This window comes from Microtus oregoni, unplaced genomic scaffold (genome assembly GCF_018167655.1).
Source record: "Microtus oregoni isolate MIOR12 unplaced genomic scaffold, Mior012 000031F_ref0000149, whole genome shotgun sequence".
NCBI classification, from domain to species: domain Eukaryota; kingdom Metazoa; phylum Chordata; class Mammalia; order Rodentia; family Cricetidae; genus Microtus; species Microtus oregoni.
Window position 1 is genome coordinate 16,583,730 of NW_024543090.1, and position 144,179 is coordinate 16,727,908.

Consider the following 144,179-nt stretch of genomic DNA (forward strand, 5'->3'; position numbering starts at 1 on the left):
ATCTTTAAAAACCAAGGGTGTTGATAGAAAAATGAGGTTCCGCCTTCCCAGCCTCATCTAGTTCTAATTGCGTCCACGGGCCCTGTCTCCAAACTTCATCACAGCGAGAATTAGTCTTCATTACAGAGCTTTTAGTAAACACAAAAGTATTAAGTCCAGGTTATTATTAGGACATGTAATCCTTTCTGAATGTCACATGAACAGAGATGACATGGCTTTTTGAGGTAAGTTTTAAGTTGTAAGGGTTTGGATGATGTTTTCGAGAATGTTCTTTTCTTTCTAGATTTGTTCTAGAAAAATATTTTTCTAAATAAAAACACTGATAATAGAAAACAGTTACTTTTCTTCAAATCTTTTCAGATAAAGACACTAAAGCTTAGAGAAAAAAATGAAAATTTTAAAGTTACGTACCTAGGGTGTAAACAAAGTTGGAAGATGAGTCCTTGTTTGACTGAATGTTTTGCTTCAGAAGTGGGAAGGTGACATTGAGAGGATCATAAGTGACGTGCCAACGTGTTTTGAGTTTCCCAGAACACGTGCATGCTCATGATGGATCAGCTGAAACCTCTGAGCAGTAAGCAGCCCCGGCGACAGTCACAAGATCACTCCAGCACGTTTGCTCCACTGGCAATGGCAGGTGTCTGGCAGTCTTGTCCCCATGCCTCTCTTCTCTTGTAAGCACAAGCCAGAATCAGTCTGTGCATTTCATCCTTTTAAAGGTGCATTCCTTTGTCTTGCACATAATCACACTTCCTGGATTTACGTCATCATAGATGAGATCATTTGCAGAAAAGTCCTGCACCAATATTCTTTTTAACAGGATCACATCAAACCCATTGCTTCCTACAAGTTCAAATGGAAACTCTACCATAGCTTCAAGTCTAATGTGAAGATATACAGCCTTCCCTATTGACCCAGTTAACAAAAAGTCTGGCTACCTTCTCAGTGATGTCCCCTCTCTGGCACCTTAGTGAGTCTCTGAAACATGACCCATCAACACATTGCTGACTTAGTGAAATGTTAGCCAAGGTAACCACTGTGGACAGGTGCCAAGTAGACCAAGAGTTCTCTCTGGAAAGAAACATGGTCTATGTATTTCCTTAAACATGCTTTCAACATCTATTGTAGTCTTCAAAACAGAACCACATGCCTCTGCCAGTGCCCTCATAGAATCCCAGATGAGATTCTCAAGAAATACCACACACTGCAATTTGAATCAAAGGATGCAAACTTTCCCAAGAATGCCTAGCAGGAGACACTAAGGGCAGCTGGAAGGATGCTGACAGACCACGAGCAATGAGACTGCAGGCTGGTCTGCTACTGGGAGGCCACTTCTCCCTCTGTTTGTCATGTTGTCTGTCTGTTCGTGGGTTCATCCTAAAGAGGGCTGCAACAGAAGAATGAAATGGCTTGTCATGACTCACGACCCATCCTCTCCCTTGCATGGCAATAGCTACATATCACCTTCTGTCTCCAAGTACAGGAAAGGCATGAACCAAAACATGATCGAAAGGCAGAAGCTGTACAAAATACAGACCTCCTTAGCTCAGCCTTCTTTTACTTGCTCCTGGCTTCTCTAAATCTGTTCTCCAGGAAGAAGCTAACAATAATCTTTATGACACTCATGTTTGCCTCTTTCAGGGGAAGGGTATAATGGGGAAACAGATGAATTTAATTTCACCACATATCAGATATCAGTGAAACAGTGGGTGGCATTTTTCAATATGTCTGAACTCCCACATGAACAACCTTTTTGGAAAGAATGTATGACCTGTTTTTGCTGCTATCTGCCCTTACTATTCACACATAGGGAGAGAAGCATGACCAAACTTGGTCCTGATCATTGTTTTGTTTATGTATGGTCATTCCCCAGAGTGAAAATAATAAAGAGCACCTGCCTTGATGTCATTTAAGCCCCTAGTTACCAATCCCAGGAGGATATACTTATTCTGAATTCTTATTTTTGTCTTTATCTGTCATGTGGTAAATGTATCTCATTTTTGTAGCACAAGGCCTTAGATTGAGATGCAGATGGTAGCAGGAATAGTAATGAAAAATGGAACAACCTTGCCATCATCTCTCTCTCTCTCTCTCTCTCTCTCTCTCTCTCTGTGTGTGTGTGTGTGTGTGTGTGTGTGTGTGTGTGTGTGTGTGCGTCTGCATGAGGTACATCATTTCAGGCAGAAGAGAGACTAAGTTTCATCTCAGCACATACTTTTGCGATCATACTTTATCTCAAGAAAAAGTATTCTAGCTACATGGGTGTTGGGTTCTGCAAACCCTAATCAGCACATAGACAGGACAGGGAGGAAGGTACTGGCGAGACTGTAATGGCAGCCCACACTAGCCCAGAACTGTCAGTGCTGAGTAGAAGACGGGCACCATAGGACTGGATACAAATATGCATCTGCATAGCATCGTGAGGCAGACAGTGAAGGTATACTGGCCATCCACAGCTATTTGTTGTGTGAAGATTTTAAAGGAGAGAACACACATAGACTACAGAGTCTTGGCCATTGCAGATATTGTATTTACAGTCCTGACTTCAGTAGTAATCCCTTATCAAGTCAAGTGCACGTTCTGCAGAAAAGCTCACAGCCATCACTTCTAAACCCACTGCAATGCGGTTGCCTTGTGTGCTGACCAGGTTTTCGTCAACTTGACACAAGCTCATGTCTTCCCCATAAAAGGAAACTCACTTGAGAAAATGTCTCTATCGGGTTGACCTAGAGGGAAACCAATGGGAACATTTCGCTAATTAACGGTTGATATGGATGAGTACAGCCTACTGTAGACCCTGCCATACTAGACAGATGGTCCTGGGTTGTATAAAAATTCAAGCTGAGCAAGCCATGGAATGAAAACCAATAGGAAACAGATTCTTTATTAACCAATGGTAATAAACATATCCACAGCATATATTAGCTCCCACATCAAAGTATTCCTTTGTGACCTCTGCTTCAGTTCCTGCCTCTAGGTTCTTGCCATAAGCTCCTGCCCTGAAGTCAGTCAGTGATGGACTGTGGTCTGTAAGCCTAAGCCTTTCCTCCCCAAGTTGCTGTTGGTGGGAATAGGCTATTGCAGCAACAGAAATCTAACTGGGATGCATTATTACCTTCCTTCATTCATCATCACATATGCTTTTCCTTGTCTCTCTCTCTCTCTCTCTCTCTCTCTCTCTGTCTGTCTCTCTCTCTGTCTCTCTCTCTCTCTCTCTCTCTCTCTCTCTCTCTCACACACACACACACACACACACACACACACACACACACACACACTGCCCATAGCTTTCTTTTCCTGTAATGGTCTTACTTAACCCTCCAAGAAAGATGGTGCAGGGTTCTTTTGATTCTGAAAGTTAATGAGTACCTGAGGGCTATGTAAGTATGATGGCCGTGAAAGGTCTTTATTAGAAGGAAACAAGAAAAAGCAAAAGAAGAACAAAGTACCGTGGAAAGGAAAGAAAAGCAGGGAGAAAAGACAAAGTAAATTTAAGTGATAAGGGGCAAGCAGCATAGAGAAAGATGGGCTTGCTCAAAACTTATTAATGACTAGAGCTGACTGACAACTGGGCATTTGAGCATATGGGAAGCACTGCTAGTGTTCTTCCAGAACTGCTTCAGAGGGAGTAATGTTCCCATATCAATTTCCAATGTGAATAGATAGTAGATTTCAGTCCCCACTCATTACACACAATTCAGTTATGCATGAACTTGAGTTATTTTGGAAGATCTTTTCTCTTTTATTAGATGCCAAGAAGTTGGGACACATTCTTGAGATGTCCACAGGACCTGTGACAGGGTCTTGTAAAATGTACGTGAAATCAAAGACCAAATAAATAAAAGAATCAAAGAAATCTGATGCATACAAACAGCCTATATACTAGAGAATGTAGCATAATAAACCAGAAATAAACTATCCTTTTAGCAGTTTCGAATTTCCAATGCAAATGCATTTTAAAAGATTGCTTCTGGAAAGAAGGCACCCTTTAGAAGGTAGGAGTCTCTTGCTGTGAAGTCTACAGCAGCTCCTTTTGCCACAAAATGACATGGTACATAAACACAAATAACTATAGCTGGTAACTTAGCAACCACAAATATTTACAAATATGCAAGCCAGGCCCCGTCAAAATATCTGGGTAATTATTGGCAAATTGCATGCCATGCAAGTGTTTTGCAACCAAGCGAAATAAGCTGTGTTGTGGGTGGTTGCCACAAGCTCTCTTCCCTGCTGCCTGGAAGTGTCATCCAGCATCCTAGGATTTGGTGGGTTGGATGGATGATACTTAACATTTCTGGATGTGTGTTTTAACACATGCACTTCCACAGGGGTCTTCCACGTGGCCACACTGCTGGGTTCACTTTAAAAGCTACAGCAATCACAAGTACTTGCTAGAGCATCTTTCTTAAAAAGACAGCCAATAATATTCTTAGAAGAAAGGAGGGTGAATTAGACATGGCTTGCAGTCGAAATAATTTTTCAAGAGGGAATAAATTCATTCTTTCCTAGACGATGTTTATGAATACATCTTGTGTCAAATGTCTCTAACATTGTTCAGAAATACTTTTAAAGATCCTATTAAATCCTATTTGATAGTGGGGTGTGTGTGTGTGTGTATGTGTGTGTGTGTGTGTGTGTTTAATGAAAGGGGAGGGGAACGAGAAAAGGAGAAAAGAAGGAGGGGAGGGGAAAGGATAGGAGGAGGGAAGGAAGGACAGTTGAAAATATATAATAAAAAAAAGTTGGTGGGAAAATTTACCCTAATGGACTTATCTGTTATGATGATTGTCATGGATTCATGGATGTGTCTGGATGATGACAAGAAGTCCAGTCAAAATAACTGCATGTTGAGGCAATTAGTAGTTGAACTAGAAACAAAAGATTAGTCTACGTGCCTCATGGGGGAGGACGAAATACCTAAAAATGTAAGGTAACTAAATCTGAATTCAATTTTACACTCCTTATACCTTGTAAGCTAACTTAATCATAAGGACATCTTTAAAATGTATTATAATTTTCCTTCTGCAAATCTTATTTCTCCTCCATGATAGAGCTTGGCATGGAAGCCAATTTATTTTGCTGTTCACAGCATTTCACATTCTTCAGAGAGAAGAGACATTTTCTGCCAAGATTCACACCAAAGCAACTTGATAGTCTTGTCCAAGAAGGATGGAACGTGAAAATAGACGACAATGAAAATTGTGTGATGTCCCTGTCTCTCTGCAGTCAGTCAAGAGCAAAGAAATCTGTGTCACTGCTTGTGGGAACCCTTTCAAATGTTCAGGGAAAACAGTTGACTGCAGGGCAGTGGCCTCTAGTGATTCCTAACTAACCATTTGTTTTCTTGTCTGAAGCTCTAGGGGAAGAAGGAAGGGTCAAATGTTAGCCTTGCATCTCTCCTTTGTAAGTGGGGTAGTCGTGCCAGATATTTTGAGTGACTTATTCAGCCCGATGCTAATAAGCCGAACAACTTGTTTTGGCTAGACATCCCTCCTCTCCATATGGAATTGCTTGTGTGAGTTTCTGGACTATTCTGCGGTCAAAGGGAGGATGTTAAACCCAGAAAAAAATTTCAGTCCTTTCCTTTTCTCTCACATAAATTCACGTTCAAGGCTAGAGTAAACTGCACGGATTGCCAAAATCCTGAGGCTGAAGCCATTACAGAGTCTCCCATAAGCACCATCTTTTATAAATTTGAAGGCATGCCTCTTAAATTGGCCTAAATTTACTGATAAATCCACCATATCTAAACTTGTCTACTTTGAGCCTAGCCTTGGGGACTCCTTGAGAAAGAAAGCATATTTTCACTGAACCAAAGTAAATCTTAATTATGTATTTGCTTGCCATGAAGAACCATTTGGTTCTGAATGGGAATTTGTAATTGACAAGCTGTGGAAAGTGAGTGGATGCAGAGTATCTTGCAGGAATCTACTAGAAGTATGTGGAAACAGGAATGGCAACTCCCACATGTCTGTGTGATGCTGTGTTCAGCAGGAGTGATGGTTCAGGATAGCTAACAAGTGTCTATTCAGCAATCGTGGCTGGAGCAATACAGCAAAATATACAGTGAAACACCACAGAGGGCCTCACATCAGTGGATGGATACAGTCATTTCTGGTTACGAATTGGTTTCCTGATATTTCTTCCAAATCCATAGATGATTTTTAAAGCTGTTTCATGGGCTCAACTGGGAGATGTCTCAGTTTGTTACACAAATCTGAGGACCTGAGTCTAGATCCTCAGAAACCACATAAAACCAGGACAAAGGTGAATATATACAATCCTTGCTCTTCCATCCAAAATAAGAGGTTTAAAAAGAAGACCATGTAAGTTCCAGGACCAGCTAGGTCCCAACATACACAACAGTCCAAGAGACCCCATCTCAAGAAAGGTGGTGAGGACCAACACTCGAGCTTGTCCTCTGCTTTGCACAAGTCTTCAGTGTCACTAATACAGGTGATCAGTCATAGTGACATGCACACATACTTACACATAAAAGATGAACAAGGCATTCCAAAATCTACAAAGTTGAGAGCTATTGTTCCTATATATGTATTGTGTCTTAATAATGAGGAAGGTATCTGGGGAAGACAGAACAACTCTGTGGACTTTTAAGTGAGTCAGCAGCCTTAGGGAACAGCCCTGTGAATGAAATTTTTTGCTTTGTTTACGTAGGCATTAATTCAAAAATTGTCTTAGTTTATGTTCTATTGTTAGGAAGAGATATCATGACCAAAACAACCCTTATAAAATAAAGCATTAAATTGGGAGCTTGTGTGGTCCATTATTATCATGGGGGAGAGCATGGTAGCTTGCAGACAGGGCAGGAGCTGAGAACTTTACTTCCTAATCCACAGAGAGAGAGGGGGAGGGCTGGGCCTGCTGGGGGCCTATGGCATGCTTACAACAAAGTCACACCTCCTAATTCTTCTAATCCTTTCAAATTTCCACTCCCTGTTGACTAAACTTTTGTATATGAGAGCTCACAGGGACCATTCTCATTCAAATCATCACAGAACGTGTGTACTGAAAAATTTCCTCAGACTGTTTCCTGCTGGGGTAAAAGTGTTCATAAGTCTGTGCTCAGCACAACATCTCCCCTTCTGTGTCATGGCCCATGATGCAAACTTTTAGGAAAGACTCCACAGCTAGAGGTCCTTCCCCTACTCTTCATTTTCCATCTCAAAAGGGTGAGGAAGTACATATGGATATGTCTCTTCACCAAGCTGTCGGGTTTTGGTTTGTTTTTTTGTTTTGTTTTGTTTTTTGCTTTGTGTCTCAAGTCTGTTTAAGTAGAACATATTTCACTTAAAGAAAAAAAAAGCACCAAATAATTACACAAGTTAAATGAAGACGGACGCTTACAAGAATTCCCACACTAGCTCAGAATTGAGTATAATAGAGGGTTATTTGTTTAGGAGTAAACTCATAGATTACAGTCCTCTGCTTGAACAGGGAACAGCAGCCAAGTCCTGCAGCTGGAAGAGAGGCCAGATGCATGCTTTACATTGGCATACATACTATAAGAGGCCACACCCAAGTCGGAGGGTAACTTAAAGACTATTGGCTGTAGGAATTCCTACAGCACATCCCCCTTTTATTTAAATAAGAAAGTTCGAAGCCTAATACAAAATTATATACAATAAGAACAAATATTTAGTATAAAAATTACAATTGTAACTGGCATAAACAATATCAAGCAAGAAACATGTGATAAATGTTTCAGTTATCATATCCTAATAAAGTCTTTTATAATAAATAACTTGGCCAAGCCATGAGAAAAAAAAGTAACTACAACTATCTAGTCTTTAACCCCATCGAAGACCCGAGAAGGGAAATAATATTACTTGAGTAAGCAAGAAGTGCAATCAAACAACTTCCAAAATGTGCAACAAATGACAGAGGCAACTGGCTACCTGGGCAATCAGCTAAAGTCTCATTTGCAATGTTGGAGCAACCAATTTTGGCTAGGGCCTAGAGTAACTGACAGACCATTTTCAGAAGTAGGAAATTTTTCAAAACCATCTTACCCTGTCTTGGCAAGATTTGACAGTCTTTTTTCTTGTATCCTGTTTGTCCTCTCCGGACATAATGCATTTTGTCAGTGATTGATTCATAGGCAGTTCCTTGCCCAAAGGCCAGTTTTGTCAAGAAGAAGAAAATAAGCTCTAAGTGGAGTGTCTTCAGTGCTCAACATTCTCTCAGAATAGATAGGTATTACAAGGTTACTTAATGCTATATTCTACAGCTCTTTGAAGTGGTTGAAGATTATCTATCTATTACCTATACATAGAGAATACAATCTCTATGTATCTAAAGAACCTGATTAGTCTAACTATAAGTATGACAAACATGGATGACTATTGACCTATAATTCTTAACACCTATATAATGTAAAGAATAAGACTTCATATTAGAATATTAAGCAATCTTTAAACAACTGTGCAATGAATGAAGACAATGACAGACAAAATGTAAACAAGGTATAAATATCTTGATGAGAGGTAGGAATGTATATTGCAATATGATAAATATATCCTAAAGTTGTAGCGATATACAAAATGTCTTAAGCAGTGATAGAAGCATGCATGTATACAATATGACAAAATATCTTTGCCTAAGTATACAAATATTATATTCAATTCATCCTGTCCACATGTGCCTCCTGTACTTTTCTCTTCAACAACAATCAATTCTTTTTCTGCTTCAGTTGTTAATTCTCTAGGGCTATTTAAGTCTTTGTTACAATCTAAGGTTTTGTTTAAATGAACTATTAGATCGGGTGTTATCCCAACAACTGGTCATAGACTAGAAATGTATCTTAAAGGATTTGAAAGTCATTCAGAGTCCCCAATTGGTCTCTCCTAATTTGTGTCTTTTGTGTTCTAGTTTTCTGTAAACCTATTTTATAACATAGGTAATTGACAGAATCTCCTCTTTGTATTGTTTTCAGGAGCAATTTGTAATCCACATTTTGAACATTCTTTCTAAAGTATCTATGTTTGAATCAGATAGTGAAATGTCATCCATGTAATGGTAAACTATAGATTTAGAAAAAAATTTATGTATTATTTCCAATGGCTGACTTAAAAAGTATTGGCATAGGGTGGGGCTATTGAAAATTCCCTGTGGGAGGATAGTCCACTGGTATCTCCTAGTAGGTGGAGAATTATTATAAGTAGGCACTGCAAAGGCAAATTTTTCTCTGTCCTCTTGTAAAGGTATTGTAAAGAAACAATCTTTCAAATCAATAACTATGAGAGGCCATCCTTTTGATAATAGAAAAGGCAGCGGAATTCCAGATTGTATAGCATACGTTGAATTACCTTATTGACAGCTCTTAGATCTGTCACCATTATCTATTTACCAGATTTCTTTTTAACAACAAATGCAGAAGAATTCCAAGGGCTGGTTCATTCTTCTATATGAGAGCATGTAGTTGCTCCTGTACCAGCTGCTTAAAGCCTGAAGTTTGTCTTCTGTTAATGGCCACTGTTTAACACATATTGGTTTTTCAGTTAACCATTTTAAAGGTAAGGTTGTTGGTATCTCTAAAGGTTTGCTAGTTGCGTTGTGTTCATATACAGTCTGAATAGCTGGTGGCCTTTGTATATAGTACCTTATAATATCCTTCCCAGAATTATGAATTCCTGGGACTGTAGGAATGTTAATCTGGGTATTCCATTGGTGCAGCAGGTTATGACCCCATAAATTCACAGCAATATTAGTCACCTATGGCCTCAAACTTCCTCTTTGTCCTTCTAACCCCATGCATTCAACCCATCTCTTGCCTTGATTCACTTGAGACAGAGTTTCAATTTCTAGTAATTGAACATCTGCCTCTAAGAAGCCAATTTGGATGCCAAGATTCTGGAGTAATGCCACTCATGTTTGTACCTGTGTCTATTAAACCCACAATTACAATGCCATTTATACATACTCTTTGCTTTGGTGTTTGATCATTTATAGAAGTCTGCCAGAATAAATTTTTCCTATTCCCTATTGGAATTTTTGATTTATCCTCCATGTTTATTACCTCATCCAGAACAGTATGGTCTTTTACAGAAGGCTCTGTATTTTTTAATTTTTCTAGTGAGACATGTCCTCCACAGTGACTGGGAATGACTGGACCACTTTTGGCTTGGGACCTATGAAAGCCCCCCCCCCCAAGGAGTTTCCTAATGGTATTGGGTTGCCTTGTCTGTCTTTTGTTGATCTGCATTCATTGGTCCCATGTCAATCTTTGCCACACCTTCTACATACACTTGAAGACTGAGTCCTCCTATTCTTTCTATTCCCAGAGGAGATAGTATTCTTAAGAATTCCTTGTCTACAATCCCCTCTCAGATGTCCTATTATATCATATTGGACACATTTGGCATTTTGATGCATCCTCATTCCTTTTGAAATTGCTTTTCCTACCCAAGATTTAGTATTATAGTCAAATGTCTCAATGTTCTTTGTATGCAGGATCCATTCATCCATTGGTGCTGATCTAACTTTAAAAAGCCCAAATATCTCTTTGCATTCTAAGGTAGTATTTTCAAAAGCCAGAGATTCTATAAGGGCTTGTTTAGCATCTGGGTCTGTTACTCCTATTTGTACAGCCTTAGCTAATCTTTGTAAAAAAAAAAGTCACTAAATGGTTCTCTCTGGCCCTCTTTAACCCTGGTATATGATTCAATTGTTTTCTTGGTTCTTGAATCCTGTTCCAAACATTTTAGTCTGCTTTGTGGCATAGGGACAATATTTGTTCATCATAAAGCACTTGAGCCTGTGGGTCAGCATAAGTACCCTCACAAAGAATTTAATCTTGGGAAGTCTCAAGTCCTTTTGCTTTTCCCTGTTGTTCTAAAATTTTAGTCTCTTCTCTGAAATACCATTTAAACATTAGTTGAGGTTCATCATCCAAGACTGCTGAAACTAACTAAAGCCAGTCATGTGGTATTGCTTTAATGCTAGAAACCCATGTATTTACCATCTCCCTAACAAATTCAGAGTGCAATCCATAAGTTAATATTTCTTGGTTAATTTCTTTTAGATCATTCATTCCTATAGGTATCCATCTACCTTTTTTGGGGCCATTAAAACTTGATGCTTTGTCAGAGTAGATTACAGGATAGGAAGCTTAAACCCTGAATAAGTCATCTTCGACAGCTACTGGCAGTGTTAAATCCTGTCCTTGTGCCTTCTTTCCCTGTTCACCAGCTCCAATAATTTCCTCAATCATTTCAAATCTTTTTAGTACTATCATTTGTAAAGCCTGAATCCCTGGCCTATATATACTTCTAGTGATTACATTGAGGCATCTAGCCTCTGGTCCTCATTCTCCACATGTGATTCCAAGGTCTGAAGTTTTTCCCTTACAAATAACACCTCATCCTTGGACATTATTTGGAAAGCATGCAGGCTGCCATCCTGGAGAGATACACTATCTGATAACCTATCATAACTTTTTAACAAATTTTGACTGTCAAATTCAACAGTATGAATTCTTTCAGATAATTTTTCAATATCCTTTGACATGGATTCAATTTTGTCTTTCAAATTAATGTTACCCTTTATAGTAATATTTGATTAATATTTGATGGTATTAATCCTGTCAGTTAGCTGTTTATTATTAGTCTGTAAAGACTGTATCATTTCTAAAAGTGACTCATTCTTGGCTCTGTTATCAAGCCATTTACTTAAGGATATAATATCCAATAAATGGATGTATCACAATAACCATGTACACCTTGCAGAATACAATCCATAGTATTTAGTAAAACTGTTACTAAAATTCTCTATGGTAATATTGTTTGCAATTATATAGCTTTCAAGTTTATTGATTTGTTAATTAATAGAATATTTACCTGGTATGAGGTCCGGTAAATTGTTTTAGGTGTAATAATCTTTATTGTCCAGCAGGTGTTATAGTTTCAGAGTCACAACAAGGGACGCAACCTGGTACCATGAACAGTCCTGAGCTGCTTTGTTTTCACCTTGGTACTGGTTCAATACTGAGAAATATGTTTTTCTTGACAAATTAAAAGCAATTAAATCAATTCTGTACACAGAGCAAGAAGCCCAGAACTCAGGAACCAGGAGCACAAACCAGAAGCTGTGAAACTCATCATGAAGAAAGAACATGGCAGTGTGATGGGGAGGAGTGAAACCTTGGGGAGTTTCTAAGTCACTGTATGCTGTTAGCTCTGCTGTGGTGGAGTTTTACAAAATACCACTTAGTAGATAAAAGCAAGTCAAGCGGGCAGGGATGGGAAACTTTCTGGGTTGTGGACCAGTTAGGCCTTTAAGCCAGTCCAACTGGTAGGCATGGAGTTTGGATCCAGATGAAGGCAACCCTTAATAGAAATCCCACACTAGCTCAGAATTGAGTAGCATAGAGGGTTATTTATTTACAGGTAGACTCACAGATTAGAGTCCTCTGCTTGAACAGAGAACAGCAACCGAATCCTGCAGCTGGAAGAGAGGCTGAACACATGCTTTACATCAGCATATATAGTATAAAAGGCAGGTAACTTAAAGGCTACTGGCTGTAGGAATTCTTACAGCAGTTAAAAAAATTTAAGAAACAGCAAGATGACGTGGTGGGTAATGGTGCTTGCTTTCAAGCCTGATGATCTGAGTTCAATCCATGAGACTCATGTAATGGAAAGCAAAAAAATAAAATAAAATAAAAAAACTTCAGAACATTGTCATCTAACCTCCACACATGCACCCTGGCAAGTGTGTGCATACACAATCACACACTAAATAATAATGAATACAATGTTTAAAAAAGTATAGTGTCTGTGCTTACTTTGGAGTTTAAGGCACTTAACAGCAATCAGAACGCCTGCCCAGAGTAAATCCACATTGTACTAAGGACATTAAAGAAAAAGTACAAAGGAAATAATATCTGCAGACTGAATTGCAAATGATGGGGGTGGGCACATTGGCCATGAGCTGGGGATGTGGCACAGTGGTTCTAGTATGTACAATGCTCAGAGCTGAATACATAGGATCACAAAAATATAATTTCAAAGTCATAATTCCCCTCAAGTTGGCATAGAACATTACAAATGCCACAAAATATCCTTCCTTTCCCTGCAGAATCAAGACTTTATTTTTCTTCTTCCAGAAATAAAGATACATGGCACATTTTCTTTCATACAGGGCTTCTTGCATATAACAGGGTCGCTGATGTATTTTAAGAAGAAACCCACCTTAGTGTGCACTGTTCAGGTTTGTTTCTTGACTATGTAGTATTCTATGTGTGACTACTCCATAAAAAATCTAGTTATTCTCCCACTAGTAGTGTTTCGTTGCCGCCTCTAATACCTACTACAAGTTCCACTGAAGATACAACTGTTGGGTTGTGGGGTATGTAGAGTAAGCGCATGACCAACCATTGCAGCCAACAAACTAGACTCCAACTTCACAGTCTGACAAGAAGTTTCTACTCTTTCCCATGAGCCATCATAGCTCATACTGCTGGACTTCACACTTTTTAATAAAGCAAAACACAGGATCTGTTCCTTTACAACATTTTCCAAGTCTGCATTGTTTTCTCCTTCACATTTAGCTATCTAATCATTTTGGTATTTTATTTTGTGTATGATGGGGAAAAGGCCCAATTGTATTTCATTTGCTTATTTAGTGGGGTTTTTTTTATGTAATCCAGGATAGATTCAAATTCACTAAGCAACTGATGATGACATTGAGTTTCTTATATATTGCTCTTATTGTCTAGTTGTTGGATTTCAGACATGTATCTTGATGCCCAGTTTGAGTTTCTTGTGTTTTTGCTTGTTTTTATGAATACCTGAACTCAAATATTAGAGGCTATTCCTTTTTTTAGTTAAAATTTAGGTTGTGGTGTCTTTGGCTATTTCAATGCACATGAATGTACTACTGGATAGCTCCATATTCTTACTTTTAAGTAGGCTGAGTTAAATACTTTTCTCACGATTACACCCCATGTTGTGGTTATTTTTAATTCTTCTTCTCCTAGTGACCACCTGACAATCAGTAAGTGCTCATAGAATGTGAGTGTGAAGCAGCAAACACCTTTGTTTCTCTCTAATGAATGAATGTAAGCAACTGCTTATATTTATTGCTGCACATGTAACTAGTCCTAAGAAGGATTTTGTCTTAAAATTCCTAGAATTATTGTCGTATAGTTTGCTTATATAATAACCCTCCAAGATGTTTAAACAAAAGAGAAGCATAAGCTGTGAAGATTGTGTGAAGCTTCTTCAATGAAAAACTGGAAAAGTAAAGATAATTCTACCTAAATCCAAGCATCATGAGATACATAGCCTGAACTATTTTCTTTTAGTTCCATAGCCTCTTTCTTTATAGTATGACAAATCGTATTGCTTTCAAGTTTTAAATAACCTCTAGTGTCTCTCATCTAAATTCTGTAAATCCAGAAAAATGATGATGAAGAGGTAAACAGACTGTAAAAAGACAGTGACTTGACTGATTCAAATTAGAATAAAATATACAAAACCAGACAGGAACATCAGCACATGTCAGGGCACTTGGAGTGACCTGTGCAAATGAAGGCATGTATACCATAATATATTAAAATCATAAATATACATTTTACAAATTTATAGAATATCTACAAAGATTGGAATAAACAAGGTGTATTATTTCAAAAATTATAAATATCTATCTCATGGTGCAAAATGTCCATTGTACTAGGAAGATGGATATATATATATATATATATATATATATATATATATATAATTTCTACCGCTGTTAAAAAAAAGTGTAAAAATGACTAAAAGAGAGTAAGTAAGAATACAAAAAGAAAAATAGAGCCAATCTCGTTGAGTAACCGATAAGAGAAAGAATAAAAACAAGTAATATCAATATAGAAAATCTAAACACAATGTTCAAAAGCATTAACCTAACATGACCACTAGAATTTTTGTACCCAATGACCACAAAATAAACTACTAAAGTTTGTTCTTCTTACTGTGGCATGAATAAGCTATAAAGATCAGCAGATATCTATGGAATCATACTTTTTGTGTTACATAAAATAGAAAATGAAACACATCCTGTTTCCAACTTAGTGATAAAAACATTACATGTCAGAATTCATGCTCTACTGCTTATGGTATTTGTAGATGAAATTTAAAATCTTAATTGAGTTTATACTTTTGAAAGTAAGCGTGAATGTCAATGATTTACATGCCACTTCAAGAAATTAGAAAAATCACACCAAAGTAAACCTCAGAAAGAAGAGGGTTTTTTTTATTTTATTTGTACACATAGATTTACCCAAATTAGCACAAGGAAAAAAATCCAGAAAATCTGAAGAGTCTTCTGTCTCATAAAGAGAACATGTATTGTCTAAAATTTTCCTTAATGACTAAAATTTGGAGACATGACTGGTATAGTTTAGGAGGAACACTACCACTGTTTTGCAAACATTTCTTGAAAATGACACCAGAGTATGCTCTTGGTGGGTTCTATGATGCTAATGCAATTTGTCTTTAAAAATTGACTAAATGTAAGAAGAAGGAATTACTAACCAATCACAAATATGAGAACAGATTTGTATTTCAATCCATCATGATATAAAATGATACTTCATTACTGTGCAACTTTTTTCAGTGAATCTCTTGCATTAGTGCACAGGTATTGATTGACATTTATTGTCTATATTGAGAAAGGTTTATGAAAAAAATACCCTTGAACATAGAATTAGTACCCCCTCCTGCACCAGCACAAAGCATGACAGGAAAGAATTCTCCTGACCTTTAAAATGTATCTGAATTCCTGTGACCTGGTATCTCTCCTTCATATGGGGCTTTGAATGTGATTGTGATGGGGAGTAGACAACACAGTTCCTCATTTTCCAACATGTTCCAGAATTCTCCTACCTACAATGGGTATGCATTTCTACTATCCAGACACTTCCTCCAACACACCCAAGCCCATGGAGCATTCCTTATGGCTAGACTAAAAGGAAAACACTTGGAGCCAATAGATTTGAAAAATATTTCTCAGGGTAGACCCCAAACCTGAGAATATTTGCATCTCATGAAAGTTCTCACTTACAGGCCTATGTTACTGAGAAAGATCTTAATAACCAAGTAGATAAAAGGGTGGCCTCCTAGAAGCATATAAAGAAAGGGACCAGGAAACAGAGAAGAGGTGGTGTGTGGATTAAAAACCTCTTTATTACTCCAATGTGTGTTTGTACATTCATAGTATGTGTGGAACTATGCATGCCACAGCATACATTACAAGTTGGAGGAGAACTCTCTGTAGTCAGGTCTCTTCTTCCACCATTATGTGTGTTTCAAATCAAACTCATTTATCCCATGAATAAACACCTTTACCTGCTGAGACCTTCCTTGATTAATGTGTCTTTCAAGCTCCTAAAAATGACTGACAAGGCTGCATATGAGTTTTGTATCCATATCAATGCAAGACATACCAACTGACTTTAATCCTATTGTTTTAAGGGTTTTGTACCTATGTACTATATCACTGTCTCACAATTCCCATAGTCTGGTCCATATATTTAATATGTTCCATAAATTCCTTGTTCCAAAAAGGAAGTATCAAATATTAAGGACTACAATGCTAACAAGGTGTACATTCCTAACTAAACAAAGAAGCATTTTGCAGCTATCATACAATGATACATGTATCCTTTGTGTGGGTATAGATGGGATTAGTGTAGGTGTGGATGCCTACAGGAGATTGACATCTAGGTGTCTTCCTTAATTGTTCTCCATCTTATATATTATATTATATTACGTTATGTTATATTATCAAGTCTCCCACTTGAAACCAGAGCAATTGATTCAGCTAGAATAGCTCCCCAGATTCCTCTGGGGATCTCTTGTCTCTGCCTTCTGGCCATCGGGATTATGAGCAAGTCACCATGCCCTCCTGGAACTTACTTGGGTACTGAGGACTGGAACTCGGGTGCTGCAGGAGAATTGTCTGTATTCTGTCAATCATGTTTTAAATAAATGCTGATTGGCCATGCAGGAAGTATAGGTGGGTCAACCAGACAGGAAGTAGAGGTGGGGTGATGAGAACAGGAGAATGCTGGAAAGGAGGAAGCCCATTCATCCCATTCCTGCCCAAACCACTGAGAAGCAAGATGTAACCTGCCCGGCTGAAAGGTACCAAGCCATGTGGCTAACATAGATAAGAACAATGGGTTAATATAAGCTACAAGAGCTAATAAGTAGCCTGAGCTAATGGACCAATCAGTTTATGTCTAATGCAGACTCTCTGGGTGATTTCTTTGGGGCTTGCCGGATGTGGGGTACTGGGCGGGACAGAAACCCCAACAAGCAAGCTGGTCCTCCATGTTACACTCAGGTCCTCAACTTGTGGGGCAAACACTTTACTCACTGGGTCATCTCGCCAGTCCAAGCTACCTCATTTGTAAACCAACAAGATTAGCATGTTCCAATATCCTTTTCATAAATGTCATCTCTGGACAAATATTGCAAAGTCATTTTTTTATTGCTTGGAACCTTGACAGATATAGAAGTATACATGCTACAAGATAACAGAATTTACTGGACTGAAAATATGGTAATCAGATAGATCTCCTACTTAATTCATAGAATTTTCTTTCTAAATATATATTAAATATGACAGAAGTGCTGAGATAAGATTGCCATTTTGACTTTGTTGGGCATAATTTTTCCACAGTAAAGATGTGCTCTGAAAAGCTTTAGCCATTTGCACGTGTGTTGACTTTGATTCTCACACCGCTTCTCATACCCAAGTTAACTCCACCCACTTCCCTCTTTATTGATAAGTTTACTACAACTTTCCCCTCTGACTTTCTCCCGTGTGCCATGATCTGGTAATTAGAGCATCCATTTGTGCAAGCAAGTGTCTCTAAATGCGTATGTCATCAGCTGAGTAATAGCAACCAAAACTATAATTTCCTGGCTAACGGCTTATTAAGTGTTACCTGAAACAGCTGTCTCATGCCAATAATCTGCATCATACCAGGTGACTCTATGCTGGTCAGTCCATGCCCACCAAATGGTTTGTTAATTTACCTGATGGCTAGGGTTCTGTTAATGATCCCTTGCCATACGCTCTGATTCCATGAAAGGCTAATCACTGCCTGTTAGCTAATTTTCTAAGCATACTCATAAAAATCTCTACTCTAGAACTCTATTTTCAGGTTAGCCAGCCAAAAGTTTGTGGTCTAATATTCACAGAAAGTATCCTAAATTTTAACAAAACTGACAAAAACAAACAAACAAAAAAGACACAATGTTTCTAAGTCCTCAGACTCCAGTGACCTCTACTTAACAACTTCAGAAAGTGAAACACACAATGGCACTATTCAGCTTGTGGCACAGCCATAACCTGCCATCTCGAAGTCACTGGGTCAAAGGTCAGTTCAATTGCTAACATAACTCGCACCTCTTGGCACATTCCAGGTTGGGACTAATAAGGATTTCATTAACAGTGCTGTTAGAAACAGAATACATAAAAATCAGACATACTCCGGTTTGCATCATCAATAATCAATTACTCTAATTTATGAGGGAAACATATCAACAATGGCAATAAACATAAAACACTAAAAAATATAATGGTCTAAGGCATTAATAGGAAAATGGTGAGATTTATAGAAAAAGAACATAAAAGTTCTTGGAAAATAAATGCTATGTTTAAAGAAAGAAACTATGACATTATTGGATGTTAATTCTGAAACTGATATATAACACAATTACAAACACAGCATAGTGATAATTTTGCCTTATTTTCCATTTTAAAAGCAACTTTTCTGACGTATTGTTCATGGACCATAAAAATCACTTCCTCTGTGGGGTGCATTGACTGCTTACCACTCTCACGGTGGTGCGGTCACACCTACATCATCTTTAGAAGGTTCCCACACATATTCCAAGAAGACACCGCCTCCTCATGATTCTCATTTTCATCCCTTCTCCCCCCACATAACAACTAGCTTCCTTCACCTGTCTGTCTCTACACATTTGCACTTCTATAAAATTGTAAACACGTGTCATATGCTTGTGCCTGGTTTTTCCACTTTCCGAACAGCGCTTGAGCAGCAGTTCTCAACCTGTGGGTCACAATCCTTTTCAGGAGTTGAAAGAACCTTTCATAAGGGTTGTCTAAGACCATTGGAAACATAGCTCTTTACATTACCATTCATAAAGTTAGCAAAACTACAGTTATGAAGTAACAATAAAAATAATTTTATAGTTAAGGGTCCCCACAATATGAGAAACTGTATTAAGGGGTCATAACATTAGGAAGGTTGAGAACCACTGTGTGGAGGATCACCTGTGCACATATCGGTAGCTTGTTCTTTTCTATTGGTAAATACTATTCCGCTGCATTGATATGGCTATCAAGACAACTCTGAGACAATCGATGCAGTGAGTATGTTAAAAGTCTCAAAAATTCCTGAAGTTGCAGATGAGAAATCTTGTTGATATGACATGGTAAGTCTGCAATAAAATGAATTATGTAGGTATATAGTCATTGTACTTATTGTATATAGTTTTCTTATGTTAGTTATAGTCTCCTTTTTTATTTAGACAAGTGACATTTCAATTGTATTTTAATAAATAAAGACTACCTGAAGATCTGAGAATAAAACAGTCCAACTGGTCAGACCAGGTTTGGATAACACATCTTTTTAACCCCACTAACCACACTAATTACCATAGAAATCAGATGATTCATGCCTTTAATCACAGTGGTGCATGTCTTTAATCTCAGCCCTAGAGAGGATTATAAAATGGGAGGAAACAGCTCTCAACACACAGCCACATTCTGAGATTCCTGGAGGCAAGATTGCCATTTCAGACTAAGGTCGAGGTAAGAGCTAGTGGCTGGCTGTTTTGCTTTTCAGATCTTCAGGTTGAACCCCAATTTCTGACCCTGAGCTTTTATTAATCATGCTTCACAGGCATTTCTCATATATATATGCACAAATTAATTTATCACCAAACAAATCAAACAGTATTTTATCAAAGACATTGAATCACTGGTACTGAAAACAAATAGGTTTTTGCTTGCTTGTAAGCTTGTTTGTTTTTCTTTGTAAGACAAAAGCTATAAGTAAAAAGACTACAAAAAGCACCAGGTATCCATGAGGAGAGATGTTGCCTTGGAGACATTGTTCCTTTTTCGCTGCTCGGTGTTAAAGAATCAGAATCTTTAAGAACAAAAAGAACATTACAGATTATCAACATCCACAATTTACAGTTATTTTGAGAAACAGTTAAGAATGCATAAGCCTAAAATTATTATTTAACACAAAAATTCATTATAGTTTACCCAAAGAGCATTAAAAATTCATTCAATGGTCCCTACAAGTTCATAGTCTGCAGAAAAACACATGTTACTCTTTTGACTAATATTGACTTGTTTTCAGTTGGACCAGAAGATAAACAACAGTACAACAGTGGTGAGATTTGGCACATATCATGTTCTTTGTATATATGCAAGTGTGTGTGTGTGTGCACTTAGACATGGCTAGTTAAAGAAAGTCCCACGGGCACAGACTGGGTCTGGTGTGCATGCCTCTGTGCATATATGTGTGTGTGTGTGTGTGTGTGTGTGTGTGTGTGTGTGTGTGTGTGTGTGTATGTCTATGTTCACGCATATGTACATGAGCATGTTTTGTCTACGCATGTATGTGTGCAAGTGCATGTGTACATGAATGTAGAGTCCAGAGGTCAATGAGGAGTCCCTTTCTATAATACCTCTCCTTTTTTTTTAGGTGACAGGGTCTTACATAGAACTTGGAACTCATCAATTTCTCTAGACCACTTGGCCAGTGAGCCCAGGAATTCTACTGTCTGAGTCCTCAGCGTCAGCATTACAAATGAATGCCACTATGCTTCCATGCTAAGCATTTCTTTAAATTATTTTATTGTATGTATATGGATGTTTCTCTTGAATGTGTGTCTGTGCACCATATGTATGCCTGGCCCCCACAGAAACGAGAAGAGGTCTTGGGCTCTCCTGGAACTGGAATTCCGGATGGTTGCGAGTCACTCAAAGTTGAGTCCTTTGGAAGAACAAGTGCTCATAACTGCTGAACCATCACTCCAGGCCCAGTGTGCTCAGAATTTTGGGGGTGAGATCTCATTTGCTCAGCAAGCACTTCAACAATGAAACCACCTCCCCAGTTTGTCAGTTTTAATTTTTATCTATACTACTTCTCTCATAATAAACATACTAGGTCTATACAGCATTTTTAAAACTAACACACTTTTTGTTAAACAAAATTTTTTAACATTAACTCTGTTTTACTTTCTTTGATAGTTTTTAGCTTTCTCTCCTTTTTTATATTTCCAACTTTGCAAAGATGGGAAGTATTTCAAATTAAAATATTTTTTTAAAAAACTTCACAGTTGTCAACATGAAGTAAATTTTCACAAGAACTCAAATTCATTTATCGTTCAGCTTCACAATCTGCTGAGTTTAGTTTCCAACCTTGATTGTCATCAAAAACTCAGAAGAGAACTTTCTGTGAACAATGCTTGGAGACAATTTAGAGGACAGAACCAGAAAGAAAATGGAGATGACTTGGTGCCTCTGGGTTGCAGAGTTAATTTTTATACATGAAAATGTGTGACTTACAGGCTCAATAACATGGAAGCCAACTTCATTCTTCCATGCGGTAGTTGTCCAAGCTCCCAGACATAAATCATATGAAACAGCTTTGTATCTGGCCCCTTGATCATTATCACAAAGGTTGACTCTTTCTAAAAACTTGGCTATTGCTAAAGGTTCTCAGAGTTTGCTTAAGGAACAAAGGTCATGGGGAAGCTTGTTTATGAGTACTCCAAAATTCAGGGAGTTGTCATTTTTTAGGTTTTATATCTCATCAAAGGTTGCTGGAAGGGAGTCCTTTCTGGCCCTGTAAAAAGGCCACAGCTGTTGCTTTGCCCCCACATCGTGGCTGCCATGTCAGTGCTTTCTCTGATCATCCTCCTTCTATGGACTGTGTGCTTACATCAGCACCAACCTCCTCTTTGCCAGTAAGGCCTCCGAAAAGCACATCACTGGGCCAACTCGTGAACAGGCCCTTACACACAGATGTTCTGGCTTGAATTCAGGATACCAGCTCAAATAAAATATCCCTGCAGATAACCCGAATCACGGTAAACAAATCCTGCCTGCACTCCAGGCACAAAACATCCACACACAAGACGAAGAGCATCCGATGCTTATAGGGGACATGTGTTTGTTCTCTTCCTCTTTAAGCTCAGCGCCCAATCCAATTATTCACTCATTGGGGATCTGCTCATGATTCATGCATCTCAGGGTTGGAGAATTGTTGTTTGAAAAAAAATATTTTTGGTATGACAAGTTGAAAATTTTAGCTCATAAGCTAAGATTACCTCAAAATAAATATGTTAAATAAGATCTACAAGATGCAAATGTAAGGACTGCAGGCACACAAGACAGCTAAAATACAATTTTTCATAAGGAATTGACATTTCTCATAAGATTCTTTACATTTCCCTTCTCACCATTTATTTTGAGAATGTCCAATGTGTGCATTTTTTTCATCAGCTCCTATGGTTAAGTGTAAAGTGTTTCCCCAGAAAAAGAATTCCTGAAAGATTTCTTGAAATTGCCTTCTGTGGTTTCCTTCCTTACTGTAGCTAACTATAAAATCCTTACACTGTGCAACTAAAAGCCTAGATTCTCTCCATAATTCATACTGATTCTTGAATAAAACAACCCTTCTGAGCTCCGAGCTACATAATCAAACACAACTATTGGCTTCTGATGTTAAACAAAATGATCCTTTTAATAGTTGGAGGGGGGGAGCAGGTGTCCACATTTTCCCGCAGGTGAAGAAGATAACCACCTACCTTCCCACCACTTCAGCACTATATCAGGTAAAGTACCCCTGCCACCGAGACTCGGTTTCCAAGCCAGCTCAATCCGTCACAGCTCCACAGCCCAGAACTACCTTCCATGTCAACCAGAGCTCTAGAGAGCTTCTAGGATGTTTAAGCCTCCAACTACTTCCCCAGAGAAGAAAAATCATGGTCATGAAGACATTTATCAAAAATGATATTTTTCCAGAGAATTTTCAACTTTGCCCAAATATCTTCTCCTTCCTAGTCTAAGCAAATCAAGACTTCAAGATGGCTCACGGTTGCTCAGGGGAATGAATCCCTTTAATCTAGAGGGTTCTCTGGTTCTAAGGCCCGTCTCCTCTTTCCTTTTATATCTACCATGCTTTGGGGGACACACAAGTTTGTTCTCTCCCAGTTAGCCCTTTTGTGCATTCCCATTCACCTGCTCACACTCGCCCTCTGGGCTCATGGGGTGTACCAGAACAGGCTTTCTTCTCCATGGTGAAAAGCTAATGGCTGTTCCTGATCCCTGGGAAACATGGGCCAGGCAGTCTTATGGGTGCTCTGCACACTATTTTGGTCTTAGTTCATGTGTCTACTCGTCGAAGAGGCCTTCTTTGATCACCCAAACAATGTGGTTTCAGCTATGACCCCATGTCTCAGACTCACTCTTATCTGGAGCTAACTTGGCTATATTTGTTCCCTTGTTTATTCTCTGCCCTTCCCATTCTCCATTAGTACATATGTTTTATGAGAACTGGGCTTTGATGTGCCCATAGTCAGCACACAGCACACATTTCATGGATCAGAGATTGCAGCAAATTGCATTGTGCCCAAGACAAAAACACCATATTCTTTGGCCTGTCAGTCTCCTTCTACTACCTTTTTGGCTTCCTCACCCTGAGCAAGAACTACTAGTCCTTCTGGCTGATCGACTCAGACATCCTTGAGTCACCGGACACTTACTTAGTTTCCACAAAGTGAATTCTGGATTCCAACCATGCCTTCTGTACTTTTACTATTCAACAGAGTCTTCCCAAATCCCGAAGGTACATCCCAAACCATCCTGAAGCATACAGAGCCTTCAAGGTTACCACACATCAATGCAAGCCCCACTGTAGGCAACTTCCAAACACAGTATCCAATTAGTCAAAGCAACTTGACTACATATCATATCTTTCAGAGGTTGGATTCCAATTTGTTAACTTTAAAATGCAAGGCAGGTTTAAAGATTAACAATTTGCTTGGATAAAATAAAAGGGGAAAAAATATAATTAATCATTTGCCTGTCCCCCAACACTAGTTTACAAAACCATGGTGCAACTTTATTGAGCTCAAAATTGAAGGGTGGCAAGGTTAATATGTAGCTTTAGACCTCACAGTTTCATTAACAAACACATTACAAGCTGTAAAGCTGAACTGACATTAATGCTAGGCCCAAACAAAGTAAATAATTACTGGCTTGGCAAATGAGGAAGTACTTGCAGAGTTTGTTTACATTGGGTTTTTGGAAAATTCATGTTGGCAAAAAGTCAAATACAGTTTGACTAGTAATTGTGACAATTGCTCGCAGATGGGGCTGGATGAACAACAAAAGAATGGATTTATGGCTTCTCTCTCTCCCTGTATTTTCCCCTTTGTTGCCTCCCCCCCACCCCGTACCATTTTGGATCAATAAAGAACGTGCAGCCACAAAGATAAGTGGGTTACATGGCAGATGGGCCTTGGAATGTCTAAAAATCTCATGTTGAATTTTGTCTCTTGGACCTAGATTGGAAAAGACACAGCTGCATTCAAGCTGCCGCTGAAAAAAAATCTACGCGCCTTCAAAATGCCCGTGCGTGCGGATGGACGCAGAACCTGGGCGGAGGCCTGCTTTCGAGTTTTCCAGCAGAAAAACTAGTTGGCTTTGTGTTAGCATACTGAGAACAAGCCACTGAGTTCCCAAGACTTGAGGAGAGGAGGGTAGCTAAAAAGGATCCATTTCATTTTCCCTAGCTGGTCTGGAAGCGTTAACAGGAATCAAGGAGGAAGACATTCGCCCAGCTGGAAAGCAGTTCTGCGGGGCAAATTGAGGTCTGTGACATGTAATTTGAAACGATTTTGGTTTTCTCTCATCAAAAGTCAGTATCTTGCCAACTAACAGCTAATACACACACACACACACACACACACACACACACACACACACACACACACCCTCATCCCTCCAAACCCTGGAATCTAAATCTCTTTATTCTCAGGAGATAAGATTTCAGTGGTTTTGAGTGTAAGTGCGAAGTCTCGATCTTTCGGATCCCTTTTCTGCTACCTTTGACTGGCGAAAGTCAGAAGATCCCGAGAGGTCGTAATGCTTAAGTGAATCGTTCATCACCAACCTTCTCAAAAGCTTTCCTTCCTAGTGAAATAGCGAGCTCCATATCCTTTGTGACTCAAAGTCACAGTCACTGTCTGTCCCAACTATCATGCTATCTTATTTTTTATTTTATTAAAAGATATTTAAACAATATATTCTAATCAGTTTCCCCCAACTCCTCCCAGATCCTTACTACCTCCACACCCACAGAACTCCAAGACCTTTATTCCTCTTTCTCTTTAGAAAGCAAAGAAACAAGAGGGAGAAAGAGAGAGAGATAAACAGAGAGAGAAAGAAAAAAGGAAGCAAGGAAGGATGCAGGGAGGGAGAAAAAGAAGAGGAGGGAAGGAGGGAGACGGAACGAAGGAAGTAGGAGAGGAAGGAAAGAAAGAAGAAAGGAAAAAAGAAAGGAAGCCACAAGACTCACACATACAGACACACACACAAAAAAAATCAAAAACTGCAATATTCAGTGAAATGACACATAAGACAAAAAACACCCAAACAAAGCAATATGAGACAGAAGACAAAAGTCTACAAAAACACCATTGGGTTCATTTGTGTTTGCCATGTAGTACTGGACATGGTGCCTACCCTAAAGTATATAGCTAATGAGAATACATTGAAGAAAACTATCTTTTTTCTTTGTAAATGAGTGTAAATGAGTGACAGATAGTTTCTTGGTTAGATTGGGAATCTGGGTATACTTCACCTTCTCAGTGTTTGGATCTCCTTTGGCTTGAACTTGTACAGGCTCTATGCATGTTGCTGCCACAATCTCTGTTAGTGCACACATGGGTCAGTCCTGTTGTGTGTAGACAAGAATATTTCCATCCCTCCTGACCCCCGCAATCATTCTGCCTCCTCTTCAGCATAGCTCTCTGAGCCCAAGGACTGAGGTTTGTTGAAGACATCCCATTTATGACTTTAGAGTGTTCCACAATCTTTTACTCTGTGCACATTGCCCAGCTGTGAGTTTTCATGTTTGCTTTCATATACTGCAAGAAAAAGCTTTTCTGATGATGGCTAAATAAGGCAAACGCCTATAGGTTTAGTAGAATATTGTTGGTAGTCTTTTTTTTTTTTTTTGTAGCAGAGGAGTAGGATCTGTATCTCCCCTGGGCCCATGGTCTATCTAATCTTAGATTGATGGCCCAAAGAGCCTTTTTAAGCATAGACTCATTTCTATTTTATTTAGAAGGCAATGATTATTCAGCCTCATGTAATAATCACTCAAGGAGTGTTAAGAAAGATGACTTGGGAAAGATAGACCCCAAAGAAGGAAAATAATATATATTATTATGTAATAATTTATATAATATATAATAAATAATACATGTATTTTCTACATATAGTTATAGGTATAGAGAAATAGGAGGGAGACTGGAGTTCTAACTGGTAGAGTGGATCTTAAATCCAATAAATAGGTGATTGGTCCCTCCGATGACATTTGTGCCACTATTGCTTTAGCATGCCTTGAAGGTGGGTCAGAGATGTTGATCACAGGGTTTGTATCTGCATTGATGTTTACCTTTCTCCTCTGGTAATATGAAAGTACCTTCCAGTAGAAATGAACACTAGAAAATAGGGGTGAAGATGTGTGGTGGCTCCCATGTGGGCCCCTTGGCCAACAATCAACTAGATATAGCCACTGGTGGCACTGGAGTTTTTATTTATTGGAAAAAAATATCTGGTTGTGCCATTCACATCCCCATTTTTATTATTCCAATTAGATTTCTTTCATCTAAGTATATATTTTAAGAGTCTTACACAATGAAAGGTTTCGATATGACTCTTCAAATGTCCCTTAGTGTTAGTTGTCCCTCTCCATATTCCCTCTCCTACCCCTCTAATCCATCCTCCTCCCCATTTAATACTCCCACTCCTGTCTCTCTATAACCATATATTCTATTCCTCTCTCTTGGAGGACACTCTCTGCCAGCCATCTTCCTTAATACTCCTTTGGATTATTATTACATGAGGCGCAATAAAAGATCATTGTCTCCTAAATAAACCAGAAGCTAGTCTTTGTTCAAAGTTTGTCACATTTGACCCCTAAGATACTGTGCCTAATTATTGCTAACATTCTTGATTGTATCATCCAAGTTTTGAGATTTATCATAACCCTACCATAAAAACTGTAAACATTGATTCGAAGGAAAAAACTGTCAAATTTACTAACATTTACATAAAATGTCAAAACCTATTATGCTTTTCTCCCAAATTCTCCAACTTCTAACATTTCCAATTTTCAACATCTCTGATCATGAAATTTGGATCATGTAAGATACTATGAGGAGCTGAATGGAAGCAAAATATTCGCAATTAGCTGTCATTCTTGCAACAGTCTCTGCACTTGATATGAATGAAGATATCAAGGCAAGGGAAGACATAGTATTCTTTGCTCACAGATTTTGGGAGCCTCATTAAAAGCTTTGAACATTATTACAGCAAAACTCTAATTTTGCATTTCTATTTATATCATAAAGCAGTATCTTAAGTTTAAAACTTTGGTTTTCAAGACAGGGTTTCTCTGTAGCTTTGGAGCATGTCCTGGAACCTGCTCTGTAGACCAGACTGTCCTCAAACTCACATAGTTCTGCTTTCCTCTGCCTCCAGAGTGCTGGGATTCAAGGTAATTTGTGGAGGTTTTTTTTTGGGGGGGGGTCTTCTCTTTTCTTTGGAGGGGGAGGGAAATGGGAGGCTGGGAGGAGGTGGAAACTTGTTTTTTTTCTCCTTTTCTCAATAAAAAAAAGAAAAAAAACCCAATAGACCAAAAACTAAAAAAAAAAAAAAAAAAAAAAAAACAACTTTTGAAGTCTTTATTTTTTCAAAATGCACTTTATACAAATTTGGAAACTCTATATTTTCTATTCTCTTCTTTCTTTGTAACATTTTAGAAACCACGGCAAGATGGGTAGGCAAGCCCTTGAATATTGAGTGTATATTTTGATTTTCTTAAGTCTGCAGATAGTTTACCTGTACATATGTCAGCACACCATGTGTATGCATGCTGTATGAGGAGAGAAGAAAAGGAAATTGAAATTCCTAAAACTAAAGATGCAGGTGGTGATGAGCCTGCTAACATGTGAGTGCTGGGAACCAAACCCAAGTCCTTGGTAAGAGCCATCAGTGCTCTTAACCATTGAGCAATCTCTCAGCAGTCAATTATCATGTATAAAACACCCCTGAATCAGACAATGTCATCTTTCTTTCAGGGCAACAGCTGCTGGTTGAGCTGAATTTAGACTGCTGAATAGCTGACATGCAGAAACCAGAATTATAACCACAGGTAAAAATGGATACATTAGAGGTAAATTCTGTAAGAAAAAAAAAAGAAGTAGAAAGCAATTATAAGGGGAGTGCTTAAATTAGGTATGAAGGGTTTACACTATTGATTAAAGCATCTTCAAAATCAATAAAGGAATACTCTGTAGCAACCAACTTGAAGAAACCTTCAAGAAAAACCATCTCATTCAGTTCAAAGTTTAGAAACTTCTGCTTTCACAGGTAAAGAAGCCCATGTTATGTCATATGTGTGTATATATAAATACATATACATTAATTATAATATATAGTAAATCAAATAACTACAAACTGAGAGTCTAAAATCAAATGTCTGTTATTGGGTCTAGACAACTTTTTAAAGAAGGAAGGCATTTTTTAAAATGTGAGAGTGAAAACTGCAAAATGTATTTTGTTATATTTAACTACATTGTCTCATTTTTTACTACTTTGTAATTTCACCAGATAAAGACTTTATATATTAAGAATTACAGTGCATACTATTGTATCCTTTTTTCCACATAGGCTAATAATGCTTATTTTGAATAGGACTATATTAATCCACAAAGACTTTTAGATTTCTTCAGACTGTGACTTTCCCTCATTCTGTTGTATGCCACCCTCGTTTCAACTAAGAACATATTTTATAAGTGAGTTTATAAGCAACCATTTCTATCAATCACGTTCCTGGAAACCTATTTATGATAGCTTCACCATGTGAATTCGACAACATGCAAGTCAAGATCAATGATAGTAACTGCCAAGGGCATCCACTGAACGAGATGCCAAGCAGCTGAACTGACTTGTAGGCATCATCCATTCCAGGAAAAAATTTCATCTCTAGAGTTACATAAAACAGGACAACGCATGGTTCCTTTGGTATAGTATGACTTCATAAGAGACTGAGTGTCTTGAGTCTCCCCGAAAGAAATATCTTCAGGGCACCATTAACTCAAGTAAAATCTGTGGATGTAGACTTCCTGATATCGGATATTAAGTAATAAGCAACCAGTCAAAGAGGATATCAAGAATGCTGTTAAACCCTGGTGGAAAACCTTGGGAAATACATGAAAGTATGTGTTAATCTCCAAAAAGATCCACAAAAGACTACTGTCAGAAGATACTGATGAGAATCTGAACATTCAGTAGAAGCACAGGGTACCAATGCCACTTTAACAAGTATACCAGGCAAGTAATACATTTCTTTGTTGGGAATGAGATGCGGGAATGTGATTGACCATATGCCTACAAGAAGAACAAGGTTTATCCTATGTGTGAACTTAATTTGAATTAGTACTTGGGTATTTTAATTAAAGTTGATAATACTTTCTACTGAGTAAAGTGTTACTTGGGAAGCCAGAGGATATATAGTAGATAACTCAGAATAAATCTAACCCTGAATAATGTAAAACACAAACAAAATAAAGAAAAGGTTTTCATGATTTGTTTCTAATATGAACCCGATAATCCTTAAATTTATTGTACTTACTTTTTCTTTTTGTTGCACTAATTCTTAACTTTCATCTCGTGCTTGGTGGCTACAGACTTGAAAAATCATGGTTTCTTGGCTGAGACATCATTTCTGAATTGTTATGGCACCATCATCTACAAAAGAAATATACTTCAAACTAGATTTAAAAAAAAAAAAAACAAGGTTGGTCCTCATGACTGAGAGCTGACAACTGTCTTACTTTCTCATTTTTCTTTTCTCCTCTATTAGGATTCCTTTCCTCGTTTGATTTGCATCTGTTACTCTGTCAGGCTATATGTCTATCACAAAAGCAGTCGCCAGGAACAAGAAAATAGTCTTTGATTGTCCAACTGTCCCTATACCCAGCTCTGTGGCACAGGTAATGCTGGTGAGGACATGACGAATGTTCCCACCACACACAGAGGAGTGTATAGAAGTGGCTGCCCCAAGGAAAAGTACATTGCTCAAACACCAAGAGGAAAATGGAATGGACAACTGACATCCCTTCTGATCACACAGACGTAATGGTGCACAGTGAGCTGCTCGTCTCAAATAAGGTAGGACTGCTGTCTTCTCAGATTTTTGGTTCTGAGCCATCTCTCCATCCCCAGATTTCTGTCCTCGATAAAGAAAAATATCCTGGTAGAAAACAGAAGGAAAGATTGCAATGAAATTCCCAACATTTTTATGATCTGTTAAGGTTTTTAAAAATAGATTCACAATTTAGTTAACACCCTTCCCTCCAAAGAGTGAAGCAGAACTCTTGTCTGCTTGAGTGTGGGCTGGACCTCCTGACTTGCAAAATGAACAGAAGGTTGTGAAACTGATATTTGACTTTTGAGGCTAATTCACAAGGAAGAGTTTCTTCCCCCGCCCCTCCTCTCAGAATATGAATAAAGAATATGAATATATATATATATATTCATTCTTCACTCAGAAGAATCAGTAGCCACTTCATAAAGATTTAAGAACCCTCTTGGAGGAGCTATATGGAAATGTCCCTGAGATGAAGCCCTCTATCAATATTCAACAACAATATTTGAAACCACCTTGGAATCCTGTCTCCTCTCCCTATCAGGTTTTTTTTTTAAATGACTGGTCATTCATAACTAAATGAATGCTAATGTCCCTTGCTAAAGACCCAAATCTACAGAGAATGTAAGAGTAATTTACAGATGTCATTTTTAACCACTAAGTTTCAGGGTTATCCCTTTCACAGAAATAGTTCAATACTACACATATCCAATAAAGTTAATAGTACATTCTCTGGGGATAAAAAGCCAAGAAATTGTGGTAAGTAACCTGTCTTCAGTGAGACTTGGCATAACATTAATATGATAATATAACTGGATTTACAGAAATAAAAAGACACAAAGAGACGGAGGAAAGACAATCCTTGTGATTATTCAAGCTTCCTTGATGGTATAATGTTGTTATTCAACTCTGTGTTTCTAAAGCATTTGGAAAACTCTGGCCCTAGACCATGTTTTGGGAAAGATAGAAAAGATACTGATTGTTCTCTCTCTCTCTCTCTCTCTCTCTCTCTCTCTCTCTCTCTGTCTCCCTCTGTCTCCACCCACTCTCCTTTACACAAGTAACATAATATAACACCTGAGGCCAGATCACCTAACTGATCAGGATAGTGTGAAGCATTGGCCTCAGAAACATTTAAAGAAGAAACACAAATTTCAATAACAAAAGTAAATAAAGATTAGGTATAATACTTCAAAAGAATGTTAAATCCAGACAAAAGGCTACTAATGACCCATGTCACCAAGCTATGATGACAGACAAAAAATGTTAAACATAGACAAAAGCCTACTCATGACCCATGTATGACAACTCCTCCCAGGTTGTCAGCACAGGTGTGAGCACAGCCACCTCCCGTCGGTCTTACAAGCACTAAGATGCTCTGTTCATGTACACAAGGTAGAACTTGGCATATCTTCTTGTTTTGTTGTTTTCAGTGCTGGGCTTTGAACCCAGAGACCTGTGCATGATGGGCCAATGCTGAGCTGTGTTCACAAACCATTAAAATCATCTTTTGGGCTCATATTAAGAAAAGATATCTGGATTAGTACATAGAAGCTCTCAGTTCTCTGCTTCTAACCAAATCTCACAGAGTGGGATACTGCAGCTCAGTATCCTCTCTGGTGAGGGGTATCATAGGATGTGATATCTTAGATTTTGTGCAGACAGACATTTTTCTCATACTTGTTCCACAGATGACAAGCCTTTCCCTTGGAGGTCTCCAGGGATGGGAGCCTTGACTTTGTTCTTAGGTGTAGAGAATAGAATATAACACAGCAAGTCCTGATGAAAGATAAAGAGTCAAGGTCTGAATAACCCAGCCTGTAAACAGAGCTGAAGGGTGCTGGATTTGAACCCCCTAGGAAGCATGGAAGGTGGAGATTGACAAAAGAAGGGAGGAAGGTGGATGTGGGAGACAATCCTGCCCTGATTGTGAAACTCTACACTATTCCCTAATTCATCCCAAGGAAAAATCAGTTTCTCGTTGGTGTGTTGGCTTATTAATTTACAAATTGAAAATCAATCCACATACATTTTTAACAATGTCCCAATTTTCTTTATGGAGTTTAGTGCAGTTCACAGAATGAAACCAAGGGTTGCTCAGCTTCTGATTCACTTTAGACTCTCATTATAGTCTAAAGGGAACATTTTAAGTATCACCCAGACGTGAATTACATCTGCAGGATTATTCTCCGGCTGCTATATAATTGATAAAACAGAAGCTGATTTCATTCTAAGTTCTTGTATCTCTTCAGATACTATTTATCCATCTTCAGAACTGTATGGATGAATGTTAACTTGGTTTGTTTGGCTTTGCTTTGTCTTCTGTTTTTCTCTTCATTGTGAGGAGGTTAGGATTTTAGGACTGGGCCTTCTTTTCAAACTGAACAGAGATCTGAGCAATAGGATTGTAACAGAGCCTCGGTGTGACTTTTGTCATAATGGCAGCAGTGTACAGCTGCCAGTCGGCCTGGCATCCTCCTCGGCAACTCAGCACAGGACCTTCTATTTTTTGCTCTTCTATATGAATGAGCGCTTTCTCAGGAAAATGTTATGTCTATAATTATCTCAGAGCTGCTCATTTCTTCTCCCAACCAGCAGGGACCACTTGTGGGAAAAGTAGGCGCTAGCTCTTGGCTTTTTTTTTCTAAGGTATTTATGAATACTGTTCTTGCTTGGTTTTATTATTCTTTTCAGCTCTATCTGACCTGTTTCTTCTCTTGAGATTCCATAGTATGGTCCCGTAATTCATGGATAAACCTATTTTGGGTTTTGGTTTTGGTTTTTTCATAAAATAATCCAGATAGTAAAATCATGGGTTTTGTCAGTCATATTGTCTCTGTTGCAACTCTGGTAGTAAATTCTGATATTATAGTATAATAGTAAATATAAAATGAATGGGAATTTGTCAATAAAACTTTATTCAAAAGAATATATGAACAAGATGAATTTGGTCCCTGGACTATCATGATGCATTTTATTTTAGTTTACAACCATGACATTGGACAAAGAATATGTCCATGGGATAATAAACTTCTTAACAATCAAAAAGCATCATTTTCTTTACTGGGTACTTATTTTAACAAGATTATGACTCTCCAAGGGGGAAGACTTTGCTTTTTTCATCTTTTTCTTAATAAAAGCTCTACGATTTGTCTCAACTGCCTAAGAATGAGCTTAAATGTGTCATTTTTTTCTATGATGTTTTCTACTTTTCTGAGTAAGATCTGTAAACCAGACTCAAAAAGTAATAATGGAACAGTCACTCAATTAAAACTAAAACATAAATTGTAGTTGACAAGATGACTGATGGATTGGTAGCACATCAACACAGGCAGGATCTGAAGGTCTGAGTGGAGATAGCTCCCTTCTACCAGGAACTGTATCTGTCCAGTCTTCAACTGGACACTACAGGTCAGGAATTTGAATATCACTGACAAATTAAAGCAAGGTTAGAGGGTGGTAATGGAAGAAGCAGAGGGACTTGCAATGATCTTGTGTGAGGAAGAAAGAAAACAGGACTGTTCAGTCAAGGGAAATTCAAGGGGAAAAAGAATTTTCTTCACATATTTGAAAGGCTGCATTTAGAATAGGGATTGAATTTTTTAGCAAGGTTTTAGAGATATAAACTAAAAGAGAAATTTTAAAGAAAATATCATCTAAACTTTTAAAAGTTTTCTAAAAAAGGTGAGTATGCAAAGTCATGTGTTTAAAGAGATTTAGTGATTTATTTATTTTGTTTAGCATGTGTTTGTGCATGTGTGTGCATATGTATGTGCATGCATGTGCATGTGTGTGCCCATGCATTTAATTGTGTGCACCTATGTGTATGCACATGTGTGTACATATGTGTGCACATGAATGTTTGTGTGCATGCATGTTTGTGTGCTCATGTGTGTTCGTGCATATTTATGTGTGTATGTATATGCCCATGTGTGTGTATGCATGCAAACTGCACCATAGTGTTAGTGGGAGTCCAAGGTCCTCCCCACTCCATCCAGATCTAGGAAGGTGAGCATCCAAACGGACTAGGCTCCCAAAAAGCCAGTTCATTCAGTAGAATCAAAACCCAGTGCCATTGTCCTGGCTTCTCAGTCAGCCTCCATTGTCAACCACATTCACAGAGTCTGGTTTGATCACATGCTTGTTCAGTCCCGGTCCAGCTGGCCTTGGTGAGCTCCCATTAGATCAGTCCCATTGTCTCAGTGGGTGGACACACCTCCTGCGGTCCTGATTTTCTTCCTCATGTTCTCTGTCCTTCTGTTCCTCGTTTGGACCTTGGGAGCTCAGTCCAGTGCTCCAGTGTGGGTCTCTGTCTCTATCTCCATCCATTGCCAGATGAAGGTTCTATGGTTATATGCAAGATATTCATCAGTATGGCTATAGGATAGGGCCAGTTCAGGCACCCTCTCCTCTGCTGCACAAGGAACAAGCTGGGAACATCTCCTTGGACACTTGGGAACCCCTCTAGAGTCAAGTCTTTTGCCAACCCTAAAATGGCTCTCTTAATTAGAATATCTACTTCCCAAGAGATGCCCTATCATACTACAAAAGCATTTGTTCAACTATGTTCATAGAGGCACTATTTGTAATAGTCAAAACCTGGAAACAGCCTAGGTGCTCCTCAATAGAAGTATGGATAAAGAAGGTGTGGCACATATACACTTTAGAGTTCTACTCAGCGGTAAAAACAACGACATGTTGAATTTTGGATGCAAATGGATGGAAATAGAAAACACTATCCTTCGTGAGATAACTCAGACCCAAAAAGATGAATATGGTATGTACCCACTCATAAGTGGATTCTAGCCATAAATAAAGGACATTGAGCCTATAATTCGTGATCTTAGAGAAGCTAAATAAGAAGGTGAACCCAAAGAAACACATATCGTTATCCTTCTGGATATTGGAAGTAGACAAGATTGCCAGGCAAAAGTTGGAAGCTTGGGGGTGTGAGTTGGGTGGGGGTAAGGGGAGATGGGGAAAGAGAAGGGAGAAGGGGAGGATTGGGGAGAGCTTGGGGGAATGGGATGGTTGAGATTGTTTTTTGATTTCTCTGTAGCTTTGGAAACTGCCCTGGAACTAGCATTTGTAAACTAGGCTAGCCTCAAACCCACAGAGATCTGCCTGCCTCTGCCTCCCGAGTGCTGGGTTTAAAGGTATGAGCCACCACCGCCTGACTCAGCCCACTTTTTTTACAACCCACAATCATCTTCCCAGGGGTAGCACTGTCCTCAGTGGGCTGGGCTTCCTCACATCACTAGTTAGTCAAGAAAATATCCCCACAGCCTCCCTACAGGCCATCTGATCCAGGTGTTTTCTCATGGAGGGTCCCTCTTCCTAGATGATTCTAGCATGTGTTAGCTAAGGTGACAAACTGACCAGCACACCAGCTTCCTTAGCCACTTTTCTCTTTGTTGTGGGAAAAATACCCAATAAAACCAATATTTATAAGAGGGAATATTTTTTTGCTTTAAAGATCAGAAGATACAGTCCATCATGGAAGAGAAAATACGGTGTCAGGAGGAGGAGATAGCTGGGTCACATTGCATCCATAGTCAGGAAGAGAGAAAAGAATGCTTCTGCAAGGCCTTCTTTCTCTTTTCTGTTTAGAGTAGGAGATCAATCCATTGTATAGTATGTTCACAGATATCCTCAGAGACATATCCAGGGATTTGTTTTCATGACTTTTCTAAGTTCCATCAAAATGACAGTCAAAATTTAGTATCATGAGTCTTTACAACTTCAGAAGAAGATTAAAAATCCAACAGTCACATGGTAGAAACAGTGGCTCTATCCAGGAAACTCTCTAACAATACTTAATCCTTCAAGTAACAAAATTACATCTTCAACTAAATTCCAGCTGAAGAGAGGTTACAAAGTAATGTTCAGAGTGTTAGTCAAACTTAAAACTCTACCTAAATTTTTACCCCTTTCTCCAATTTTCCTTGGAGTATACATTGTGCAGCTATTGTATAAATTATTTTGAGGAAGATAATTGTGAATTAAAGGCTTATATGGACTTTGTTTACCTAAGAACTAAAAACAGGCATGTATAGACATATTGCCTTCCACGCATGCATGTGCACACACGTACACACGCACAAGCCCCCGCGCACACACACACACACACAATACTGGTGCTGGCAGCAGTGTGGAACTGTGACGAGGGAAAGGGGCAAACACTGCACCAGCTTCTACCCACCGCTATGTCAATGCACATAAATTCTAATTTGTAACACCCCTGCAGTTCCATTGTATGGCTCCATTAGTCTATGCATGAATTATTTACACATGATACATCATAATGGCATCAGAACCATTTATGATATCAATTCATACTATTACAGAACAGGTAATCTTCAGCTGTCCAACACAACCTGTGTTAATTAGATCTCCAAGAAACTTCGCTAGTCAATCATCTCCACAAAGCCCGTTCCTGCCCCATCTCCTCAAGTGAGCCTCCCTCTCACTCCCTTCTGCATCTTTCATTTTCACCCTACCTATGGAATAAATGACAGAACTGAGTGGTTAAGACATAAATCTTTGTGTTGCTTTGCAGATTTAACTCTTGCATTCCCGAGTAAATGTGGGTTGATTATTGAAGGACAAAAACCCTGATCTCATGGTTTCTCTTTTGTGACTTCCACATTTTCCAGCAATGCTATAAATGCAGTACATTTCCAGTACATTCTAAGTGAATGACTTAACTGCCCCCACAAAGAAGGATGGCTTGCGAATTTTAACATGGTGGGTTTATTTGACAGATTCATTTTGAAGAGTCACAGAAGTTTTGGATAAAGGTTTAACATTGTTATGAAATGTTAGTCATACTTTGTTTTATTTTTTTTTCAATTAATTAATTGAAGACACATTTTTCTGTAACATTAATGAAAACTTCATTGCTTTTAGGTTAAGATGTGTATTGGTTCCATGGCCTACTGACTACCCTAAGCAGTCAGCTTGTTACTGTTTTTCCACTCTATAATTCTTCAGGGCATATAACAACGGGCAGTTACAACAGAGTTCTTACAGTGGAAAGACAATGTATGAGCCCGTCCTCCATGGATTTTTGTTAACTTGACACAAACTAGAGTTGTCAGAGAAGACGACCCTGAACTGAGAAAATGCCTCGCCCCCTTGCCTAATAGCTAGGTCTGTAGGGCATTTTCCTGATTAATGATTCAGACAGGAAGATCAGCTCACTTGGAGCAGGACCACCTCTGAGGAGGTGGATCTGAATTGTGTGAGAAAGTAGGCTGAGCAAATTAGCACAAGGAAAGCGTGGCTTCTGCTTCAGTTCCTGCCTCCAAAGTCCTTCCCTGCTCGAGTTTCCCGTTGATTTTCCTCAATAGTGGACTGGGATGTAGAAGTATAGGCAAAATAACTCCCAGCTGCCTATAGTCAAAATGCTGTATGAGCACAATAGTAAGCAAACTAAAACGGGGGAATCACGCAGCTCTGTCCTGTGTATTCAACCTAGAGTCAATAATTCATAAAGAGACTCTTAACTGCAGAATACAAATGCATACAGAAATATGCAGGTGCCTTCAGTTCTCATCTCAAAGAATGGTCATTAAATGAGCACACATATGACCAGCAGCAAGGCAAAGTGACAGGAAGTTATCAGCACTCCAAAAGCTTCTGCAATGTGTAAGTCACCACAACCTCACTGCTACCAAGAATAATGGCTATTCTGCCTTTTTTATAGCACTGATTATTTTTACCCATTTTTTGATGTTTTTACCCAGTTTTAGACTTTACAAAAGTTAAATTGAATTTATTGTATATTCTCCTGAATTGTTTCTTTCATCCAAGTACTTTAGTCAACGCTGTTGTGTGGATTTTTCCATTTACAGTGACATATGAACTCAATCTATGAATCTACCAAAATATATTTATATCTTCTACAGATATTTGGGCTGGTTGGGATTTTATTAAAAATGTCTTGAGCCAGGCATGGTGATAAATGTCTGTATTCCCAGCAGTTAGGAGGCTGAGCAAGAAAACTGTGAGGCTGAGGCTAGACAATGTCTCTGAGTAAACACATGCATCGTTCCTAAACATCACACGGGAGGTTACCTATGAGTTATTATACTCATATTTACAATAGAACATAATTCAGTATGTTTCTATTTTATAAGAAATGGCCAACTAAGTTTTCAAATTGATTTTTCTGTTTTACACAGCTACCAGTTATAAAGCAAACTTGTAATTTCTCAAGCTGTGGGTGCTGCCCAGTGAGTAAAGTACTTGATGCATGAGTATGAGGACCTAAGGTTGGATCCCTAGAATCCATATGAAGCCAGTGCTCCTCCGGTAGGACGGGAGTTAGGGACAGGAGAGTCTCCAGAGACACATTGGCTAGCTAGCCTGAAGGACACAGAGGTGAACAGTAGAGACCTGCCTCAAACAAGATGAAAGGTAAAGACTGAAGCCTCAGGCTGTCTTCTGGGCTGGGGTACAAGTTCAAGTCAAAGAGGAAAAGCATGAGATCTAATGTCCAGATGACAGCAGAAGAAATAAAAAAGGCTTGCTTGGAAAAAAAGGACCAAAAACAGATAACTTGTACCCCTTCTGCATTTTCATTCCATCCAGGGCCTCTACGGATGGGTTGTACCTATCTGCACTCAGCTTGGGGCTTCCTCACTCAGCTAACCAAAGGGTCAGATGTCTCTGGAAACATCCTCATGGACACACTCAAAAGTGGGCTTTATCAGTAGAAAACCTGACACTTTCATCAGGCTTAATTTTTCTTCCACTTCATAGTACATATCCGAAAGTTATTAAAAGCTTACATACAATGTCCTTTTTCAAAAAGTTTTATCATTTATAAGAAGTTAACTAGAAGGTTTGTGTGTCAAGATTTCTTTGTTTAATTTTCTTTTCATATTTGTGTTCCTGGCGATTGCCATGGTCATGTGTGTGCTGGGCAAATAATCTACCACTTGGTTACAGTCCCAGCTTTCCCCTAGACATATTGAATTTAATGGATCATTATCATTCACGCATTTGGGGAAATGCTTGGCCATTAGCTTTTCAATGTTACTTCTATTTTCCTCTTCTTATTTGTTAAAATAAGATACCTGAATGCATCTTGCAGCTTTGTATGTAGTACTACAACTCACATACTACAAACTATAAGCTCCTTATTCTCTTTTCCATTCGTCTAATCATTTCACTCTCTATGCTTCAGTATGGATATTTTGTATTAAACTGTCCTCCTGGTCACAAATCTTGCTTTCTGATGCATTGAATCTATAGCTACTGATTATATATTGAATACATAGCTAGTTGAATATATAGCTACTGAGTTAAATTCCTAAACTGTTATTTCGTGCTTAAACTTTCCTATTATTATGTAGAGTCCTCATTCTTTCATGAAATTCTCCATCTTTTCATCTATAAGTCTTCATCTTTTAATCCCATGTGCTCAACTCTATTATTAATACAATGTTATAAATGTAAAATATATATCCAGTCAATGGATAACCCTTGGTTAGGTTTCTTGTGTTCTTACAATGTATTGATTCTCCTGATTTTATCTTTCAAGCAGGCAAAGTAATTTCAGAATCAATGCCAAGTGTTTTTGTGTGAAGGTACTAGAGAGGCTGTGCTCATCTTCAATGATGCTTGTAGTCTCTTCTTCTGGAGTGCAGGGATGCAGAAAAACACTGAATGTGGTCAAACTTTGGTTCACATTTACTTATATGGCACAGTCCTCCTGGAATTTCAAAAGGAAGCAAGTGTACTCTTTATAGCAGGACATAAAGTCTTGATCTCCTGACCCTAGAGTTGATAAAGTGTGCCCTGTTTTTCTATCTTCAGCTAACCTGCCTATCTTCCCACAGACCAGATTTCAGAGTCAGAAAGTATCAGAGAGGAAAAACCAAGCTTGAATTTAAGGTGTCACATAAATTTCCCTAGATCCTTTGGTGATGTTCAATCTGGCAACCACTACCCTTGGTTTAGGGAAAGTCTAAACATTTGCCTTCGTATGTATTCCCAAACTTTGAGAAGGTAGGACAGTTTTAAAAAATTTCAAAATATAGTCCTACTTCTTTACGACCCTCTCATTTTTGTCTTCTTAGGCCCCATTATCCATTGCTTCAACATGCTCTGATACGACCAAACATGATTTTTTTTAACCAAATCACCTTTCTAATTTTTCTTAGTGAGAACTTTTGTATAGTAATAATGATGCAATGTTATAGAATACTTATAAATACATATTTATTTGCATATGAAATTGTTTTGAAAATTTGGCAGACAATATCTGCCCTGTATGAAAAAAGAATATTTGGAATTATTGGTTTGAAACCCAAATGAAGGTAATCCTGGTAGATGAGGCATTTAGCAAGGTTTTTAGTCTGTATTTCAGATGAACTTGGAAAAATTATAATTAAAACTTATTATCTAAGTCTAGCAGCAGTTAACCAAGCTGGCAAAGTAAGATTGTTTGAACCCATGAAGCACAAATAAACCTGAGAAAATGTCACAAGGATGCTTAGAATATCGAAATGTCAATACTCTGTTGTTATTACGTAGTATAATTTTTCAAAGTACTACCACTGGGGGAAACTGAGAAAAGGGTAAACAGTATTTCTCTGTGTTATTTCTTTAAAGTGCATATGAATCTGAATTCAAAAACATAGCATTTAATTTAATAAAATCGGTTCCTTACAGAAGTGGGATATACCAATTAACACTATAGTAAATGTTAGTAGAATCAAATTTTGCTGTGAATTAAATAAATGATATGCTTTAAGATGCTACTGAACAAATGTTTACTGCCCTCCCAACTTCCTATGTTAAGTAGTAACACACAAGGAGATGGTATTTGGAGGTAGCCCGTAAGTGGGACTGATGCCCTTCTAAAAGAAGCCCTAAAATTTCCTCATACCCTTCTGCCATTTGAAGTTAGAGACAGAAAGATGGCTTTTACCAGAGAGTACACTTGAAGCTGGACTTTCTACCCTTTAGAATGTGATAGACTTTCATCATTTAGAAGCCACTTGACATTTGGTGCTCTGTTGCAGTACCCCTAGAGAACTAAGACAGCTTATACAAATTGCTTCTTCTCATCGTGTCTGTACTATTATGCCTGGGCTGTTGAAGGAGTTCCTTCCTTGGAACATACTACTGCAATGTCTTTGCACATGATTCCAAAATCACTTTATCTAAAACACACCTTTGTACCTTTCCCATATCACTAATTATTCCTCATGTGTAGATAAATTGACAACTTTTAAAATGTGATTAATTTGTGTGTGTGTGTGTGTGTGTGTGTGTGTGTGTGTGTGTGTGTGTAATGTGGTGTGTATTTGAACTTATGTGCAATGTCTCATTGTCCTGGTAATGTCTTGTTGTCCTGGTCTTTGTTGGTTCATCCAAAAAGGGATGATCATGGGTAGTCATGATTAATTTTAGAACTTTACAGAGTATTAAGTAGCATGTTTGAAACTCTTACTATAATGACTTGCATGCAACATAACTTGGTTAAATCATTTTTCCTTCCTACTTTTTTTTTCTCATAACCAGGATAATTATTGGCCTATTCCTCTTTACTGTGGTTTTTCTTCCAAAGTATATTTTAAACCTATGTCTCCAGGAAATTCTCCAAATCACTTCTATTTTAGTCAATAATCTACTTAGAAGAAAACTTTTATTAGAAAATGAACTGAGTTTCCTTAAAATACTCCAGTGTCATTACCTTCAGAGCAAAATTTTGTAAAGCTCAACTCCACACCCACACATCATCCACCCATAGATCAAAACAATGCGGACAACTCAACAGATTGGAACCTGACTTAAGGAATCACATGTGGTGGATATTACCAAATCTCCAAAATGTGTTGTGATTCCTGAAGCAATAGCCTTGAACAAGCACCAAGTGGGTCTCTTGTCTCTGGAACACATCTACTCAGCATGCTTTAGGAACCTTTCAAGAGATAAAAAGGAGATGCGACCTGCACAAATTTCAGGAACAGTTCAAATATAAGTGGGGCCTGTATGAATGAAGGTCTCCCAGTGGAAAAACTGTATAACTAGACAAGTAAAATAACATTCGATTGTCCTTTTACTAGGCCAAAACAAAGAGACTGACTGACATTTCATCTGTCTGTTTTGAGCAAGCCATCAGCTCATGTGCCTTCCTGAGATCAATAGAAGAGATATGTGGGCCTACTCTTTCCCAACCTCAACACCCTGCCGGTCAAGAGACGGAGCTAACAGGAGTGAAGAAACACGAAAGAACAAAGACACTCTCAGAGAGGTTAAGCTACGGCAAATGCCATTTACAATGCCTTCGCACTACAGGGCAGAGAGGTGGATGATCCTTCTGGGACAGGTATTTGCAGGAAATTGTTTTTCACCAACAGTTCAAAGACCTGACTTCTGCTATGAGCTTTGTCTCCTGCCAACTCTGTGCTCTGTGTGTTTTACTTCTACTAAGTCTCAGTGCCTTTACATGCCTAGGCAGCGTGAGGTCACCACAGGCCTTTCGGCAATGGCACTACTGGCCTCAGATTTTAGTCCTTTGATTATGTGAAGGATCAGTAAGAGAAACACATGAAGAATTTTTTAAATTATTCATAATCTGGGTTAAAATTTCCTGTGTTTGGATGTTGAAGTGAAAATAGAATAAAGCTAAACTTTTATTTTATGTGATAAGGATGAGATGGGGAAGAATATAAAGGACTAAATGAGGCGGGTGAGTCTAGGAATGTGTGTTTCTTTCTCCACGAGGGTTGGGTAGGCTGTTCCTAAAAGCAGCAAATGACGCAGACTCTCTGCTTGTTTGGAGAAGATTGCCTTTGATCCTGAAGTATTACAGTGTGACTGAGAAACCTCTGAGCCCAGGGAGCCCTATGAAACAACTCTACTCATGATCAAGGGGAAAACAGATGACTCTCCCTTCTTCTAAGGTACAGAAAGGAATCATGTTGGCTACTTTTCTCACCACTGTGGATCAAGGATATGTAAAAAGGAAATTAAGAAATGACAGCTTATTTTGACTAATGGTTTGAAGGATATGGTCAGTCATGAACAAAGAGACGTGGCAACTGAATCCACTGGGTCTATGGTGGGAGATCTCGCACAGTTTATGGTACCCGAATAGATGGCAAAACAGAGAGAAATGGAACTAGGTCTCAGGCCAGATTATAACCCTTAACATCCTTCTGCTGACAGCCTGCTTCCTCTATGCAAGCCCCACCTCTTAAAGGTTCTACAACCTGCTGAAACTGCACTGTCCATGGAAACAAGTGTTCAGTCACAGGGACCTGCGGGGATGTTTCACATTGCAGCCTAACACTGGCTTTTAGGACTGCTTATCAGCGTGGTCATATTGTGAATTTCCACATCTAGGCATTTGGAAAAGGAAGGTGAGTCATTATTTCTGATTAATCTATGATTTAGTGTGCTGCTTACTTAAAATCAACAAGCTCCGCATCCTTTCAAAGGACTTGATTTTTGTCATCAAATTTTCTTCGAAACGTCTTGGTGAGAGCAATGGGGGGAGATTATTGAAAAGGAACAGTGGATGGCAGTGTTGGTTTGCAGCTCTAAAGGCAAGCAATGGGAAGTGCAATTTCTCAAAGAAAGTAGCACAGACTTGATCTTCTGAAAGAGCCATGTGGAAGTGGCTCTAAATTCATGAAAAGCACGTGTCTGTAGGTTCAAAACATGATGAGAGAACTATCCCAAATAAATCTGAGAATCCGTTTTAAAACATGGAAAAAAAACTATAAAAAACAATGATTCCTTATAACTCAGTTTTACGTGCCATCTTCATATTCCTCATAGTAGCTAAATGGTACTTAATTACCCCACAAGACTAACAAGTCAATAAACGGTGATCAAAGAATAGAAATGGCTGCAGATGGAGACTGCTCTTTTATTCCCCAGCAGCCCAGATCCACATAATCACACAGAAACTATAATAATTACAACACTGCCCTATTAGCTCAGGCTTCTTATTAACTAACTCTTGCATCTTAAATTAACCCAGTTCTATTAATCTCTCTATCCCTATGAGGCTGTGGTCTACCAGTAAGGTTCCACTGAGCCCTTCTCCTTCAGCAGCTACGTGGCATCTCCTTAACTCCACCTACTCTCTGAATATATCTCTTCCAGCCTGACTATATTCTGCCCTGCCATAGGCCAAAGGAACTTTATTTATGAACCAATAAAAGCAACACATATACAGAAGGACATCCCACATCAAGTGGCATACTAAAGCACATGGCGGCCTTGTGTCTTTATAGAGTGTGTGGGGAGATTTTGTTTTTTCCACAGTTTCTCCTCCCTTCCTCTTGCTTCTCCCACTTCCCCCTCCATCCACTCCTCAGAAAAAGTAAGGCCACCCAACGGGACTTAACAAGGCCTGACACATTCAGTTGAGGCAAGGCCAACACCCTTATCCCCACATCAAGACTGAGCAAGGCATCCCACTATAGGAAATGGGCTTCAAAAATAAGCTAAGAGAGAGGGACCTGACAGGAAGGGAATGGATACAGTCCATCCAGGGAACTGCTTGTCAATTTAATCTAGCAATGAATAAAGAGTAACATTCAAATACTTGGCTCCGGGCTGGAGAGATGGCTCAGAGGTTAAGAGCATTGCCTGCTCTTCCAAAGGTCCCGAGTTCAATTCCCAGCAACCACATGGTGCCCTCTTCTGGCCTGCAGGCATACACACAGACAGAACATTGTATACATAATAAATAAATAAAGATTTAAAAAAAAAAGGGCTGGAGAGATGGTTCAGTGGTTAAGAGCATTGCCTGTTCTTCCAAAGGTCCTGAGTTCAATTCCCAGCAACCACATGGTGGCTCACAACCATATGTAATGAGGTCTGGTGCCCTCTTCTGGCCTGCAGCATACACACAGAGACAGAATATTGTATACATAATAAATAAATAAATAAATAAATAAATAAATACAAAAAAAAACCAAATACTTGGCTCCTTGGATGTTTGAATTATGAGGCTTTGGGTTTTTTCCCCATATCTGACACTTTCTATGTCTTCCATTTTACCATTGTATACTAAATTGAATGCCGACTCATTCATGCATGCATGCCTTCACTCATTCAACAAAAATATTTAATCATGTGTGAAATAAAAGGAACCCGGTACACTAACTTCTCCATGAAAAAGGAAATAGACATGGAAAAGATGCAGTGTGAAGATAGCTAAGTTGTTTGTTCAGATGACTCTAGTGGAGTGAAAACACAATGCATTTTTCTCAAATCACTATCCTTTGGAATATGTCATACTTTCCTGTCCTGTGAATATATATGAAAAATATTTCCAGAGGGACCTTGCCTATCCTTCTAGGGGACCCAGGTTTAATTCCCAGAACCCATAGGGTGGCTCACAACCATCTCTAAGTCCCATGTAATCCCATGGAATATAATGCTCTCTTCCAAACTCTGTGACATAAGGCACATGCATGGCACACAGATATGCATGTAGACAAACATTCCCAAACATAAATAAAATGAAATTAATTCATTTTAAAATAAAAAAACTACACTTCTTGGGTATATTTTAAATCTTTCAAACATTTTCTGTTATTAAAATTTTTCTTTATTTTCGATTATTTCATGTTCAAAACATATTCTTCCTACCACATTTAAAAATACTCATTTCAGGCCAGGTATGTGGCTGAGGGGACTTGAAGAAAGAATAAGCAGGTGATATTTCTTATTCTTTCTTCTCAACTTTAACCTTATTTGGGAGGTTAGAAAGTGCTGGGGCTGTACACTGGAAGGCACACTCTGCCCTGAAACAGATTCTCCATCACGCATTTAAAGTTTAATTCTATAGTCATAACTCAATGCTTTCCCGTGCATTTCTGCCTGAATCAGCACCCCTGTGTGTGAAGACTAGGAGGCTTACCTCAACATTTTCCAGAGTTTCTAGTGCTTTCCTCCATAAAAATAACATTCAAATTCTTTTTCAATCCTTTGTCCCAGTCTCCTGGCCACTGCAGTGCCCACTGACACATGAAGAATTGGAATCCATTGTTGATGTCCAATACAAATACATTCTGCTAATCTTTTGATGTTCTGCGTCTCATCTCTTTCTTCGCAAGTATTTGCGTCCTACTCTGATAAATGTGGAGCAAATGAACAAGTCAGCATCTTAGCCAAAAAATTAATTGAGAAAAGAGAAGCCAATCTGCCTTCCCAGAAACATCCTTGACTTTTTAGACCTCCTCTCCCATGGGATTAATTTAAAGAGACTATGTCCTTAGACATGATAGAAGAATACATGTTAGAGTAAATACATGGTGTTGTGGCAATGAGGACACCGATTTGATACAGAAGGATTGAGAGGGAAACATAGACCAGGGACCCTGACAAAGTTTCTACAAGCAAGCACTTTGCTGGTAATGGCATCAAGATCGAAAGAAGGGACTTAGGACATAAGAGTCGGTAAGATGGGAGACACATATAGTTTGGGGCATAAGGTATTGAATATATAGGCTATATTAGATGCTAACAAGACTTGGAAAACAAATAAGGACTACAATAGAAGGAAGAGATTCCAAACCTGAATGAAGAATATAGACTTTCACTAAAGGCACAAAACTGTGAGGTGTACAAACTATCCATTCATCAAAGATTTTCTCAGGTTGGCCATGAACAAAATGAAGCATGAAGAGAACAGGGAAATAAGATCCAAATCTAAAATAAGGCCCTGAAAACCTGAAGGGATTGATAAGTAAAGAGGGTTTTTAAAACATATTTTCTACTTAGCAGTCTAAAATTGACAGGAGTAAAGGTTCAAAAAGACTAAAAGAAATAAAAGAAGAAGCTCTTTACAAATCTTATATTAAAGCTTTTTAAATGCACTCAAAAGAAACAGCAAACATAAAAACAGAGAACCAGAAGACTGTGGAGCTTCTCATAAAAATGGATGGAAATGTTTGGGCTAGTACACAACACACAAATCACTAACAGCGAAAAAAAATTTAATTAACATGGTGTCCTCCAAATTGAATACAGTTTCGTGTGTGTGTGTGTGTGTGTGTGTGTGTGTGTGTGTGTGTGGAGTGGATGAGGAAGTAAACACCAGGCAGTGTATAATTTCTAAATCAAAAATGTCATAAATTTATTTTTGAATTTCAAGAGTAATAATTTAATAACAATTTTAACTTACTTAATGTTTCAAGTTAGCATCTAAACAATGGAACTCATTAAGCCATTTCCATACCTATGTACCATTATGTTTTGTTCTCACTCACTCCCTTCTCCCATCCACCTGGCTCCCTTCTCACTGCCCTTCTACTTTATTACATGCGATTTATTCATCTGTTTCCCAGTTTCCATAAGAAAGTTTATTCTTGCCGGGCGATGGTGGTGCATGCCTTTAATCCCAGCACTCGGGAGGCAGAGGCTGGCGGATCTCTGTGAGTTCGAGACCAGCATGGTCTACAAAGCTAGTTCCAGGACAGGCTCCAAAGAAACAGAGAAACCCTGTCTCGAAAAACCAAAAAAAAGAAAAAAAAAAGAAAAAAGAAAGAAAGTTTATTCTTCTTCTCCTCTTAAGATCGCCCTTCTACTTTTATTACCTTCACAGATACACAGAGACAGAGAGACACAAAGAGACATATACACATATATAGACATATGCATGATTTTAAATCCATGTTCTACCTAGAAAATGAGTGGTATTTGGCTTTTTCCGTCATGCTTATTTTATTTAATGCTTTCCAGTCGCACGCATTTTTCTAATAATGTCATGATTTTGTTGTTAGCAAATTTACATTTTACTACTAATTCTTTTGGTTAGCATATAAAATAATTGGTTACATTATGACATTTTCAAGTTGCAGATCATTCAGCTTTGCTCATACCTGGAAGAACAATACAGGAGAATCCATGGGTCCAAGTCCAGCCTTCTTCCACCAGCCACCAGTACCACTTAAGATCCTATGAATAACCTTTCTTAAGAAACCAACAGACCTTGTTGGGAAGAGTAGGTGTTATTCCTTCTTCTTTAAAGAAGATGCCAAACAATTTATCCTCAAAGTAACTGCCTCGAGTTTCCTATGACATTAATAATCTCTAGGCATTGTCATCTAAATGCTGACTTCGTTGCACAGAACATCTCATTTGTGGGCTGAGGATGTAGCTCAATTGGTAGAACGCTTGGCCAGCATCAGTAAAGCCTGGGTTCAGTGTTCAGCACCTGTAATTTAGGTGTGGTGCTGAGGACATATCAGGAGGATCAGGAATTCAAGGTCGTGCTCAAGCTATATAGTAAGTTAGAGGTCAGCCTGGGCTACTTGAGACACTGTCTCAAAATAGTAACAGCAACAAAACAACTTTATATACAGAAGATTGCATGCATATTTTGACTAGTTCCTATTCCGTACGAAAACCATACTTTCATGGAAAACTGAGAGTTTCAGATTGCCCAAATAAACAGCAGATGTACCTATGGTTTTCCTTGTCTACATTTGTCTCATATGATAAAGGAAATAGCTTTTGACAATTCTTGAGGAGATCGTGTCATGGGAAGGAAAATAGCAGCTAGGGACTAGGACCTAGGATGAGCACATATTCTCTTAGCAACCCATCATATTTAAGATATCAAGTAGAAAACAAAATCCTTGAGGCCTCCACAAGTAGCTGTAGCCCATCGGTTCTTGAAAATCTGTCTGGTGGACAACTCAGTTATGCAATGTAAATAGAGGTCATATTATGTGATAAATAGCTCATTACAAAATGCTAGAAAACTAGAGAATTACTGACAGTTCAAAGTTGGTGCACACAAATGGCCCAAATTACAACTTATAAAAGATAGTAATTGCTCAAGAAAAATGAATTGATGCCAATAGTTGGATTTGGTCATTTCACTTTTATCATGTGTTTGCACTCCCTCAAATGGATGACAGTTTTTGCAATATGAATCAGATGACATTTTGTAGCATAGCTGTTATACTGAACCAGACCCCTAACCTTCAAGTTCATAACTACTCAGACATAGTAATTTAGACTTTGACTTCTCTAGGTGCTTTCTTCCCTTGTTTGTACCCTGGAATACTATTTCAACAACAAACTTTAAGGTACAATAAAGCCATAAAATCTGCATCAATATACATAATTGAATAAATTATTGTAGTCTCTTGGCCACCAACCACAGAAACAAATTTCAAAGTGTGTTTGGGGACATGGTTTGCATTAACATTTGTAATATCTGTGATATCATTACTTTTGTGAATATCTTCAGTGAACTATTGTATCATTGCTCACATTTAAAGTGTCAGTTCTCTTGACTTCCTTATGGTGAGGACACCCTTAGTCTCAAGAGGAAAACAAATGACAGACTAGATGCCAAATTCAAGGAGTGCCATGTCATACCTTAGGGGCAAAACAAACTGTAAATTGTTAAAGAAGGCACAGATGATAAGGACAAGAAAATGATTGATCTCCCAAGAGCTTTGCTCCTGATGATAGTTAATCTTCCTTGTCAACTTTACCAGACTTGGAGTCAACTATGATAATTATTTCTGGCCATGTCTGCTAGGGTCTTCCCAGAGAGGTTTACTGAGGATGGACGGGGTCCTGGATGAAGACCCACACTGAGGATAAATAAGAAGAGTAGGAAGCCAGTCACACTCATTCCTCTCTACTATGTGTTCTGCCCAGTGCACAAACTGACTCCTGATGTCATGCCTTTCCTTCCATGGTGAGTTATATATGCTTGTACCATGAGAAAAACATAAACCCTCTCTTCTATTGCACTATGGAAATGAGAAAGCAACTAGAACAATCCTTATGGAACCACCTTCTTCTTCTTCTTCTTCTTCTTCTTCTTCTTCTTCTTCTTCTTCTTTCTACAAATATTAAAAGTTTCAGTGTTCACACTGTTGGGGAAACATGAACCTATACTCGTACTTGCCAATTGGTATCACAAGTTTCAAATATATAGATCAGTTTTATCACATATCTGTCAGTTACAAAACATTCTTCCTGTTATAGCTTGTTATTTTGGACATTTAGAAGGCAATTAAAACCCTGGTAGGCAAGGTGAACTGACCACATGCAAGTAGGCCAACAGATGCCAAGACGGTTGGTAAATTATATTTTACTATGAATGTCTACAAAAGCGCTCCTAGAAAACATGGGCACTGGAATTGATAGACGGAGTAAAGAAGATTGCTCTTATAAGCGCAAATTGACACTGAGAATGCTCATGATAGCATGGATGGAGCCAAACGGCATATAAAAATGAATTTACACTCTATTTGAGCCAGAAGACCTGAGAAAACCTGTCTTCTGTGCATGAAGGGCAATATCCTAGTTTTGATTTGAAATTAGAATAACAGCTCTCTTCCTATCCCATCCAGCTTACATCCAGATCCCCCCACCCCCTGTCTCCCTCCCTCCCTCCCTTCTTTGGCGGCATAGCGCCTCCCAGCTCAGCCTGCTTGGGCACTGGGACCGAAACCGAAGCGGAGGGCAAAGGGGAGGGCGGTAGCTCCTTTGTATCCATAGCCTGCCTGCAGCAAGCAGGGTGGGCCCTTTGTTTGCGAGCTAACCAAGCAGCAAGGAGATCCGATCTGGACACCAGGAGAAACATCACTGGGGAGTGACATCACTGGGAAGGTACATCAGTGGGCAAGAAGACCTGATCCTGTAAAAGAAGATCCATAGGGGAGTATTGGGAGGAAGAGATGGGCAGACGCCAGTGCAAGAATTCACCCAACAAGCTGAAAAACAACACGAAACCACCAGAAGCCAGCGACATCACAACAGGAGGACATGAACACCTTAATCAAGAAGAAGTAGAAAAAACTGACTTCATGAAAGTGATTGACACCCTTAAACAGCATATAAAAAACGCCCTTATAGAAATGGATGAGAAGTATAACAGAAAGTTCGAGGAACTGAGTAAATCAGTGAATGATACCCTAGGAAACCAAGGAAAAACAATCAAGCAGATAATGGAAACAGTTCATGACTTGAAAACTGAAATGGAGGCAAAGAAGAAAACACAAACAGAGGGCCAGCTGGACATGGAAAATCTAGGTAAACGAATAGAGACTACAGAAACAAGCATAACCAGCAGAATACAAGAGATAGAAGAAAGAATCTCAGATTCTGAGGATAACATAGAGAAAATAAACGCACTGATCAAAGAAAACAGCAAGTCCAACAAACTCTCATCACAAAACATCCAGGAAAAAAGGGACACAATAAAAAGACCAAACCTAAGAATAATTGGAGTAGAAGAAGGAGAAGAAGTGCAGCTCAACCGTCCAGAAAATATACTTAATAAAATTAAAGAAGAAAACTTTCCCAACCTGAAGAAAGATGTACCTATGAAGGTTCAAGAAGCATACAGAACACCAAATACGCTGGATCAAAAAAAAAATCCCCTCGCCATATAATAATAAAAACACGAAATATACAGAATAAAGAAAGAATATTAAGAGCTGCAAAGGAAAAAGGCCAAGTTACTTATAGAGGTAAACCTATCAGACTTACACCTGACTTCTCTATGGAAACCATGAAAGCCAGAAGGTCCTGGATAGATGTACTGCAAAAACTAAGAGACCATGGATGCAAGCCCAGACTACTATATCCAGCCAAGCTTTCATTCACTATAAATAGAGAAAACAAAATTTTCCAGGATAAAAACAAATTTAAACAATACGTAGCCACAAATCCAGCCTTACTGAAAATAATAGAAGGAAAATCACTCACCAAAAAGTCCAACAATGACCACAATAACTCAGACATCTAGAGACCCTTCACCAGCGCAACTCAAAGAAGGGAAACACACAAACCCTACTACTAACAAAATGACCGGAGTTAACAACCACTGGTCATTAATATCACTTAATGTCAATGGGCTCAACTCACCTATAAAAAGGCACAGGCCAAGAGATTGGATACGAAAACAGGATCCAACATTCTGCTGTCTACAAGAAACACACCTCAACCACAAAGACAGGCACCTACTCAGAGTAAAGGGCTGGGAAAAGGCTTACCAAGCAAATGGACCCAAGAAACAAGCAGGTGTGGCCATTACTAATTTCTAACAAAGTTGACTTCAAATTTAAATCAATCAGAAGAGATGGAGAGGGACATTTTATACTCATAACAGGAACAATTTATCATGAAGAAGTCTCAATCCTGAATATCTATGCCCCTAATATAAAAGCACCCACGTACGTAAAAGAAACATTACTAAAATTCAAGGCAGCCATCAAACCGCACACACTAATAGTAGGAGACTTCAACACTCCTCTCTCACCAATGGACAGGTCAATCAGACAGAAACCTAACAGAGAAATTAGAGAATTAATGGAGGTAATGAAGCAAATGGACTTAACAGACATCTATAGATTATTCCACCCAAAGAGGAAAGAATATACCTTCTTCTCTGCAGCTCATGGAACATTCTCGAAAATTGACCATATACTCGGTAACAAAGCTAACTTACACAGTTACAAAAAAATATTAGTAACCACCTGTGTCTTATCAGATCACCATGGATTAAAGTTAGAATTCAACAACAATGCTACCCCCAGAAAGCCTACAAACTCATGGAAACTGAACAGTCAACTACTGAACCATACCTGGATTAAGGAAGAAATAAAGAAAGAAATTAAAGTCTTCCTTGAATTCAATGAAAATAAAGAAACAACATACTCGAACTTATGGGACACTATGAAAGCAGTCCTAAGAGGAAAGTTCATAGCACTAAGTGCCCAATTAAAGAAAACAGAGAAAGCACATATTGGAGACTTAACAGCCCACCTAAAAGCTCTAGAAAAAAAAGAAGCAGACTCACCTAGGAGGAGTAGAAGACTGGAAATAATAAAACTGAGGGCTGAAATCAACAAAATAGAAACACAGAAAACAATCCAAAGAATCAATGAAACAAAAAGCTGGTTCCTGGAGAAAATCAACAAGATTGATAAACCCCTATCCAAACTAATCAAATGACAGAGAGAGAATACACAAATTAATAAGATCAGAAATGAAAAGGGGGACATAACCACAGACACAGAGGAAATTCAGAGAGTCATTAGATCTTACTACAAAAGCCTGTATGCCACAAAACTGGAAAATGTAAAAGAAATGGACACTTTTTAGATAAATACCATTTACCAAAATTAAACCAGAACCGGGTGAACAATCTAAACAGACCTGTCAGTCGCAAAGAATTAGAAGCTGTTATCAAAAACCTCCCTACCAAAAAAAGCCCAGGACCAGATGGTTTCAATGCGGAATTCTACCAGAACTTCCAAGAAGACCTAATACCTATAGTCCTTAATGTATTCCAGAATATAGAAACAGAAGGGTCATTATCAAATTCCTTTTATGAAGCTACAGTTACTCTGATACCAAAACCACACAAAGACTCAACCAGGAAAGAGAATTACAGGCCAATCTCACTCATGAATATCGACGCAAAAATCCTCAACAAAATACTGGCAAACCGAATCCAAGAACACATCCGAAAAATTATCCATTATGATCAGGTAGGCTTCATTCCTGAGATGCAGGGCTGGTTCAACATACGAAAATCTATCAATGTAATCCAGCATATAAATAAACTGAAAGAAAAAAAACCATATGATCATTTCATTAGATGCTGAAAAAGCATTTGACAAAATTCAACATCCAATTATGTTAAAAGTCTTGGAGAGATTAGGGATACAAGGGTCATACCTAAATATAATAAAAGCTATATACAGCAAGCCGACAGCTAACATCAAATTAAACGGAGAGAAACTCAAAGCCATCCTGCTTAACTCAGGAACACGACAAGGCTGTCCACTCTCGCCATACCTCTTCAATATAGTGCTTGAAGTTCTAGCAATAGCAATAAGACAACATGATGGGATCAAGGGGATTCGAATTGGAAAGGAAGAAGTTAAACTTTCATTATTTGCAGATGATATGATAGTGTACATAAGCGACCCCCAAAATTCCACCAAAGAACTTTTAAAGCTGATAAACAGCTTTAGTAATGTGGCAGGATACAAGATCAACTCCAAAAAATCAGTCGCCCTCTTATACACAAAGGATATGGAAGAAGAGAGGGAAATCAGAAAAGCTTCACCACTCACGATAGCCACAAACAGCATAAAATATCTTGGGGTAAATCTAACCAAGGAAGTGAAAGATCTATTTGACAAGAACTTTAAGGCATTGAAGAAAGAAATTGAAGAGGATACCAAAAAATGGATGGACCTCCCTTGCTCTTGGATTGGGAGGATCAACATAGTAAAAATGGCAATTCTACCAAAGGCAATTTATAGATTCAATGCAATCCTCATCAAGATCCTATCAAAATTCTTCACAGATCTGGAGAGGACAATAATCAAGTTTATATGGAAAAACAAAAAACCCAGGATAGCCAAAACAATCCTATACAATAAAGGATTTTCTGGAGGCATTACCATCCCTGACTTCAAACTCTATTACAGAGCTACAGTAATGAAAACAGTGTGGTACTGGCATAAAAACAGAGAAGTCGACCAATGGAATCGTATAGAAGACCCGGATTTTATCCCACAAACTTATGAACACCTCATTTTCGATAAAGGAGCTAAAAGTATACAATGGAAGAAAGAAAGCATCTTCAACAAATGGTGCTGGCACAACTGGATGTCAACCTGTAGAAGAATGAAAATAGACCCATATCTATCACCGTGCACAAAACTCAAGTCCAAATGGATTAAAGACCTCAATATCAGCCCAAACACACTGAACGTGATTGAAGAGAAAGTGGGAAATACCCTACAGGAGATGGGCACAGGAGATCGCTTCCTATGTATAACCCCAGAAGCACAGACATTAAGGGCAACATTGAATAAATGGGACCTACTTAAACTGAGAAGCTTCTGTAAAGCAAAGGACACTGTCACTAAGACACAAAGGCAACCTACTGACTGGGAGAAGATCTTCACCAACCCTGCAACAGACAAAGGTCTGATCTCCAAAATATATAGAGAACTCAAGAAACTAGACTTTAAAATGCTAATTAACCCAATTAAAAAATGGGGCACTGAACTGAACAGAGAATTGTCAACAGAAGAAGTTCAAATGGCCAAAAGACACTTAAGGTCATGCTCAACTTCCTTAGCAATCAGGGAAATGCAAATCAAAACAACTTTGAGATATCATCTTACACCTATCAGAATGGCTAAAGTCAAAAACACCAAGGATAGCCTTTGCTGGAGAGGCTGTGGAGGAAGGGGTACCCTCATCCATTGCTGGTGGGAATGCAATCTTGTGCAACCACTGTGGAAGTCAGTGTTTCGGTTTCTCAGGAAATTCGGGATCAACCTACCCCTGGACCCAGCAATACCACTCCTGGGAATATACCCAAGAGATGCTCTATCATATGACAAAAGCATTTGTTCAACTATGTTCATAGCAGTATTATTTGTAATAGCCAGAACCTGGAAACAACCTAGATGCCCTTCAATGGAAGAATGGATGAAGAAAGTATGGAATATATACACACTAGATAGAGTACTACGCTGCGGTAAAAAACAATGACTTCTCTAATTTTGCATGCAAATGGATGGAAATAGAAAACACTATTCTGAGTGAGGTATCCCAGACCCAAAAAGATGAACATGGGATGTACTCACTCATAATTGGTTTCTAGCCATAAATAAGGGTCACGGAGTCTACAATAGGTGAACCTAAAGAAGCTAAGTAAGAAGGTGAATCCAAGGAAAAACATATAGTTATCCTCTTGGCTAAGGGAAGTAGACAAAATTGCCGGGGAGAAAATTGGGATCTTGGGGGTGGGGTGGGATGGGGGTAAGGGGAGATGGGGAGAGAAAAGGTAGAAGGGAAGGAGGGGAGGACTTGGGGAAACAGGAGAATTGGGATAAAGGAAAGTTGGATAGGGGAGCACGGAACCACAATTCTTAGTTAAGGGAGCCACTTTAGGGTGGGAAAAAGACTTGACCCTAGAGGGGCTCCCAGGTGCCCAAGCTGAGGTCCCCAGTTAGTTCCTTGGGCAGCTGAGGATAGGGAACCTGAAATGACCCTATCCTATAGCAATACTGATGAATATCTTGCATATCATCATAGAACCTTCATCTGGAGATGGATGGAGATAGAGACAGAGACCCACACTGGAGCACTGGACTGAGCTCCCAAGGTCCCAATGAGGAGCAGAAGAGGGAGAACATGAGCAAAGAAGTCGGGACCACGAGGGGTGCACCCACCCACTGAGACAGTGAAGCTGATCTACTGGGAACTCACCAAGGCCAGCTGGACTGTGACTGAAAAAGCATGGGATAAAACCGGACTCTCTGAACATGGCGAACAATGAGGGCTGATGAGATGCCAAGGGCAATGGCACGGGGTTTTGATCCTACTTAATGTGCTGGCTTTGTGGGAGCCTAGCCAGTTTGGATGTTCACCTTCCTAGATATGGACGGAGGGGGGAAAACCTAGGACTTACCACAGGGCAGGGAACCCTGACTGCTCTTTGGACTGGAGAGGGAGGGGGAGAGGAGTGGGGGGAGGGGGAGAAGGGTGGGAGGAGGGGGAGGGAAATGGGAGGCTGGGAGGAGGTGGAAACTTGTTTTTTTTTATTTTTTCTCCTTTTCTCAATAAAAAATAAATAAATAAATAAATAAATAAATAAATAGAAATTAGAATAACATATACCCTTGATCAAGCAATCACAAAATATTACTAAAGTAAGTGTATCTTGAAAGAGAGTTTAGCTAGCCAACCAGGAATAACCATAGAAGTGGAGCAGGAAGTGAATGGTTGATTGAAATTTGAGCAGAGGAATACTTGAGCTATATGTGGTAGAGGATTTTAAAATACAGAAATTTTTTGGGATCAAGAAAAATTGCCTTTCTGTTAGGAACTATGACCCCCTTTAAACCATAGTGCCTACTTGTCAGGTAAGATGTGCCCACTCATGCAATAGTGGTGTAAATGTTATAGCAGTACTTAGTAACTCTTGCATTAGATTTGAGGCCTACTCAGAAGAGGGGATGCATGCCTGTAACTCCATCCAAATCGTAAGGTATAACTCACTAAGTTTGTTTAGTTAAATTGAGAGTGTCAAACAACAGGCTAAATATGATGTTTGTCCCAAATGCAGACACCACTTGCATCCTTAATTAGAGTCTCTTTATAGTGATCAACAATGAAGGCAGAGATTCATGGCTGATCTAGGTGCTTAAAATTAAGGACAGTTGCATTTTCAGCCCTAAATAGAACAATTTTACCATCTCTGTAAGTCTCAAGGAACATTGCTGAAAAGGAAGCAGAATGAATGGGATAGCTAGTACACTGTCTTCAAAGGAACAACATAGTTATTACAAAATGACCTAGTGGAATCAGCATTGGACCTAAACAATACTGGGCTTGGACCAGGATCCAGTGGACAGTCTGAACTCAGGGCCCCATGATGGTCCTGGTTAAAATCAGTGAGTTACAAAACAAAACAGAAAAACATGGATGTGCTAGGGATGGCTGTGGAGAAGAAAAATAAGAGAAGAGAATGGGTAAACACAGTGTACTATGTATGTGTATGAAATTTTCCAAAAATAAATTTAATCAATAAAAATTAAAGGAAAAGAAAATTGGCATTCCATAGAAGTAGGAACCCTCTTTATTACCTCGTTGAATCTGTGTGAGGTCAAACTTCTTTTCTGTTGGTCTTCTTAGACAGAATTTCAGAGGATGGTACTCATACAATGATTTAAACCAAAAATTTTAGGACTTAAGACCACTTGGAAATATACTGTTTTATTTTTCCACATAAATTGAACAAAATAAATAATTGTATTTGCAAGTTGTGAGGTTTTGATGTGGAATGCTCTTTGAATGCAACTTCATATCTACTGGACAATAATTAGCTATATGACCCCTGCTAGCTTAACTACTGGAACAGCAGAGTAATATAGTATTCAGTTGTGGCTCCAAAACTGTCTTCTAATCAATGACATGGAGTACTTTCCCTTCATGGGCTACCATTCCATACAATTTGTGATAAAAGTTCAAATTTATCTCACATACTTAGTCAAAAAGGGTATTTCTGTAGCCATGAGTTGCACATGACCCTATAAAACACATTTATAGTCCTTATCAGGATTCTAGGTTATTTTTATACAATACAAATCTATAAAATGCTTTCTACATTTAACAAGTTGCAATGCTACCAATTCATTATACAAACCATGTTATTTCCTTAGATTTAAGACAGTTAAGTTACATAACCTTTGTCTATAAAAATGTACGGGTTTTCCAGAGACAAAAAAGAGAAATGTTTCTTTTCTTCATAATAGATATTGGATTTCTGAATATTAAATTGAAAAGCTTGACAATTTCTACATTTGTCCTTCACCCTAATGCCTGTATTGTGATGTAAGGAAGGTAGACTTTTCAGATATAAGCGAGGTGGTCTTGCCTCAAGTACTCCCAGTTAGGTCCAGTGATTGTGATAGGTTAGCACTACCAAGGGCAGTTCAAATCCCAGAATGCAGGATCGTGTCTTCTAATCAACCGGCTACTGATTTATGTTAACCATCTACTTATGTTACTGTTGGGGAAATTGTGTGAGAACCACTGTCCCCATCATCTAGTTGACTATTTTGAACCACAAACACTTGATCATTTCAGGCAAAGACAGGGCCTGCTTGGCATAAACACTTTTATAAAGCTGAACACAATGACACTTGGTGCCTCCTTCTGAAAATGAAATGCTTTGTAATCTTAGGGGCTTCTAATCTGTTTACCAGCTGTACGGACGACCTGGATTTATTCAACTGTTATCACCAAACTGACCTAGGTTATAATGACAGATAATGTTACAATGAACAAAAGTATCATCTTTCTTAGGCTTTGCTTTCCTGTGAAAAGAGAAATTGATGTTCAAAGATTCCACTGTTCACTCCTCTTTAAATGTAAATATGTCAGAGATATATTAAAATGCCATTCGACATGGACTACTATTTTTAAAACAAAGTTGTCATTTGACTCCTGGTGAATTGCTCATAAATTCGGGACTGAATAAAGAGATCAGATTACATTATGCGTTTTGGTATCTATAACTTTCTGCAATGAATTAAAACTGGCTGATGGTGTCTCCAGTGCATGTCATTTTCCGTTGATTCATGTACTGCAATATAACCTTCAAAATTCCCTTATGCCAACAAACACTCAGATATGCTGAGTACGGGAAGAGATTAAAGTGGCTACAAGATTGAAAACGGTATGAAGGCATCAGATAATGCAGTAGAGGTATAATGGAAGTGTAAACAAAGCCAGTAAATGTGGAAATTACTGTTCATATAACCCACTGCTGAATTCAATGGAGAGTTTAACTCCCTGCCAAATATATATTAATACTGAACAAATTGGTAAGATCAATACACCCAGCCTGTTTCATTCTTATTAAAGTATTTTTCTCTTTGAGGTTGAGCATAAGTAAGGCATTGCCATTCTCCTTCGGAAAATGTAATATTTCCCCAATAGGGATTGAGCACTCAGGTGCACTCAGACTCCCAGCTCTGATAAACTCTGAGCAGATGATTTTCCTCCACTCTTTAAAATTGAAGTTATGCACAGAAATAACCTTTCATATTTTCCTGCACCGTACCATTTTGATTCCGCGTCGTGAAAGCCAATCCATCCTTTAAAGGCTCTTTAGGCTTGGGTAGGGTGGGGGCATTATTACTGGGCTAGGAACGTCTATTGTTTCAGTACTAGCTAGATCTATGGATGAATGCTTTCAACAGAAGTTAGAAGAGATAATGAGTCTTTAATGATACAAAATCAGAGCCTTGTGTGCCTAGTGAAGCTTGACACAGCTCCAGCTTGCAGCTAGCAAGGAAAGCTCATCCGCTCTGTTTTATAGGTCCCAAATACCAGCAAAGTGACTTCCTGAAAAAATGCATATCCTTTAAGATAGGACCAGCCTTATCTGTCTATTAGGTTAAACTGTTTTTTGATGCAAACCTAGATAGGATGGTAAGCTATACTCCTTCCCTTCAGTTCATCTCTCCGAAAGCTGAAGGTGAATGCATTTCCACCCCTCAAAGCAGTACTTTCTATTTTACTCTAGACTTTTTGAAGATCGATTTCCTTTTGTGTGTATTTCTTTCTCTTCCTCTCCACCAAAATATAAACAGGAAATGCCAAGGTCATTTCTCTGAGCGTGCCCTCTGCTATTCTGTAGGATTGCATGCACTTATGGAAAAAAAATTGCTGTCCTCTGAGAATTAGGAAACTGGTTTGAATCTCAGCTGTACGAATGTGCACAGCCAAAAACTTCTGGAGAGCAAGGGGATGGAAGTCCCCCTCTGTGAACACAAGCCAGGCTCCTTGATGCTAAATCAGATTTGCTTCTGGGAGGATTGGCATGTCTGATATGATTAGGAAGCTTCTGCTGTGCTGATTATAAATTAAAATTAAGAAAAACAGATTGATCTGGAAAATAGGAACCATAAGGCCAAATTTCTGTGTTCTACCTTCTGCAAGGAGGTTTTAGGACAGAGATGAGAAGTATTTACAAAAGGAATCCGAACTAGGTTCTTGTGTAAATATTTGCATGCTGACGTCATTGTTACAGAGGTTCCAGATCTCCACAAGAGTGGAGAGAGGAAACCCATACAAATCTATTTGTTGTGTATTGAGCACTTCCTTTTAACACCCCACTGCCCCGCCCACAGAATTTCTAAGAGTGAATTTGGGGACTAAAGCAAGGTGGAATTACAGGTGCAAAAAGCTGATATGGCTATTATCAGTTTGTTGTTGTTTAAAGAAAACTTGATTTTCTTCCTTGCTCATTCATTCTCACTCATTCTTTTTTCCCACCATTCATTTGTTTTTCTTTTGAACAAAGATGTGCCACTGGGAAATAATCATTCAAGATGCAGTAGATGGGGGGGGGGATGTGAGAAACACTTAGGAGAGATAGGAGGTGGGGACCACAGGGGGAGAAGAAACACAAAGTGTATTTCTTTTTTTTTTCTTTTTCTTTTTTTTTTTTACATACCAACCACAGTTTCCTATCCTTTCCCTCCTCCCCCTTTCCCTCCACATCCTCCCCACCCCCATCAACTCCTCAAAAAAGGTAAGGTTTCCCATGGGAAGTCAACAAAGCCTGGCATATCAAGTTGAGGCAGGACCAAGCTCCTCTCCAGACTGCATCATGGCAGAACAAGGCATCCCACCTCAGCAAATGGGCCCCCAAAAAGCCAGTTCATGCATCACAGATAAATCCTGGCTCCATTGCCAGGGCCCCCACACAACTACCACATACATTCAGAGGGCCAAGTTTGGTCCCATGCAGGCTCCTCAGCTTCAGCTGTGTGTCCAGAGTCCATGAGCTCTCACTAGCTCGAGTGGACTGTCTCTGCAAGTCCCCCCATCATGATCTTGAGTCCCATTGCTCATATAATCCCTTTCTCCCTCTCTTAGAATGGACTCCAGGAGCTTGGCCAATTGCTTGAGTGTGGGTCTCTGCATCTGTTTCCATCAGTTACTGGATGAAGGCTCTATGATGGCAATTAGGATAGTCACCAATCTGATTCCAGGAGAAGGGCAGTTCAGGCACCCTCTCCTCTATTGCTAGGAGTCTTTTCTGAGGTCGTCCTTGTGGATTCCTTGGTGTTTTCCTAGCACCAGGTTTCTCCCTAACCTCATAATGGCTCACTCTGTCAAGCTATCTCTCATTGCTCTCTCTCTCTGTCTTTCAGGCCCTTCCCCAAATTGACCATTCTGTTCCCTCATGTTTTTATTTCCCTTTCCCTCCCCTCTTTCTCTCCCATTCACATCCAGGAGGGCTTATACATTTCCTCTTCCTGGGGCAACTGGTGGTTTCACTCTTAAGATCCTTTTTGTTACCCAGCTTCTCTCCGACTATGGGTTGTAGCCTGGTTATCCTTTGTTTCACATCTAATATCTGTTTATGAGTGAGTACATGTTGGTTTATCTTTCCAAGTTTGGGTTACCACACTCAGAATGATTTTTTTCTAGGTTCATCCACTTATCTTCATATTTAATCATGTCATATTTTTTACTGTTTTGAGTAGTACTCCATTGTGTAAATGTATCACATTTTCCTTATCCATTCTTCAGCAGAGGGACATCTAGATTGTTTCCAGGTACTGGCTATTACAGATAATGCTGCTATGAACATTGTTGAGATAATGTCCTTGTGGTATGACTGAGCATCCTTTGGGTATATGCCTAAGAGTGGTATTGCTGGGTCTTGAGGTAGATTGATTTCCAATTTACTGAGAAACTGCCATACTGATTTCCAAAGTGGCTGTACAAGTTTGCTCTCCCACCAACAATGGAGGAGTGCTCCCCTTGCTCCTCATCCTCTTCAACATAAGCTGTCATCAATGTTTTTTATCTTAGCCATTCTGAACTGTGTTAGGTGGTATCCAAATAGTTCTGATTGGCATTTCCTTGATGACTGAGGATGCTAAGCAATTCCTTAAATGCCTTTCAGACATTTGAGATTCTTTTGCTGAGAATTCTCTGCTTATATCTGTGCTCCATTTTTTAAATTGTATTGTTTAGTATTTGATGTCTATTTTCTTCAGTTCTTTATATATTTTGGAGATCAGCCCTGTCATATAGTGCATTGATGAAGATCTTTTCCCATTCTGTAGGTGGTCATTTTGTCTTATTTACAATTCCCTTGCTTTATAGAAGATTCTCAGTTTCAGGAGTTTCTCTCTATCAATTTTTGTTCTCAGTGTCTGTGCTGCTGGTGTTGTATTTAGGAAGTGGTCTTCTGTGTCCATGTGTTCAAGGCTACTTTCCACTTTCTCTTCTATCAGGTTCAGTGTAACTAGATTTATGTTGAGGTCTTTGATCCCCTAGGATTTGAACTTTGTGCATGGTGATAGATATGGCTCTATTTGCAATCTTGTACATGTTGACATCCAGTTATACCAGCACCATTTGTTAAAGATGCTTTCCTTTTTCCATTGTACCACTTTGGCTTCTTTGCCAAAAATCAGGTGTTTATAGGTGTGTGGATAAATGTCAGCATCTTCAACTCTATTTCATTGATCCACATGTCTGTTTTTATGCCAATACTAAATGCTGCTTTTATTACGATAGCTCTATAGTAGAGCTTGACAGTGAGGCCTCTGAAAAATCCTTTATTGTACAGGATTACTTTGACTGTCCTTGCTTTTTTTTTTTTATTCCATATAAAGCTTTTTTTCCAGATCTGTGAATAATTGTGTCGGAATTTTGATGGGGGTTGCTGAAACCATCTGGCCATGTTTGGTTTGTTGTTGTTGTTGTTGTTGAGAGATTTTTAATAACTGCTTCTATTTCCTTAGGGGTTATATGTCTATTTAAGTTGTTTATCTGTTCTTGATTTAATTTTGGTATGCAGTACCTGTCCAGAAAACTACCCATTTCTTTTAGGTTTTCTAGTTTTGTGGGTACAAAATTTTGAAGTATGAACTAATTATTGTCTGTATTTCCTCAGTGTCTGTAGTTATGTCCCCATTTTCCTCTTAGATTTTGTTAATTTGGGTATTCTCTCTCTGCCTTTTGGTTAGTATGGATAAGAGTTTGTCTATGTTGTTTATTTTCCTGAAGAACCAACACTTTGTTTCATTGATTCTTTACATTATTTTCTTTGTTTCTAGTTTATTGATTTCAGCCCTCAGTTTGATTACTTCCTGGTATCTACTCATCCCGGGTGAGTTTGCTTCTGTTTGTTCTAGAGCTGACAGTTTTACAGGTGTGCTGCTAAGTCGCTAGTGTGAGATTTCTTCAAATTCTTTATGCAGGCACTCAGTGCTATGAATTTTCCTCTTAGCACTGTTTTTATAGTGTCCCATAAGCTTGGGTGTGCTGTGCATTCATTTTCATTGAATTCTAGGAAGTCTTTAATTTCTTTCTTTCTCTTTTGACCCAGTGGTGATATATTTGTGCGTATTCAGTGTTCATAGTTTGTAGGCCTTCTACAACTTGTGTTGTTGCTGTATTATAACTTTAAGTCAGGATACAGGGCATTATTCCTTCTTTTTGTATCTATTCAGATTTGCTTTGTGACCAAGTATTTGGTCAATTATAGAGAAGGTTTCATGAGGTACTGAGAAGAAGGTATATTCTTTTGTGTTTGGGTGAGATGTTCTATATATGTCTGTTAAACCCATTTGAGTCATAACATCTGTTAGTTCCCTTATTTCTCTTTTGAGTTTCTGTCTGGCAGACCTGTCCATTGGTGAGAGTGAGGTGCTGACGTTTCCCACTGTTAGTGTGTGGGATTTGAGTGTTATTTAAGTTTTAGCGATTTCTCTTTCACAAATGTGGGTGCCCTTGTATTTGGGCATAAATGTTCAGAATTGAGACCACATTTTATCTCATTATTTTGCTAGAGAAAAGTTGACCAAAGTAGAGTATTTTAAACTACTGGATACATTTCTAAAGCAAATGGCAATTAAAATTACTGATAAATATATTAAACTAGCAATTATTTCAATAAAGCAGATGGTTAAGATAATCAATTACATAATGTAGAAATATGACTTGATAAGAAAAAATATGACAGAAACTTTAGATTTAAATATACAGATTATTGACTTGTGTTCGTTATCTACTGTGGATAAATTTTCTTTTTTCTTTTTCTTTCTTTCCTGCTTTCTTTTTTTATTGTTTTTATTGAGCTATATATTTTTCTCCACTCCCCTCCCTTCCTTTCCCTACTGTGGGTAGATTTTCAAGTAGCTATTTCCTATTGTTCATATGAATGAAAGCTAGACAAAGCATTTGTTTTTTAATATTAAGTAATCTTATAAAAGGTAATAAATGATTCTGGTGCTCTGTTTATGTTCACATATAATACTAACTCTCAGATTTCAGTACGTCAAACTGGTTAAAATATTGTAAACAAGGTGAACTATTTACCTTTTAAGTTTGTCTTTTTGCCATTTAACTCACTGAGAAACTTTTATTCTCTCTTTATGTTTGTTTTTTAAATCATTCTCAAACATAATTTTATGTGATCCAAAAAAATTTCAAAATCTCTCTTAAAAGATAATACTTATAAATATATTTGCTATCATGATTTTCTCATTTATTGACCTTCATTATATGAACATGATACTGGGCATGATGCTGCATGCCTTTGATCCTAGCACTCAGGAGGCAGAGGCAGACAGTTCTCTGATTTTGAGGCTCATCTTTACAAGTTCCAGACAAGCAAGGGCTGCATAGTGAGACCTTGTCTCAAAAAGAAATGTAAACATGCAAACACTATAAAGAATTTATTGGCCCTAATGATTTCCAACTGTTTGTAGCCAATAGAATTATAAGGAAGTATTACAAATCATTACCCAATACTTTTAATAACAGCAGTAAAATCAACAAGGTTAGTCAGCAATGCTAAAATATGTAATAGGACATAAATGTTTTCAATTCAAGTTTCAGATAATAGATTGCAGATTATATCCAGAAATTCCAATTTTTTTCAACACATTAAAATCTGGACAACATACAATGAAGAAATCACTGATTTTCTTAGATAAGATAAATAGCTGAACAGCCAACAGAAGTTAGAAGGAGAAGAACGTTTGCCAGATGACTCAGCAGAATGGCACCCCATTGTGTAGGTGTATTACTTTTTCTTCACCCATTCATCAGCTGATTGACATCTTGACTGTTTCCAGGAATATAATCATCTGTTAAGAAAATCAGATTTGCAGGAAAATGGAAGAAACTAGAAACAATCATCCTGAGTGAGGTAACCCAGACCCAGAAACATTATATGTTTTCTCTTGTATGTTGACATTAGTTTTTATGCTTTAGATGTGTGTGTCTAGCTTAGAATATTCACAGAGGTTAGTAAAAGACAAAGGAGGAGAAGGGTATTCCGAGGAAGGTAAAATAGAGTGTAATCTTATAAACTGACAAAGGGGAAACTAAACTAGGAGGGTTAGAGGTGATGAAGAAGAAAAGCAAAGTAGAGGATGGAATTGGGGGAGGGGTGACTTGCACTATATCCCTTTGGAAAAGCCATGTGGTAACCTACAACTGTTGAAAACTCCTAAAACATACAAGCATAAAATTTATTTAAATGGAATCACCATATAATAGAAGAGACAATGACCCAACTAGATATAATATTCTACCAAATGAAATTCCTAGTTCTGGGAATAGGTTACATCTTTCCAAGCTGTTGTGTCTCAGATGTACTATAGAAACACCCCTCCCCACAAAAAACACATTGCTATTGGTTACTCCCCACAATTTGACAGTAAGACCCTATTACTGAAGACACCACATACTTATGACATAGAACATGGAGAAATCTAGATAATACTTTCCTGGCAGCCTCAACCATTCTGGTTTGTGTCCATAGTAATAGAAGGTATTGTATGTACCTCTACCACAGGAGAAAAGCAACCATCAATCTCACACAGCTGTGAACCCAGAAAGCTGTTATCAAGACCTGTCTGCAAGATGTGCCCACAGCTACAATAGTAACACGAATATTAGGGGAGTAACTAACTAACCATTTTTTATTAAAATTAAGGCCCACTCCTTGAGATGAAGCACATACCTGATATTGTTATGAAACCTATAACCTGAGAATAAACAGGTCATGGGCCCAAAGGGAAACCCAGTACTATTACTCTGCTAAATAAGCATAGCAGTAAAATGACTCCTATTGACATATTATTATACCCATAGGTCAGTGCCTTACTCCGCTCTCAGCACAGAAGCTTCTTCTTGCAGTAGATGGGATTGCATTTACATACATAGACAACACAGTGACCCACAACAGTTTGCCATGCAGAAAGTGAGAAACTTTGAAGTGATCATCCCAGAATGGGATGCCTTGATCATGCTTTTTCATTCAAGACTCAGAAATCTATGTAGAAGAGGGGGTGAAAAGATTTTAATAACAAAAAGTAGCAAATAATTTTAAGAAAACATTTTCCAGACACAAGACTGATGCACATATGAAATCAGAGAGACCTGCATAAGCTCAAGATAGATAAAATCCTAGCACAAAGGAGGGAAAGTGGGCACAAGTCCCTCTCCCTGACAAGAAACTTTTCACTGTGAATAGCTGCTGGGAAAGAGAAAATCTGTTTTTTTTTTTTTTCCATAGAGTGACACAGGGCATATCAAGGCACACTTCAGGGCAGGCCCCATGCTTACATGCATTTGCCAGCAGAAGCCTGCTTCATGGTACTTTGTGACTTTTTTCTTTCATTTGTGTGTGTGTGTGTTTGTGTGTGTGTGTGTGTGTGTGTTATTTAAGAAAGAAAAAGAACACAAAATTGGATGGACAAGAAGGAACAAGAATATGGGAAGAGTTGGGGGCTGGAAAGAATGTGACAAAAATATACTGTATGAAATTTTCAGAGAATATGTAAAAAAAAACACGGTTCACTGGATAAAGATGCTTGCCACAAAAGACTGATAATCAAGTATAATCCCTTCTATAATTCACATACCAGTGGAAGGACAGAATCAACTTCATGAAGTTGTCTGTGACCTCCACAGGTGCTCCCCATATGCTACCAATGCTTACACACACACACACACACACACACACACCACACATACACACACGTGCATTATTATTGTTATTATTACAAATAGTAATAATACCAATAAAAATTTTAAAGAGAAAAATAGAATAGTACTTTACACCAAAGAAATTTTGACTTTTTTTTTCCTTTTTAAAATTAAATAAGGACATAATTATATCATTTTCTCTGGCTCTTCCCCCTCCTCCTTATTCCATGCCCCCTTCAAATTCATCGCCTACTATTCTTTAATTGTTATCATTATATATGTATGTGAATAAATATATAAACACACCCCTTTGAGTCTGTTTAATGTTATTTAGGGATGGCCACTTTGGATTTAATAACCATTTAGGGTGACTCCTGGGTATGACTAGTTCTTTCTTTCTCAGTCATCCCTAGCTTCCTATAGCTCTTCATCTACGGTTGGGGCCTTCTAAGATTTTCCCTGAACATTACTGGCATATCAACTGATACTGTCATTGTTTAGTCTTGTTTAAGCCACAGTATAGCAGAGATTTCATGGATGTAGCTTCCATGTCAGACACAATCTTCCAACAAAGTTGTTTACTATACCATGTTGTAAGGAGGCTACTAGTTAGTTCCTGGCCACTTAACCCCAACATAATCACAAAGAAACTGTATTATTTAAATCACTGCTTGTACCATTAGCTGTAGCTTCTTATTTGCTAACTCTTACATATTAACTTAACACATTTCTATTAATTTAACCCATTTGCTCTAGCTTCTTATTGGCTAACTCTTACATATTAACCCATTTCTATTAATCTGTATATTGTCACATTGCTGTGGCTTACTGGGTAAAGTTCCATCCGGCTCCAGGGAGTTACATAGCTTCTCCCTGACTCTGCCATTTTTTTATATAGTTTTACTTAGTTATGATAAAAGAAGTATGATTCTTGCTTGATAACTACTTTATGTAATTTTGCTATGTTGAAGTTAAAACCTTCCTTTTTGTTTGAACAGAAAAGGGGAGGTGATGTGGGATTCCCCTCTGTATGCTGTGAATACCATTGGTTAATAAAGGACCTATAGGAGAATAGAACTTAGTTGGGGAAAACTAAACAGAATGCTGGGAGAAAGGAGGCAGAGTAACAGAGAAGCCATGTAGCCCCACCAGAGATGGACGCCAGAACTATAGCCAATAAGCCACAGCCGCATGGCAATACACAGATTAATAGAAATGGGTTAAATTCATATGTAAGAGTTAGCCAATAAGGAGCTAGAGCTAATAAGCCAAACTGTTTTAAACAATTCTGTGTGGTTATTTTGGTTCTGGGTGGCCAGAACGAACAAGCAGCTCCTTTCAACAATAGCAGGATTTCTTTCCTCCTGTTAATCAGTCATGATGTTCAATTAGACAACTGCATTTACCACCAAGATACAAGTAACACTATCTCACCTTTAGTCCCGTCTTGCCCTGCTGGTCAGTGTTGTGGTTCATAAGTGTCATAGCTTATCACAGCTGGTTAGGACTATTGATCGCTTTCCTACCTTGGTATCTTGCAGAGCACCTTCTGACACAAGGAACGCTAGCACCCCTTGAAGGAAGCTTTCAAACTAGATTGAGCTCGAATTTTCTGATTCCTGGGTGTTGTGTGACGTCTTTGCCAATGGGACTTCCCATCAACCTCTGGAGGTAACCATGGCAACAATAGTTTATATTGTTTGGGGAAATCCCTTGGACTCTCCTGAACAATAACTCCTATTAAAGGTTTTTCATGCCTGGTACTAGGATTATTGTTAGTTACTCCAAGGCTTTTGAGGAAGGTACTATCAATCAAAGTGGCATAACTTCATTTAAACTATATGTGTACTTATATGTATATTTATTATGTGCAATTTTAGGTAAACAGATTATCTTTAATATTACTTATCCCCTCTTCTCCTTCTGTAATAACCTCACTTCCTATGCCCAGTTTAAGCCTTCCCTTCATTATTACCATTTCTACCTTCATATCACCCTGAGGGATGACAACAGAAAAACCATTAACAATTTGTTTCTTGTGTTTCTGAAAAAAGTAAACCCATTGTGGTTATAGAAAAAAGAAGACTGTAATCCATAACACCTAAGAGTCTCAAAGCTGAGCCTGAATGTCTCAGACAGCATTCATTGGACTTGCTAATACGATGGTTAATCCAGTGCAAAGTGCATACATTGTGAGTTGAGGACCAGGGCTACAGTGACGTCACACAGCACAACACAGGAAGGTACTACTTGGGTTCATCATGTGTTTAGTTTTTAAAAAAGTTTTGGTGGTTGGGCCTCCCAATTTTTTTTTACGGTTTCAAATGGTCACAAACCTATGTGCATTTATGGTGATCAATATGGGCCTTAGTCAATTCTCTTCTGAAATTTTAAAATCTAAGGTTTTCAGCTCTGATGATAGTTGATTGTCAAGGAGATTGTGCATCAACCTCCACTGAGAAAGCTCAGAAACAGTGATTCCTTGACTTATTAGCGCTCCATTAACTAGCTGTCCTAATCACATTGCATAGCTGACCTCTCTGCAATTAAACATGTGGCTGCCACAGAAATCTCCTGCACACTTCCCAAAGAACAACCATGCCAAAGTTGGACCAAAGATAACTTTGACAGACACTGATATTCTGAAACTCTCTACTGTATATCAGCTATTTCCAAAGAAAACATTTATGTTGCCAAGGAACACTTAATGACTCATGGTGATGATTATGTAAGAAGTACTTATAAAAAGCCCTAGTCTTTTCTTTGGAGAAGGAATTGACAAGGAATGGGTTTAATATTTCAGCTATCCTTGGACATACTTTCTTCCTTAAAAATCTAGACTAACAGAGACTCCTATATCCCTATCACTTTTAAAACACACAGACAAGCTTTCAGTCTCGCCCCGTAAGTATCCCTGGGAGTTTATTTTTGCCATGTAATTCTCATACCTTTGATCTTTACTGAACCTCTCCTTTATTTAGAGCTTGTAGTATTCTTTAACAATACCTGACGGCGTGTAATGTGAAATAAAATTTTGTCACTATGTCTCTGTACTTTCAGATCCTCTTAGCAGCAAGGAACCCAAGCAAACTAGAAAAACTGGAAATGTGGCATGTGTCCTGCAGCCAGGGGCAGGAGGAAAACACCAGCATAGCCAGGATCTAGTATTATCCACACCATACATCAGTTTCGGTCACTCTACTCTTTCTGTAGCCTAATCACTTCTCTTAGCCACGAATAGTTTCTCCAAAGGTTTCCCCAGCCATTCTCACAGCACGGACACTGACCAATGGGAAAAATCCCTTGAGGTGGACTCAGACCTACTGAGTTTTATGTCCTTCTAGCGCAACTGTTTTCAGTAGGAGTGAAGAATACTGGAGAAGTACTTTGGTCATTTGTGACAGTGTTTTTCATGCTTAGAATAATTGGGATATATTAGCATTTAGCAGTCAGGAAGTGAAAATAACGAGTGCCCTAAAATATACAGAACAATCCCACAAAGGGAATTTCACTTTCCCGAATAAGAATAGTACACTACTAGATAACTGGACAATTGCCTGAGGCCAGAAGACTCTTTGTTTCATACAGTGTAGTTTTGCATATTTTAATATACACCAAACTTTATTTTTTCTTTCTTTCTTTTCTTTTTGTTTGTTTTATTTTTTCAAGGCAGCATTTTTTCTGTAGTTTTGGGGTCTGTCCTGGAACTAGCTCTTTTAGACCAGGCTGGCCTCAAACTCACAGAGCTCCACCTGCCTCTGCCCCCTGAGTACTGAGATTAAAGGTGTGCGCCACCACTGTCCAGCAACACCTAACTTTCTTAGGAATCACTATGCTTTATTTTGTTAAGGGTTTTATCCAGAGTTAAGAAATACCACATCAAAAAAGCCAGTTTTGATATAGAAAACACAAATATAACCGATATGTATTCATTATTTAGTAAATGTGCTTGCCACTGTGAGTGGAAAAGTTAATTTTTTATACGAGTTTAGATAGCATAAAGAAATATTAACAGTAATCACAATAAATTAGAAAAGATTATGTTTAGCTACTCAGCCTGACTCTGAGTGCCAAACCTAGAGGGGGCTAAGACAGGGGCTGTTGAGTGACCAACCTGAGGTAAGAGTGGGTTTGAGGGCAGCCAAGAGTTATGTCGTGTCTAGAAATAGAATAAAATTTGGAATTTTAAAAAGGCAACCAAGGAAAACTGAAATGGGCTACAACATGGTGCGCACTAAGAGGAGCCTGTAACTTTGGTCACCCAGCTGTGATATTAAACATAGGAATTGAGAGTGAGGATTTATTAGTTGTTACAGAAACGTAACAGAATGATTCCAGTCTGAAAATTGCAGGAAGGAAAGCACATACTTGCATTTTGTATACATTTCTTGTATTTTCTGCAAAAGCCATGTTCATCGTACTTTGTAAAGTGTAATACAACTAGGATTAAAAACTTGGGAAAACTGACTTTTCAGGTTAGCCTGAAAAGCATTAGTCTATAAAGTGCACATTTAAAGTAGATTCCACCAATGACAATAGAAGGATGGAAGGACATGTGAAGTAAATGGAATAAACATGATTGAAGCAGCAATCTTCATTTTTAAAGGGTTTAAATTCAAGATAAAACAGTGTCTTTACATATACACAGTGGTGCTTGCTGATCTTAGAGAGTCAAAAACTATGTATCTGTACTTCACAGGCTGAACTAAGAATATGTGGATCAAAACCACCAGGTAGACAAGTAAACCAGTAGCTATTGTTTTACCATAGCCCCAGTAAAAGATCAAGTTGGACAGACAGCAAGTGGAGCATACAATAACGTAATAATTTAACATTCTCACACTATTACTCAATGAAAGTTATTTGCTTCAAATTAGTGGAGAACACACATCTTTTAAAACACACACAGAACATTTGCATATATTGGTTGTGTATTTGACCACAAAAGAAATTTAACAAATCACATAGTAGATGTTTTTTGAAAGCCATACAGCAAATAAATAACTAAGGCCTAACTAATATTGGGGTGGAAGAATAGGCTCAGTGGTTAAGCACAAGGCTCTTGCTGAGGACCTAAGTTTGGTTCCCAGCACCCAGGTGGGGGCCTCACAGCAATCTTTGACTCGAGTCGTAAGAAATCTGACATCCTCTTCTAGCTTCTGCAGGCACCAGGCATGAGTTTGATGCACATACATACATACAGGAAAAATGCATTCATATAAAGTAAAAATAAATAACTCTCATCATTTGTATATATCAAGTATATAATTAATGTGCTTATTTTTATAAGGAGAAAGCAATGGAATTTTAAAAAATAGTAGGAATTAACTAATAGTAAAAAACACGCAAACCAAATACTGTAGAAGAAAAAATTAGAAAGATGAAATAAAATGAAGGTGAACATTCAACTCAAGAAGTTTAAATAATATACACAGCAAACTAAAATGCAAACAGAAGAAATATAACAGGTCAATAAGCAAATGTAAGATAAATAATAATGCAACTGGGAAAATCATAAAACACAAAGCTGGTACTTGGACAAAAGAAATCGGACAAAATTCTAGCTAGACAGATTAAGCAGAAAGAAGAAGAAAAAAGAAACTCTGATCGCATTAAGGATCATATTATAGAGACAAAGGACTTTTCAAACTATAGAAAGAGTATTTTAAAAACATAAGGTGATAAATTCAAGGACTTGGGGAATTGGCTAAATCTCTGTTAAAAGCATGACCCAACAACAGTAGTGAGAATATATGTGTGTAATAACTAGAAAATCTATGATAATATATACAGAGGAAAGGTCATGAATTTGAGAGTTGATGGTGATTGGGACATACAGACAAGAGGTGGAAGGAGAGAGAGAGAGTAGAAAGTAAAAAAGGGGGGAAATAAATAAGAAATGAGATTAATAAAAAAATTACTCCTAAAAAGAGAATGAGTACAAATCAATAACCTCAAATTCCAGATTGAAATGGTTTATAGGTGAATTTAATTAATATGCCTTTCAACAAAAAGATGAAACACAATTCCTGTAAGAAAGGAATTGTTCCGGTCCATGGTGCTATTAAATCAAAAAGAAAAGAAAGTGCGAGTCCCTCAACAGGAGGAGAAATCCTAACTGCAATCAGGTAGAGCCCTGCTGTGAATGTGCTTGGGCGGACTGTGACGGAGCTTTAAGCTCATTCCAGTCATTTGTGTGCCATTGTCTTTTATCCTCATTTGCTTTTCCATATAACCCAAACGGATGCTCATGTGGACTATCTGAGCCTGTACAAGTGTGTATGCTGGTTCTCACACACATCACGTGTGAATATGGATGGGCAACATTTTTGTCACAACTGTGCTGTGTTCTGATTATTCCAAACTGAGTACTCGTATATGCTTTCTTATCAAATAAGGTATGTGTTCACTTGCAATTCAAATTGTCGTGAAAGCTATTGCGATCTGTTCTGTCCTTAATTTAAAAAACAACAACAACAAAAACTTCCAAACACAATTGACAAAATGGGCTCTGCTATTTCTTTGGAAGCTGTCTCCTTGTCAATAAAGTTTACAAGTTGAAATGAATGCTACTCTATATAATGTTCAAATTATATTGCACATTTACAGCTGGAACAGATACTAAAACCCGCCATAAAGAGAGCTCGCTCTCTATGTGCAACAGCTGCTTCTAAAGCTGCCTAGCCCACACACTTCCATCTTTCTAGTTTAAATGCGCATATTTTTTGAAGAGTTTTGGGTTGGAGGGCAAAGCATTGTTTCTGTGAATTGGGTTTGGATGCGAGCTACAGGAGCTAGAAACACAAACACGCTGCTGCTGCTCAGGGGATGCATCGCCTTAGATGATATCAATATTTAAAACGAGGAGGGTGGAAATTATGTGTAAAGGCAATGCCAAATGATAAAGAAATAACTTCCAAAAATGTCATAGATGCTGTTCCTAAGGATAGGCCTATCTCCTAAACGAGGTTTATCTTTTTTTAATGGAAACAAGAATGTGTGTCCCAGTAAATTGTTCTGATAATGAACACATGAGAAGATGCTGTGTACAACTGTATTCATATGATATAGATCGTAGAGATTTAAACATCTATCTAAAATTATCTCTAACTCTGTGTATCCATCAACTCACCCCACCAGGGAGTGAAGTGTGGCCGGCTTTGGATGTACTCAGTGAACTCAAGCCTAAATTCCTAGGATGATTTCAGGAGTCTCAAGACCACCACAAAACTTGCCCAGGGAATCATTCTGTCATCTGTGGCTTTGAGGCAATTTTTCATGGTTCACTCTAATCACTGAGAAACTTGAAGAGAAAAGATTAGTTAGCTGATAATAATTATCACATTTTTATGGCTGCTGCAATCCGAGTGGCCCTGAGATTTCTGCCTTTCTGGGTTACCCTTTCCTTCAGTAACCAAAGAAATTAAGCCATGTCCACATCTGCAAAACAGTGAAAAAACCGCAACCGTCTCTTTACCAATATTTCTGAGTTTCCCTAGGGGGGAATTTTCATCTCATCTTTAAAATGAATTTTCTGCACATACTTTCTTTCCTGGGAGCCCCTGTTTGGGTTGACTGCTTCTCCATGCATCACACAACACCTAACCACAAACCAAGAATCTGATTTTTGGTAAGATGAAAATAGAGACGGAATTTTCATTCATCCATAATCGATGTATTTGAAAGATGCTGTCCAGGAGCTCTGGTGGTAAAAGAGGGACTGTAGGAAGTGAAAAGGCATTCTCTAGCCCCCTGGGTGAGGTGGGCCTTAAAAGAAAAACTACGTGGTAATTTCATTAATAATTACCCTTGTGATACTTATTAAACGCTATACCAGGGGATATCTCTGTGACAGAACCAACAGCAACTGTGAGTTTTGCTGTAAGCTGAAGTTTCCGAGGGAAAGGAGGAACGTCTTAGTCATAGGTAACTGGGCATGAAGGTCAAGGAGTGGAAGTCGTCTTTAAGAAACTGTGCGAGGCCCATCAGATGCGGTAACAGAATGAGGTGGACAGGAGCATAAAATGAGGCTGCAGAAAGAGCAGGACCAGGTCATGAAATGACATGTTCGCTTTACGAAGGACCTCAGTGTGTGTCCTAAAAAATGAGAAGCAGCTGGTGAATGTTTAGTCAAGAATGCGACACGGCCTGAAGTATTCTTGGAGATGGACGAGACATTTAATATAGATCTAGTGATATGTATAGTCTACCCATAGATAAATATTCTTTAAGTTTTACCCTCAGATATTTAGTAGATAGTCGTCTGTTTAGCTGCAGAGGATCATAGTGCCTTCCGTTCTATCAGAGAGATCCTGTGTGTGGTGTGAGAAGCAGACCTCAGACCGCTAAGAGAAACACTTAAAAGAAGGGGACTCGGTCTACAATATTTAGAATTTTTTTTTCAATGGACCTAAGTGCTCAGTGTGAGGGTATGGTCTCAGTTCTGTCATGAAAGGAAACTTAGTGGTCTTTACCCTGTTTTTCCTTCAGGAAAATAGAAATCAGTAGCATTTCTTGAGTCCATCAGAGAGAGAACTGAGGACTTAGGGCATGCAACCAGACCAAACTCAGGAAGGAAGTGTAGACAGAACACAGAGATATGGTTACCTGGGGACACTTCCGTGGCAACTGATTAAGTGGCATGGCTGGAGGCTCAGTTTGATGCTCAGTGTGAGGTGAGAAAGTTCTAGGCCTTAGTTTTAAGTGAGATGGATGCCCTATTGCCTTTTATGTGTAGGAGCACTACACGGTTCCCGTGTGAAACATCCACTCCTGGCTCAGCACTTCCTTGGTTTGCTTCACAGCTTTCTCTAAGACTAAGGCTTTCTAGAGAAAAACAATCTGCTGTGTCTTTCTCCCTGCCAAAGGAAAGCGATTCTTCCCACTCTTGAGGAGCCACAATGAATGGTCTTAAAGGAAATAGGCTGGGAATACTATTGACACAGTGTAGAGCAGGAGGTGGCCATAAAATAATGCTACTGAAGAAAAATATAATGAAGGTTATAGCCCTGAGACTCTGGCCCATAAAAGCACTGAGAATTGGAAAAATACACAATGTTCCTTTTTCAAAATTGACAGCCGCCACCATAAGAATACAGAAAACTAACAGTGGTTTAGGGCTGAAAAAGAAACTGCAGAGTTCACAATATCTCTGAAGAATAGAACTTCAGAAAGCCCTAAGTCAGGAGAGAAGGGGAAAAGTTGGGGATCATAACACGTGCAGCGTCATGGAACATTAGCACAAGCTAAGACTCATACAGATTATCAGGAAACCTGCAGTAAAGTCCTGTTTCCTGAGTCTCCGTGCCTGATTTCAGGGTGTGGCTTCTGAAGAAAGGTGGCAAAGTTTTCAAAATAAGCAAAACAAAATGCAAATATCAAAATCATACTCAGATAAAACTCTGATACTAGAATTATCAGATACAAATTTAAAATAACTGCAATTAACATGTTGAACAAATGAGCATCTAAGAAATGACCAAGAGAAGTTGTCAAAATAAAATCCTAGGTATAGAAATAAAGACAGGTCTCCAAGGTCTCATCAGCAGGTTTGATGCAGTTGTCTAAGGAATCAGACAATTTGACAGAGCAATAGGAATGTCTCAAACTGAAGGGAAGAGACAAAATAAGAATAAACTAGTAGACATCCATGAATTATGGAGCAATAATACAAGATACACACAAACAGACTCAGTAAAAGCCTTAAAACATTATTGAGGCTATGCAACAACACTGATAAATGAAAGTTAATATTTAATTAATGTTAAATATAATTTTTAAACTGTCTCAGACTGACTTTGTCAAGTGTTCAACAGCATGTGTATTTAGAAGCCACTATTTGAAGTCCAATGTGCTATCCATTGCACTACAGAGCAAGGTGTGTAGAAGCCACTATTTGAGAAAGTGAAGCGATACAGAATTGTTTGCAGTGTGAAAATCTCCACTAGAGCGGACTGCACAGAGTCAATCCTGTCAAGGGCTCTGTCTCGTCAGTAACAAGGATTTCCAGCACTGCACTGGATAAAGACCAACTAGGTGAGGTATTGATTAGAAGCAAAGAAAACATGAAAAGTACAAGATTTGAGTACTGCTTAATGTTTCTTTAATAGCTCCAGAAATGAATCTGCACATGGATCATTGAGTCAACAGATTCCAGAATTGGGTTTCATGAGCATTTGCCTTTTAAGCTGTCCCATGCTTGCTCTTTTGTTAAACTAGTCTCTTGTGGTTAGCATGTGAGATGTCTCTCCTATGCTCATGTGTTTGAACACGTGTGTTTGTGTCTGGTTTCCAGCTAGTTGTGCTGGTTGGATAGACCATTTCTAGAAGCAACAGGGACCTGGGGATGGCCCTGAAATTTTTTTATAGCCAAGCCCCCTGTCCTATCTAAACCCTGACTAAAAATGCAAGGTAACCAGTTGCCTCAAATTTTCTACCATGTCTTTCCCACTATGATGAACTCTATCCCTTCTTAAGTCATGATCCAAAATAAACTCTGCCTTCTAGAAAAGAAAAAGGAAAGAAAAAACTCGAGAAAAAAAAAAGCTTGTAGCAGCAATAGAAAATTCTTAATATTTATGCAATCAATTATTACTCAGCTTTCTTTAATGAATATAAAATGTGCTGTTTGTTGGCAATCTTATTTTGATCCATAAATTGTAGGCTATTATGATTTTAGTGTGACAAGTTCTGAAAGAGCTGGCTAACAAACATTCTTAGATTTGAGGATTAATTGAATAAATTCTGAGATTTTTATCCATTATTCTTTTGGGGGAAGAGTAAGACATTTCTATTGAATAGAAAATTATGCTATTGAAGTAAAATCATTGATGCATGGATGTCCAGAGGATAAAAGGTATTGGGTTGGAGGATAGGTAAAAAAAAAAGCATCTGTTTGTGGTTTGTCATTTAAAAATCCTTCATTTGGGAAAAGCATTTCAAAAGAAATGGAGATAAATTCGTATTATAGAAGTATGTTACAGTTAAATGTTCTTCTTTCAGATAATGAAGGATGTACTCAATCCTAATATACAAATCCTAGCTTCGAATTCTTGTCCTAGTCTTATGAAATTGGTCTATCAGGACCAGGAAGCTAGGCAGGGGCAACAACATGATGGGGGCAAAAAGTCTTTAGAGAAGCAGGAATCATAGATAACACATGATGCAGACATGGGAGAATCATGCCGGGAGGGGAATAGTTTCCATGGTGATGGAGGTGGAGGAATGAGGTAAGGAGAATATATGGAAAAGGATCAACCAAAATTAAAGATGTAGATGAAAGTCTTACAGAAACGTATTTTATAAATGTATTTTAAAATATAATTTAAAAAAGAAGTATGAATCTCCTTGTATGGGTTCATAATGATCCTTCCAAAACCATGTATTATTTGAACCTCCTTGTGAGCTGTTGGTTATGGAGGTCTCAGAAGCCCCCAAGACATTACAAGCTATTATCAAAGTCCTTGTTTGGAAACCCTATTGTGGAAGACAAGACACATTTTGGTTACAAGACACTGAAAACTCAAGCAGATCTAAGTAAACAAGTTTTCTCCCTGTTGGCCGGCATTCATAGTATTGGATGGTGCTATGCAAGATACTAGGGGAGAAAAGACACCAATAGGCTTACCGACTATGCATTGTACAACTTAAAATAATGTGCTAGCTGAAAATATATACCTACCAATGAAATATCAACGTGACCATTATGAGTTAACCAATCACTAACTGATCATATTTCAAGTCTGCTCTACAGGAGGAAATTCATGCCTGGCACTGGAGCTTGATCAAGAGCCTATGACCTCTTTAGTCATAGGAGGACCTTATTCCTGCTATTTTGCTGAATGGTCATGATGTCAAACTTCTTTATTTTTATTTTTTAATTGTTTTTGTTGAGCTATATATTTTCTCCTTTTTCCTCCCTTCTTCCTCCCTTCACTTCTACCCTCTCCCATAAACCCCATGCTCCCCATTTACTAAGGAGATCTTTTCTTTTTCTACTTCCCATGTAGATTAGATCCATGTATGTCTCTCTTAAGGTCATCTTTTTATTTTGGTTCTCTGGGGTTGTAAATTGTAGGCTGGTTTTCTTTGCTTTGTGTCTAAAATCCACTTATGAGTGAGTACATATTATATTTGTCTTTCTGGGTCTAGGTTACCTCATTCAATATGATGTTTTCTAGATCCATCCATTTGCCCACAAATTTCAAGATGTCGTTTTTCCCCACTGTGTAGTACTCCATTGGGTAAATGTACCACATCTTCTTTATTCATTCATCGGAGGAGGGACATTTATGTTGTTTCCAGGTTCTGGCTATGACAAACAATGCTGCTATGAACATAGTTCAGCACACATGTCCTTGTGGTATGATTGAGCATCCTTTGGGTATATACCCATAGGTGGTATTGATGGGTCTTGACATAGGTTGTTTCCTAATTATCTGAGAAATTGCCATACAGATTTACAAAGTAGCTGGACCAATTTGCACTAGCAGCAGCAATGCAGGAGTGTTCCCTTTCCCCACATCCTCTTTAGCATAAGTTGTCATCAGTGTTTTTGATCTTGGCCATTCTTCCAGGTGTAAGATGGAATCTCAGAGTTGTTTTGATTTGCATTTCTCTGATGGCTAAAGGCATTGAGCATTTCCTTAAGTATATTTCAGCCATTTTATGTTCATCTGTTGAGTGTTCTCTGCTTAGGTCTGTACTCCATTTTTTATTGGATTGTTTGTTTTTTGATGACCAATTTCTTGAGTTCTTTGTATATTTTGGAAATCAGCCTTCTGTCTGATGTGGAGCTAGTGAGGATCTTTTCCCATTCTGTAGACTGCCATTTTGTCTTGTTGACCATGTCCTTTGATTTACAGAAGTTTCTCAGTTTTAAGAGGTACCATTTATTAATTGCTGCCCTTCCTGTCTGTGCTATTGGGGTTATACTTAGGAAGTGGTCTTCTGTGCCAATGAGTTCAAATGTACTTCCCACTTCTCTATGAGGTTCAGTGGGTTGGTTTTATGTTGAGGTCTTTGATCCATTTGGACTTGAGTTTTGTGCATGGCTCTAGATACGCATCTCTTTTCATTTTTCTACTTGTTGATATCCAGTTATGCCAGCATCATTTGTTGGATGTGCTTTCTATTTTTCATTTTATCTTTTTGTTTATTTGTCAAGAATCAGGTGATTGTGGGTGTGTGGATTGACATCTGAGTCTTCGATTTGGTTTCATTGGTCTTCCTATCTTTTTTTAATGCCAATACCAGGCTGTTTTCAGTACTGTAGCTCTGTAGTAGAGTTTGAAGTCAAGGATTGTGATGCCTCCAGAAGTGCCTTTACTGTAGAGGATTGTTTTTGCTATCCTGAGTTTTTTGTTGTTGTTTTTGTTTTTTGTTGTTGGTGGTGGTGGTGAGGTTTTTTGTTTGTTTGTTTGTTTTTCTTTTTGCTTTTCCAGTGTTCTTTCTAGGTCTGTAAAGAATTTTACTGGAATTTTGATGGGTATTTCAATGAATCTGTAGAATGCTTTTGGTACGATTGACATTTTTACTGTGTTATTTTTACCTACCCAAGAGCATGCGAGATCTTTCCATTTTCTGGTGTCTTCTTCATTTTCTTTCTTCAAAAAAGAAATTTAATGTTCTTGTCATATAGTTCTTTCACTTGTTTGGTTAGAATTACTCCAACATATTTTATGTTACTTGTGGCTATTGTAAAGGGTGGTGTTTCTCTGATTTCTTTTTCAGTCCATTTATCATCTGTGTAAAGGAGGGCTACTGATTTTTTTTTCAAGTTAATTTTGTATCCTGTTGCATTAATGAAGGTGTTTATGAGTTGTAGAAGTTCCTTGGTAGTATTTATGTAAACTATCGTATTGTCAGCAAATAGTGAGAATTTGACTTCTTCTTTTCCCATTTGTATCCCCTTGATCTCCTTTTGTTGTCTTGTTGCTCTAGCTAGACCCTCAAATACTATATTGAATAGATATGGAGAGAGTGAAGAACCTTGTCTTGTTCCTAATTTCAGTGGGACTTCATTGAGTTTCTCTCCATTTACTTTTATGTAAGCTGTTGGATTGCTGTACAATGCCTTGATTATGCTTAGGTATTTTATTTGTATTTCTGTTCTCTCCAAGATCTTTATCATGAAGGGATATTGTGTTTTGTCAAAGGCTTTTTCAGCATCTATTTATGATCATCTGATTTCAGTTTTTTTTTCAATTTGTTTATATAATGGATTACATTGACAGATTTTTGTATGTTGAACCATCCTTGCATCTCTGGGATGAAGCCTACTTGGTCATGGTGGATAATTTTTTGATGTGTTCTTGGATTCGATTTGTGAGTATTTTATTGAGTATTTTTGCATCAATGTTCGTGAGTGAGACTGATCTGCAATTCTCTTTCTTAGTAATTTCTTTGTATGGTTTGTATAGTGGGCTAATTACAGACTCGTAAAAAGAATTTTGCAATGTTCCTTCTGATTCAATTGTGTGCAGCAATTTGAAGAGTATTGGTATTAGTTCTTCTTTGAAAATTATAGAATTCTACACTGAAACCATCTGGTCCTGAGCTTTTTTTTTTTTTTTGGTAGGGAGACTTTTGATGACTGTTTCCATATTTTCAGCAATTATCATTAATTTATTTTGTTTATCTAGTCTTGATTTAATTTTGGTAAGTGATATTTATCCAGAAAATTGTCCATTTCCTTTCAGTTTTCCATTTCTGTAGAATACAGGTTTTTGAAATATGACCTGATAATTCTCTGAATTTCCTCCATGTCTGTTATGCTCCCCTTTTCTTTTCTGATTTTGTTAATTTGGATATTCCCTCTCTGTCTTTTGGTTAGTTCAGATAAAGATTTGTCCATTTTGTTGATTTTTTTGAAGAACCAACTTTTTGTATCATTGGTTCTTTGTATTTTCTTTCTTTCTATTTTGTTGATTTCAGCTCTCAATTTGATCATTTCCTGCTGTCTAGTCCTCAAACTGCCTTCTAAATATTTAGAAGTGCTCTTCTCGACCTTCATCAAAGAAGTTTATTTTTGAAATAGGTAATTGCTACTTAAGGAGACTCACAATTGGTCAAAGGGTGAAGTAAGTAACTATGAGGTGCTTCATCCTCAAGGGGACCATTGTGTCATCCCCTATAAAGATCAGAGAACATGGCAGAAAGGGAGCAGACAGAATGTAAGAGCAAGAGGCTGGGAAGGAATACTGAGAAACAATGATTTCTGAATATGGCTTTGCCTCTGTACTCATAAGCGTGATGTGCTACAATAATGTATAAAAGGCCTCCACAATAGTGAATTAAAAGAAAGACAATGGAATATACATGGTCATTTTAAGAGAAACATCTGGTAAAGGGCAACAAACTCAAACGAATTCAAAGCTCATAGACCGACTAGCATCATGTTGAATAGGATAAACGTACAGTCTTTTCCTTAAGAATCTGTATGAACCTAAACTACTTTAATATGAAGGTCTTGGTGAATAGCAAAATAAGCACATCATAATCAGTCTTTTCAAACAATAAGTACTGGTTAAAGCATGGTCCTGTGTGGTAAAGAGTTAAACTAGACTAGAGGGTCCTCTTACCCTGGTTATCCTCACTAACCTGTCTAATGGGCCACACTAACAACTGGGCTATATGCACGTCATCAAGCAGATAACACCAGATGTGGTTTCTTGGAGACTGCAAAGGAGTAGGGGAAGATTAGAATTCATATAACACCTCTAGTGACACAGATCTAGATGCTAGCCGTTACACTGTGTTCTATTCAACTTGCATGTCACAGGTTAACAAGGGCAATCAAAACTTAAAAGATTTTGTTCTCTTCCAACGTGTTTGGAGTCCCTTATGTGATGTGTTTGTCTATAAAGTTAGATTTTGCAAAGTTTTACTGTGCATAATCACAGCATTCTAGAAGGAGATGAGTGAACCATATGAGGAAAAGTAGAGATAAAAGAACTGAAGGAAATCCACTGAGGATAACTGGTAATAAAATTTGGATGTTTTTTCAAAATTTATCAAAATGCATAAGTAAGAGGTTTTGTACTTAATCGGGAATATAATATGATAATTGAAATTAAATATTTCAGTGAGGGTATACTTGTGTATCATGTGTATGTGTATATGCACTGCAAACTCACAATGAGGTAAATATTACACTAAAGCTAGAAAGAGAAAACAATATTTTATTATCTCATAAGCAATATACATATATACATGTTGATACACACACACACACACACACACACATATATATATATATATAGAGAGAGAGAGAGCAATATCAGAAAAGAGTGGTCATGGGCACACCTGTAATCCCAGCATAATTTTGTGGGAAACTAATTTAGGAAGATGGCAATTTGGGGGCCAGTCTGAGATACATGCTGAGATACCTAGTAAGACCCTGCCTCAAACAAGCAAAAAGAAAAAGATAAAAATAATTCAATGAAATAATCAGAGAAAAAGAAAAACAACTATTTGTGTGTGAGGGTCCCTCCTTCTCCTTACTTTCCTCCTCTCTCCTTTGTCTGTACAAGGGACATGTCTAAACATACAATAATAAATTATATATATTGTTAATATATAATGCATGTCAACATACATTTTTATGTATTTCAAGAAACATAACATCACAAACAAATACTTAGAAATAAAATTTCGCAACGTGCAAGCTAGACAGGGGGGTCAACAGTTAAGAATCCCAGCTGCTCTTGCAGAGGACCTGGATTCACTGCCCAGCACCCACATGGCAGCTCACAACCATCTTTAGCTCCAGTTCCAGAGGACTTACGCTCTTTTCGGGTCTACACTGGCACAGCACACATGTGACACACACACATGCTTCTAGGTAGGTACTCTTAATTCATAAAATAAAAATTAATCTTTTTTAAAAAATTCCCAGCATGCAAAATTTAAATTTACAATAAAAAGTAGAGAATGTCCTAAACAATTACACAGATATTATTATGATAGCTTCAAAGTAAAATAAAATTCCTCACTTACTGTAATGACAGTTCAATTGTAAAATGCAGCAGAGGGCCAGAGAAGGAAATATGAGTTGCATTTGGTTGCTCTTCAAGAGCTATGCAAATACGTGCTTCCATGACTGCTTGATTCTTATAAGCCTGTGAATTTATGGGCTTCTTTGTAATCAGTTATAACATCTGACCATCCAAGGAAACACCGCAAAGTCGAGGTTCCACTGACTGCAAGGATCGTAATAATCAACCATTCCAATCCTTCTCTTTCACAATGAGTTAGATAAATGCATGACCTCAGGGTAGAAAGAATGTTACCACCTACTTTGGCCCAGCATCGAGAAGGAAAGTATTAGAAGTCAGAATATGATACCTCTGTTCTCAAACAGGTCCAATTCCAAGCATGAGAGAGGGGGTAGGGTCAGGGAGAGGTGCAAGGAGACAGAGAACCAGATGTCAGTGAACGTCCAACGTTTAATGACTTTCAATTCGGCAACTTTTAGCAAATCATGAGTCATTTTTACCAGAATCAAAAACATATCAAGTAATAATATAATATGATGTGAAAGAAATCAGATTTAAGAGAAGAATTATGATTCCTGCTCTTCACTTTTTATCTCGTTTTCATACTTCAAGGGGTAAGAAAGAGAATTGGTTAGCTGGGCTGAAGGAAACTCTGAGGTACAAAGTGCGCAGCACTGACCAACAGCCCTCAGAAAATATGCCTCTTTCTGGGCAAGTCCGATATGGAAGGGTTGATCATGAAATCTAGGGAGGAACTCACTTTCAAAATCACCCGCGAGGGTTTATGGATGGCAACGACATAAACGGGAAACTTGCTCTCGGAGGTCTGGTAGGTTTGTCATGAAGCTTTTCTATATAAATAAAAGAGACACCGAAAATGGAAATTGCATTACTTTTAGTGCTGTGTTAAAAGAGAAAGGTCAAGTTAACCCCTTAAGAATTCAACGAGCAACATGATGTACTATGCGTCCGGCAGAGCAATCCCCGAATGGCCCTTATGGACATCTGGTGTGAATCATCCATCTTTTTTGGCCCATTAAAATCAGTGGCACCTCATTAAAAGAGTTCAGCAGCTGAGCGCACGCGTGATGCCGTCTACAAGGGGTTAAGGGAAATAGCTGTAGGGATCAAGAAGGTTTCTGTCTTCAAGGGCTCATCCACAGGCAGGCAAAGAAGCCAGCTGAAACATTTCCAGACGATCCTCTTCCCTGTCAAGGTGAGAAAGGTATAGCAATTTGTGAAATGGGATTTTTAAAAAGTCCTCTCTCCAGCCTCTCACGGTGCTAGCGGTTATGTCTCTTGGGATCTGACGATTCTCTGGACAGTAATGGTGCTGCTGCGGGTGCCTAGGCCCTGGCCTGAAAGAAGCAGCGAGTTGCTAAGGGGATGCTTCAGACAGTCCTAATGAGTATTTCGAAGTGTTGCAACACAGTAGTGCCATCATTCATGCTCACAGGAAAGATTTTTGGCCAAGAAACCAAGACTCACACACTTTCTCTGGCCAAACAGAGGAACCAGCTCTAGCTGGACCGGATAATTCAGTGCTACTCTGATTTTGTATCTCCTTGTATTCTCCATCTTTGTCCCTGTTTCTTTTCACCCTGTACCTGAGACTCTTTAAAAGCAGGTCTAGTTTGACCTTAAAAAGAAAAATATATCTGGTAACTAGATCTTGGATTTTGAAAATAATTGCTAAACGTACCTTTACTTAATTATAACAAGAGTGTAAAAATAGCTCTGGTAGAAGCAGAGTGTCGCCTGCTACAGAGATCCACCCAAGCACTGAGGTTTCCACACACCTTACATGTTAGCAAGGTAAATCATTCGGTGTAGGTTACTAGTTGCTTATGTTGGTGTCTCCTTGATCAGTTTAGAAACCATTAATGTAGGCAAGCAATAAACCAGCAAAATATATCACACTGTTCAACTCAAACAAATGGTCACCTTGGTTAAGCTTGCATCTTCAAGGCAGCTTAAGAGAAAAAAAAATAACAGTTTCTTACTAATTACAAAGTCTACCTAGTGTGTCCGCATCTGTCCACTGCAAGCATTTTATATCTATCACATCAATGAAACTGATCGCTATAATGATGTCTTCATGAGTATATGAATTCTCAGTCACTATTAGAAGTAAGATCTGGTATCAATTTGAATGAACAAATGAAATTATATAGACAGATTCATATATATATATATATACTTTAAAACATGTAATTCTATTACTCTGCTTTTCATAATTTTTTATTCAAAAATATTTAAGATTCAGGCTGGAGATATGGCTTAATGTTTGTACAAAAAACTCAGGTTCAGCTCCCAGCACCCATGTGGTGGGCCAAACTATCTAAAACTCCACTTGCAAGGGATCTAATCTCAGTGGATACCAGAAATACACTCGATGTACATACAGGCAAAACACTCTACTTTACACATCAATTTTAAAATTATGTGCCAATCCTTTTCAACAACTGTTCATGTAATATTGTATGACAGAAAAAAAAATCCAGAAAAAAATCCAGCTAAAATTTAGGCAACTAGATTACTTAAATAAGTTATGGTATACCTATATATTCTGAAATGAAATTAAAATAGGAAAAAATAAGATTTTCATGCCATATAAAATGCCTATAATTTTAGCTAAAGGAGATCTCAAGCAATACCATATATTCTTTTTAAAATATTTCAGTGTAATATGCACAAAAATATGCATTCTAAAACATGTCATGGTTTTTAGATGTAAGGATAATCGATGCATCTTCTCAGCTTATGTCTTCATTTTCTGTTTTTAACAAATATACCACCAGTGACTCCAATAGAAAGAAAGCACTGGAAGTTTGGGTGGCTGAAGCTTCAGGTAACGTGTTATAACATGAATTTCATTCCCTCTTCTGCATGGAGAGGTGTTGGACTTAAGCATAAAGACAGCATGGTGAACAAGAGTGTAGTGTCTGAGTGTGCTTGCTAAGACAGCTGAGGTACACTGTAAGGAACAGGGGTTACAAACAGTTGTGAGCTACCATGTAGGAGCTGGGAATAGAACCTGGGTCCTCTAGATTAGCCAGTGTGCCTAACTTCTGAGCCATCTTGCCAGCTCCTTGTCTGACTTCTAAGGGGGTTGCCTTATAGTCTACTTTCAGAAGCGATAAGGAAAATAAAGAAACATTCCTCAAAAAACCATATACCTGGGGCCGGGCGATGGTGGCGCATGCCTTTAATCCCAGCACTAGGGAGGCAGAGGCAGGCGGATCTCTGTGAGTTCTAGACCAGCCTGGTCTACGGAGCTAGTTCCAGGACAGGTTCCAAAGCCACAGAGAAACCCTGTGTTGAAAAACAAAAGCAAAAACCAAAAAAAAAAGAAAGAAAGAAAGAAAGAAAGAAAGAAAGAAAATACCTGTCAACTAATACAAACTGTAGTGTTGGAAAAATAACCAAGCTACTACACTAAAATTTTGGCTCATAATAGCACCTGTACCTGAAAGAGCTGAAGACATTCCCCACTTTAGCCAAGGCAGAAAGTCTCCTGGGGCCCATTTCCAATTAGAAGCAGAGTCATTACAATTAATTTGCTAATTGCACTTAAAGCGTCTCTTCACCCATTACAGTTTATGCCTCCTGCTGTAGATTGCTATGGTTCCCGCGGTGTCTCATGCTCCCATTCTCCCCGTGATGATGCTCTCTTCAGCCATCTCCAAAGACTGTCACTTTCCCTATCAACACACACGTGGAGTCAGTGAGCCCACCTAGCATCATCTCATATCTCTTGTTTTCTGAGCATATAATTTGCAGCTAAGCACAACCCATCACTGGGATGATGGTATATTTTGTTTTCATACAAGCTGAGATGGTAGCTTAGCTATGACATTTGCTAAAACCTTTACCACAAATGTTTAAACGTTCCAGTGCATTCCCCTCATTTGCAGCTGAGACAAGAATACCACACGGTAGTGTCATGGTTAGAAATGTATATAATCAGAGCGGAGATCTGGTCTAGAGTGAAGATTATGAAGACCCTGTCTTCATTTGTTCTACCGTGCAACAGGCTTTTCAAAAACTGAGCAACTGAAGTCCTCTTTCAGAAGATGTTTCCTGTCAGATTCCCCTTAATGTCTGCCCCTATTTACTTGGTCCAGAAGTGAAACTTTGGGTTTAGTTGTCTCTAAAACTTCTTTCCAACTCAAAATGACTGCTGAGGCAAATTACATTTGGTTACCAGACTTTCCGTGCTTTTGAAGAGAATTTTCCTTTGGGGGAGTGAGGTTGAGCTAGGGGAAATTGTTGTTGGTACTAAAATATGTATCTTCTACCTAAGAGCGTCTGCGTGAAGTACCAGAAAACTGTTGTCTCATTTCCTAACTTCCAGAAAAAGTAAACACATGGGCAGCTTAGAAAGACAATTGACTATTTGAGTTGATTTCCTTAAACATGAATAAAACTCTAGTTTGTGTATTCATCATCAAAAACTGAACAAAGGTTCGTGATGGTGAGTGGAATACATAAAAGAGACAACAATAGGAAAATGGCTTTGTAGCTTTCCTTTCCAAAACCAAGAATAGATTGTTATATCTACTCTTGGATGGATAGATAGATAGATAGATAGATAGATAGATAGATAGATAGATGGAAAGACAGATGGACTAACAAAATGATAAATAGATGATAGATAGATAGATAGATAGATAGATAGATAGATAGACAGATGGATTAACAAAATGATAAATAGATGATAGATAGATGATAGATAGATGATAGATAGATGTTAGAGAGATATAGATGATAAGTTTGTGATATATAGAAAAGATGATAGAGATAGATAGATAGATAGATAGATAGATGATAGATAGATAGATAGATAGATAGATAGATAGATAGATAGATAGATAATAGAGAGATAGAGGTAAACAAGGGTCTTTGCCGTGCATTTCAGATGAAAGACACATGACACAGAACTGGCTTTAAGCCCAAAGGGTCAGCACAGCTAGTGTAAGCTTTAAGTAATTCATGTCCAGCATTTGTATGAGACTACTGCTGGGTAGGGCAGACACATGCAGAAAATCTGTGGTCTCTCCTTCGAGGGCTTTGATGTAGATTTCTTTTTTCTTCTTTTCCTCTACATAAAATGTGACTTGAAAGACAAGATTAGCCCTACCTCTGAAAAATGATCCTGTTCTGTTAAGAAGCAGACAAGGCAATAAGTTTAAAACGAAATTTCGGTGGGAGGGGAAATACAGCTGTAGAAGTTAACCTAAAAGTTCAACAAACCCTGCCAAGACATATGACAGCGCTTAACTTGCTCCGAGTGGGGACTCTCCTTGGAGACCTCTCCCAGCATTATCAAAAGCATTCCCTTTGAAGGAGGCCAGCTCCTGATAATCATACCAGGGAATCAAGCTCAGGCATCTCTCTGTAATGGGATTCAGATTCTTCGAAAACTTGGGAGTGTTGAAGGTTTAATTACCCAGTAAAACAAGAAAAATGCATTATACAGTAGAGATAAATGAACGGGAACACCAGGGAAACATGCTTGTCCATAAGTCATTGGGTCACATGATCTCTTCTCCATTTCCTCTTGCTATTTTATTACACTGTCCCCAAAGACAGAGGGCAAAAAGCAGCAGGCTCATAGCTTCCTCAAAGTCTGAATGTTGTAGAGTAAAACTTCCCCCAAATGGCTTGCAGCTTTGCAAAGAATTGTGTGTGTGCACATGTGTATGTGTGTGTGTGGCAAATACGGCCAAATGCTAGTAAATGTCAAGGTAACATAAGACCAGGTACACTTTTAAAAAAAGACAAAAGGAGGATAAATGGAGGAGCAAGCTGCCTGTCTTCCTCTCCGTCTCTCTCTCTCTCTGTCAATGTAGTCAATCCATTTTCTATGTTTTATCATTTACTAGTGTCACCAGTTTTCTGACTTTGTTGCTACATTTTGGGGTATATTAAACATCAAAAACATCTATATTAGTCAGATGATGAGACTCAGTAACGGAGGCTAGGAACTAAGCATGGGTCCTTTGCTCTGTTTCATGCAAAAATTGAAAAATTTTTTTTAACTTCAATACTTTAATATTTTTATTCCTTGAAAATACCATGCATATCCACAATTTATCGTAATCCCTTCCTTTCCCCCACAAAGCCTTCCTTCCACTGCCCCAGGACTCCCACACATATCTCCCCATATCTTCCTTCTAGAATTTTTATGTAATAGTTTAGCCCACTAAGACCAATTAGTCACACCATGTACATGGGTGTGGGGTCATCCACTAGCATATAAACAACCTTCCAGTTACCTACATAAAAGTGAATCCCCCTCTCCGCAGCAGCTGCCAACTGCCAATTGGATTTTTATTTGTTTTTATATTTATTATTTTTACTTTATGTTTTTGGGTGCTTTGTCTGCACATTTTGTCTATATACCATGCACATGCCTAGCTCCTGCAAAGGCCTGAAGAGGGCACTGGATCGCTTAGAACTGAAGTTGCGGACTGCTCCGTGTGAATGCTGGGAATGAATCTCTGGAAAAGCAGCAAGTACTATTAAGCTCTGAGCTATCCCCCCCCCCATCCCTTCAAATAGAATTTTAAGCGCGTATCTTCTCACCATTGTTCACCACAGAATTGGTCCTGTGTATTTCTCTATATATTCTGCCCTTGCTACATATTACTTTCCCTGGAAATGCTGAGGCTGAACCGTGTAAGAATCTTACATGGCACTCTGAAATAAGAACTCAATAGCACAAGAATCTCCTTGTGAGATTGCTAAGGAAGGTACATTTCACCTCCTCACTAGGATGAAGTGTTGGGATATTTGATCAAGAAAAGTCCCAAGAACATAACATCCACATGCACACCATACTGTTTTAGACACAGACAACAGAGTAAGTTAGGTCAGAGAGGTCCTCCTGCATCACTGTGCTAACAAGTTCTACCCAATCTAATAGAACTTTATGTCACAAGGAATGAGTGTCACAGAAAATAGATTAATTGATAATAATATTGAACTATGCTACTCTCCAAAACTTCATTATTTCACTTTCTTTTATTTTTAGTGTGTGGATGTTTTGTCTATATGCATGTATATCAGCACTAACGTAGGTATGCCAGATGTGTGCCAGGTGCATGCAGGGGCCAGAAAAGGGCGTTAGATCCCCTGGAACTGGAGTCACAGAGGTTGTGAGTGACCATGTGGGTTATGGGAACCCAACCTTGGTCTTCTGCAAGAACAAAACTGCTATGAATCACTGAGCCACTTCTCCAGCCCCTAGATACTATTTCTGTACAGGGAGCTTATGTGTAATAACAACTCAAGACCAAACGATAAGGGGTGGAAAATGCTGGCTGTTTGACTTACCGAGAAGAGAAAGATTTTAGAACGCGTGCAATCCTGATAAATGTATGTAAATAATTTAGTGCGAGCACTCCGTGCAGTTCAAAACACACGAGAAAGCACTTTGAAGAGAAGTTGTTGCTTGCCCTGCTAAAGCATTAGCGCAGTCTGAGTAATAAAGCCATCGCAGGCTAGCAGCACTCTCTGTGCTGGATGCCTGCTTTTCCTAAGTATAGCTTAAGATGTGCTCATGATTACGTTTACTTTAATAAGAGTCTGTCCTTAACAGTCATTGCGGAAGAAGCGCTAAAGATGTTTCCGCTCGGGTTTGTTGCCTCTCACCTTGTTTCTGTCTTGCAAAGGGGCCCTGCATCAACACCCCAGTGATGCAGAATGGTTTAGGCCAAATGCCCCGACAAATAATCTTTTTCCCGCAGTAGGCCAAATCACAGCCATTTGACTGTGATTTCAGAAGCAATGACAGTTCTCAGAGCTATCATTACTGTACTTTAGGCAAGAAAGTCTAAACTGGGATTTTCAGTTTTGCAGTGTGTGGGCTGGAGCTGATTTACAGAGAGTCAGTTGGGATCACAGAACAAGCTGTCTGATGTGCCCACTCCATTTCTTGTTGACTAGAAAGTGCACGGATTAGTACTTGTGCCGTGTCAGCAAGAGCGACAGGCGTCTGACCTTTTCCCATAACAGGAGAGAGCCTGGGCTTCCATTGCCTTTTCCTCCAGGAGTTCTTTGCAGGGCACTGTAACATATCATTACTATGACATCACTGCCAGTGGTTGCCGTTTCAGAGAAAACATACAAATGGCCCAATAATGGGTTTCTTCATGCGTCAGTGGAAGTCTGTAAAAGGAGCTTTGTTTGGATCCTCATTGTCTGATGTACTGGAACTGGGGTGCCTTTTTGACCTTGGCATTGTCGCTCATATCTCTTCAACACAATACAGCGGGCCAGGAGTTGAAGGGAAAAGGAATAAATCAGAAGGAGCTATGTTGTCTCATTTGGACAGTGTGAGACCGAATGTGGAGTTTCCTGTCCATTTGTGTTAACCTCTGTGGAGATAAGGACTCTGGGTTGCTTTACTTCTGCATATGGGGACGGCCTAGCTGGCTCAGAGTCAGGAGCTGTATGTAGTCTCAGACAAATTATTGATTTGTTGAATGTTACTTTGTCAGAGCATCCCAGCTTGGGCTTCAGCACGAGTGGTATTGATGCTGACACCTCAGCCTCAGAGCTATTTAAACAAAGAGCTGGTGGACAAGGAGATGCAGCTCTTAAGTCATGAATATACTGGCATGCAAATTGTTTGATAGCCTAGTGTTCTGGCTTACAGAAACCTGCCCATCAACAAATGAATATCAAAAAAAAAAAAGGTTAAATCCGGGGATATGTAATGGGCATGCATTTCTTTTTCTGGCAGTAGAGTTAGAGTTTTGTTTCCTGGTCCTCCACTTATAATCTAGTGGCATGGGAAACTACCCGTGTCCCAGCAATTGACTTTGGGGCAAAGACCTCTTATATTCTATATGTAGTGTTTTCCATAGTGGAGACAAAAAAGAACAACAAAAAAAGTACATTTTCTCAGACAGCCAGTTACAGAACTAGAGTCTAAATCCAGTTCATTCACTTTGGTAAGCCAAGTGTTACACGACTCTCATCAGAAAGAAGTAACAAGTGGATAAGTTCAAATTTAAATGTGTATCTGGCACAGTTAACAGATAAATCTGAGGACACATCCGGTGCATGTACTCAAATGAGCAAGGTCATAAACATACAGCAGTACTGAACAGCAAGCTCAGAGTCTAAGCAATCGCCTCATGCAAGATATCTAGTATTATTCTGGAAGACTGTCAAGTAGAGCTCCAACGAGATGTTTTAAAATAAAAAATGGAGGCAAGTTCTTTGCTCCCTCATAGTTTTCTGATTCTTCTAAGCTCCCCTCTTCTACCTTCCCACCATTGGCATACTGTGTTTGTGACTGGAACCGCCACGTCTCAGGTGCTAAGGAGTCAGTCAAGGCAACATCTAAAGCCAAGAAGAGAACTTGGAAAAATGCTGTTGATTTGAGTTTTAATGCTTAAAACATCCTGTCATTTCATTGAATGTTCCGAAATTTGCTTTTGTCCTAATTTTTAATATTTTGCTCTAAATACATTAAGAGAGCTAAACAAAGCACAGATATGCAATTTATTCATTTCTCATAAACCAAACATCTGTGTGTTGCACCAAGAATTAAGCACACTGCCGTTACCTCTTATTTCCTTTCCCAAAGGCTGTTCCTTTCCCCTTCCGCTATGATGCCCATTGTCCTGAACTTAAAGATAATTGCTTTTCCTGTATTTTTATACCTAAGCATATGTCCCTTAACCACAAGAACTTATTTTTGTGTGTTTTCTATTTTTTTCTTCATATAAATGGAATTATATTGCATATCTTCATGTGCCTGGCTATTTTTCTCTTAACAGTGTGTTTATATCATTCATAAAGGTGTAGTACACAACTTCAGTTGGACATTTTTGACACATGACAGTTTGTTTCTGGCTTTTGTGTTCTGCTGATTAAACTGCTATGAATGTTTTCTGAAACACATAGAAATGCAATTCTTTTGGACAGATACTAGGGATGTGATTGGATCTTTAGAAAATGAAATCTGTAATCCATGCCTTTTACTGCAGAAAACCATTTTCAGTATCCACTGCATTAAAATAAAAGAGATGAATAGAATATATAGTACTTTGGTGTATTGTGTTTTATATTTGATGTGTCGAGATACCTCACTTTAATTCCTAAGTAATGATGAATAAGGTCAATAGCGATTTTTAATATTATTGAGGGTGAAATATCAAAACATTGAACAAAATGAGAGTGGGTATTTAGGGAGGAATTGGTGTCAATCAAATTAGAGAAATTGCTGAGGCTTGATTTTTCATCTCTACTATTCTTGAAACAAATGAATGCAGCAAGCTGATGCATGCCCAGCATTTAATATTTCAAGAGTCTTTCAGCTCTGTTTTCAAAATCGCTATGCCGCTTGGACTCAGGATTTGATGTTCACTGAACAAAGCACAAGACGTATATTATGGTTTCTAAATATAATGTCAATAATTGTGCTTGGCTCTAGAGATGACCACTCAAGAAAGACAACTACACTGGACCCTCATCTCCTAGGATGTCCTCTGCCAGCTTGCAATCCATCAGTTTGATTTTAAATGGTTTCCATTCTTTTAAAAGAATTCACATACTCTTGTTGTTAAATATGGTGGCCATCTCATCATTGTAAGAAACTTATACTTAAGATTACCAAGAAAAACCGACGGCAGCTAAATAAATTGCAGAGAAACAGTGAGCAAGTATGTGGCGTGAATTTGAAATATTTTCACCTGGCAGTTCTCGCCGCCCCACCCAGGCTTGAACTCACTTATGTCCATTTAATTGTACTTTCACCGTGTGCTCCTCTGTTTCACTATGGAAAATGGGAAATGTGACTTAGTTTATTATCTCTTACTACTTTTGATCCACTGAAAAGCAATAAAACAGGTCATGAATATTATCTCCTCTAACAACATTGATATTCTTGGATTCCTTAATCTTTAACATTCTTTTTAAGTGAGATGTGAAGTTTATGTTAACAGAATCCAGTTGTTAGGCAGAGGCTTCAGTTTCTCTAAAATAAAAATGATTTCGGAGCTGGAAAGAGGGCTCAACAGTTAAGACGATATGTTTCTCTTGTGAAGGACCTGGATTTGGTTCAAAACAACTGTTTCAGGCTATTTACAATCACATAGAACTCCAGTTCCAGGATCCGATGCTCTTTCCTGGCTTCTGTGGGCACTACATGCAGATGGTATATATCCAAGCAAAAATACACCGGTATACATAACTTTTTAGAAATAAACTCTAGTTCTGAAAGGTGGTAGAGAGGCTAGTGGGAGAGAAAATCATCAGTCTTGTCCAGTTGTGAGCTTTATGAGTTACAAAACCAATTTGCTAGGCCATATGTGCCCACTAGTGCAATAGTGACCTGACTATTATGAGTCTAACTACTACTCCTTGACTGGACTTGAGGCCTACTCTACAGGAATTCATACATGGCACTGTAAACCTAGTTAAAGCCTGTGGCTGAAAAGGTCACAGGCATAAACAACAAAAACAACCAAAAAAAAAAAAGTAATCCATGACCTGAGTCAATGATACTTTTTTCTCCTTTCTCTGAATTAAATATAAAAATAGGAAAGGCAAATTTTTTTTGCCATTTCCCAGGCCTTAACTTGTGTGACACCCTCTTCCTAGACTGGCAACTTATCTCTGTGTTTAAAAACACAAATGCTATACCACTGATTCTCCAAAACAATTCGTTGGCCTTCCTTTCTACATGTACTGAAAGCTATGCACAGAGCTTTCATAAATAAGCTTAACTTTGCATTGAGATGAGTTCTTGTAAGAGTAATGTAGACAACTGTGACAACTGTAGTTTAAAATACAGATACATCTGTACCTTTGAAATTTGCCGTTTGGTCCTATTAGCCTTTCCAGTGCTTCAGAACTCTGATCAACTGTTATGGTTTAAGTATGAAATGCCCCCCTCAGGCTCATGTGTTGGATAGTTGGTTCTCAGCTGGTGGGGCTATTTTGGGAAGTTTCTGGAAATGTAAAGAGGTAGACCCTAGTTGGAAGAAGTAAGTTATAAGGGAAGGGAGCCTGCTTCCTAAGGTTGTTCCTGATCCCTAGTCCATCCCCACTGTTTTCCACCTCCTGGAAGATGAAGAGCCTCACCCTCGCACTACGAATGCCTCAACACAGATCCAGTAAGAAAGACCAAGTAGGCATGAATAGAACACTCTGAAACAGTGAACCAAGACAATCATTGCTCTATTAGGTTGCTCTGTTAGGTATTGATTAATAGCACTAGAAGGCTACATAACACACAGTCATGCCCACTTAAAAATGAACACATGTCTTTTTCCTTCCTTATTTTCTGTGAGTCAGCTATACCCACTTCCTCCAGGACACGGACGCAAATGATCAGACACCTTCTAAACACTGTGGTAATTTATCTTTTCCTGAAAACACATATTAAAATGGATTTCACAGACAATTTTATCATAAAATAAGTTTGAAATCTGTCAAAATAGCACCTCCCTCCCTCGTTTCACAACATGAATAAATGTATGCTCTGATCCACTAATGCTGGAGGACTAGCTTACTCTAACCTGGGGGAAAGATTCACAGGGAAGTCGGCAGTGGAAAGAACCCTGGCTATGATATCACATTCCTACTTTATTCTCTGGAAATAATCACAGGTTTGATCTACATGTACCCTTCACAGAATTGTGTATAACTATAAGAAACCATCAAATTAAATTCTTAACAAGAGGGGATGCCTATGCAAATAATTTGCATCCATCAAGTGAAAGATTATGGAGCTACTAAAATGTCTATAAAGCAGTGTTAATGATATAGGAGTAGATTCTATTTATTACTAAACAGGTAAAAATATTCAAATTTCAAAGCATTCAAATAATGATGTGGCTAGGTGGTGGCACACACCTTTAATCCCAGCACTCAGAAGGCAGGGACAGTTGGATCTCTGTGAGTTCGAGTCTAACCTGGTCTACAAAGTAAGTTTCAGGACAGTCAGAGCTGTTTCACAGAGAAACTCTGTCTCAAAAATTCAATAATAATAGTAATAATAATAATAATGGTGGTGATGATGATGGTGTTAATATAATACCAATATTTTATATCTTATCTAAAACACTTATATAACACGTACATTAAATTAAAATGTCACCACTGATGATGAAATAAAATGTAATTGACATTTTCTGTTTTTCGATATGCTGTAGCATTTCTATAATATGTATGATTTTCTATTAAAAAAATAATAGTTATGTTCAGGCAGTGTTCAATTCTTAAGTTTATTTCTACTTTGTATTTATTAGTAACATGAAGGCTGTGACCTCTTTGATTTCCTACAAAATAACTACTTTTATTAAGGAAAATGCTAATTCAATGCCAAAAACTAATCTCATCACTTAAATAATAAGATTTCAGGTAAGAATCTTTTATGTATATCTGTCTGTAACTTTATTTATTCAACAAAACATATTGAACACCAACTATGCATCAAGCAGAGGTTTAACAATCCAAAAAGATCACACTACTTTACACCATTTTTTTATAGTGGGAGGTGACAGACACTACAGAAAAATAGACACATATTTGGCAGGAGACTGTTGGGCACAGAAATAAGGCAAGAAGGAGGTGGGAGGCACACAATATGAAAGGTTCTTGCTGTAGTTTATAAGGTGGTCAGGAAAGGTCTTGCTCATTGGAGGCTGTGGGAGACTGCAGTAGAGATACCAGAACCGAGAGGGTAGCAGGTGCAAACATATGCTCAACCCTCGAGGAGCATCAAGGAGCTCAGCTGAGCCTGAATGAGAAGAGAGAAGGGAGTAGATGCACTCTTACAATAAACCCACTGTTAACCCCAGAACACCTCCAAAGGCTACTTTACTTTCTTCCTCTCAGTACTTCGTGATGAGCTATGTCTGTCTCCACTCTTTTAACCGATTCCCTATTAAAGCCCCCGCAGAGCCATTTTCTCTTTCTACCACATATGCTTCATTCCCTGTACCCACTATGTCTTCTTTTAATGCCAAAAAGCATGCCCTTGGAGCAAGAATATTCATACATCTTTGACTTTGAGAGGCCTTAGGGCAAATTATTCAAATGCAAATCAGAGAGTTGAGTAAGCTAACATAATAAAACAAGAGCAACTGCTCACGAACCTGATTTTGAACCATCAGCAGAATGTACACATAAACACTCAAATAGCCATTAAACTGGGAGTAGGAGTTGGTTTTCACTCACCTAATGAGTATCCTGCAGACAGGGTCATTAAGGTGAGGACTGGTGGGGCGGCTTTCTGCAGGGATGCCGAATTCTTGGCAAGAAGACTGTGCTTCCTGCCATCCCTAGAACTCAGAGAATGAAAGCCATATCAGACATATTTGGCATTTTTGTTATCAACGTTTGATCCGTTGCTGCTCATCAAACATCCAGACTCCTGCTCAACCCAAGGACACAGGTATGCTCTAGAAATCAAGGATGTTTTCTTAGTTCTTCGTTTGGAAACCAAAACTCCTCTCAGGTTGAGTTGCTATCTATGTCCTGACAGCTGCTGGCTATCTCCAGGGCAACATTTTCGCAATGAACCATTTGGGAATAATGTTTCTTCATGGTACATAGTCTTCATGGGACTTATCAAAAAAGTGCAAATTTTTGAATCTGAAAGTGTATTATTTGAAAGTGTGAGTTACCAAAAAAAGAAAAGGTATTGTATTAGAATGTGGTGTAGCTGAACTCCGTGAGGTGAAGACAAAGCTATCATTTCAGTCAACTGGTTCAGTTCTCCTGGATAAGTAGTTTCAGCTGGAGTGTTACAACATCCCAAAATTCCTTTTAAAAGATGGGCGTGTGTGCTATGACAACAACCTCATGCAAATGGCTAACTAGTGATCTAAAGGGAGAAAGTCATAAATGTTGGGTATACAAGTTTAGGCTGTCAATCACAAGGACATTTTTGAGTGTGCCAAGCACTAGAGCTTTAGGTAGAGCCTAAGTCCCTGCAGCTGATGCCACTCACTTGTCCTGCAACTGTGTACAATCCCATCACTTCTATATCTTGTATAGCATTAGAGCTGTAAGAAATTGTTTTTTTTTTCTTTTAGACTTCTCAGAAATGCCCTCTGAAGAATTTCTAGTAAGCTTCTCTGTACTTGAAGTTGTGAAAGTCTTCCTAGTATCCAGAGAAAGGGGCCTTCTGGATTTCAGTGCTCTGTAGTGTACATACCTCATTTTGTTTCATAAGGAGCATTTGTTCTATAATTCTTATAGTTTCCTTTCGATAATTTTTATTTTGATTTATTTTAAAAATTTTAATTGAAATAAAATTGAATCATTCCTCCCCCGTCCTTCCTGCAGCTCCCTTATGGTTACCTTCTCTTGAATTACCTTTGCAGGTCCCCATACTCTCAAGTTGATAGCTTCTTTGATTGCATTTGTTACCTTCATATATGTATGCATGTGTAAAATGGAGACTGTGCTTTCGTTTCCCAAACGCCAAGACCTGAATAATCACACAGAAAATATATTTTAATTGCCACACTGTTTGCTCAATGTCACAGGTGTATTTCTAAGTAGCTCTAACATATTAAAATAACCCATTTCTATTAATCTATGTATCGCCATGAGTCTGTGGCTTACCAATAAGGTTCTGGCATCTTTCTCCTTTGACAGTTACACGGCATCCTCTAGACTCTTGCCTACTCTCCTCTCTATCTCTGTTCGAATTTTCTGCTAATCCATTGGACAAAAACAGCTTTATTCACCAACCAATAAAAAAACATATATACAAAAGCATATCCTACATCAAGAATGAACATAAATATATATAAATACAACTTACAGAGTCCATTTTTGTTGTTTGTATATATATGATGTCAAGGCTGACCAATCTGCATTGGACAATCAGTTAGGAGGTGGGGGTTATTCCTGGGAGAGGCTGCTTCGCCTCCAAGCAATCAATAAGTGGCTATTGTGCTTTGTCTTGGGGTGGTACCCAGAAATTTGCCACCTGGTTGTATGCTTAGAATTTTAAAATGAGTCTGCGGACCACTGCATCTATTTCAATCAGTTGCTGGATCAAGGCTCTATAATGACAGTTAGGATGGTCACTAATCTGATTATAGGGGAAAAAACGTTGAACTGTCTTTTTAGAGCCCATTCCCCATGGAGGGACACATTGCTCAGCCTTGATACAGAGGGGAGAGCTTGGTCCTGCCTCAACTTGGTATGCCAGACTCTACTAACTCCCCACGGGAGGCCTTATCCCCTCTGAGGAGAGGATGGGGGTTGAGATCCAGGGAGGTGAAGGAGGTGAGAAAGGGGGTTGGTATGTAAAGTAAAATAAATAAATAAATAAATAAATAAATAAATAAATAAATAAATAGTCTGTTTGGTCAGATTAAAACTTTCAAAGAGTTTTTCAATTAGTCATTTTTTTCCTACTAGGAGAGGGCTACAAAGACATGAATGAAATGTGTAGTAAGTCATTTATGCAAAAACCATTAAGCACAAATTTGGAAAAGATACAGTTTGAACTTTGTGCACTGGTGCACCAGGATCCCCTTAGAGTCAGTCAGATTGCTCCATTAATTAGAAACCCAGGCCAACAAACGGATGGATCTAGAAAACATCATATTGAGTGAGGTAACCCAGAACCAGAAAGACAAATATCATATGTACTCACCCATAAGTGGCTTTTAGACAGAAAGCAAAGAAAACCAGCCTACAATTCACAATTCCAGAGGACCTAGACAACAAAGAAGACCCTAAGAGAGATATATATGGATCTAATCTACATGGGAAGTAGAAAAAGACAAGATCTACTGAGTAAATGGGGAGCATGGGGACCTTGGGAGAGGGTAGAAGGGGAGGAGGAGGAAGAGAGGAAAATACAGAGCTCAATAAAATCAATAAAAAAAAAAGAAAGACAGAAACCCAGCCCAACTTTACATACAGTCTTCATGGCCCATCACTGATTTAACTAGAACAAAGTAAATACTTTATGATGTATTTTGAAGAAGCTAAACATAAACATAATTTCTGATTCAGTGGGATTTACTATCTTTCCTGTGAGGTCACATTTTCTTGTACTGTTTTAAACAAGAATAGTCAAAAAAAAAAGAAGAAGAAATGGATTAGACAGCAAAATAATACGTGTGAGTGGTGTGAGTGGGCTTAAAAGGCCTGTGGTTTCCATAGAGATAAAATGTGTGTGTGTGTGTGTGTGTGTGTGTGAGTGTGTGTGTGTGTAATATATATATTAGATTGTTTATATGTGAGACTCTTTTCATGTCCTAGGTGTCTGTCCAAATGGCCAACACACTGTTATTTATGATCTATCAGAAATATATTAGTATTTTGACCCACTTGCTTATTGAAGTGCTTTTTTTATGTCTCAGAACAAGTCTTGTGAAATGTTGCTTATTTTAAATAGTTCATGATATCAGCATGTCAGAGGCTTAAAATCACAGTTAAGAGTCTTTTTAACGAGGCTCAATAGGGCATGTATCCAAGCAAAATTTTACTGTCTTTAATCTTGAGCTTTATAGTCAGGGTTCACCATATCTATTTAATGTGCGGGAATGTGAACTGGCAATACTTTATTCCATATGTTATATATTTATGAGAACTGCTTATCCAGAACTCACAGCCCAATTATTACCCTAGCCAGAGACCTTGTTTCTACATTCGTGTTTTCTCCTCGTGAGCAGCTGCAAACCACAAGTGAAGTTTCTAATGTTAGACAAGGTGTATCCATTAGTTCCACTAAAAAGCTCTAACCACCGGAGTTCATTGATTTTTAGTTTCATATATCATTAATGAGGAGATTAGATACTTGTTTAGGAAACAAAGCCAGCTTAAGTGGCGCTTATTCCTATGGCATGTACAGTTGAAGGCCTCGGTGAACACTCTCACAGGTCACACCGTAAGCAAGCCTAGAGCAGAACATGTACGCATGTCGATAATTACATTATGACAATTGTTTCAACACCAAAATTAATAAGGACAGTAAAAGCAAAAATATTTCTAATTTTTCTCTTAACTGGACATATATATATATATCACATTCCCTTAATATATATATATATATATATATATATATATATATATATATATACACACACACACACATACTAGGGGGTTTACTATTAATTTTCCTTAAAGGGGCTAGCAAAATATCAAGTCCAGTTCTCAAGTGAAAGCAAAATGCATCTTGCTCACACGACAGAGTTGACTGTAAAGCAAAAGAATACTTTAAGGAAAAACAGGAGTAGATCCAAGCAATGTTTCTCTGCAACAAAAAAGAATTTAAAAAAACATAAAAATCATTCCTTGCTCAGGATAGCCTTTAAGTAAAAGTTATCAAATAACTATGAGCAGTTATAAGAATTCATTGTCAGGAAACTAAACAAAATGGGAAAGGAGAGTAGCAAGCAGCATTGCCTGGATGATTATGCATCGTGCACCAGGTGTGGGAAGCAATGTCACTTAAAATAGGATGGAACAGAGAGAGAGAGAGAGAGAGAGAGAGAGAGAGATTAGCACTTGATGGATGTTGAGCCCTTTGCGTGTGGTAAACAAAGCATCCTCTAAGAGATGGGCTGCAGGTCCCTAGGTAATCCTGCCAGAATGGGAAGAGAAGGTCAATTGGCCTCTAACTCTGCTTCCAAGATCAGAAAGTTTTCTTCTTCGGGGAAAGAGAGGGAGCATGGTGATAGGGACTTGGTGAGGGGTGCAGAGGGCATATATGAAAAAATGTGAGATTACCCAGTGAGGAATAAAGTAAGTGTCACCCTTCTGTTTCCTTTACAAAGTGAACCAAACCTTTAGCCATTTTGTGATTGGTCCCCTCTAACATTGAGGCAATTATTCACAATTTCTGAACACAAAATGGCATTACTACAATAATCTATAGAGCTCTAAAATGGGTCATTTAAACGGGCTTGTTCAGATACCATAACAGCAAGGTAAAGATGTGATTTGAAATGAAACAGAATAGCTGTTCTCAGCCTCGAGAAACATATACAATAACTGCAGAGAAAGGAACTCCTTTCCATACTCTGAATGGCCCCCAACTGCGAAGTAAGCAAAGTCCTGTTCTGTAGAGGACTGTGTTCTGTTCTCGGGACCCACAAATAACTTCTGTTCATGTGATCTGACATTTTCTCCTTGCCTCCACAGGCAGCAGGCACATGCATGGAACACAGACATCCACTTATGTAAAACACCTCCACACACACAAATAATTATAATAAAATATTTTTTTCATATAATTTAAAAAAGAAAAGAAAAACCCTATCAAAGCAGGAGATGGCTCGTGCTTCATTCAGCCAAAGAGGTCGAAGCAATTCTGAAAATTTTGGTATTGGTAGTAGAGGTGGTTTTGGTAGCAAGGACAATTTTGGTCGAGGAGGAAACTTCAGTGGTCGTGGTGGCTTCAGTGGCAGCCGTGGTGGTAGTGGATACGGAGGCCGTGGGGATGGCTGTAATGGATTCGGTAATAATGGAAGCAGTTTTTGGAGATGGAAGCTACAATGATTTCAGCCATTACAACAATCAGTCTTCAAATTTTGGACCAATGAAAGGAGGAAACTTTGGAGGCAGAAGCTCTGGCCCTTATGGTGGCAGAGGGAAGTGCTTTGCTAACACGAAATGAAGGTGGCTAGAGTGGAGCCTGCAGCTGCAGCTATGGCAGTGGCAGGGGTTCTAATTACAGCCAAGAAAGAAAGCTTTAGAGAAAAGGAGAGCCAGAGAAGTAACAGGGAAGTTACAGGTTACGACAGATTGTGAACTCAGCCAAGCACAGTGGTGGCAAGGCCTGGCTGCTACATAGAAGACATGCTTTACACAATACTCACCGGGATGGGCAGAACAACTCCAGGACTGTATTTGTGACTAATTGTTTAACAGGTTATTTTAGTTTCTGTTCTGTGGAAAGTGTAAAGCATTCCAAAAAAAGAGGGGGGGGGGCTTTTTACTGTGGACGTTTTATCACCCATGCTGTTGATTGCTAAATGTAATAGCCTGATCATGATGCTAAATAAATGACTTTTTGTTCTTCTTCTTTCTTCTTTTTCTTTTTTAAATGTGCTATGTAAAGTTAATCTACTCTGAAGTCATCTTGGTAAACTTCCCCAACAGTATGAAGTTAGAATTCCTTCAGGTCGATGCCAAGTTCCATTTGGAATTTATTTATAATTGCTTGGGTGTACCAGCCCTTTTCTTCAAAAGCCTTGGTGTAGTTAAACTGCCAGGTATTATTGGGACTTTAATGAGTTTCACCATAAAAAGGGGCATCATCCACGCAAGGTCACAATTTGGTTATAAAATGGTTCTCGGCCTATCCTATGCAATATCAAAATTGAATAACGGTATCAGATAAAATAACAGATGGGAATGAAGTTTGTGTATCGTCCATTATGGTGTAATCAATAAACAAATTTAATTCTCTTGAAAAAATAGATATCAAAATAAATATCTAAGACATGCACAAATCCTTTGAGGTGTGTTTAACCTTTAACACTGTGACATGAAGTTGATGTCTACTGAGTTCAAACTCAAGGACCACGCCATCAAGCTACACACACACACACACACACACACACACACTCACCAAAATTGTTCTTCGTGTTTTAAATAAATTTTTTTTATGTTTTAAATAAATTTAAACTTACTGTCTTGGACCTTATTCTTTTGTAATATTTTTAATTAAACCATAATATGCTTTGCTTAATGATTTTGATAGTTAATCATACTTACTTATTGAAAATATATTTCATTCATACAATATATTCTGGCCATGGTTCTGCTCCCGCAGCTTCTCCCACGTCTTTCCAACCTCCTTTTCACAAAGCTAAATGCACACCCTTTACTTCTGTCTCTCATTTGAAAAAAAAAATGGGCAACAACAACAAAAAAAAATCAAAATAGCAACAGAATCGGACAAAAGAAACAAATGTTGGAGGGGGCAAAGCAAAGGTACAAGAAACACACTCAGATGAAAAGACATACACTGCCATGCACAGAAATCTCACAAAAACACAAAAATAAAAGCCATAACAGAAACAAAATACCTGTAAGGTTAAAGAAAAGGGGGAACATTATGAGGAAAAAATCCTCTGAAAAATACCAATGAGTCCATCTTGTGTTGATCACCTACTGCTGGCATTGGGCCTGTTGGGCCATATTCTTAACCATTAGTGAGCACAGGGCTGCATCCAAGCGTGAATCCGTATGAAAAGCACTGTTTTTATATCTCAAAATTCTTCTTGAATTTGAACTTATAATTCAACTAAAACACGTGAAACCCAGGCTCTTATTCATGCTAAGATGTCCCCTACTAATAATAAGTTATACCCCTGACAGACAGAGTCTCATGTCAAAAATATTTGTGTTCTTTTCATGGAAAATCTTCAAAGGTAGAATATTAAACATCCTTTACACTAATTCCCCCTTGTCCCAGCGACCATGTTCAAGGGGCACAGTAGCTCAGGAGTACACTTTTCCTTCCATACCAAGTGATTGCAAAATTCAATCCACGTTTGGATTATAGTGAATTACTACACCTGCACTGGACTAAAAAGGATGGTTGGGTGTTGAGAGACACTACAAGCCACTATTTTCAACTATAGCTTATGGGCTTGGCTGAAGGAGATTCACAATCTCTGTACTGCCTAAAGGTCAAAGCCCCAAGATGTGATCTGGTGTTAACTGACTGCACAACTCAGAACAAATCAAGATTGGGACTCCCTGCTTCCAAATAGCATGGTTGATGAGAGGTGGGCTAACCAGAAAGTCAATACTGTTTAATCTTCAAGCAGTGCAAAAGCGCCCTTAATTTTGCTCTCATTTTCCTTTCTCCTTATTCAGCTAACAACACTTTGGAAGATAACTCGGTAAAATCTTTTGCATGCCCAAAGGGTATAATAATAATAACAACAACAATAATGATGATGATGTCCCTCTCTACTGAGACTTGACCTCTAATATTTTTCTAAGCAAGACCTTGAGAGGAGTAGAAAATTGAGAGGGTGAAGGGGAAAATCTTCAGAAGCAGCATGCCTCTAAATTGATACCATGTAAACTTCTCTGTGTATTGGGGAACCACTGCTGGGGGTAAATGAAAAGAATTCACTGGGGCATCTAATCCTATTCCTGGAACATTTAAGCTGTTTAAATGCACTGGCGAGCAAACAAACTTCAAAGTGATCATTACACCCCAGACACTGTTGCTTGTGTGGCTGAAATCTTTATAAGATTAGCCCCCCACAGGGAGAGAAGTTCAAGGCGGCCAGAACCACTTTGAAACTGTCAGGAGGATACCCATTCACAGGCTGAGGAGCAGGGCAAGCATGGCCCTGCCCCCACTCAGGAGCAACTGAGGGAGCTTCAGTCTCCAGTCTTTGTAGCCCTCATTTCTCTTGCTTTTGCAACTGCATGCACTCTGTAAACACTGGATGGCATGAAATTCAAAGTCCTTAAACACTTTGCAAATGTCCACTTCTGTCAGCAGGGTCTCTGACAAAGGTTTAAATACTGTGTAGCACATATGATACCATATCGTAGAAGCCTATGACTAAAATGATTTGGCGGTTACTGTTTTGTTTCACACACACACACACACACACACACACACACACACACACGGAACAAATTTACAAGACTATTATGGTTAGATACTACTTTTTCCCTATCAGATTCTAGGTTCTTTTCCTCAGGTGAAACATGCCCCATAACTTTTCCCCCTTCTTTATGCCAGCTCCTACATTTATAATAGAAACGTAATATTTCACTATTTGACCGGTATATAAACACAAACTTTGGTTATTGCTCAACTAGGAAAGTGATTTTTAGTTATGCAGGTGTTCTAAAAATAACACAATCAGTTCATTTGTTCAACTCTGATTTGCCAACTCATAACTGAAAACCACTTGTCTGATTGGAAGCTAGAGGACATCCTCCCTAGATGAGGTGAGCAGAGGGAGGAAGGAGTGTGTGGTGGGCACATGGAGAAACAGAAAGATGGCAATGGGCGATCCATTCTGCCCCAGGTCCTTTTAATACATTTCTTACATTCTACATATGTTACAGAAATTTGTACTATCAATTTGCAAACTCAGACTTAAGAGATTCACGTCATTTCTGCTTGATCCACTTTGTCAATTCACACTGAGACATGTGCAAGAATATAAATCAACTTGTGGTGTACACACTTTCAGCACAGTGATGCCAAACCAACTGGATCCCTTCTAACTATTCCATGTTCTTCCAAAGCCTTGAGAAAAGGGTCCTTCTTTGCGAGAACTTTACTGACTTGGGAGTGACCACCATGGGGACGCAGAATGGCTTTCCTCTTGGGCATATTTTCTTCTCAAGCTTTTATGTTTTCAGGAAACCATTTTGATCTTACTGTGAGCAGGTCTAAGAGTTGAGTCACATGACTGAATTAGACCAATCAAGTACTTAGAAAATGTATTTTAAAATCATAAATGGAATGAAAAGAAAAAATGAGAGGGGGAAGATGAAGAGAGACACATACACAAGCATGCAGAGAAAGAGAAATAGAGAGACACAGAGAAAAATGAGATAGACAGTGAGATAGAGTAAGGACACAAAGACAAGGAGATACAGAGAAACAGGGACAGAAAGAGAGAGACACAGAGACAGACCATCCCACAGACTATACAGAGTTTATCCAGTCCTTAACGTACATTAAAACATGTCATTCCCTATCTTGTTCCAACAGAGGCACCGCACCCCTAACCTAGCCTAGTAGTTGCCCCAAAGGTTCATTATATCATTGTTCTAGGGATGTACTTATGCTAGGTCAAGTAGAAGTATAAGTAAGCTTATTGTGAAAGTATAGAGAGCAGTGTCTCACTTATTTTCTCTGTCTCTCTGCCTCACTGTCTCTCTGTCTCATTTTCTCTATCTCTCTGTCTCTCTCTGTGTCTCTTTCATTTCTCTGTCTCCCTCTCTCTCTTTCTCCCACTGCCCCCAACACTACAAGAATAATAATTTATTCTGGGTATAGAATAAAAGCATTAGACTATTCATGAACACTGACCTGATGTGGTTGTTGTCTCATAATTCCCTGTGAGTCATGAACCCAATCAGATCTTTCTCAAGTTGGATGTTAAAACACAAGAACCGCAGCCATGGCCCAATACACTCAAGTGTTGAAAACACACTGCACTGGATACACAGTTCCCTCTCATGTCTAACTTGTTATGATTCTAATTTTCTTGCCCTTTATCCCCATCCTGAATCTGTTTTTACTGTTGATTCTCTTTTCTTAGGTAAACTTATTTGTCGGGTACAAAATGGATATGAAAATAAAAAACATCCATTATCGGCATGTTTTAGGGAAGCTCCCTTATTCCTGGAAGAGTCTGCCCTTTGTTTCGTGGCGATTAATATTTGCCCAGCTGGCAGAAAGTATTACACAAATGAACCGGTGTAGTAGGGTGTTAACCTGTAATAAGGGTTTGTCACACCGCAGTCACACGACAGGAGATCTGCCATTGATTTTTCAGTAAATATGGCAAATGGTGAAAGACACAGTGTGTGTCCCAGAGCACTAAATTTTTCAGTGGCCATTCATCTTTTCTGCTGTCTTCAATTCTGCTGTCTTCAGGTGATATTTAATAAAATAGCCTCTTTCCTCAGTGTGTGAGCGAGCGTCCCTGGCATGGTGAATGGAGCCCTTACTGGCCTTGGTACTTGCTTTGCTGCACCTGAGTTGATAAACCCCACCTTCCTTCTTTGGTAAAACACACACACACACACACAAAAAAACAATTTATATAGGAAAAGAAAGGTTCTATCATATGATTAAAACAAAGCCTTCCCAATATCATTTTAGATGTTTACAGGTCGGATGACAAGCTTTTATATCCATTGTGACGAGTATTAGAAATATCTTCTTCCTTTCAGTGTAGCCTTAAAGTGTTGCTTTGGGAAGTCGGGTGCTATCGTTTATTACTCTTCATCCGACCTAAGAGAAATCGTCACTCTCTCTAACATGACACTTGGCGGAGTCGGAGAAGGTGAGGTCACTGTGACGAGAGTGACTGACTACTCCCTGCACACGCAATGCCATTTGCCTCACAGCGTTGCTGTCACCCAGGAAGTTGTCAATGTCAGGAAGTTGGTTTTGTCAGCAAGGGGAGGATGGGTGGACCTACTGTAGAAGGCCACAGAGAGGCCACGCAACTGAGCCTAGTACAGAACGCGTTTCTCCTCCAAACAGCATGACTCGTCCTTTAAGGATGTTAGCAGATTTTCTAGGAAAACAGAGCCTCCGAAATTTGGAATACAAAGAGTCTCTTATTTACCTTGTTGTGCTATGGGCATCATGAGTGAGGTGTGTAAAGATGGGAGAAATAACAAGTCAATCAGACCTGTTTCTTGTCCTTGGAAAATGTACAATTTATTAAAGAGATTCAGACATATAAACACTGACTGGTAACATATAAATAAGCTTTAGAAGTCTGTCCTGAGAATGCTCTAAGACTAAACTAAACCAACTTCTGTGTAGCAATGTGCCTTCATGAGAAAAAGGGGTATTTAACTGCTGCCCATGCCTGATCTTTTCTAGATCATGACAGATGATTTTTGACCCTTCAGAGGGTTGTTTAAGAGTTTAGCCACAGACAGGATTCTTCTTTTCTTGTTACCAGCTTCCATTTTGATTTGCACACACCCTCCTGCCATGGAAGGCAGATAGGTAGTTACAAAACCACACTTATTCACTGTCTCTTGCTTAAATGACACCAGCTCAAAACATAAAACCATATTGGCTTACTGTTGTCTTAAGCACAGATTCTAAAAATCAACTTTAAGGTAACATGAAAGGCTTGCATTTCCAGTTTATTGTCTCTCTTTTGATTTTAACTAAGTATATAGTTAGTCTATCTATGCATTCAGCTAGTTTGCAGATACTTATTAAACACAGCGTGTGTTTAATATTTATCCGGGAACTCATTGGCCATGCTTGTGGTCTCAGCCTGGAAAGAAGTGATGCTCCATTTGTTTGTTTAAAAGCTACTTAGGGTAACTCCAATTAAACTCTTTTTCGAGTATCCTTAGTGACAATTAGCTGTAGCCACAGTCCTTTGACATAACCTCCCACCCCTTTCAATACTCAAACTTTCCTGCCTGTTCCCCCTTTTCCTGTCATGTCACTGTGTCTTTTAAAGGTGACCCTGCTCCCTCCACAGCCATAGGTTGCCAAACAAAAAGCCTAGGGGTTGTTTTAAAATCCCCAAAGCAATACTAGCTATTGCTATTGTACTTCCATAAAAACTTGGCTCTATTCCTGAAGATACCACCACACACCTTGGTCCCTGGACATGGAGAAATCAAAGTGTGAGCTTCCATCTTGTTTCCTATCTTTCACAGTACCTGAAGGTGCTGTAGGAGATTTTAGGGGAGAAAAGTCATCAACAGTCTCACCAAACTGTGAAATGTATGAATCACTATAATGACTGGCAATATATGCCAATGGGCGCAATAGTGGCACAAATGTTATAGGACAACAAATCTGACTGGATTTAAAGAGGAAACACATGCCTTATACTATAATCTGGTCAGGAATTGATGATTAAAGAGCTTATAGGCTCCAGGGATGAGGATCTACTATTATTTTGCTAAGTGTACATAGTATCAAACTGCCCTCTAAAATTATAGCCCTATACTCATAGATCAGTTCAACTATCAGGTCCCATTAGAGAAGCTTCTCTGAAAAGATAATGGTTAATGCAGAAATTCGGAACTGATCAAAGCGTAGAGAATGAGTGTCACTGAACTGCTCGGCCACATGTCTATTTCACATTCCCTCCCCCCATGTCTCAGGGACCATTGTAGAAGAGATGGAAAGACTGTAAGAGGCAGAGGTCAGGGAGGAACAGAAGAAAAGCAGTGTCTTCTAGACAGCAGTCATGGCTATCTGCAAGGAAGCCAGAGAGGCTCATGAGGCCCAACCCCTGACTGAGGGGCTATTAACAGTTGGTAGCTTCTGGGGGAGGGTTTGTCAGATTTTGGTTGACTGTGATTCAATTCATAGCACCACATGCTACAGTACTAATTTTGGGAGAGGTAGAAAGTGGGGGATGGATCCAGGAGAAGTCAGGAGGATGATTAGGGCCTGAATATGATCAAAAGTCATTGTACGCATGTGTAAAATCTCAAATATAATAAGGGCCTGGGCTGCAGTTGAGGGCCATGTCTCCATCCATGGTCCTACAGCAACCCATGGTCTGTTTTGATGCCAGTGGCTCATGATACCATAAAAGGCCATGCTGATGCCAGGCGTCTTGGCTGCCCCCTGGGATTATGTTGGTGTCTAAGTGCCACATTGCTGCTAGAGCTTTATTGATTGACACGGCCTACATTGCCACCTGTGGCCAAGGTGACATCCAAGCCCAGACTGTGTTGGCACCCGAGGTCCATGCTGTCCCCAGAGTCACACCAATCTAAGTGCCCTGTGCTGTCACCTGGAGCCATGGTGTCATCCAACCGGGGCTGTTGCCAAGGACCCTGTCTGGGTGTGTGGCCCTATCACAGCCAGAGTCTGAGTTAATGTCCTTTGCTTTTAATAGCATCAAAGGTCATGCTCATGCCTGGGTCTGGGCTGCCACTTGGGGCTGTGGTGACATGTAAGCCCAGGCTACTGCCTGGAACCATACCTGGATCCATGGATTTACTACAGTCGGGATCTGTGATGTCTGTGGTCCATGGTGCCACCAAAGGCCACATGGATGCCTGGGGTCTAGGCCACACCCTGTATCCATGTTGGTGTGCGAGGTCTGTGCTGCTGCTCGGGCCCTTGTGTCATATGGATCAGGTTTCCTGCCAAGGGACAATTCTTGGTTCATGGCCCTAACGCAGTTGAGGTCTGTGTTGATGTCCATGGCTCCTGATACCATTGAAGGCAATGCCAATGCCAGGGGTCTGGGCTGTGCCCATGTTGGTACCCATGGCCCTTGCTGCCATGGGGGCCATGCCAATCTGAGTGGCCTGCACAGTCACACAGGGCCAGGGCTAGGCTGCTGCCCTAAGCCATATTGGGCTCTGGGATATCTGGCTCTGGCCTTGGCTGGATACTTCAATAGGAGATCTGGGGCCTCCATCACATGGGAGAGCTGACCCCAGGTGAGAGAGCTGGTCCTGATGGTATGGGCCTAGGAAAGCTGGCTCTGCCCCTGTCCCTACGGGGTGGTCTCAATGGCCCAGACCAACCAGCACATCTACCATCCAGACCTACCCTAACAGCCGCCCCATCTATGACCTTCTGCCACGCACAAAAGAATTGGTCCTGTGGAACGATAACCACAGGATCTCCATGACCCAGGCCAAAAACAGGACAACCAAGAAGAATTCCAAAGAGGGCCCAATGATGATGGTATACCAGACACAAGAGGTCATGAAGCAGACCAACGGTTCATTGCAATGAACATTTTGTGGGTGCGGCTGATTGAACAAAAGAGGTATGCTGCATGACACATCACAGCTCCCAATGCCTCTAAGATGAATGAAGAGGTGCTGGAAAGATGGAGGAACAAAGTGGGATTTTGTTTGTTTGTTTCCTTGTTTGTTTTATTTTGTCTTAAGGTGGATATGGAGGGACTAGGAGATGAGAGAGATTAGGGTGCATAATGTGAAATTTCCAAAGAATCAATGGAATTATGTTTAAAATAAAATAATATTTCTGCTATCCAAAAATGGCATTCCATTGTGTGTGTGTGTGTGTGTGTGTGTGTGTGTGTGTCCATGCTATGGATGCTGCATGTGCTCACTAGAGTGTGTAGACAAGTGTGCATCTGTGTACCTGTGTACTTCTGTGTGGAAACCAGACGCTGACACCAGGCGTCCGGCTCACTATTTTTCTGAAATAGGATCAGTATGCACCACTGTGCTCAGCTCCTACATGAGTCTGGGAATCTGAACTCAGGTCCCTAAACTTGTGTGGCAGGACCTTACCAACAGCCATCTCCCTAGCCAAAGTTTTTCTTTTTTAATATTTGTATATAGCAATAATTGGAGACTGTTTCTTCATCACTGGTTTAACCACTTCTATCATAGAAGATAATATTTTCTCTTTTTGATGCCTGATGTTCAACGATGGCAGCCAACTGTTGCTTCTACAAAGGCCCTGGTTTCTGACACTCTTTCAGGGTGTAGTATGCTGTAAGTGTGCATCTCACGTGAATGCATTTTGAAGAGAACGGTGGCTGTTTTGTTGACTGGTGGCTTAAATCAGTTTCCAGAATACCTGTTTCTAATAGCTTTGCACTTCCAAGAAGTTAAAACGGGCCATCTTCATTTCATGACCCAAGTGAGGAAGAGAATAATCTCCAAGGAATTGTCCCATCTGCATTTATGACTAGATCCTGTGAATTTCCTGCGGCATCTGCAGCTCTCCCTGTCAACAATTCGGAGTGACAATTTTGTGCTTCTCAATGGACACTTTGGAAATTGGGTTTTAAATCCCCTGGGAAAGCTCCTGAGACCATAGGAAAGCCAGAAGATCCTCTTCCTGACCTCCTTGTCTCAGTCCTTCATTTTCCTGGAAGTAAATGAGACTAGCTTTCCTGTGTTTTTTTTTTTTTCATAGTCTACTTGCCAGCTTTCTCTCTCACATTTTCTAGTGGCACCCTAAATACACACACATCATAAACATATACACACACATATATACACACAGCATGCACACACACGTATACACCACACACAGAGATATACACACATACAAACAACACTACATACAAATGTACCACACACACACACACACAATCAGATAAACTACATCCCTAACCTTGCAAATACCACTCTTCAAGAATCAACCTTGAATGATCAGTTCCACCCATTCTCTACATTAGTCTGGTAAATATTTCTTGTGAAAACAGTTTGGTTTTCATACCATTTGGACTTTAACTTCAGTTCTTATGAACAACCTTCTATTTCCCATTTCTTCTTAATGACCAACTGCTGGCATGATTTACTGATCCCATAACTATTTTTAAACTCAAGAACTTCACTTGTCTTATTTAATCAAGTGAACGGTTTTCCTTTGCAAAACTTAATGAAGAAAAAGTACATAGGTGCTGACTTTAGCTACCAAGAAAATACAGAGAGATCAAGAGAGGAGAAGAAGGAGGGAAGAAAGGAGGGAGGGAGGGAAGAAAGGAGGGAAGAAGAGTTAGAGAGAAGGAGGGATGCATGCTTTAAAACAAGGAGCACCTTTCTCATCTTGTGATTTTCAGCATTAACATGGCTCTTCTTGCTAAATTATGGAATACCAAGAAGAAAGAGATCAACCCTACAGGGTAGAAAATGTCTACATTTATCAAGAATAAGTACGATTTTTCTTTAAGAGTAATTGTAGCTCTAAAAGGGGTTTTAGCTCAGAATTTTTGATACTCTAAGGGCTAAGCATAGACGACATACACAAGAGCTGCCAATTACCTGGTGAACTGAGCAACTAGTTATCTGCTAAATTCATTCCAGTTTCAAACGTGTGCTTCCTCCTCAATAGCGAGTCATTTTGTCTGAAATATCTGGCTTCATTCTGCTAGTGTAGACAAAGATTGGATGTCATATTTAGATTGACTTCCCAGATCTAGGAAGATGTTGGAGAATACTGTTAAACCAAGGCTTTTTAAACTTTCTCCATTCGTGACTTCTGAATTTAAGATTTAATTTTTAAAACTCTCTTCCCCTCCCTCCCTCCCTCCCTCCCCCCCCCTCTCTCGTGTGTGTGTGTGTGTGTGTGTGTGTGTGTGTATGTGTGTGTGTGTTCACAGGTGACTTCAGATGCCTAAGGAATTCAGAAGATCTCCTTGAAGCTAGAATGAGGAGCAGTTGTGAACAATCCAGTGTGGGATCTTGTAACCAAACTTGAGTCCTCTGCAAGCATATAATTTTTACATAAAGAATTAGATATTGGTTGATATAAAACTGCATGTTATATAGCATTTTCATCATTTCCCAAAGTCCATCAGTATTTTGATTTTATAATCATCAGTCCTGAGAAAACTGCTTTACAAGGATACACAGTATGGTCACAAGCATAGATACACAGTACAGTCACAAGCATACATATACAGTATGGTCACATGCATAGATACTCAGTTACAGTCAAATTCATAGATACGCAGTTATGGTCACATGCATAAATACGCAGTATAGTCACATGCATAGATACACAGTACGGTCACATGCATAGATACTCAGTTACAGTCAAATGCATAGATACGCAGTTATGGTCACATGCATAGATACGCAATTATGGTCACATGCATAGATATGTACAGTACGGTCACATGCATAGATACACAGTACGGTCACATGCATAGATACACAGTACGGTCGCATCCACAGATACACAGTACAGTCACATGCATGTTTTGTGCTATTTTTAAAATTGCTGAAAACCGCGTATTGATTCCAGAAGAAAGTTCATTTAACATTTGTTTATGAAAATCAAGTCACCAGCTCAAATGAAAAAAAAAAACAGCAAAATTCAACATTATAAGACAATACAATCCAGACATATATTCATTCAGTACTTAACAAGATGAGAAACGACGGTAGGGAAATGAATATGAGTGCCATTTTCAAAAATCATGACGTAATTCCAGAAATATTTCTATCACAATAAAAGCACTGCAGTTTCTAGCTGACTCAAGTCCTCACTGTGGTGTTCCATGCTTGACTTTGCATGGCATGGGGACAAGCTTAATGCAATGTTCTGTGAGTCCTCACTGTGGTGTTCCATGCTTGACTTTGCATGGCATGGGGACAGGCTTAATGCAATGTTCTGTGTCAGGAACAAGGCGACAGTGGCTTTGCATGATGGAAGAGAGTGCTACCAGAAACACCCCAAATTCATTGCACATTTATCTTGAATTGAGTTTTAGCAGCTGTGAGCTGAGAACCATCAGCCATCAAGTGCATTGCAGCCTCCATTTTCAGTACAAAGCTCCATCCGAAGCTGTGATTTCATATGTAGTCTTACTACAGTCTCTCGGTATGATATCATAATTCAGTAAATGAATATGCACAAAGGCTAACTTAAACACTCCAACAGCTTTGATTATTTAGGAAAATTGAAATTGTGCCTTAGTATGGATTACCTTGGAGCATAAACATCTGAAAGGCGATCAGATTTGACTCCAGCTCTGCTGTTAGAAAGAAATGTCATGCCGAATATGTCTGAACATCAGTTTCCCACTTCTGCAGATGAGTTCAACATTTCAAAGTCCAGAAGAAAGCACAATGCTTGTGGAGAAATGGAAATATCAACAGTGAACATAAAGAAAATTTTTTTTTCTTTTTTTACATGTTTGTTTTCATTTTGTACATGCATACACATGTGAACATGCTCCACGTGTATGTGGAGACTGGAAAAAGGCATTCGATGCCCTAAGACTGTGATTGGAGTCTGTTGTGATCATCTTAGTAAGGGCTCTTGAACACTAAGCTGTCTCTTTTGAGCCTTCTTTAATATTCTTAGTAGCAAAAAAAAAAAAATAGGTCCCTGTATTTCAATGTGTGCTCAAGACCAATGAAGACACATAACTTAGCATGTGAAAGTAGTGACTATATCCCCGTCCCTTCTTTCCTCCTTTGCTCAACTGAGATGTAAATTCAAAGTGTGGAATAACAAAATAGCAAAGTTCATGGGCAAAAATCTGAAACAAGACATGTTGTAGATAACTGATTTCTTAGTAAATAGAAAGAAAAACATAATTTATAAGATGAAAAAAATATTTGCACCTTAAAATAGTCATTCTCAGCATCCATTTGGTTTGTAATTTCTCCCCAAGAAACTTGCCAAAAGTCAGAAAACTTTTCAAACCTGTAATAATTTTATAAACATGGGACTTAAATCATCCATAAGACAATAGAAATTTTAAGTTAACCATTCATACCTACAGAATCCACAAATACACATGGCTGTTTGGTCCTTCAGCAGCTCCAGCATACAAAAGACTGCAAAGATTAGTTATAATATATTTATTAAAATAATTAGCTGGCTTTCATGACATTAAGTAACTCTCTAACATAGGGCTGAAGAAATACTCAAGTATTCAGGAAAACAATGCTGTGAGTCAGTGGCTGGCATCAGCTACAGCAACAGCTAAGAATGTGGAAGGTAAACAATGCTCAGCAATGAAGTTCTGTTCATCTTATGTCAACCAGGATGTGTTGGACAGATGTCAGTAGACTGCATCTACTTATAAAGAGCCCTGGACACCCAGTCATCATGAATCTGCATAGCATAGCCCTTAGTCCCCTTGTCTCCATATCAATTATGGACACTTTCACCAACACCACATATAACTTGCTGTTTTGGGTTTTGGCAAATTTTCTCCACTTTTAATTATAAGCAAGCTAGATAAAGATGAAATGGTTTTTTAACTATGACAAGACACGGTCTAGTAAGATAGAAAAAAAAAACAAATCTAGAAAAGTAATTAATAAAACAAAAGAAAAATAAGAATGTGTTTATTATAGAAAGAATTTACATTGTGTTCTTCATAAAGCATAAGGCAAGATAAACTTTATCAAAGAAGATAAGATAAAACAGGGTTTATCAGAGACTAATGCATAAAGCAAGCCGGCTGCATTTGGAAGGAAGTTCATAGTGATATTTTCTGCATTTCTCTTACTCTTGCTAATGATGTAAATAAATAAAAAGATAAAAGCCGTTGTCTCCACTGCTGTGAAGTCAAGACCCAGCCACAACACCAGACTGCAAGTTATAGAAATAGTTAGCATCTACACTGAATTTGGGGTGAGATAGAAGAACCATGACAGAATGCACATGACCTTCCCATCTTTTCTGCAAACAACATTTCTCAAAGATTCCAGGCACCAATCTTCAGAACGCAGCATTAACCAAAGTTCTAGATAAAGGCCAATTAGCTGCCCTTTCGTTCCAAAACTGAGATGTGATAGACTGTAGTTAAATCATAGTTGAAATTTGGTTGTGAGTCAAGCCTTTAACAACTGAGCCATCTCTCTAGCCCACCCAGTTGAATTTTTATCACATATTCAGCCATGGCAGGCACCATTGGAAGCAAGTCCAGGAGGAACCTCTTAATGTGTTACCTTCAAAGAAAGCATATGGAGAGACTATTAGGGTAGAAGAACAATCAAGTTGAAGTCAGCATACAAAAATGAAAGAAATAGATGCTACATCACAGCATTAAGTACATTGCAATGACTAGATTGCATATATGTCTTCTACTAAGTCACTCTGAAGACAGGTAGAGAAAATACTTACAAACCAGCACAGCTCATGTGTCAACCAATCACCACACTGGCCAGTCAAAAATCAAAGGAGAGAAAGTCTACATATTTGTAAAGTGGGAAGAAAGAGTGTCCCTAAGTACCCATGATATGATCAGATATACAGAAACATCAGAAGAATCAAACACACAAGTAGAGCATTGCAAATAATCAGCAAGTTGCTATATACAAAAGTGAATAATTTTCCCACACATAAAGGAGTTAGGAAAAGCAAGGAAAGAAGATGACTCCCAAGTTTGTTTTCCCAGCACCCATGCTAGGTAGCTCACACTTGTATTTCTTGCTCCAAGGTGTCTAATGCCCTCTGTAAGCCTCCAGAGGTACCTGCATGTAAATGTGCATACAGAGACACACACACAAATACATGTCTATAAAAACTATCTATAGTTTTCCATATTATTATTTTCTAAAATCACATTTTAAGAAACAATAGAAAAAATAAGGTAACTAAGGGTTGACTATTCTTTAAAAAAATGTGTAATTTGTTTAGGAAAAACACTGCTAAAATTTTAGAAACTCTTGAGCTAGAGTTTATTTTTTGAATAAACAAATTAATAATGCATGAATTAAATTCTCTGTAAATTAACCTATAAATCAAATATAATTTCAGTATAATTACAACATGATTAATGGAGGGGAATATCCATTAGAATAGTAATGAAAAACTAGAAGAGAGGGGCTGAAGTAAGGAATTCACCCAAGATATAAAATCTATTTTAGGGCTGCAAAAGTTTAAACTTGTCCTTTTTTAGAAATAGATAGCAGACCAATTAAAGAACAGCTTAGATGCAAGAATAAATACATTATTCAATATTAGTTTATAATTGATGTGGTATTGAAATCAGGGCACTGTGGGAAGAGGGAATATTTAATTAATGATGTTGGAATGTTTTGTTTATTATTATAAAAAGCATAAAAGAGGCTAAATGTATTTATAACTTTGAAATAAAGTAAGTTTTAGATGAACCCATTATGCCAAAAAAAAATATGGAGACACTGCAAAAATTACTAGATCATATTAGTGATTTTTTAAAAAAAAAATCCTTGCAGTGGTTGGATTACATCCCTGAAGTTCCTTGTATTGGAATCTAACCCCTAATGCAATAATGTAGGGAGCAAACATTAAGAGTTAGCTGAATGCTGTATGTTGTGATTCATAAGTATAATTCCAGTGCTTGGGAGGTTGAGGCAGGAGGATTATCGTTGAGTTCAAGATGAGCCTAGTTTACTTTAGGTGATAACTGACCATGCGGTTACTGGAGAGGGGTTGGTTATGGTAGGGAAGGATTTTAGGCCTGAGAAAGAGTTTGCACAGCTTCCCCCTTGCTACTGTATGTTTTTGCCTTTCTTTATTCCTCCAAGGTATGACATATCGCCCTTGCCACATGCCAGGATCTGGACACTGAACTCCCTATCCTCAGAACTGGCCATCAAATGAATATCTACTGATTCTAAATTACCCACTCTGAGACATTTAACTTTACAACAACAACAAAAAAAAAAAAAAAAAAACAAAAAACCAAAGAAACCAAGATAGAGATTCCTTAAGCAGTCATAAATCTAAGAAAACATTTAAAATTGCTGTATTATTTCATGAAAATACAAATCTCAATGCATAGTCTGAACAAATTTTAAAAAAAAATCATACTGCTATTAGAGTGAACACCGAACGAAACAGAATCATCTTGAAAAATATAATAAAATTGTGTATATGTATTAAAACTAGATGGCAGTTTATAGATTAAATTCAGAAAGAGATTAAATTTAATAGTACTGCTGGGATACAAAAGAGACAAAAGAATTCATGAAAGGCCACTGTCAAAAAATGATAATTTTCATCAATTCCTTTGAAGAAAGCAGGCAGCACTCATATTCACTGAAATTGCAGCATAACTTTGGTCCATCGGTTCAACTCTAGCAGGGATTTCAAAGTTGTGAGAGTGGAAATCCTGTGGATGTGCTTGTTCCTTACTGCATCATCAAGAGGATGCAAGGCCCACATGGGGCAGCATCCAGGCAGTCAGCATGCAGACCAAGAGCACATTCAGATACCAAGGCCTTCTAACTCAACCTTCCCAGTGTGTTCAGTGTATGGGCCTCATCCCAGGCACAGAAGTCCAAGAGCAAACATTGCAGAAACATGGAAAGGACAACCATGCCCATGGGAGATAGCAAATAATTGCACCGAGCACCCAGTGACAAAGAGCAGGAGTTTGATGTCATCTGCTAGTATCTGAGAACCACTAAGGGGTGAAAAAGAGGGTCTTGTAGTAGCGAACAGAAAAATCTTGGCCTCTGTGGTCTTGGACATTTTTACATGTGAGTTAAGATGCTTTCAATAACACTGTGATCTTTATTTTTCCAGAAAATCATGTCCTGCTTGTTTAAAAACTATTGTAAATTCTGGAATTATTTCTTATTAGTCTACTAGCTCAGAAATAATCTTGCTTGCTGATAGTTCTGAAGATGTTAAAGTTGAATTCGAACAGTCAGGTCTGTGGGTGTCTCAGTCCACACTTTGCTGTGTTATATAGTGCGGTTCATAGAGGGTGTCTTACAAATGTGATTTTATTCAGAGAAATTCCAAAACCACTGCCAGATGCTAACATGGCCTTTTCCTTCAGAACCTAAAGAAAATGAAAGAATATGTTAAAAAAGAAAACAATATAATTACAAATAAATTTGTTTTAATATATGCTCATTATTTGTGGAACTTTTACATCTGAGTATTAGTTTTTTTCTTTTTTATTGTTTTTATTGAGCTATATATTTTTTTACTCCCTTCCTTCCCCCTGAGTATTAGTTTTTAAATACTTAAAAAGAAATAGAAGAAGTCATTGAGTTAAATAAAACGAAGATGTACCTGGGAAATTGAATACAATGGTGAAGATAATATGTTAGACAGGAAAGGGGAGCAAAGTATAGAAAAAAATCAGTATGACAAAGGATGGTTCAGAAAATGCATTTGGGGGTGCATGCAGTCCCTTCTTGCTGTCACAGGGAAGAGAAAAACACAAGAGGAAAACCTTGGAAGGAGACATTATGTCATTAAATCTTAGACTTCAATATTCCTAAAATATCCTGCTCTTTTGAGCTACAGTAACTCAGAAAAAGTGTGGAAGCATGACGTGATCTTGCTAATCATTGATTGCAACCATCTCAGCATACGAGATATTAAAATGAGGGAGAAATGTATATCTGACGCTCTGTGAAATATCATGTATGGTAAATAACCAGATCCAGAATTTTTGGGGCAGCAGCAGCAGTTTCTACCAATGCAATGTGGAAGGACTGGAAACGGGTCAGCTTTAGCTTTCCAAACAGTACTGAGGGCCGGAAGACACAGGAATCATCTTGAGACTCTAAGACTTTGAGATGCCAGGAAATAAAAGAAGACCTCCCACAGGAAGCTCAGGAAATAGATTACGGTAGCCCAGAAAACCTTATTCAAAAGCCTTATTTCTCATAACCATTCATTGAATCCAAGAAAAAAAATCGGAGTATAGGTTAAGGTGATTATTAGCTTTGCTAAATCAGAGTGTATCTCTGAATGCATTAAACATAAATTAAATATAAAGTAAATTATATTGCAAGAGTTCTCATCTAGCACTGGAAGTTACCCCTTAATAATTAATAATAACCTCACACTTTAGAGACTATCAGCACTACAGGAAACTGTGGGTGAAATAGAAAAGTAACCAGCCATATCTGTGATCTTATTATATAAGGAAAATTGTTCAATATTCCTTGTTTCGTATTATTTTATACTTAAGATCATGGAATTAAAATATAACCTCCAATCTCAATGTGTGTTGACATTCAAAAATAAATGAAGAAAATAATATGTGCAGCTGGTTTACATTTTCAGATAAATATAAACAATATAAAATGCCAAATGAGTTGGGTGATCTTTTTCCTCCGGTTTTCTTTCAGTTTTCTGTGGCTCCTTTCTAAAAAGAAGCACACACACACACACACACACACACACCCATTTGTGTAGAATTCACCAGGGTGACTGTTGCAGACAGATCCTCAAATAAGTAGCAGCTCCAACAGAAGCCATTAATTGCTCATACAAGAGGTGTAGGTGGTTCCAATTTGGGAGGAAATGGTGGGGAGGAGTCTGAACCAAGGAGCAATTTAGGACTCCGGTTGTCAGGGTCGCTGTCACTCAAGCCTGTGTCTTCCACACTACCTGGGAATCGGAGTGTGACTCAGAGAAGAGTTTGTGGAGGTGGAGGATTCAGCCTGGAGGTTACCCATAAAATTTCCACTCAAGTCCCATGGAGCAGAGTAAGTCCCATAGCCACAAAACTGCGAAGAAGAAAGAGCCAAAAGTATCCGCGAGGCCAGGAGAGACACTGGTGAAGCTGCTCACAGACGCTGTCCAGGCTTCCATTCAGGTCCTCAGATTTAAAATCACCTGTTTTCTCATATTCTCTTGCTACTCTCCCTGACCTAAGAGAAAAAATTCCCATGTCCTGTACAGTGTGGCATCTAACTGAGGATGGGGATTCCTAGGCTGGGCGAGTAACAGACCTTTCCAAGACACCAGGGTCTTCTCTCAATACCATGAAACACAAGACCAAACTAATATTTAAAGATTAAAAAAAACAGGGGGCTGGAGAGATGGCTCAGAGGGTAACAGCACTGGCTGCTCTTCCAGAGGTCCCGAGTTCAATTCCCAGCAACCACATGATGGCTCACAACCATCTGTAATGAGACCTGGTGCCTTCCTTGCCAGCAATACATTGTATGCTTAATTAATAAATAAATCTTTAAAAAAAGATTTAAAAAACATAAGAGTGAGATGCCTGTGCACTGAAAATGTGACCGAAGTTCTGTGTATACATGGCTGATGTGGCTAATGGGACCCTGTCCTCACCTTCATTTCTCAGCAAACTTGGTCAATGTCCTGAATATTCTTGGTTGGGGTACTGTCCCTCATATCGACCCAGCGAGTTTCTTGGTTTTTTTTTTTTGTTTTTTGTTTTTTGTTTTTTTTTTTGTTGTTGTTGTTGTTGTTGTTTTTTCGAGATAGGGTTTCTCTGTGGCTTTGGAGCCTGTCCTGGAACTAGCTCTCTAGACCAGGCTGGTCTCGAACTTACAGAGATCCGCCTACCTCTGCCTCCCGAGTGCTGGGATTAAAGGCGTGCGCCACCATCCCGAGTTTCTTGAGTTAAAAACCATCTTTCTAGTCAAGCTCCTTCCAAGTGAAGAGACTGGAACCAAGGAGTATAGGATTTTTAAATGAGTATAAATGAAACACAAATGTGTTTTGGCCCATATACTTGGAACTCATATTAGGAAAATCCTGGAGGCTCTTGGTAGGACTTCTTCTGCACCTTCTGTTCCTCTTAGTGGTCTTTGTCTCCTGTCCTTTAGGTATTGCCAGCAGAGCTGTGTGCTCCCTGTGGAAGGAGACTTCTACAGTTGAGGTAAGCGTGCTTTTACCTGATTGGCCCCATTTTGTTCCCGTGAAGAGAGGCTGATGGAGAGAATTAGTCCCCTGCTCTACTAGGACCTTTACTAAGAGTTCATGGTTTCTATGTACAATCTGTGAGTTCGAGTCTAGCCTGGTCTACAAGAGCTAGTTCCAAGACAGGAACCAAAAAAGCTACAGAGAAACCTTGTCTCGAAAAATCAAACAAAACAAAACAAAAAATAGTCTATTTATCCTTCCAAGCACCCTCTCAAAGTCATGCCTTGATTAATGAGATTTCTATGGCTTTTAAACTCCTATCTGCTTTTCCTAGTATTTAAATGGGAAATGGGCAGTGAACCAAACCATATTTGTGACTTCATATACAGCTTCCATGTTTTGAAGACTTTAACAAGATACCTACCAGTAAGAAGCAATGCCCCTTTCTTTCTTCGTTTACTACCATTTTCTCTTACTTTTTTGCCCATTGCTTCAATTATCTTGCTTGGTGACAGACAAGCAAATGAGAACTTAGTGCCATTCAGTTCTTGCAAATTTGCCTTTTGATGACTGACAGGTAATTTGCGGTAATGCAAAGGCCTCCTAGAACCAGCTGCTTAAGTTCATATCTGAGCATGGAAACATGCTAGCCGTGGGACTTGGTTAGGGACAACTGCTTCCTTCTGTGACACCTGGACAATGACATAGCAACAGGAATTACCTTAAGGAGCATTGTGCGGATTAAGTTAGTTTTGCCAAAACTTAAATTGCAGGGAACCTGGAAGAGTAGCGAGCATTTGCCAAACTACAAGTATTTGTCAAATAAATCACAACATTACCAAACATTGTTTGAGTTATTTTTATTTACACTATTATCCAATTTCTACTATTTTAACTCACTTTTAACTAATACAAAGAAAACATAAAATGTATATGTATTTATGGGATACCAGCTAGTATTTCAATGCATGTACATATTGCTTAATGTTTAAATCAGCTTGACTATATCTCTCAGCTCAAATATTTATCATGTTATGGCAAAACAACTGTGATTGTGCATGGCCATCCCAGGCTGCATATATTACTTCCTGCTCTTGTCTAAGTAGAACTTTGTACCCATTAACAAACTGCATACACTCCTTACTCCTCCAAAACCTGATCGCTCAAGTCTACTCTCAGTTTCTATGAAGTCCCTCTTTTCAGATTCCACATTTGATCCAAAGCATTTGGTATTTATCCTCCTAACCCTGGGTTGATTTCACTTCACATGATAAACTTTGGTTCCATTCCTAGCAAAACTCACACACATACACACACACACACACACACACACACACACACACACACACACGATAAAATACTAAAACAAAATAATAACTTTAAATATTGAGACAAAAATAATAACCAATCAAATCTCATGAAATTTACAGAATGAACTAATATAAACTAAAAGAAATTCATGGATTGCAAATCAAAGATCAAACAATGTAATTAATCATAAAACTGTAGAAATTATTTCTTTCAAGCCTAGTCAATAAATTGAGAAATTTAAAAAAGGTTCACAAACAAAACAGACAACAGACATTAATACACATTAATTATGAAGTAACACATTAGGTAATCTATAATTGTAAATTGGAAAACATTTAGAATACATGAAGATTCTGGAAAATATCGCAATCCACGGAGAACAAAGAAGAGAGAATAACGCCATGATCCGTAGATTGAGTTCCAGAGAAAACCCTGAGTTAAGAAGCCCTCATCTCTTACGAGTGAGCAGGGAAGTCCATTCCCAGTGTCCTGATGGAGCCACCACATCTATTTTTAGAAACAATGTGCAGCAAAATTAGTCCTCATGTAAAAATAATCAATGTTTCAAATTATAAGATGTTCAGAAGCTAAAACTCCACAAGAAGTCGTCTGTTCCCTAACACTAGGAGCTCCTTTACACAAAATAAAATTCATTTAGAAAGCAAAGAAAACTTGGAGAATATTATTTTTTGTACCTGACACACCGAGTCAGTAGCAATCCTTATTATAAAGAATTCTTAGAAAACAAAATCAAAGCACCGCACCATCGAGAGGAAATTTAGCAAAGAACACAAATGGAGAACAATCCACAGAGGTGAAAGTTAAATTGGCCAAAATAACAGATGTTTGTGTGTAAACTCCAAGAGGTATTTCAGAACTGAAAGCAGAGACAAAAATGGAAAAGGCCTTCTTCAGGCATGTGCTGCTGCTGAGGATGCAAAGCCTTGCATGGTATTTAAAGAAATACTTTATCGCAAAAATTTTAAGACACATGCTCAAAATGACCTCATCATTGCCACTTCAAGTAATAGATTCTAAGGAAATCACTGCAGATAAAAGTAAACTATTATGCCAAAGTAGATTCATTGCCAAATCCTTATTAGCAAGAAAAATCGAAAATAGCTTTAACTACCCAATAATCAAAGAATAGATCATTTCTCTTCAGATACATGAAATGAAATTCATAATAGTGAAAAAGAGATATAATGCTGTCTCAAATACATGACCTCAATTACCAAGTTCATATAAAACCTGGGAGGAAGATAAAGCTAAGTCTTAATTGTGGTGATTGCTTAGTTTCAGGTTCTTGAACATTTTTAAAATTTTTAATTTGTTTTATTTTTGAAGATTTATACATTTATAAAAAGTATATTAAAAACGCAGCTAGTTTTCCAATCCTTCTCATTAAAAACAAAAGTCTCCATTATTTGACTGATATGCCATACACACATCTACCCAAGAAAATGAATGAAATAATCAGTTGATCTTTGGACAGGCTGTGTTATTCCTAGCGCCCAGAGGACTGTGTTTGCTCAGCTCACACTTGTATTACAGGGAGAAGGAGAGGGGAAGAAAACCCAGCATGAGAACAGTGTGAGGCATGTTCAAATCCATTGCTCACAGCAGGGAAAAACAATTGCTGCCTCTTCCACTTCCAGTGACCTAGGGGTGAGGAGCACAGGGTCTAAAAAAGGATCCAGAATTGCCTCCCGAGTGGCTTTCCCGTGTTGTTTTTACTTTAGCAAATTCACAGGAAAGGGACCTTCTGAGAAACCTCAAGGCGTTATATGACCGTGGTTCTCTTGGGCTAAAATGTCTTCACTAGACACCTGTTTATCTTATAAGAGGGCTCATAGAAGGAGTCAAGGACCCATATGACTACCCTAAGCCGTATGAACGATTGGCTCATTAATTCCTAAGGACATTACCACAGCCTCAAAAGTAATTCCCTGTGATTTCAAAGCCCTGTAGATGGGAAGAAGTCTTTTGTAAATACATATCCCTTCTTGACAAAGAAAAATAATTTCCCTATTATTCTTTTCCTATTGCTTGTTTATTGCTTCTATGAGTGTCAATCATGAGTGTTTTCAGTGTAGATGCTGAGAACAAAGACAAAAATAGGTGAATCTAGATGTTTGTTTACAAAGATGTTTGAAGGAATTAATTTTCATGTGTCCATTCAGATAGGATTAAAGGGATTAACTTGAATAATAAAGGCACATTATAAATGCATATGTTGTTTCTAATTAATAGGTTCAGATATGAATATAAGATATGTCAAATTATTACAGAATAGCCTGTAATTACATTATTTTTAAATAATGGGAAGGAAACTCATGAGTCATTAGGAGAGAGATGACTTTGGAATTAAGGCTAGCTCATTCTGCAAGTGTAAGGCTTTGCAAGACACATTTCCTATTTATATGTACAGTTAATAACATCTATTATGCAGTCTTTGTCCTGGCAGCCTGTGTTTGTTGAGAGAAATACTTTAAACCAGAAGCTAATTACATAGTGTTCGAGTTTCTCTGGCAGCATCAAAAGAGACAAAGTCATCTGGGCTTTAATGAACATTTTGAAAGGGAAAAATAAATTCTCAAGTTAAGAACTTTATGAATTTGAGACAAGGACAATGTAAGGATTATGAAAATATTAAATTATAATTTATTTTTTGGTATATGACAGCAAAAGTCATAAGGGGAATATGGTTTTTCTTATTAATTAATTAATTAATTAAAATTAATTGAATTTTGTCTCTGGGGTTTTCCCCTTTGAAAACTACTTAGACTCACTGTAAATGGAAATACCAATTTTCAAGTAAAAATATTCCTTTCGGCTATCTTTACCCAGATTTCTCCCAATAGTACAACTACCACCTTTTAAAAAAACACTTAAGGATCCATTTTAAGAAAGAACTTTCAAATATTGCTTTAAACTTGACTCATAATTCTGACTGAAACAAATTCCCAAGTTAATATTACAAAATGACCTATCCACTTCTAAATCAGGATAGGAAGGGGATAATGTCAGAATGTCCACTTGGAATTCTTAGAACCAGAGAGATGAGGTTTTCTCTACTACAATGTGTACTGTGAGGTCAATAGATGTGAGACCCTGTTAAATGCCTCCCATTTAATTAAAAAAAAAAAAAACAAAATAGAAAGGCACTATGAAGTCCCAAGACGCTACCAGAATCCAGGATCCAGTCATCAGTATTTCGTTTAATAGAGTCTTTATCCACCAAATAAAATTAGCACTTATGAAATAAGAGATATATATGTTAGGGAATATTTGATAGCACTTACAAGAACTGTGTTCAAGTCCAGTGTTGGGCAAATTCAAGAACAAGAGAGAAAAATGGATCTTTGGTGTCTTCTCTTTTTTTCCTTTGCCGTTTTGGGCTGTTTTATCCCAGTGAGAATCTTGGAGTCAAGCCACAGGCCTACACACCCCACCTATTTATGTACTTTCATTACATTAACTTAAACAAATCATTCATAATCAATTATATTTTATGTTCCTGAACACCATTCTTTTTTTAACTGAGAATCTTGAAGGCATGACTTCCCAGAGAACAGCTTTTATTTTGTTCCTCTCCTGTTTTTACATTCATTCTTAAGCAGAGATGATATCAAATCTACCAAATTCATCAGCTAGCTTCCGTCACATACCAAACATTTCATCAAGTGTGCAAAACACTCAAGAAATGACTTCTTCTTCAACACAGTGTGAAGCCATACTGTTGCTGGCAGTGCCAATGCTGATTTTGATGAAATCCCCCCTGGGAGAGTGTACTATAGAAAATTGGTACCTGCCTCCCAAGTCTCCATCAGTTCTACCTCAAACATCCAAGTTTCTAAAATAACATGAAAGCAAAAGGTGGATTTTCCACATTTCTTCCAACATCTTGCCTAATTCTTATACCTTTCTGGTGAAGATGGTTTCTCTATTTCTTTGAAAATAAGAACTACCCTACCCTCCAGGGCAGAGCTTTTGAAGTCATTGATTATAATGGACTAGTAGCTGAGAAGGAGCATACACATCACAGCCTTTGTGGGCCAAATATCTATTCCGGATTTCAAACACGACAGAACAACTAGAGACCCCATCTCTACCTCTGGTGCTGCTGCAGCGATCTTAGAGGAAACCAGGTCATCTTTTTACACCGTGGCATTCAATTTCAAATCGGATATCTTGACTCTCATGGTTGCTTTATTTAAAGCTCTTCCCTTTGCCAATACCTTTGAACCCAGAGGGGCATCCATCATGATATGAGATTGGATCCGTAGCTCCAGGTCCCAGAATAATAATCAGAGGTTTATATATAAACTGGAAGTCTCTGCATTTCTCCAAACCACCCCCTGCTGCAGAATGCTAAAATAATGCTAATGTGAGAAAGGCTATTCCAATGTCATTTTAGATCTCAGACACTGTGCATTTGTACCCATGATTATGTCAAAACATACACACAGGCATCATTTGAGAGAGAATTTATTATAAAAGATATATATATATATATATATATATATATATATATATATATACCAAAGCTAGCCTGACCTTGCTTTATTTATTTATTTTTAAATCAGTGTTTGATCTGAGGTTGAATAAATTTACCCAGCTTAGCATGAGAATGTGTTGGTTTGAAAAGAAAAAAGAAATAAAATTGGGAAACCTATTCATGAGGCATGAAAAGAAGAGCACATAAAAGAAACATAAAACACCTTCCTTCTGGCATTAAAAAATGCAGGTTTTTTAAAGTAGGAAGAAGCCCACCTTTAAATAATATGTTTTATGTGTGCAGAAACAAGGAATCCAGAAGCCTCTGGAGCAGGCCGATTCACATATAAGGCAAATGGTATCTACCTGCGAGAATGCTATGTGAAACCTGATGTTTGTTTGTCTTTGGGTGTTTTTTTTTTTCCTTTAGGTTTTATAATGAGGTCACATCGGTGCATCCAGACACAGATGCAAGAATGGATTTCCTTTAAGGCTTCCCTACCCTTGGCAATTGCACTCGGATGTGCCTATACTTGTGTGCTTTGAAAAACAAAATTATGATATCAAATTTTAATTTACTTTTAAATCTCTGACAGTTTAACATCATGCATGTATATAATGTCTTTGGTCATTTTCATCCCCTCCTCCTCTTGCTGGACTCCTTCTTCTTCTTCCCTCAAAGGCTCCCACCTTCTATTTTTAGCATCCTTGGTTTTTGTTTTTGTTTTTTATTGTCCTTGTTTCTTTCTTTGTTTTGTGATCCACTGAGTTTTAATTGGGGTTGCTTATATGAGTTATTTACTAGTCCAAGGGCAAATTGCCAGTCACTACACCACTAAAAAGTAATCACTGCTCCTCATTCTCCTCTTGATGGTAAAATATTAATAGGCGTCATGTGTGCAGGTCATGGGCAGATAACTACAATTGCCGTGAGTTCCTACGGGCGACAGTCATGTCATAGTCATAAGGCAGTGTGTCACAGCCCCACACCTCATCCTGCTCCTCTTACATTCTTTCCGCCCCCTCTTCAGCGGTGTTCTCTCAGCTTTGGAGGGGCTGATAAAAGGCTTTTTAATTCATCACCTTCTGTCAACAAAGAAGACACCACGGTCGGTCGTCTCCCTCATTTCTAAAGAGTTCTAGAGAGTTATTTATTTCACACCATTTTTAAGGCTCCAAGTCTGCAAGCTAGAAGTTCATGAAGCAAAGCATTGAAATGATTTGCTCAGCAGTAGATAGCCAACAGGAAACACACTCAACGGTGTTCTTATAGATTTTGTTGTCTCTTATTTTTTTTTATTTGGACATTTTTAATCTTACTTTCTTGTGTTTCTTTTTTTTTAATTACTCTCATTTTTTGCTTGTTTATTTTCCAAAGAGAGAGAAAGAAGGTACGGAGTTGGGTATCTGGGGAGGTGGGGAGGATCTGGGAGGAGATGGGGGAGGGGAACCATCATCAGAATACACCGTTTGATTTTTTTCAATTGGAAATAAAAAAGGAAACCGAATAGGAGATCTTACTCTGATTTTCAGCACATTGGGCCTAGCTATACTTCTCGTTTACCCAGGAATAAAAAGAAGTAAAGGGTTATAACCAGAGAAAAGATTGTGTTGCAGTTTCTGGGAGGTTTCAGCGATAAGTTATAGCAGTTTACAAGAAAAGCAAGCAGACAACAAATAGTAATGAAAGCCTGCAGGGTTTGCATTAAAAAGCAATGCAGGTAAAGCAGTAACTACCTGGGAGAGGAGAAGCTGTCATGAGTGAGGTGAAGTCTAATGGCTCCAAGGATTGTGGTCCAAGGACTGGCGCATCATCTGTCGCCCATTGCTGTGCACCCTGTATGGAACTCTTGCGTCTCACTGTCTTGACATTTTCTTGCCTCACTGAACTGTTCTTCTCTTCGGATCAACCTGAAAAGGTATCTTGCTGGTTTGCCTTTTGTCACTTCAACAAATGAGGCTGGTGATTTTATTCAAATTAAAAGAGGGGAAGGAGCCTTTTACTCCACGCAGCCATACTGAAGACTGAGCCTCCCAGCACATGGCCCCTGGAACAAGAGAAACCAAGTCCACACTATGGCAGCCACAAAGACCTGATTTATGACAAGTTGCTTTTCAGAAGAAATAATTTACAGGATGTACATCTAAAATCTGAGGTCCTAGGAAGGATCACGGCAGCCTAATCCCCTCCTCCATCCATGGTAGATAAAACCCAGAAAACCTGGAAGAGGCTGCACCCCAATGCTGACTCTTTGAACTGGGATTCAGATCATCACTTTAAAAGGTCATGCTCTCTTTGAAATCAAGGTTGGCCATGTAATGCTCACTCTCTCTGCCATGGTTCTATCCCCTTATCATTCCCCTGTGCTGTCGACACATGGCACCCTCGAAAATGCATCCAACACTGGAGAAAATTCATAATAACATCATCCACAGCTCTATCGTCAAATCATCTCAGTTTCCTTCGTGTTTAGTAACACAGACATGAGTCGGGCTCCTCATCTTTAGTTTGGTTCAATTTTCTGGAATCTTCTTTCATTTCCACATTTGCAACTATTCCAACCGATCACTGTAAAGCAGACACCTGACACCACTCCTGGCCCACTGTCAGGATAAGCTTTGGGTTTTGAGGGAAAGTCTAAATGTCAAGGACTACACAGTAGTCACTGTGATAGACGTGAAACAATGAACTATTAAATAATTTTTTTAAAAAAACCTCTTTCACATTCCAGTGTCTTCCCCAGCCCTGGCTCCAGTTTCCTTGACTAGAATCTTATCTAAAATTCCGTCTTTCTTGGTTTAATGATGGGCTGAGACATGCAAACTGGGCATCTAACTGGCAGCAGGATTACAACTCAAAGAAAACACTTTTATGTCCAACACGGCAGTATCTTCAGCCTGCGTAAAATAAGCAAAGGTCCTTGTACTCTTCGGGAGGCAAGAATGAGCAGAAGCCCTGCAGAGCCGGAACCACAGGATGTGCAAATGCATTTTGCCCACCTGGAAATGGGGAGCCTGGAGCACGGAATATTGTGCAGTCTTTTGATAGTACTCCAAAGTCACTGCTGGGGTAGTTTTGTCTCTTCAATCCCAGACAGATTCTGACACCAAAGACTGAGTGGGGAAACCTCTGAAAAACAAGATGTCCTGAACTTAGATCAATCCTGATAGTAATTTTGTCGTTTCCTCTCCCAAACAAAGAATCTCCTAAAATTGTGTTTTCCTGGAAAGAAAAACTTCTTTCTTAGACCACAGAGAACTTGCTAACAATCCAGCACCAACTTTCAGGATTTCTCCAAATGAAAAAAAAAAAAAAAAAAAAAAAGTTCCTGCCTGCAATCTCCCCAGAGATGGAGCATGTAGAGAAACCAGAAGATAATAAGGTTGCCTGCAGTGTGTCACCCGTGGGTGCACCTGGGAAGAACAGAGATGTCACATTCCTTTCCTATTTAAATCTCAGACACTAAATAATTCTAGAACAAGAACTACCCAGAGGGTATTCCTCAGTTGACTGGGTGACTCCGTGCATCAACATGGCAGTTTCCCTGATTTCACAACGATGAGCATTTGTTCGTCCATGTATCTCATATAGAGTTCTACTTGGACATACTTTATATGGTTATCTTTTATTTTTTTCATTTGCATGCTCTTTTGGAAACAGTGAAAGAAAGGACATTTTGTTTTTCCAATCCTAGCCAGATACCAATGCTTGGAGGGAGGAAGGGAAGGATAAAACAGGACCAGAAGAAGGGAGAGTGGAGGAGAGAAAGATTGAAGGAGGGGCAGAAAAGGAAAGTCTGGAGAGAGGAAGTGATTGAGAAAGAGAAAGAGGAAATGGGGAAGGAAAAAAGAAAAGAAAGGAAAAGAGAGGAAAAGGAAGAAGAGAAGATGAAGGAGTGAGGACGTGAAAAAGAAAGTGAGAAGAGATGGAGGGATGGAAGAGGGAAGGAGAGAGGGGAGTCTAAATGCTTAATGTTTATGGTTTTTTTTAAATGTTCTACAATTAAATGAACTGAAAGTTGTCTTCTGTTTGAATCCTTTATTTAGTAAAATGTTTCTAACGGAAACAACTAACAGATGTTTGAAACATTCGAGTGCAGATAAATTAAAAGAAATGAGTCTCTATCGTTATGATGATGGAAGACTTTAGATAAAACCTTACTAAGGTGGTCATTTTTCTGAGTTAGGGAGACATAAGCCCAGACATATGAATACACGGCCATCTGTGTTTACCTGAGAAACATTTACAGCAGGAACATATCAAACAGGGCTTGCAACCAAAATACTGGATTTGTGTCTCATCATTAAAAAAATCCTAAGCTTTTGGGTGTTTTAGTTGTTTTGTAAATTAAATTTGAAATTGTACATATAGCACTTCCAGGCCTGTAACGTCTTCTATTTTCTAGCACACCGTGCGATCCTTCTGCTTTGACCTGAAGGGAACCAGCAAAGCAAGGCTGTTAATATGACAAGAGACATTGATGATGATTATTGTCTACAATTTTTATACTAATGTTAACAATAATTTAGCGTCACAATTTAGGACCAGTTGTATAGTTTAACTGAAAACACACATAGCATCATAGATTTGCTCATTAACCAAAACTGAATTTGCTACGCCATCCTGGAGGCAGTAGCACTCTGATCATCAAGAGCAAACATAAGATCTGAATTGGATTTGTGAAGGCAAGCAAAACTGACCCAGTGGAAGGGAGATGACCCAGTAGAGCAGGGTGGGGAAGGAGAAGAGCTATGATGAAGATCAGAACTCGGGGTATACATGCACGAAACTGTCAAAGAACAAATCCCCGAAAAGTCATAAAAACTTTTAAAAGCATGAAATCTGAGCTGGCTGTTGATAGCATCAGGCTCTGAGCTTGAACTTGGATGGCATCTTATAGATGAGCCACCTACCATTCACCTCCCAACACACTTGTCCGAGCTTGCTCACAAGAATCTCTTACACTCTAATCCTCGAAACCTTGAAAACTAATGTGCGCCCCAGGCATTAAACCTGTAAACTTCACTTAACCTTTTCATTTAAATTCCAGGAACCTTAGTCTGGCCCTGGCAGCTGACCCAGGCGGAGGATTTGAATGTCCACTGGATGCCCGCACATTCTTGTGCTGCGCGGCTGCTGCTTGCTCACTGTTGGTAAATGCCAAACGCATCTGGCAGAAGAGTTTTGAAAACAATTTCGACAGCCTGAAAAGGTTTCAACAATAAAACAGAACTCTTTACATGGCAAAGCCAAACAAATAACTCGGGCAAGTATAATTAAATAAATCCCGGGTTTCGGTGCAGATGGCTGCTGCCTTTACTGTCTGTGTCTGCTGGGGTATGCTGAAGCTGCTTCAGTCCATGAGTGTATGTGTGCATGTGTGTGTGTGTGTGTGTGTGTGTGTGTGTGTGTGTGTGTAGAAGGCTTTTTTTATGTGAGACTTGGCATATTGCATGTGGCAGGCTGTTGAAAAATGAATAAAGACAGGAGAGGGGAAGGCACATCGCGTTGGTGGGAGAGGGAAGCTGGCTGGGTTGCTGACTGTCTACGGGCTCGATCTCCAGGTGAGCCCAGGTGCTCCCAAGATCATTTCTTTGCTCCCAGATTTTCATGTTGAATTATCACTCACAATCTCGAAACGAAGCTGCCTCTTATTTTATTTAAGACACACCAAGCGCTTGCTTTTGACTTCCTGCTAGGCAATACAATATTTAGTGTTGGCTGTAACACACGCAAACAGCGAAAGAGGAAACCTAGCCTTATAAGCATAATTTCAATTAAAAATATTTTTTTTTCTGCAAAGAAACATCTTCGCCCGGAGCTTTCAAAAGCAGACATCAAGTGATGCGCATTTGTTCCCTGCTGCTTTTACCTAAGCAACTCCAAGCACAAACGTCTGCAAGGACCCATCAGGAGCTCTAGGCTATGACCTCTTGGCTTTGGCCTGAGGCAAAGCTGGGGGCTAAGTACTTTTCATGTGGGGGGTAAAGAATAAAGCAGAACTCATCAGGCTTCCACGGTTCCTGTGATTCCAACTGGTACCCATAAGCCTCTCCCGAGAAGATCTGCTTTGACTGTTCTCTGGCTGCTGTTAAAGTGAACAGCATCATAACTTATTGGTGACCTACTTAGGAAGAACTCGGGCTGGACCATAGTGAGACCAAGGAAGACGGGCTAGGTAGAACAAAGAAATGTCTTCTCTTGATAGAATATAATGTTACACTTTGAGTGGAACAAAGGTTTTGTGTTCATTTGTTTGCTTGTCTTCATAAACATGAGAATGTCTTAGTTGGTTCATATGATTAATTTCTTTTGCATGACCTTACTGTGTTTGACTACACAGTAACTGCATTTGTTTTTGATGCAGAGTTTTACACAAAGTAGAAGTCATTTTTTAAATGCTTCATGCTTAATAAAATCTTGTCTGTTTTTCTTCGGTTTGAACAAGAACTGCACAAAAGGAACTGCTGGGCTGTTGTTAAATGCCTTGAAATTCATCTCACCAAAAGGATGCTCTTACTGCAAGCCTACTGATAATTAGCAGTGTTTTTAACTTTTGGTCTCCAGATGAAACATTTTTAACTTGACTTTGGGGGATCTGGTTACAACTCTAGCCACCTGCAACATTGAGGGAACGGACACCTGGCGTGTTTCCAGGAGGCTCTCTGACCTGCTGATGTGCTAACCGGATTCCTGGGAGGGGGGGTTCATCCTTTTGTGTTTCTGTCCTCCTTTGACTTACCATTTTCTCCAAAAGAGTTGCAGCTTTAATAAAAATGGTGTTAGTGAATGAAAGCATTTAACGCAATAACCATGGAAACATGATATTTTCAATGCAATTATGTGCTCTATTTCAAAGACTATTTCTTTGAGGAGGAAACAAATGCCTGCAGAGAGATTGTCGAGAAGTGGATTACTGCAGTCTTGAAGATCTGCTCGGTTGATGCTTTTGGCAACAGTCAGCCAGTAAACCAGGCTCCTCAAGCAATTTGTAGCGTAGGCAGGGTATGGCAGCACACACTTTTAATCCCAACAGAAGCAGGTGGATCTCTATGAATCCAAGGCCAGCATGGACTGCATAATGAACTCCAAGCCACACAGAGCTATAGAGTAAGACCCTGTTTTAAAAAACAGGAGGGGGGTGCAGAGGACCAGAAGAGGGAGTATCCCATCTTTTAGAATTAGTGTTGAAAACTGTAAAGAAACACCAAATGTTTGATGCAATTATATCAGGTGCTACTGAAGGCCAATTTATTATATAAGCTTTAAACTCAGAAACAACCACCTCCACAGGGCTATGCAGTATCAGAAGAAGTGAGTAAATTGGCACATTTACACATGGAGTAGATCCATTTCAGATGATGCTGACCCCTAGATGTGAGTATGGCGCTCCTTCGGTCAGGAGCTCTAAATGCTGAAGACTTGCTTTCAGAGTATGCACATTTGCTATGGAGTTCAAATGTTACCCAGCCGCAGCACCATCACCAAGTCTACATGATCAAAACAAAGGGACCAGCACACCCATGTTCCTTATGGTTCTGCTCCAAGAAGTCAAATTATGGAAATCAGTGTAGGTGCCCATCAAAAGATGAATAAAGAAAGCATGGAGCATCTACATGGTGGAGTTCATTGACCTACAAAGAATTAGGACACTGGGTTATCGAGAGGGAATGAAAGGAGTTTGAGATGATCCTCGTAAGTGAAGTAAACCAGACTCTGCAGGGCCAGAATCACACATTTATTGTTATATGCACAATCTAGGCTCTTCTGTAAAAAAAAACATATATGAATGAGAATGTCATAAGGAAACTTACTACTTTGCATATGTTGTGTATGTTTTATAACAAATATACTCTAATAATAATAAAATAATTTAACGATAAAAGAGAATTTTAAATAATAGTATACCCATGGAATAGGATGAGTCACTAGTGAGTAACAACCCAAATGATTATACTTAGGTGAAACTGTCCTTTCCTCTGCTTCAAAGTTCAATGTGCCACTGTGAAATTGTGTTGTAATAAGGAGCAGCAGGCTACGTTCCTGGCACCCGGCTGCCCTTATGGCTAGTTTTATACCTGAAATAATTACACGGAAACTGTATTCTTTTAAACACTGCCTGGCCCATTAGTTCCAGCCTCTTATTGGCTAGCTCTTACATATTGATCTAACCCATTTCTAATAATCTGTGTAGCCCACGAGGTGGCTTACCAGGGAAGATCTTAATCGGCGGCTGTGTTGGGTGGGAGAATCATGGCAACTGCCTGACTCGGCTTCTTTCTCCCAGCATTCTGTCTGTCTACTCCACCTACCAAATTTTCTGTCCTATCAGGGCCAAGGCAGTCTCTTTATTTAACCAATGAAATTAACACAAAACAGAAGACTCTCCCCCATCAAGTTAGAACTGGAAGGAAGGATGCATTTGACTTCCTCTAATTATTCTGTTGGTGTTTCCCAAAGTTTAGTTATAGAAGCCCAGAAAAGTTGACAGTATTGTATACTGATAACCCATTCATCTTTCTCTAATACCTCATGTGGTGGTTTGAATGGCAATGGCTTCTATAGACTCATGTACTTGAACACTTCTGAACTGGCATTAGTAAGTGTGGCCTTGTCAGAGTCAGGTGTGGCCTTATTGGAGGAAGTGTGGGCTTTGGGGTTTCAAATGCTGCTCTCTCTCTCTTCCTGCTGCCTGCCAATCCAGACATAGAACTCCCCATCCTTTTCCAGCACTATGTTTGCCCATGCACTGCCATGTTTCCTGCCATGATGATAATGGACCAAACCTTTGCACATGCAAGTCAGCTACAATGAAATGTTTTCTTTTATAAGAGATGCCACGGTCATGGTGTCTCTTCACAGCCATAAAAACCCTAAGTGGTCATTTGGCCACTTCTGTGTATCACAGGTCAATGCATACCAACCTGTCCTGTTTTGATATATGTCAAAGTCAATTGACAACATCAGTGTATATCCTCTTTGAACAAAGCATGCATAACAGTAGCTGGGGTTTATATACACCAAAGTGTCTCTTTTTCTGATAAAATTTGTACACTGTGAATCCGACAAGTCTTAAGTTCACAAATGTATAAGCCCTGAAAATTCATGTATTTGAATAGCCCACGCAGATGCACAAAGTTCCTCAATGTTCCCCTCCACATGCACAGGGAACTACTATGCTGATCCGTTCAATACATACAGGTTTTACCTATCCTGAAAAGTCATGAAAATGAGCAACCGGATACCCATACTTTACCGGGTACAATATCCACTCAAGTTACTGCATATATATGTTGTTTGATATTTCTCAGTCCATTTTCCTGGGTGTTTTACCACCAGTGGATTTGTAGGCAGTCTGCTTTGTAAGAGCCATGGTATGGGCACCTCCTTACATACCCTCTTCTCCATCGGCTGTAGCTTGGCAAGGAAGAAGCGGCACTAGCTTTAGAGAGTGGCGGCGGCACAACGCCTACAAACAACCTCCTTCTGTCTTTCTGAACATTGTATCTACTGCAAGCATATTTTGCATTGTGCTTGAATCCAAATAGCTACTCCAATATATTGCTTCCTGTAGCCTTGCTAGTAACCTGTAAGGATCTGAGTTTAGTCTGCAGAGCTGACATAAAAATGCACACTTGTAATGCCAGCTCTGAAAAGGGAGAAACCCTGGGCTCCCTCGCGAGCCCATCTAATCTAATTAGTGAGAACGGTGGAAATGAAGATTCATGGCTTCGGTTCAGTGACAGACCTTGTCTCAAAGGAGTTGGACAGCCTTTCTGAAGATAACCCTGGAGGTCTCCACATGCATGCACACCAATGTAACACACACACAATGCTCACATACGCATGCACTAAAAATAAGTTTCTGATTCTATCACCTGGGAAGCCGGCATAACTACCGTGGTTTTTCTATTCTCTTGAATACAGTTTATATTTCCTACGTTTTAAGAACTACTTATGACAGTCTGAAATGTTGTATTATTGCAGACGTTCTGAATTCAGTTCTATCCCACCAAAGACTGTTGAATATTTTATTTGTTTTTTCAGGAAGTTAGCTTACATAGACTCAACTTCTAATTTCTATTTTTCCTAATGGTAGGCAGCAGCTGTCAATTCTGGTCAGTTACTCTAGTCTTAGTCATACTGTTTAGAACCCAAGAAATATGGAAAAGTCAAACAGAAATCTGGCTGCCACAGTTTTCTCAGAGAAGGTAGGACTCTGCATCTTTGGTTCTTTCAGTGCCAAGATTCTTTCCCCCCAGTTCAGCTACTATGTTAACCTAAAACTCTAGTCTCTGGTCCATTGGACCTGGAAGATTGGCCTTCTGAATTTCAGCCAGCATGTTCTTTTTGTCATTATAGCTATTCAAGCCAGCAAAAGGTGGGGGTACCCACCATTTTTCCTTTCTTTCAGCAATCTCCTTTCACTTTTGCCGGCCCCCAGTCACCCCCTGTTACTCTTAAATATTTTTCCATACCTTCTTCAGTGTTCCAAGTTTTCTCTGGAGGACAATGTCTGTGAGAGGAATAGCCTCTCGTGACTAGAAATAAAATCTCCACATGTAAAAAATTTAAACTTTAATGAACCCCAAGTTGTTTGAATAAATTTAGCAAGCAAACTGGGTATTTTCTATTTCTATAACTATTGTTAGCAGGAATACAGGTAAGTGGAGCTGTTCTAGGACTCCTGAGAAGTGACATCATAAACAAATTATAAAACTGTCTAACACTTGTGTTGTTTTGCTTGTAGCTGTGACAAAACACAGCGCCGAAACAGCTTAGATAATGGGCTTATTTTGGTTACTGGTACCAGCAAGATTTCAGTCCTTCCTGGTGGGAAAGGCTTGGAGGTAGGAGGGTCTCAGCCCACAGCAGCCTGACATGGTATGGACCAGGAAGCAGAATAAAAGCATAACGGAACCAGTTGTGAGTCTAACCTTCAAGTCTCACGTTGATAGCCTGTTTCTGCGAACAAACCCCCTCCTCGTGAAGACTCTACCACCTTCAAAATAGCACCGCTCACTATGGGACTGAGAGATTCAGTAAACTCCTTAGCTGAGGACCTCATCATCTCAGAAATTCTACTCACTTTTCTAGATGAGATGATTATCATCAGCTCTCCTGCTGATTATCCGGTCTTCATCACTCTGTGAGGTGCGTAGAGTGGACTACAGAAATAGTGCCCCGCCTTGCCTTTAGGAAATAAGAAGTAAATCAATTATGAAGCCAGACACTGAGAAGACAGTGGCCCTTCAGCTAGCCTTCTGCTTGCCTGTACTTTCCCAGAATTCCTCCATTGCTGAGAGCCACACTTCTTTCTTGTTATGAATGCCCTTGTAGCTCTCGCTATTCACTGTGTCCTTCGTGTCTTTCCCTCACCACCGGAAGTGAGAAAAGCTAAGGATTCCTGATCCCCTGTCATTCCTCATTCACTCTTTCTGGGCCCTTATAAATTTATATTTTAAAATTTGCAGTTCAATTCTGTTCAACCTCTATGCTTAGGTAAAGTTAGAAATACACAAACTTCAGACTTCCACACAGGCTGTTTTCTTTGCTGGTTGCTGTCTTTTATGAGCCCATATAAGTGAGGTTATTTCCATTCTATATTTAGCCTCCACTTAAATACTACCTCTATAGATAGGACCCTTCCTCGCACGCTTGTCCACACACCACATTACTTTATCTCAGCCCTTTATCCACCCTTCAGCACTTGTCCGAGTTTATCATTTATCTGTTTGTTTATTTTCAGTCTAACAGCCAAGACAACAAATTCTGTGCGGATGCAGGTTGTGTCCATCCATCACTAAATAATCAACAAGTAGCAGAACCCTCACCACAAATAAGCAAATTAACTCTGTTTATTGCAAGCTGTTAAAGTACCTACCTTACTAGAGGATTTTGGAAGACTGCATACAGATGGGTTCCATGGGTTGCTGAAGTACTAATTAAATCTATCACTAGCAGTGACACAGAAGGTTTAAAACAATGGCTATTATCTTATTTCAAAGTAAAACAAATCACTGTGGAAGCTGAAATAGAACATGCTATGTAGAACACAGAATACTCTCACGAATTTTCAGATCATAAAACCACTGCCTCTGCACAGGAGTGAACTTTCAAAGAACTGGGCTACTTCAGAAAGCAAATAAATAACTTTTCAAAATAAAGTTTCTTCAAAATTTTTTTCTGTATGCGAACACATTATTGTCTCTACTTTGAAATTTTTTCTTCTGTATTTGGGAAGAGTAATTCTTTCTTAAGTGATTTGGAGTGTTTAGAAAAATGCTTCGGATTCCTTGGGGAATTTAGGAGGCGACTGGGATGCCTTTTGAAGCTGTCAGTGTGCCCTCAACGAGAAATTGAGACTGTGCTTCTGATCTGAGGCCTTTGAAGACAAGCTGCCCTCCCCGAGACCTCCCCTCCGGACTTTAATCATGCCTTATGTGGTCTTTTTACCTCTACTTTTTTTCTTTTCAAATTTTATTAATTATACACTTCACTGCTTAATCTTCTTAAGATATAATATTCTTATGATGTTTTCTGTAAGGGAAACATCATAATTGTTTTTACTGACTCTCAGATTAAATATAATATCCTCAAATATTTAGCAGATACTTAAATTGTTAGTCAAGTGCTAAAAACCCTCCTCCTTTCCTTTTTCATCAAACCCATGGTCAAAAGAACCAATGAACTTCATGTATTTTATTCAATACTGCCATGATCATTTTTAGAAAAAAAAATCCATCACATGCCACTTACCTATCCCTATCACAATAACCTTTCCTTATTTTTTGCCAAATAAATTTTAGAATGTCTTCCCTATCATAGTTCTGTGATTTAGGATTCCAATCTACATCAATGCTTATATTAATTTAATTTTATATAATAGTTGTCAGTAAATTTGTATTGAGTATGCACACATGCCTGACATTTAATCTGGGCTCCACAAACAAAACGAGGTTAGAGGATACAGTACCCAAACTCAGGGAGCTTTATGCTCATCCAACCAGATAAATAATAATGTAGAGACAAAAAAATCTAAAAGAAAAAATGTAAATCTTCCTGGAAAAATATGGAGACAGCTGAAGCCCGTGAGAAGCAGGGCTAGGCTGGCAGCTAGTTCTTTGACAGCAATGGACTAGTCTGGATTTAGCAATGACCTGGTTCTTGCTGTCCATGCCAATTTGTCCGTATGCTGCATGAAGTTCTCATAGGTCATGTTTACTCTATCAGCCCATTTTATTTTTCTACAAGAAGACACTTGGAGCTGTGTACCGCATTAAAAAAAAATCTATTTAGCTCACAGTGAGGAGCAGTAAAATTCTATGATTGCATCCATTCATTTAACCTCTGGTGAGGCCTTGTGACAGATGGCATCACAATGATAGATGCAAGAATAAAAAGACCCACTGAGTGAAACAGGAACCCAGAAACTAAATGGTCATCATATCTCTCCTTACAACTCATTTTCATAGGAACTAACTGGCCTTCCACAGACCTACATTAATTATCCAAACTTTTCCCATTTGATTCCATCTTTCAGAGATCACAGATCCCACCATCACTCACCAGTACTTCTCGACACAGAGTTTCTAATACACAAACCCTCAGGGGAAATATGCAAACCACCCC